Below are 102230 nucleotides of genomic sequence, written 5' to 3' on the forward strand. Positions count from 1 at the left end.
TGGCAGGGCCGGCCAGGCCTCCTGGACAATGTCACCCCGGCCCCGGCCCCCCGATCTGTTTACAGTGGAAATCGCCCAGAGCCAGGAAATTCACGGAGCGCGACTGGGAGCCCGAGGCCCCATTGAGGGATGCTAAGCCAGCCAGCTGGGGAGGACGTGGGGGGCTGGACAAGGTTGTGGGGCTAGGCAGGATGTCTCAGGAGAAAAAGACAGATCCAAGCCGAGCAAGCTGGACAGATGCCTCCTGGCTCTGGTGAGGGTGGAGCACAGGGGATCCCTTCGATCTAGAAAGGCAGGGGAGCCAATAGTCTACAGGCACGGGGTGAGCCAGTGAAAGAGCTGGGGAGAGAACCCAGGAGTCCTGGCACCCAGGTCCCCCTGCTCTAACCCACCAGCCCCCCCCCCGGCTGGGGATAGAACCCAGGAGATCTCGTTGCCAGGTCCCCCAGGTCTAACCCACCAGCCCCCCACAGCAGGGCATAGAACCCAAGAGTCCTGGCTCCCAGCTAGGGTGACCAGACTGCAAGTGTGAAAAATCGGGACGGGGGTGGGGGATAATAGCTTATATAAGAAAAAGACCCAAAATTCAGGACTGTCCCTATAAAATCAGGACATCTGATCACCCTACTCCCAGCCCCCCACTCTCACTCACCAGCTCCCACGGAGCTGAGGAGAACCCAGGAGTCCTGGCATCTAGCTCCCACTCCCCTCTCAGAGCCAGGGAGAGAACCCAGGAGTCCTGGCAACCAGCTCTCCTGCTCTAACCCACCAGCCCCCACTCCCCTCTCAGAGCCAGGGAGAGAACCCAGGAGTCCTGGCAACCAGCTCTCCTGCTCTAACCCACCAGCCCCCCACTCCCCTCTCAGAGCCAGGAACAGAACCCAGGAGTCTTGGCACCCACACATAAAGCTCACAGCTCTGAGACTATTTCCTTCCCGCTCCCCATTTTCCCATTGTGTTTCCCCACCTCTGCATGTCCAGGACTGACCCCACTGTCCCCTCCGGGCTCTAAGCAGCAGGTTACCCAGCTTGGGGGGGGCAGGGGGGGACTTCTCAGGGGTGCTGTGAAATGGATTCCGGGGGTAAAGAGGCTCAAAGAACTGGCCCAGCTCCAGACCGAAGGTCGCACTTTAATGGTAAGAAATACAAACATTTTTCTCTCCCTAGAAAGATTTGCTTTGGAGTGACCTCGACGCAGGGCTGGGGGAGGGGAATGGACATTTATACACGGGGGGGGGGCCAATATAGAGACATATAAAAAAATATAGGCAGAGATCCATCCCGCTGTTTAACATGGAGTGGGGGAACCCGGAGGGCTGGGGGCAGACGTTAAGGTCAGCATCCCAGGTATGGGGAGATACCAAAGGACTGGGGTGAGGAGACCCAGCGATTAGCATGAGGTCAGACAGAGCATAAGGGAGATCAGAACCTGGCCCTGGCCCCGTGGCAGCCTGGGGGTGGCTCCGGATTGAGCTCAGGTCAGCCTCCAGCCCCTCCCTTGCACTCAGTGGCTGGGAGGTGGGCTCATTCTTAGCACCCACAGAGCAGCTTTCATCAGAGAAACTCAGAGCCTCCCCCCCACCTCCTCCTTGGGGCACTATCATAAGCTCCACTTTAGAAGGGGAAACTGAGGCACAGACTGACATATGGATTTTCCTGGGGCTACACAGGGGACCAATGACAGAACCAGGGAAAGAACCCAGGAGTCCAGGCTCCCAGCCCTCAACGCCCTCACCTCTAGACCCCACGCACCTCCTCCAGAGCCAAGGAGAGAACCCGGGAGTCCTGGCTCCCAGTTCCCCCCCCCCGCTTTAACCACTAGACCCTGCTCCCCTCCCAGAGCCAGGGTGAACACCCAAGAGTCCTGGCTCCCAGTCCCCCCTCCCCCTGCTTTAACCACTAGACTCCGCTCCTGTCCCAGAGCCAGGGGGAGCACCCAGGAGTCCTATTTAACATTACTCCCAGCTTCCCTTCCCATCCTTTCACATTCACACACACTCTATTTTTTCCACCTCCATTTCTTCACCCACATCTTTCTTTCTTTCCTCTCACCTCCCTCAGCTGTCTCCTGCGTCCCATCCTTATTCCAGCCAATACAGGTCCCATTGAGCCATCTTTCCCTCTCCCTCAGGGGGTGTGGGCCAATCCCAAGCCCGGTCCCCCTCCCTGTGGGGACTCGAACCCACAACCGTAAGAGCAGGCCCCGTGCTACAGCATCAGTAGCCTTTCTACCCAATCAGTCCACTAGAGGGCGACAAAACCACACTGTGTTGGCTCCATTTGACCCTGTTGTTCATAGGCCCAGATTAGGGGACCCCTTATCAATCCACGACACTCACCACTAGGATCCCAGCTGCTGCCCCACTTAATAACATTCCTCCCCCTCTTCCCTCCCTCATCAAATCTGGAGCAGGGAAAATAATCTTAACACCCCTGCCCTCAAAGTGAAATGTTCCCCTCTGCGCCCCACCCTTTTCTGGGCTGGGATAAACTGCTCCTGGCTCCCAGCCCCCCCAACCTTGTTCTAATCCACCAGACCCCACTTCCGTCCCAGAGCCAGGGGTAGAACCCAGGAGTCCTGGCTCCCAGCCCCCCTGCTCTAAGCCACCAGCCCCCACTCTCCCCCCAGGGCCAGGGAGAGAACCCAGGAGTCCTGGCTCCCAGCCCCCCTGCTCTAAGCCACCAGACCCCACTTCCGTCCCAGAGCCAGGGATAGAACCCAGGGGTCCTGGCTCCCAGCCCCCCTGCTCTAAGCCACCAGCCCCCACTCCCCTCCCAGGGCCAGGGAGAGAACCCAGGAGTCCTGGCTCCCAGCCCCCCTGCTCTAAGCCATTAGACCCCACTTCGTCCCAGAGCTAGGGAGAGAACCCAGGAGTCCTGGCTCCCAGCCCCCCTGCTCTAAGCCATTAGACCCCAGCCCTTCCACGCCCGGTGAATATAATCCGTTAACGTCTCAAGTAACTCTCCTTCCATGTGGGGGGAGCCCCAAGCATGAAATAGGGGGTGGGGGAGGAGGGAACCCAGGTCATTTTCACAGCATTACCCAAATCACTTTTCTCAAGGCTGATCCGTGCCCCCCTAACCACCCCGGTACCACTGCTCTTGCCCGAGTCCATCTCTTGTGAGCCCAGAGTCCAGATGGGGTGTGAGACGGATACACACAAAACCAACATCAAACTGTCTCAGCTTTCAGTTCAGGAGTTCCTTCTCCCAGTGGGAGAGGGGAATGAGGGAGAGGAAGTGGGATGCTGACCGATTGGTGGGTTATTTGGTCAACTGCTGAGATGATCGGTCGATTGATTGATTAGTTGGTCAACTGGCTGGTTGGTTGAGTGGTCAATTGGTGGCTTGATTCTTGACTATTTCGTTGATGGCTTGGCTAGTTGATTGGTTGCTCGTTGACCATTCCACTGACCAACTGGTTGGTTGATTGTTGACTGTTTCACTGATTGGCTGACTGGTCGATTGGTGGGCTGATTCTTGCCTAGTCTGCTGATGGGTTGACTGGTTGGTTGGTTGATCGTTAACTGTTCCATCCGTCGATAACTTAGTTGGCAGGTCAATTGGTGGATTGATGGTTGATGGGTCCATCGGCCGAATGATGAGTGGGGGGGAGGAGAGGGCTGACTATTGATAGCTCATTTTGTCAGCCAATGGGCCGATCGTTTTTTGGTGGTAGATGGATTGTTGATCAATTGACAGGCTGATTGATAAACGGTTTGACTGGTTGATCAGTCGATCAATGTATTGATGGGTTGATTGGGCAATCCGTGGGTTGGTGGATTGATTGAGGGGCTCAGTAACAGACAGACATGTTGATGAGTTGACCAGTCAACGGGCGGGTGGGTGGATTAGAATTCCAGAAATCCATACAGACAAGGAAGTGAAAATTAGGATCAAACACATCGGGCTTTCCATTGCAGATAGCATCACCATCCTCACAGAACCGGTACTGCCATGGGGAGGGGGCTGGCTAAGGGGTAAGAATAAGTGAAAGAAAAAAAAAAGAATGAAAGGAAGAAACGGAGGAAGAGGGGAAGGGAAAGAGAGCAGGAGCAAAAGAAAGAGAAGGATAAGGAAGAATGAAAGAGGAAAAGAAAGAAAGAACACACACAAGGGAAGGGGGGGTGGCTGAAGCAGGAGAGGCGTGGATGAAGGGACAAGGTAGCAGACAGATGGAGGGGTGGAGGGAATAGGGGGGAATGGAGGGATGGGAGGGGAGCTGAACCCGCTCTCCTATAGCCCAATCTCATCATCCAGCTCATCGTCAAATGTGTATCCATGCCTGGTGCCTTCCTCCTCCTCCTCCTCTTCTTCCTCCTCTTCCTCCTCCCCTGCCTGGGGAGCCACCCCATGGCCCAGCCCCTGTCCCCCCACCGGCCTCTCCGGCCTGACGTCCTCGCTCTGGGGCTGCTCCCCACCCTTGTCCATGACCCCCAACACCTCATCCAGAATAGATGGCCCTAGATCCAACTCGAAGGAGAACAGGGACTCGGCCTGTTGCAGTTCCCCCTCCCAGGAAGTGGGGGGCAAATCCAGGATGCCCGGGACACCCCCCAAATCAGCCGGGCTGCCGGAGGACCCCGAGAGGCGGCTGGGGGACTGAGCCGGCGCCAGGGCCTCGGTGGCGGGGGGCAGCCCATTGGCCTTGGGGCCCCCGTGGTTGCTGAGAAAGGAGGTGTCCCCAAAGACGTCCCCGCCCCGGCCGACGTGCATGGTGTGCCGGAAATCTCCCAGCGGGGCGCTGATCATGTCCCGGCCGATGCGGGGCCTCTTCTTTGACTGGGAGATGGGGGACTGCTTCAGAATCGGCATCTGGGGGGCACAGAGAGAGAGACATGGGGGTCAGGGAGAAAGGGCCCCACTCCGATCCAGGACTGGCTGGCTCAGGGAGTGGGGAATGGGGCCTGTTCCCTCTAGGGGGCGCTGGTTCCCTTCCAGCTCCAGGGTGGAGACTGGCTATCTCAGAGGAGCAGGGAATGGGGGGGCCTGTCCCCTCTAGGGGGCGCTGCCTCCCACCCAGCCCGAGGGCAGGAACTGGCTGGGTCAGGGGGGCGGGGAATGGGGTACGGGGCCTGTCCCCTCTAGGGGGCGCCAGCTCTCATCCGACCCCAGGGCAGGGACTGGGTGGCTCAGGGGGGCAGGGAATGGGCCACAGGTAAAGGGTTTGTCTCCTACACCCCCATATCTTAGGATAAATAGGGGTCACCCACTGGAGTGTTGATCCCAGGCAAAATATCCCCCACCCTGTGACATGGGATTATTTCAGAGGGGGGGATGGGAGGCAGGACTCCTCTGTTCTTTCCCCAGCTCTGGGGGTGGGCTGGGAGCCAGGACTCCGGGGTTCTCTCCCGGGCTCTGGGAGGGGGTGGGGTCTAGTGGTTAGAAGAGGGGGGGAGGGTGACAGGGAGGACGTGGCCAGTGGGGATTGAGAGGGACGGGGATCTCCGCTGAAGAGGGAGGACTGGTCAGCTGGGATTCGGGGGGGGGGGGGAGGCAGCATTTCCTGTCCTGGGGAAGTGAAGTCAGTTTCCTCTGGCTGGTCTCCCCGCAGCCAGCTGGGACCTGAGGCTCTGTGCCAGATCAGACCTGGTGGGGGGAGCTCACATTGGGGGTGAGGAGAGCCTGGGCCGACCAGGCGATGGGAGGGCTCTGATGGAGGGGAGACAGCTGGGGGGGCAGGGGATCGAGGGGACTCAGTTGGGGAGGACAGCTGGACAGGATGGGGCTTGCTCTCCTGGAAGGGGTGGCAGGACAGGGCCAGGGATGAGGCAGTTCAGATGGGCAGAGGGGAGGGTGGCTGGACAAGGGGGGGTATAGGGTGGAACAGAGGGGGGCACTGGAGGGACCAGGCAGCCCCCCTCTATCAGAACAACAGCTGGAATCTGGAGCAGCTGGGCTGGGGTTCCACAGGGACTGGGGGGATGGGGGTATAATGGAGGGGCAGAAAAAGGGAGGAAGGAAAGACGGATGAGAGGAGAGAAGGAACGGGGGAAGGAGACAGTGACTAGGGAAGAAGGGGATTAGAAGGGCCCTTTCTGGGGGGGGGCCAAGGAGCAGGGAACACCCCCACCCCACCCCACCTGGTTCCCATGAGCCACCACCCCCCACCCCACTCCCAAGCCGCTCCCCTGGGGAAAGGAGTGGGGTGGGGAACCTGTCTGACCAGATTCCTGCTCCGCTCCACTGCCAGGGGACCCGGATCCAGGCTGAGCCTGGTGCCATAACTAACAAGGGAGCTGGGAGCCTGGACTCCTGGGTTCTCTCCCTGGCTCCTGGAGGGGGGTGGGGTCTAGTGGTTAGAGCAGGGGAGCTGGGAGCCCGGACTCCTGAGATCTCTCCCTGGCTCCTGGAGGGAGGTGGGGTCTAGTGATTAGAGCAGGGGGGCTGGGAGTCAGGACTCCTGGGTTCTCTCCCTGGCTGTGGGTGAGTCATACTGGTAGTGCTGGCAGTGGGATCCCAGCTGGCAGCGCTGGCAGCTGGGAGGGGACCTAATGGGTAGGGTTGAGTAAGGCTTCAGGGGAACAATGATTCTGCGGGCGGGGGCAGGGCAGGTTTGGGTCCAGTCCCAGCCACAACAAACGCGAACAAGAGGTACGGCCAGTCCCCGGGAGCGGAGTTAGCAGGGCTGGGAGCCACGGGACAGAACCCAGGAGTCCAGGCTCCCAGCCCCCCTGCTCTAACCACTAGACCCCTCTCCCCTTCCAGAGCCAGGGAGAGAACCCATTGTGCAAGGCGCTGGGTGTTGTTCATTAGGTGAATTATAGTCACACCTCAACCTTCCCTCCCCCCTTCCATGGACTCACAGTACCAGGCCCTGTACACTTTATTGCTATTAGCGGTATTATGGTAGCCCCAAAGCACTGCCCCTCTATCGCCCCTCCAGCCATGCCCAAGGCCCCCCAGGCACTGTAGATTTCATTGCTATTAGGTGTGTTACGGTAGCCCATGGGTGCCTCAGCCGTTCACCAGGCCCCCCTCAGCGCCACATGCTGTACATTTAACTGCTATTATATGTATTATGGTAGCTCCACGGGCACCAGGTGCTGTACATTTAACTGCTATTAGGTGTATTACGGTAGCCCCTGGGGTGCCGGGTGCTGCACAGACCGAGAACAAAGATCCCATCCCTGACCCAAGGAGCCAGCAAGAGCCAACGATGGATGGGCAGAAGGACAGGGGGGCACCTGCTCAGGGCGAGGCCCCATCAGATGGCGTGACGGGCAGGGCACTCAGCGCTGGGGCCCAGGAGGGACCTGACGGTGGTGGCTCTGGGGGTGTTTATGGGGAGTATCTCTCCTGGGTGTGGGATGGCCAAGGAGCTGGGATGGCCAAGGAGCTGGCCAAGGAGCTGGCTTGAGCCTTTCCCCAGCAGGCGATGGTGGCAGGGACCCCAGGCCCCTTGGAGAGGGATGGGGAGAGGATTAGGTGAGCAGACAAGGTGGAGAAGGGGGAGCCAGTGGTGGGACGCAGAGAGGGGGCGACAGGACCAAAGTGACAGGCTGGGGGACGCTGCTGGAAAGAGGCCCTGCTCTGGCCGGGGAGCAGGCTTGGGGACGCTCCTAGCGGCTCTGAGAAGCAGCGGCATGTCCCCCCCTCCGACTCCTACGCATAGGGGCAGCCAGGGGGTTCCACTCTGTCTGATGTCCCCACCCCAAGCGCTGCCCCTGCAGCTCCCATTGGCCGAGAACCATGGCCAATGGGAGCTGTAGGGGCGGTGCTTGCGGACAGGGCAGCGCGCAGCAGAGGCGCCTGGCCGTGCCTCTGCATAGAAACCAGGGGCGGGGAGGAGAGATGTGCTGGGAGCTGCTTTACGTAAGCACCGCCTGCAGCCTGCATCCCTGAGGCCCTCCCGCACCCCAGCCCCCTACCCCAGCCCTGATCCCCCTCCTGCCCGCCAAACCCCTTGGTCCCAGCCCAGAGCACCCTCCTGCACCCCAAACCCCTCATCCCCAGCACCACCCCAGAGCCTGCACCTCCAGCTGGAGACGACACCCCACCCCCACCCCTGCTGCCCCAACCCAGAGCCCCCTCCTGCACCCTGAATTCCTCATTTCTGGCCCCACCCTGGAGCCCTCCCCACAGCCAGAGCCCACCCGCCAACCCCAATTTTGTGAGCATTCATGGCCCACCATACAACTTCTATACCGAGATGTTACCCTCGGGCCAAAAAGTTTGCCCACCCCATGTCTAATGGTTAGAGCAGGGGGGCAGGGAGCCAGGACTCCTGGGTTCTATCCCTAGCTTCTGGGAGGGGAAGTGGGTCTAGTGGGTTAGAAGGGAAGGCTGGGAACCAGGACTCCTGGGTTCTCTCCCAGCTCAGGAAGAGGAGTGAGATCCAGTGGTTAGAGCAGGAAGGGCTGAGAACCAGGATTCCTGGGTTCTATTCCTGGCTGGGGCAGGGAGATCAGGGAGGCAGGATTCCTGGGTTCTCTCTGTGAGCATCTGCTCTGACCTCCTGCATCACACACAAAACGGCCCTGAGCTGAGGCCTGCTCGCTCTAGAGCCGAACTCTTGGGAAGTTTGCCCCAACGGGTCATTTTCCTCCCTCTTAAAAACTTGTCCCCTCATTTCCTGGTGGGAATTGTTGAGCTTCGACTCCCAGCCGTTGGTTCTGCTTAGCCACTAGGCGCCCGGGCCCGGGTCGGGACATGGGAAGAACGGCTCGGCGAGGTTTCGGCCTGAAGACTGAGGGGCCCGAGCAGAAGACGACACCCACGTTACCCATCAGGCCAGACGGTCGTGGTTGCAGCGACAGAGAGAAGGGAGGCTGGCGGACTTGGGGGGGGGGAAGATGAGGAACTGAGCAGGGGCTGACGGCTGGACATCCACGAGGAGACGAGGCGGGGACGGACAGAGACAGCTCTGCAATGACCGGACACCGGAGCGGCTAATGGGATCCTGGGCTGCGTCCCCAGGGGAACCTCGAGCGGGGGGATTTCACCTCTGGATCTGACCCTGGGGCGACGCTGTCGGGATCCCGCGTCCCGTTGCGGGGCCCCTAATTCAAGGAGGATGTTGATCAATTGGAGACGGGGCGGAGAAGAGTCAGGAAGACGACTGAAGGATTAGAAACCCTGCCTGGGTGTGAGAGACGCCAGGAGCTCCAGCTATTTAGCTGAGCAGAGAGAAGGTCTGGGGGGCACTCGATCCCGGGCTGTTGGTACCGAGGTGAGGGACGAATATTGACTAACGGGCTCCTCAATGGAGCAAAGAAAGGTCGGATGGGAGTTGACGGGAGACAAACCCAACCTGGGAACACGGCAGAAGTTCTTCCCTCAGGATAATTTACCAAGGGCTTGGCTACGCTTGCAAAGCCACTGGCCTCTCAAAGACCTGATCTGGATCAGCCAGGACTGAATTCGGGGCAGCGCCATGGGCTGGGTTATCCCAGTCACCCAGGCAGGCGTCTCACAACGGGCCCCATCTGGCCATGGGATCTAGGAGAGTGGAGAAAAGGCAGCAGGGCTGTGGACAAGCTGGCTCAGAGATGGGGGGCGACCGAGGACGGAGTCTGGGGGAACCCGCCCCAAAAAAGTAGAGGGGGCCAGTGGGAGGATCCTCCGAAGGAAACACTGAAGGAGCAATTAGAGAGGAAGGAAGAGAACCAGGAGAGGCCAACTAGAATAGAACCCAGGAGTCCTGGCTCCCACCCTGCCCCTGCCACTCTGACCACTAGACCCCACTTCCCTCCCACAGCCAGGGATGGAACCCAGGAGTCCTGGCTACCAGCCCCCACCCACTCTAACCATTAGACAAAACTCCCCTCCCAGAGCCAGGGATGGAACCCAGGAGTTCTAGCTCCCAGCCCCCATCCTCTGTTCCAACCACTAGACCCCATTCCCCTCCCACAACCAGGGATGGGCCCCAGGAGTTCTGAATCACCCACCATCTTCCCCCTTAGCAATGAGATTATAGCTTCTCCCATGGGATTTTCATGTTTCCACCAGAGAAAGTCTACAGGGTGGAGTGTGGTCTATTGACATGGAGGGAGGAGCTGGGAATCAGAACTCCTGGGTTCTATCCCAGTCTCCCAGTAACTGTCTGGGACCAAGAGGTGCTAAGGTCTCTCCCCCTTGTTTTGGACTGGTACCAGTGGCCTCTTCTCTCATCTGTCTAGGGCTGTTTGCTTAAAGCTCCCACTCCCATCCTGGCTCTAAGATCCGAACAATGATCAGGCCTCCTGGCCGCCTCTAATCTTATCCAACCCCCTGCGGATTGGAGGGAGAAGCCCTCCCTGGGGTTCTGCAAGACATAAAGGATTATAGCCCCTCCATTGGACCCCACTCCCCTCCCAGGGTGGGGGAGAGAACCCAGGTGTCCTGGCTCCCAGTCCCCCTGCTCCAATCCACTGGATCCCCTGTCCCCAAGCCAGAGATAGAACCCAGGTGTCCTGGCTCCCCGCCCCTCCTGCTCTAACCCACTAGACCCCACTCCGCTCCTAGAACCAGGAATAGAGCCCAGGAGTCCCAGCTCCCAGACCCCTGCTCCAATCCACTGGATCCCCTGTCCCCAAGCCAGAGATAGAACCCAGGTGTCCTGGCTCCCCGCCCCTCCTGCTCTAACCCACTAGACCCCCCTCCCCTCCCAGAACCAAGGATAGAACCCAGGAGTCCTGGCTCCCAGCCCCCCTGCTCTAACCACTAGACACCCCTCCCCTCCCCGAACCATAGAACCCAGGAGCCCTGGCTCCCTGCTCTATCCACTAGACCCCACTCCCCTCCCAGATCCAGGGAAAGAACCCAGGAGTCCTGGTTTCCTGTCTTCCCTCACGTGCTCCAACCAACCAGCTTCCCCTCCACTCCCTGAAACAGAACCCAGGAGTCCTGCCGCCCATTCGCCCCAACCCCACACGGCGGTTCTTCCGTCATCTCGACCCACCAGCTCGACGATCTCAACGATCTCAAAGCATCCGCTCTCCCCCCCACACCCGCCGTCATGAAGCCAGATCCCCTCTGAGGCCTTTACTCACCCTGTACGAATCCCAAGTCCGGAGATCAATGAGTCACGTACAGAGCCAGCCAGAGTCTCTGTCTTCCTGTTTTGTAATCCAGAAACGGAGCTCGCTTTCCCGAGGACAATCCACCGCCACCCAAGCTCGCGCGGGGCTGGGATTCGCTCTCTAGCCGGCCATTTCTCCGCGCCCCGATCCAAACGCGCCGAGAACCTCGGGGGTGGCCTTTGCTCCTCGGCGTCCTTCGCCCCTTTTCCTCCCCGCTCGCGCTTTCTCTCCTCCCTCTGGGGCGGAGTAGGCTGGATCTTTATTTACCTGGCTCCAAAACCGAAAAGCATAAATAAGCGGGAGGGAAACCTACCCACGCCACTCGTCCAAATGCGCCCATGCCGCCCGCCTTCGTGTCAGACCCCAGGCCGCACGAGCTTTGCCAGGAAAGTCGAGATCCAGAAGTCAAAGCAAATATTATCCCATGGGGCGGGCGGGGGGGGAACCTGCACGGGTCAACTTATAAAGTTCACTGCATTCCTGAACTTCCGGGAGGTGTGAGTCCCGATTGGCTCGGCCTGGGCTCTGTTTGCAAACAGGGCCGGGGAGCAGCTGGGGGCAGAACGACTTGACGTTGGGGTCTATTTAAAAATGAAGCTGCGCCGAGTGGGGGGCGGAGGGGAAAGCAAGCGGTGGGATCTATTTTATAATACAGGGATGGCAGAGGGAGCGGTTCGCAGCGGGGCAGGATGGATGGCTCAGGGAGGGAGCGGTGTGTAGGAGGATAGACAGCTACCCTGAGAGAAAAGGGGAGGGGGATAGGAATGGAAGGGGGGTTGGGTGAGGATGGAGGGAATAGATTTAGATAATTTAAAAGTAATTATTCCCTACTGAAGAGGACTTTAAGTTATGGGACTGATTTAAAAATAGATAGATAGATAGATAGATAGATAGATAGATAGATAGATAGATAGATAGATAGATAGATAGATAGATAGATAGATAGATAGATAGATAGATAGATGGGGTGCATGGGGATAGAGAGATAGATAATGTTTGACCGGCTCCGCATGGGCCAGGAAATGCGGACACTGACAGAAGTCCCCAGGAGGGGAAAAAGTAAGGCCCAGGACGGCCGGTGCAGGCCCCGATGGAGGGCTGGACAGAGCACAGTCAGGGCTTGTCTACATCAGAAAGTTGCAGCGCTGGTGAGGGAGTTACAGCGCTGCAACTTTGAAGGTGTACACATCTGCAGGGCACCACCAGCGCTGCAACTCCCTGTTTGCAGCGCTGGCCGTACTCCCGTTTTGTCTCGGGTGTAGAGGATCCAGCGCTGGTGATCCAATGTAGACACTTACCAGCACTTTTCTTGACCTCCGTGGAAGGAGGAAGCCTCTGGTAATCAAGCTGGTCTCCTTTCCCGGTTTGCTCTCTCGTTCCCGGAACCCCGAGCAAGCAGGTCTCCTTCCCTGCGGTTTGCAGGGTGGTTCGGGGAACGCGAGAGCAAACCGCGGCGAAGCTGGTCTCCTTTCCCGGTTTGCTCTCTCGTTCCCGGAACCCCGAGCAAGCAGGTCTCCTTCCCTGCGGTTTGCTGGGTGGCTCCGGGAACGCGAGAGCAAACCGCGGCGAAGCTGGTCTCCTCTCCCGGTTTGCTCTCTCGTTCCCGGAACCCCGAGCAAGCAGGTCTCCTTCCCTGCGGTTTGCAGGGTGGTTCGGGGAACGCGAGAGCAAACCGCGGCGAAGCTGGTCTCCTTTCCCGGTTTGCTCTCTCGTTCCCGGAACCCCCGAGCAAGCAGGTCTCCTTCCCTGCGGTTTGCAGGGTGGTTCGGGGAACGCGAGAGCAAACCGCGGCGAAGCTGGTCTCCTTTCCCGGTTTGCTCTCGCGTTCCCGGAACCCCGAGCAAGCAGGTCTCCTTCCCTGCGGTTTGCTGGGTGGCTCCGGGAACGCGAGAGCAAACCGCGGCGAAGCTGGTCTCCTTTCCCGGTTTGCTCTCGCGTTCCCGGAACCCCCCTTGAAGCCGCCCAACAGCGCTGCAGTGTGGCCACATCTAACACCACTTGCAGCGCTGGTTGCTGTAAGTGTGGCCACTCTGCAGCGCTGGCCCTATACAGCTGTACTAATACAGCTGTAACAACCAGCGCTGCAAAATTTTAGATGTAGACATGGCCTCAGTCGCAGGAGTGGCTCCAGGCCCCAGCACGCCAAGCACATGCCTGGGGCGGCAAGCCGTGCGGGGCGCTCTGCCGGTTGCTGCGAGGGTGGCAGGCAGGCTGCCTTCGGCGGCATGCCTGTGGAGGGTCTGCTAGTCCTGCGGCTTCGGCAGACCTCCTACAGGCAAGCCACCGAATCCGCGGGACCGGGGACCTCCCGCAGGCAAGCCACTGAATCTGCGGGACCGCGGACCTCCTGCAGGCAAGCCACCGAATCCGCGGGACCGGGGACCTCCCACAGGCAAGCCACTGAATCTGCAGGACCGGGAACCTCCCGCAGGCAAGCCACCAAATCCGCGGGACCGGGGACCTCCCGCAGGCAAGCCACTGAATCTGCGGGACCGGGAACCTCCCGCAGGCAAGCCACCAAATCCGCGGGACCGGGGACCTCCCGCAGGCAAGCCACCAAATCCGCGGGACCGTGGACCTCCCGCAGGCAAGCCACCGAATCCACGGAACCGGGGACCTCCCACAGGCAAGCCACCAAATCTGCGGGACCGCGGACCTCCCGCAGGCAAGCCACCGAATCCACGGGACCGGGGACCTCCCGCAGGCAAGCCACCGTAGGCAGCCTGCCTGCCATGCTTGGGGCGGCAAAATCCCTAGAGCCGCCCCTAGTCAGCCGCGGCGCTGGCGCGTGCAAAGTTCCTTGGGGGTTAACGCGGCAGGCGGATGGTGAAGAAACACCATCCCCAGCTGCCCGATCCGAAGGGTAACATCAAGGAGTCAGGATCAGCTGAACTCGGAGCCCCTGTTGCAGAGTCAATAACCAGCCAAGGGACAGAATTAAGGTTGCTCAGATAAAGCCAACCATGCTGCTGCCCAGCTCAAACTTAAGCACAAGCGGTATCCCCCACCCCCGCTCTAACCCACTAGACCCCACTATTCCCCTCTTAGTCAGGCTAGAACCCAGGAGTCCTGGCTCCCAGCCACCCCCCGCCCCCTTCTGTGGACAGGGCTTGAGACTATATTTAAACGCTTGGTGAATCTAACCCATAAGCACACGCAGACTTTTAATCCCACGGGCCGCGTGTTCGGCTGCAGAATCAGGGGTAAAAACTAAACCCAGTTTGGAAGAGGCGATCTTGGGGGAAGGGAGGCTGGCGTCTTTGTGATCACTGCTGGGGTCCGGGCAGCGCCTGGTAGGATGGACAGGGGGCCTGTGACGCACCCAGCGGGGTCTGGGCAGCGGCGCCTGGTGGGACAGGAGTCTCGGTTTGGGTCTCCAAGCGGTACCGGAACAGAAGGAACTACTAATAAATCATCCTAAAAAGAGTCCAGACCCAGCCAGAAAAAAAGCAACATCTCAAATCACTCAAACAGCCAAACGACAAACAAGTCCGAGGGCAGGAAAGTTACAGCAGCAACCTAGCAAAGAAGTCAGACGTTTTATGGCCACCACGTAAACAGGATATTAGCCAGCGAAGCCGTCGTTTAGCAAATAGATCATGGAACAAATAAATACTGCGCCCAGATGTGGTCCCCTCATCTCCAGAAAGATAGACGGGCACTAGAAAAAGTTCAGAGAAGGGCAACTAAAATGATTAGGGGGTTGGAACGGGTCCCATATGAGGAGAGATTAAAGAGGCTGGGACTTTTCAGCTTGGAAAAGAGGAGACTAAGGGGGGATATGACAGAAGTCTATAAAATCATGAGTGATGTGGAGAAAGTAAATAAGGAAAAGTTATTTACTTGTTCCCATAACACAAGAACTAGGGGTCACCAAATGAAATTAATGGGCAGCAGGTTTAAAACAAATAAAAGGAAGTTCTTCTTCATACAGCGCACAGTCAACCTGTGGAACTCCTTGCTGGAGGAGGCTGTTAGGTTGGGACTAAAACAGGGTTTAAAAGAGAACTGGATAAATGCATGGAGGTTAAGTCCATTAATGGCTATTAGCCAGGATGGGTAACGAATGGCATCCCTAGCCTCTGTCTGTCAGAGGATGGAGATAGATGGCAGGAGAGAGATCACTTGATCATTACCTGTTGGGTTCACTCCCTCTGGGGCACCTGGCATTGGCCACTGTCGGCTGACAGGACACTGGGCTGGATGGACCTTTGGTCTGACCCAGTCTGGCCGTTCTTATGTTCTTAATAACAAATAAGTTATACGGCAAAGCAGCAAACAAATGAATTAGTCGTTTGCTAGTTTGCTATAGAATTGATTTGTTATTTACTGCTCGTTGGCTGTATAACACGTTCATTATTTCCCAGCTTGCTATATAGTTGCTAAGTGGTGGTTTTGCTATAGAATTGACCAGCCAATTCGCAATGTATGGCCCGGCTCGCGGTCTGACGTACGGGCCGGCTCGGGGTCTGAGCTATTGGGTCTAAGACATGGCGGCTAGATTCCAGTATAGCAAATGTATTTCTACAGCAAGTTAGCAAATAAACTCTCCAGCAAAAGAGCAAGTGTCTTCTGCAGCACCTAAAGGCTACAGCAAATTAATGTCGAGATCAGGACTAAAATGACCCGGTGGAGGAGGAAGTCAAATGATCGTGCAGCCCATCGGACCACCAGGAATCCAGCAGCTAGTAAGAGCCTGATGAGGGCTAATGTCATCAAATCATAAAACAACTCCCGCCGGCACCTCTGTCATGACAGCGGGCGCCTGCCTGGCATCTGGTGGCGGGATGGGCAGGTTTCTAACCTGGGTAGAACATGCCCGGGACCGTGTGACCCAGGGCAGGCTTGGGACCCAACAGAGGCCCCACCTCGACCACGGCAGGGTCAGGGCGGCCGAGTCTGGGGTGGGGCCCAAGCACAGGGTCTTGCATCCAGCTTCAGCGAGATGCAGGAATATTCCCCCTTCCCCCTAGCTGCCCCCACCCCCCCGATCCCCCACTCCTGCCCCTCACCTAAGATGCCCCCAGCTGCCAATCCCCCCAGCTGCTCCCCCACTCCTGCCCCCACACTCAGATCCCTCTCCGCTGCCCCGCACTCACTACATCCGCCCCCAGCTGCCCCACCTACCTCCATCCTCCCCCAGTTGCCTCCCTCCTTCCCCTTAGCTCTCCCCACCCCAGATCCCCCACTCAGCCCCCCAGATCTCCCAACCCTCAGCCCCCCAGAATCCCCCCACCCCAGATCCCCCCACTCAGCCCCCCAGCTCTCCCCACCCTCAGCCCCCCAACCCAGATCTCCCACTCAGCCCCCTAATAGCCCCCCACCCCAGATCCCTCACTCTCAGCCCCCTCATCGCCCCCCAATCCTGACCCCACACCCCAGCTCCCCCACTTCAGCTGTCCCCCGGCAGCTCCCCCACCCAGCCGCCCCTTCAACCCCTAGCTCCCCACCTCTAGCAGGAACGTGCATCCTCAGTGGGGCACTGGCCCGGCAGGGCGACCCTCTCCGCTCCGCTCAGCTGGGGTCCCGCCGCGCAAGGGGCGAGAAAGTCAGCGCCTGGCTCAGAAAAAAAAACTCTGCCCGTGAAGGGTTAAAGGGGCGGGGCCTACCCCGGCCACGCCCCTTCCCCAACTCTCTCTTCTTAAAGAGACAGAGGCTCGAGGATTTTTTTTTGCAAGAGAGAAACTCGACGTGGGGGGGAGGGCGCGCGGCAAAATTACCCCCCCTCCCGTCCCCGGGGAAACGTTATGTGAAGGAGGGAAGGGGAAGGATGGGGAAGTGGGGGAGGGGGGAGGAAATGGTGGGAATCCCACACCAGGGGGGGCCCCGCCCCACGCTGGAATTTCCTGAAAGGGGGGCGGGCGTCCCAGCCAGTAACAACTTCCAGACCCGTTTGAGCCACGGGGGGGGGGGGGGGAGGGTGATGGGGATAGATAGATAGATAGATGGGGGGGTGGATGGGGATAGATAGATAGATAGATGGGGGGATGGATGGGGATAGATAGATAGAGGGGGTGGAGGGGATAGGTAGATAGATGGGGCAATGGGGATAGATAGATGTGGATAGAGAGATGGAGAACTAGATGGGGTGATGGGGATGATGGATAGATAGAAGGGGTGACGGGGATAGACAGAGATAGGTTGGTCTCTCTCTCTTTCTCTTCAGCTCTCTATCCCCACAGACCCTCTGTCCGTTCACCCACCACTCATTCCCCTACACTCCCCCGCCCCCCAGCCGATGACTGGATCTGGGCAGACCGAGGACAGTGCAGCCCAAGCTGTGGCTGGGGAGTGGTGTCTAGTGGTTAGAGCCGTGAGCCAGGACTCCTGGGTTCTCGCCTGGGCGGGGTCTAGTGGTTAGAGCGGGGGGGGGTGCTCATTTCTCTTTTTCCCATCGCCGCGGCTCTGGATCCTGCTGCAGGAAATGCAGGGGGGCCGGAGAGGGGGGATGCGCTGGGTCCGCCCGGCTCCCTGCCTCCAGCCTCCGACGGTAATTAACCCCTGAGAGCCAGGGCCGGCCGGGGGGTCTGGTGTCCTGCTCCGTATCGGGCACATGAACTCCCAGCCAAGCGCCCTGCTCTGGGACTGAGCCCCGCAGCGCAGATAACGGCCTTACTACTGCTGCCAGCGCAACCAGCCTGCGCTGCTGCTGCGGGGGGTTCTTCCTGGTGGGGGGTCGTGTCCTACTGAGTCCAGCTGGGGAAATCACCGAGATACACAGCAGCTCCCAGCTCTCCCCAACCCCAATGCTCAGGTGCCAGCCAGAATCGCTCCCCACCCCCCTCCCGACAGTCACACCTTGGGGGGGATGGTCCCAGACGAGGTTATTGTTTAGCTAATTAAGATAAAGTGAGTGAGATACACACACCCCTCCTCACTCCAGCAGGCTTCCATAGTTAGTGGTCAGGGTGGGGGCTGGGAGCCAGGACGCCTGGGTTCTCTCCCCGGCTCGGGGAGGGGAGGAGGGGGCGCTAGAAGCCAGGACGCCTGGGTTCTCTCCCCGGCTCGGGGAGGGGAGGAGGGGGCGCTAGGAGCCAGGACGCCTGGGTTCTCTCCCCGGCTCTGGGAGGGGAGGAGGGGGCGCTAGAATCCAGGACGCCTGGGTTCTCTCCCCGGCTCGGGGAGGGGAGGAGGGGGCGCTAGGAGGCAGGACGCCTGGGTTCTCTCCCCGGCTCTGAGAGGGGAGGAGGGGGCGCTAGGAGCCAGGACGCCTGGGTTTTCTCCCCGGCTCGGGGAGGGGAGCACTCTCCAGCAATACAGTGGACCCCCAGCTGGGGAGGGGGCCGGAGCCTGCGATCTGGCCACCTGGGGACTCGGCCGCATCCTGCCGATAAGCGAACAGCTGGAGTTCATTTCCGGCCCGAGCTGCCCCCCCTCTCCCTTCCCGCCCAGGGTACGTGGCCGTGGCGATGAATTGGGGCGGGGGGCAGCGTAGACCAGGTTGTGCAAGAGACGCCAGAGCACAGAAGCCTCCAGGCGCTGCCCAGGATCGGGCCCCGCCCCATTTCTGGGGCGGGGGATTGAGACGGGGAAGTGGGGGTGAGGGACGGCTGGAGGATTGACAGCCCCCCGTCTTCTGTTCCATGTGGACCCCGCCCCGGCCAGGGACGGGGGAAGCCAGCATTACCCATGAGTATGGGGTCCCCTATACCCAGCCCCTGTGCTTCACCCCAGGGCCAGTCCCTGTATACCCAGCCCCCGCTCCCCAGCCAAGTCCCCCACGCCCCACCCTAGAGCCAAGTGAGAGGGTCCCCATATAACTAGCTGTCCTGATGGGGGCAGAGCTGTCCTAGCCGGACGGGGCAGCAGCTCTTTTGCCTGGTTCTTTGGCAGCAGCCACAGGTATTTGTTTACCCGCCCCCAAAAAGAAACAGATTAGCCAGAGCCAGCGCCCCTCCCCCCGCTCTAACCACTGGACCCCACTCCCCTTCCCGGGCCGGGGAGAGAACCCAGGAGTCCTGGCTCCCAGCCCCTTCCCCACCCTCACACAGGCCACCAGCACCCCAAGTTGGCCCAATCGCCCAGGCCTCATGCCAGCTCAATGGGGCAGGCTGGAGATTGTACCAGACTCTGGGGATCAGCTCCAGGGGCCCAAGGCTCCAGTGTGGGTGGCAGGAGAAGGAGCCAGGAAGGCACCTCTGGGCCCTGGGATTTCCCCTGCCCAGCTCAGCCACCTTCTGCCTCTGAGTCATCCCTACAGGCCCAACCACAGCTGGAGAGATTCACTCCTGTATGTCAGCCCCCCTACCCCCAGCCTTGCTGGTGCCCCTCACTAACAACCCACAGCCCCTGCTCACCCAGTCCTGCCGGTGCCCCTCACTCCCGACCTGCAGCCCCTGCTAGCCCAGCCCTGGGCTCCCCACAGCCCTGCCAGTGCCCCTCACTCCCGACCCACAGCCCCTGCTAGCCCAGCCCTGGGCTCCCCACAGCCCTGCCAGTGCCCCTCACTCCCGACCCGCAGCCCCTGCTAGCCCAGCCCTGGGCTCCCCGCAGCCCTGCCAGTGCCCCTCACTCCCGACCTGCAGCCCCTGCTAGCCCAGCCCTACCGGTGCCCCTCACTCCCGACCTGCAGCCCTTGCTAGCCCAGCCCTGGGCTCCCCACAGCCCTACCGGTGCCCCTCACTCCTGACCCGCAGCCCCCTGCCAGCGCAGCCCTGGGCTCCCCCCAGCTCTGCCTGTGTGACAGTGGAGGGACGGGGGAGATTGAATGAGAGAAGGAGGAGAAGAAAGAAGAAATCTCAGGGATGAAGGAGATAAAAAAATTATGTCGGGAAAGAAGAAAAGAAAGAAACAGAGTGAGACTGATTTCCCAGAATGCCCTGCTGCTGCTCTGCGGTTCAACCCCCCTCCATCCCAGACCAGGGCAGCCCATCAGGAATGAGAGGAATCTGCTCTTTAAACATCCGGCCCAAGCAGCGTAGGGCTGGTCCCTGCTCTAACCACTAGACACTCCTCCCAGCCGAGCCAGGGTAGAACCCAGGAGTCCTGGCTCCCAGCCCCTCCCCCCCACTCTAACCACTAAACCCCCCTCCCGTCCCCAAGATGGGAGAGAACCCAGGAGTCCTACTGATGTGACCCTAACTGGGACAGAGAATCGGAAAACAGGAGTTGGCAACACCAGCTGTCCAGTTTGAGGAACTTTCGAAGATTGGCTGGGAGAGGCTGGGAATGGGTCATGGAGCCTTTCCCCTCTAGGGGGCGCCGGCTCCCTCCTGGCCCCAGGGCAGGGACTGGCTGGCTGAGGGGGCAGGGACTGGTTGGCTCAGGGGGGCATGGGGCTTCTCCCCTCTAGGGGGTGCCAGTTCCCATCCAGCCCCAGGGCAGGTACTGGCTGGCTCACGGGGGTGGGGAATGGGGCATGGGGCCTTTCCCCTCTAGGGGGCACCAGTTCCCATCTGGCCCCAGGGCAGGGACTGGCTGGCTCAGGGGGCAGGGAATGGGGCTGTTCCCCTCTGGGCACAGTGTTGGTCCCACTCTCAGGCTGAGGCGCCCCATAATTCAGACCACACGCGAGCCTCACATTTGTAGCATGTTTTATTCACGTGAGATAAATGCTACCCAGATTCGTCGCCCCGTATAAATACTGCACTTGTGAAAAGGCCCCGAAGGGTCAACGTTTCCCACTATTTATTGCTTTTCCCCCTCCTTTTTTGGGGGGGTAGGGAGAGTCGACCCCCGTCCAGCAAGGAGCCGAGCAGCCGCGAAGGGCACGTAGTGCGTGTACGTCTCCCCTCCAGCGGCCTTCCTCTCGAAAATGGCTGAATCGATTTGTCCCCGAATATCCTCCCCCCTTCCCCAATGCAGCCTGCTGCAGAGCTGGGAACTCTCTGCCCCAGCCGTTCTGCTTTGGCTGAGTTATAAGCAGCCCCCAAAATAGGGAGCTGGGAATGGAAACCGTTAAGCAACCTTAGGACTGGTGGCCTGACTAGCACAGAGCGTCCCCCTCTGGTGGCCACAGGGGGTACTACATGCAATGAGGTCCTCTGATTCCCTGCTGCGCCCCCTAGCCTCAGCTCTGCACCAATCAGAAGAGGAGGTGGGTGGGTTCGATCCATGGGGGGGGGGTTGAACAATGAGGAGGGGGTCATACCATTTCTGGGGGGAGGACATGGAGGGGGCACTGTGGAGACTGAGGTGATACCATTTAAGGGGCAATGGGGGGTTTCCAAGGCTGGGGAGTCATACTTGGAGAATAGGGTACACACCAATTGAGAAAACAGGGATGGTGGTGGTTGTACCATTTGGCAGGGAAATTGGGGGGAGAAAATGGGGGGGACATACCATTTGAGAGGAAAAGGCAGTGTTGGAGATTATACCCGGGGGGAGGGGCTGTGCAGACTGGGGGGCTGTACCACGTGAGTCGAAATGCAGGGAGATTGGAATACAGAAGTTGTACCTCTTGGGGGGAACAGAGGGGGGATTGTGGACAAGGGAGGTCATACCATTTGGAGGGGAAAGGGAGGGGGCTACATTTCAAAGTTTGCCCCCTTTCTTAAATAAATAGTGGAAGTAAAAAACAACAACACCACATATGTGCTGGGGGTGTTCCTTTAAGAGGCGTGGTAGCCTGAATGGAGCAGGTGGTAGCCAGATGCCCATGAAGAAATTTATACCCGTGCAGAGGTCCTTAGCGTGTCTAGTTTGGGGAGACGCCCTCACAGAGAGCTGGGGAGGGGGAAGTCTGTGAGCCAGGTGGGGGTCCGGTGGTCCAGCCCCCCAAGCAGCACCCTCGCCAGTAGGGGGAGCTCTGCCAGCTGGGTGGGGGCACCATGTTCTTGCCTTCTTCACGAGCGGGATGCTTCTGTCTTGCCCTCCAATTTCCTCTTCCGTTTCTCCATCACGGCTTCCAGTTCAGAGGTTTTCCTAAAGTCCTGGGAGGGCAAAGAGGGCATTAGTCACAGCCCTAGGTACCCGCAGCCGCTTCCCCGAGCCGGGAGAGAACCCAGGAGTCCTGGTGCCCAGCTCCCGCTCTAACCACTAGACCCCACTCCTCTCCCAGACCTGGGGAGAGAGCCCAGGAGTCCTGGGGGCAGATCGTGGTACCTCCAGCATGGCCTTGTGTACGGTGACCTGGCTGTAGACTCTGGCTCCTTCCTCGGGGCTCACGGCCTGGAACTCGGCTTTGGACAGCGAGAAGAGCTGGGACCCGTTCAGCACCCCCAGGGTGCTCACCGTCCTGGGAGGGGCAGGGGGGGCAGTCAGGCCAAGTGCCCCTCAGAGCCCCTCCCACTGATACCCCCTATCCTGGTACTGTGAGCTTTCCCCCAGCAGTGACCCTCCCAGTGCTGTGAGCTTCCCCCCAGCGGTGCCACCAGCCTGTGACCCTCCCAGTGCTGCGAGCTTCCCCCCAGCGGTTCCATCAGCCAGTGACCCTCCCAGTGCTGCGAGCTTCCCCCCCAGCAGTGCCCCCAGCCAGTGACCCTCCCAGTGCTGCAAGCTTCCCCCCAGCAGTGGCCCCAGCCATGACACTGGAGGACACTGAGGCAAGAGACTTTAAAGAGCACTGCACATCCGCCCCTCAGCTGCCATGTGATTGGTTAATGCCCCCCATCCTATTTTCTGATTGGTCCAATTAATTATTAGCATTCTTTTGCGCTTCCGCGGCTGTCCAATGAAATGCAATCATGAAGGATTCCATGGGAAGGCACCACCCAATCACAGCTCGCCTGGCATCCACCTGACCAATTGCAGGTGGTGAGCCACCACCAATCAGGGAGAAGTGGGCGCCTCCAGCAGGGAAGAGCCAGCCAATCAGAGCGGAGAGGAAAGTGATTCAAACAATCAGGGGGGAGGTTCTGAGTTCCACAAGCCAATCAGAAGTCATGAGGCTCCACATCAGCCAATCACAGCAGACAGAAAGGACATATCAGACAGCCACAATGTCACAGCCCTCCCCCTCAACCAATCAGAAGCCAGGTGCTGCAGAGCCAGCCAATCAGAGCAGAGCTGGGCTGGCAATCAGAGGATGGCGGGATGCCCCCGCCAGTCAGAAGCCAGGCGGTGCCAAGCCAGCCAATGGGAAAGCAGAGACGTATCAAGCTAGCCAATCAGAGCACGCCCATGTGCCTGCGCCCTGTCCCGGTGCCTGATGCCTACTCACAGGGGCTCGAAGCCCTTGGCCTCCAGCCAGGCCTGGACCTGGGCGGGGTCGGAGTCGTGGTCCAGCGGCACCGACGTGTCCGGCGCCCGGTGCACCCGGAAGGGCTTGGCGGGGGTGCCCCGGCCGGCTGCCAGGCGCTGCAGCAGCTCCTCATTCAGCCGCTCTGCCGGGCGGGAGAGCCGCCCGTTACCCAGCATGCACCGGGAGAGGGGCGGGGCCTGGGGACCCCTCTGGGATACAGACCCCCCCATCCTCCCCACATAGAGGGGGCGGGGCCTGGGGACCCCAATGGGATACAGACCCCCCCATCCTCCTCACACAGAGGGGGCGGGGCCTGGGGACCCCTCTGGGATACAGACCCCCCCATCCTCCCCACATAGAGGGGGCGGGGCCTGGGGACCCCAATGGGATACAGACCCCCCCATCCTCCCCACACAGAGGGGTCAGGGCCTGGGGACCCCGATGGGATACAGACCCCCCCATCCTCCTCACACAGAGGGGGCGGGGCCTGGGGACCCCTCTGGGATACAGACCCCCCCATCCTCCCCACATAGAGGGGGCGGGGCCTGGGGACCCCAATGGGATACAGACCCCCCCATCCTCCCCACATAGAGGGGTCAGGGCCTGGCATAGGGCACAGACCTCCTCCCCCCTCCTATAGAGGGCGGGGTCACCATGCGGAAGCTATAAGGGGTGGGGTGGGTGGTCTCTATGGGGATACTCTCCCCCCTACACACACACAATAGGCGAGGCCTGAGGTCTCCATGGGGTACTGCCCCTCTCCCCTCACATATAGGGGGCTCCTTACCTCTCTCATTGGGGTCTAGGCCAAGCCCCTCGGAGCCATTCCACTGGGTCCCATTCGGGGCTGGTACCTTTTTCTTCAGAGCCGCCAAGCCTGGGGCGCCCTAGTCAGGATCAGAGGCAGGGGGAAGAAATATTAGTCCCCCATAGCACCATGCCCCATTCCCCACCCCACTGAGCCAGCCAGACCCTGCCCTGGGGCCAGGTGGGAGCCAGCGCCCCCTAGAGGGCCAATTTTCTACTCCCATATTGCTGGGCTCACCGGGGCTCTGGTCTGGCGGGGGCTGCAGTCGGCGCTGCCGGTACCGTTGAGCGGGTCGCCCGGGCCGCGGTTCTGGGTGGCCGGGAGTGGGCTGAGGATGTTGAAGGGGACGTAGCCTTGCTGGCCAGAGCGGTTCTGAACCTTCCACCACTTCTTGGTGTTGTCCAGCACCTGGCGGGAGAGATGCTGAGCCACGGGCACTGTCCCAGCTGGGGCAGGGAGGTGTGTCCCGGCTCTGCGAGCTTCCCCGCAGGAGTGCCCCCAGCCGGGGATCCCTGATGCTGCAAACTTCCCCCCAACAGTGCCCCAGCGCTGTGAGCTTCCCTCCAGTAGTGCCCCCAGCCAGGGATCCCTGATGCTGCAAACTTCCCCTCACCAGTGCCCCAGCGCTGTGAGCTTCCCCCACCTGTGTCCCAGCACTGTGAGCTTCCCCCCAGCACTGCCCCCAGCCGGGGATCCCTGAAGCTGTGCACTTCCCGCCAGCAGTGCCCCAGTGCTGTGAGCTTCCCCCACCTGTGTCCCAGCACTGTGAGCTTCCCCCCAGCAGTGCCCCGGCGCTGTGAGCTTCCCCCCAGCAGTGCCCTCAGCCGGGGATCCCTGAAGCTGTGCACTTCCCCCCAGCAGTGCCCCAGTGCTGTGAGCTTCCCCGCAGTAGTGGCCCCAGCCAGGGAAACCCACAGACAGACTCACCTCCAGAACCTCCCCCTGCAGGACAGACAGCTCATTGCTGTTCCTGGCTACAAAGTCGTATGTGCAGCTCACAAGCCTGCTCTCTTCTGTCCGTCTGTGGCTGGGACGAGAGGGGAGGAAAACTGGGTCAGGGGGAGGGCGGTCTAGTGGTTAGAGCGGGGGGGAGGGCTGGGAGCCAGGACTCCTGGGTTCTCTCCTTGGCTCTGGGAGGAGAGCGGTGTCTAGTGGTTAGAGCGGGGGGGAGGGCTGGGAGCTAGGACACCTGGGTTCTCTCCTTGGCTCTGGGAGGAGAGCGCTGTCTAGTGGTTAGAGCGGGGGGGGGAGGGCTGGGAGCCAGGACGCCTGGGTTCTCTCCCTGGCTCTGGGAGGAGAGTGGGGGCTGGTGGTTAGAGCGGGGTGGGCTGGGAGCCAGGACTCCTGGGTTCTCCCTTATTCCCTTGTCCCCCCGTCTCAGGGCATAGACACACACACTCCCCGCCGTACACATGCTGCGAAGTCAAAGCGTCTGCACCGCGCTGGGGCCCGAGGGGTCACATCTCGCAATGCGGGGTGGGTGGGGGACGGGGCATCCCCAGCAGCCAAGCCCATGCAGGGGGAAGGAGGGAGAAAGGTCGATGCCCCCCCCAAGTCCTCCCCCCCACTCCCTACCTTGGCTGGGCTGCTGGGGGGACGGGCTGTCTCTCCTCCGATGTCTTCCTCTTTCGTTCCCTCCTTCCTCTCTATCCCCGTCAAGTGCCATCTGGGGCAGCTCCCCCCCCGGTGTGCCCCCTTCCCAGTCGCCAGTCCCTGAAACCTAGGGTCCTACGTGCCCCCTCACTGCCTCTGCCCCCCAATATCTAAACCCATCCTTGCCCCCCAACCAACCCCTACCCCCCACCTCTCTCACCCCCTCCACCGCCCCCTCCCCTCACCCCTTCCATCTAACCCCTCCAGCCTGAATCCCCTCCCTCCCCCAACAACCCTACACCCCCAAGCCAGCCCCCCAACCCCCTCTGCCCCCCAGCCTCCCTCCCACCCCCTAACTTGCCCCCGCCCCCCTCACCACCGAACCCACCTGCCCCCCCACCAAACAAAGAGAAACAAAGAGAGAAAACAAAGAAAAGGCCTTTTTAGGTTCCTCAGCTGAAATGCCCCCTCGACCCCCTCCCCAACCTCAGCTCCTTCCTCCCCTCATCCCCCTCCCACTCTGTGACCCCCCCAACCTCCCTGCACCGATTCCCTCCCCCCCCACAGGTCCACTCAGCCTCTCTGAGCCCCAGCACCCCCCTCCCACCTGCCTCCCATGCATGGGGGTAGGGACAGTTTGGTGGGGGGGGAGGGGAAGTGTGCATGGGGGGGACACAGGCAGGGGGGCTACATACCCATTGGCTTCAATTGGAGGAGCCGATTGCTGCAGAAAGAAGTGGGGGGAATGGAGTGAATGGCAGGTGAGTGATCTCCCTGCTGTGACCCCCCCCGCAACCTTCCCCCTACCCTACTGCATCCCCCCAGGCCTCTGCCCCCACCTCCCACCCTCTGATCTCTCTTATCCCCATTTTCTAGTCCCCCATCCCCCCACTGTGCCCCCCAATCCCCACCTTTCCCCCCACACCCCACGTTCCCGCTCCCATCCCCCATAACCACCCCCCCACACCTGCCTCCTCCCCACCCCACACTCCCCTCTGCCCTCATTGGATAAGGGGTCACCTCTTCCCCACACCAGTCACCTGTGCCCGGCGCAATTCATGCTGGTGCTGGGTCTCCACTGGATCCTCCCAGGGCTGCCCGTCGGGGCCCAGGCGGGGCGGTGCCCAGCCACTTTGGAAGCTCAGGGTATAAGGGGCGGCGTAGTCCCCGGGGAACTCCACCCTGTGGGGAGAGACAGAACCAGGGATGGCTGGAACCATGGCGAAATCCAGGAATCATGGGCAGAAATCAACGGACAGAAATTGGGGGTGAAATCACGGGTGAAAACCATGGAACTGTGGGCAACAATTATGGGTGAAAACCATGGGCAAAATGTGGAATCATGGATGAAAAAAATCAAGGAATCATGGGCAACAATCATGAGTGAAACTCACAGAATCACGGATGAAAATCAAGGAACCTTGGGCAACAATCATAAGCGAAAATCACAGAATTGTGGGTGAAAACCACAGAATCATGAGTGGAAAATCACAGAATCATGGGTGGAAATCATGGGTGAAAATCACGGGCAAACCAGTGGAATCATGAGTGAAAAAAAATCAAGGTACCCTCGGGCAAAATTCATGGGTGAAAAATCACAGAATTGTGGATGAAAATCATGGATAAAACATGGAATTGTGGGTGAAAAATCAAGAAATCACAGGCAATAATCATGTGTAAAAAAATTACTGAACCATGGGTGAAAATGAAGGAACCATGGACAATCATGGGTGAAAGTCACAGAATCATGAGTGAAAAAAATCACAGAATTATGAGTGGAAATCATGGGTGAAAATCACAGAATCATGAGTGAAAAAATCACAGAATTATGAGTGGAAATCATGGGCAAAACAGTGGAATCATGGGTTAAAAAAATCAAGGTACCCTGGGGCAAAAATCGTGGGTGAAAAATCACAGAATAACGGGTAAAAATCATGGATAAAACATGGAATCATGGGTGAAAAATCAAGGAATCACAGGCAACAATCATAGGTAAAAATCACAGAATCATGGGTGAGAATCACAGGCAAACCAGTGGAATCATGGGTGAAAAATCAAGGCACCCAGGGCAGATCCCAGGCCTGGCATGGCCAGGTACAATCAAGGGCAGACATCATGGAGAACCAAAAGCAGCTGCCTAGCTCTGCACCCACCCCACCCCAGCCCCAGGGCGAGCGGGATACCTGGGCCGGGTCCAGTCATTGCCCAGCGAGCCCCACAGCTCGGCCTCTTGAGCCCCCAGGCAGCCCCGCAGCAGAGTGACAGCCTCCAGGGTCAGCATTGGGGAGCGGATCTCGCTGGCGAACTCTGGGCCCCCCGACGACTCCACCACCTGGGGGGAGGGAACAGGGAGAGGTAAAAGCGACCCCCGGATCCCAGCCCACCCCTTTGACCAGGGTCAGCGAGAGACCGCCCCCCCACTGGGATGCACAGCCACAGATCTGCCCCTTCCAGTGTCCCGCTATCTCCCCTCCCATCCCCTGCAGCCCCCCAGAACCCCCCACACCCCAGCCCTTCCAAGAAAACACCAACTGCCCCCCCTCCAGCCACAACCCCCCTGAAGGCCCCCCATGATAGGATTCCTCTCTCCACCCCCTCCAACTCCCCCCATGCTGGGATCCCTCCCCTCAATCCCCCCACACCGAGATCCCCACAACTCCAGACCCTGCAGTGCCCTCCTCCCCTACCCCCCACAGCTCAGAGCCCCCAAATGCCCAGCCCCTGCCAGGAGCTGGGATCACATGTTCCCCCCAACCCCTCTAGTCCTGCCCCTTGCCACTTCAGCCCCCACCAAGCCAGGGTCTCCCCACAACCCCAGATCCCACAGGCCCCTCCCTTCCCTCCCCCAACCCCAGCACTGGCAATTCCGAGCCCAACAGCTGGGGCTATGGCAGCCCCCCACACACACTTCTGAACCCCAACCCCCCGCTCACCATTTTCAGGGGGCCAAAAAGGAAGTGAACCAGCTCCTCTGAAGTGGGATTCAAGATGTTTGACTGGAGTCTTGCCTGGGGGGAGGAGAAGGGAAGGGAGAGACACCCCCCACTCTGAGTCAGTAAACCCCACAAATTCCAGATAGGGAGGGGGAGGGAGAGTGACCGGACTCCTGGGTTCTTTCGCTAGGGAGGGGAGAGTGGGGTCCAGTGGTTAGAGCAAGGGGCTGGGAGCCAGGACTCCTGCGTTCTCTCCCTGGCTCTGGGAGGGGAGTGGGGTCCAGTGGTTAGAGAGGGAGCCAAGACTCCTGGGTTCTACGCCTGATTCTGGAAGGGGAGCGGGCACTAGTGGATTAGAACGGGGGGAAGGGATGCTGGGAGCCAGGACTCCTGGGTCCCATCCTGGGCTCTGAGGGGGCGAATGGAGGTCCCCATTGTGAGGTGAGATACAGGGCTGTGTCTCCCCTCCTGCCCCCCCAAACGGTCACTCACCAGGAGGCTGAAGGAATATTTCAACTTGGCCAGAGTGTCCTGGAACTCTTCCATGAGGGGTGGCCGGGCCCGCAGGGTCAGCAGCCCCTCTGCATGGGGAGGAAAGGATTAACCCCGTGTTGCGGGGGGAAGGGGTTTCCGAGGAGGGCTGCAGAGGGAGGGGGTAGCTCACCCTTAGCACCCGGTGGTGTCCCCAGGTAATTCCAAGTATGGGGTGTATTGGGGGGGGGCAGAGAGATGGGGAGATCTCATGTGGGGGGGCAGAGGGGTTTCTCTCACCCTCAGCACCCCTGGGCATTGACGGTTCCCAGTGTGGGGTGTATGGGGGGCAGGAGGGGGTGGGAGGAGACGGGGAGGTCTCAGGGGGCAGATGGGGGGGTCTTGGGGTCTCTCACTCCTGGCTGGCAGCGGCGCCCCCAGGCATGAGAGGTTCCCAGTGCGGGGTGTATGGAGGGAGGAGATGGGAGGGTCTCAGGGTGTCTCACCCCATGGCAGCGCCCCCAGGGCATGGGAAGTTCCCAATGGGGTCCATGGGGGGCAGGATGGGGTGGGGAGGAGATGGGAGGTCTCGGGGTCTCTCATCACCTGGCTGGCAGTGGCACCCCCAGGCATGAGCGGTTCCCAGTGTGGGGTGTATGGGGGGCAGGAGGGGGTGGGCGGAGACGGGAGGTCTTGGGGTGGGGGAGATGGGGGGTCTCAGGGGTCTCACCCCCTGGCAGTGCCCCCAGGCATGGGTGGTTTGCAGTGGGGCGTGTATGGGGGGCAGGACAGGGTGGGGAGGAGATGGGAAGTCTCGGGGGGCCAGACGGGGGGCTTCAGGGTCTCTCACCCCCCGGCTCCCGGCGGCGCCCCCGGTTCGGCCGTTTCAGCTGCTTCAGGACCCGAAAGGCCTCAGCCGATTTCTGCAGTTTGCCCACGAAAGCTTCAATGTCGTCGAAGATCCGGTTCAGCAGCTCCTGGGGGGGCGAGGTGGTAAGCGGAGGCCTGGGGGTGAGCAGGGGGGCCGGGCCCCTCTGTGCAGCCCCCAGAGCCCCAACCCCCAAATCCCTGCCAGCTCGGGGGGTGGGGGGGGACTGCAGCAGATCATCCCCCCCTCGCCACCAGGAGATAGGGTGAACATGCAACCCCAACCTCGCCTCATCCCTCACCCTCCTAATCTCCCCTCCCCTCACTGCCTCTCAGCCTCTGGCTCCCCCCCAACACCCCATCACTTGTACCCTAACCCCCAACACCCCCAAATCCCACCCCCCAACCTCACCTCATCCTTCACCCCCACCAAATCTCCCCTCCCGCCACTGCTGCCCAGCCTCTGTCTCCCCCCCAACACCCCATCCCTTGTACCCTAACACCCCCAAATCCCGCCCCCCAGCTCAACTCACCACATCACGCTCAGTTTGCAGCGCGCCTCGGTCCGAGGGGTCAGCTGGGGGCAGAAGGGACAGGGGTCAGGACTCCTGGGTTCTCTCCCAGCTCGGGGAGTGGGTCCTAGTGGTTAGAGCAGGGGGGCTGGAAGCCAGGACTCCTGGGTTCTCTCCCAGCTCAGGGAGGGAAGTGGGGGCTAGCGGTTAGAGCAGAGGGACCTGGGAGCCCGGACTCCTGGGTTCCCTCCCTGGCTCTGCCCCTCCCCCCGCCACACACACACCTGCGTCTCTCTGACTCTGCATCTTCATTTCATTCAGAGTGGCTGAGGGGGTGATCACCACCTTCCTGTGGGGGGGTGGGGGCCGGGAGCCTGTCCCCGCCGGGATCGGCGGTGCCCCATTCTGCATCTTCTCACTGTTTGCTCTGTGAACAATATGGGGTGGGGATTGAGGGAGGGATGGGAAACACCCAAAATTGTACCCAAGCCCCCACCCCTCAGAAAGACACTCCCTGGCTCCCCAGCCTGCTCCATCACCCCCAGCCTAGAGGGGGTCCCCCCAGCCCCTCAGTGTCTCCCTCTACACCCCTCTAGTCCCATCTCCCCTGGAGGCTGCCTCTGTCACCCCCATTTCTCTCTCCCCCCCAGCTTCCACCAGCCCATGTGGAGGTTCCCTTTTCACACCCTCTAGATCCCCCATCACCCCACTCTCATGCCTCTGTAAGGCCCCCCATAGCCTCACCCCCCCGGTCTGCCCCATGACCCCCACCCACTATGGCATCCCTCCTTTACTTCAGCCCCCCCCAAACTCCTCCAACGACCCCCCCCCCACATCAGGCTTCCGCTTCACCCCAAGGTCAAACCTGCATCCAGGCCAGAGCACTTGCACCCCACATCCCACCCCAGTATGGCCACCCCCACAATGCACCCGCCCAGCCAAAGTCCCCCGGACTCCGGAGTCCCGCCCCACCTGAGCGCTTCTTTCCTCTGAGCGTTGCTCCCCGATGTGAAGCCCAGCAGGGCACTGTTAATGTCCTCTCGGATCGGCTCCGCCTGCGGGGTGGCAGGAACAGCACAGGTCAGATACCGGGGTAGATGGGCCCATGAGTTTGTTCTGAGGTGGGTGGGATACCAGGGCAGATAGGCCTATGGGTCTGATCCAGGGGGCAGGGAGGGGGTGGGATACCAGGGCAGACAGGCCTATGGGTCTGATCCAGGGGGCAGGGAGGGGGTGGGATACCAGGGTAGATGGGCCCGTGGGTCTGATCCAGGGGGCAGGGAGGGGGTGGGATACCAGGGTAGATGGGCCTGTGGGTCTGATCCAGGGGGCAGGGAGGGGCCGGGATAGCAGGAACTCCCTTGCGTGGGTCCGTGCCAGCCAGATCAGAACACCCAGCTTTTGCCACCTGCTATCCAGCATGCCTCGGGGTGGCCAGCCCTCTTGGCATGGGGACTGGAGTAGACAACAGCATTTTCCCCATCTTCCCCCAGAGTCAGACCCCCCACTTCCCCACTAGAGGGAGGGGCCAACAGCTGTCAATCCTCCATGGGGAGGCGGGACTTCCTGGAATGCATCCAAGGCCCTTTGAAGCTGATTGGCTGATTCAGCAGAGAAATCCCTCCTGTTGGAAGACGGGACTTCCTGCATTGGACACTACAGTCCTGGGAAGCTGATTGGCTAATACCCATGGAAGTCCCCCCCCCCCAGAAGGCAGGACTCGCTGTGATGTCATGGCTCAAGAAGTTGATTGGCTGAGGCTCCTCACGCTGGCTGAAAGGCAGGACTTTTAGCAATGGAAATTGTGGCTCTGGAAGCTGATTGGCTCAAGCCGCATGGAAGTCCCTCTGATCAGAAGGTGGGACTTCCTGCCATGTGGGAGCCACATCTGATTGGCTTGTCCCTAGGGACAGTGGTGGAGCCCCGGGGCATGATGCAAAAAGGGGTGGAGCTATCGCTGCCCAAGGCTGTTAAAAGGCAATCCAGGAGTCCAGGTGAATGTCAGGGCAGCAAAAAAGGGGGTGGGGCTAGTGATGTCACCATATGGGCGGGGCCAGTGGATCCCAGTGCCATATAAAGGCAGCGGGTGCATGGTGTGGGCATCCCACCAGGAGAAACCAGGAGTCTGGGTTCAAAAGGGTGGGGCCAATGCCATCAAGTGAAAGGAGCGGGGCTAGTTATGTCAACCAAAGAGGGCGGAGCCAGTGGCATTTAAAAAGGCAGGAACCCCAGGGCAGAGTAGGAACCCAGGTGTCCGGGCGAGGCTGCCTCCTCCCCCCTGCCGTCCCCGAGGGCGGCTGCTCACCCCAATGTGGGTGCACTGGAAGAAGTGGGCATCAGGCTGGGTCTGTTGGGGCTCCTGGCACACGAGGAGCAGCAGGGAGTGGGCGCGGGCATTGGGCAGCACGGCCTCGCAGCGCAGCACCCCCGCCAGCCCGTAGCTTTCCAGCTCCTCCTGCGGGGGGCGACAGAGTCACGGCCGGCCTGACGCTCCCAGACCCTCCCTTGGACCCAGCCCCAGCCCCAGCCCTAGCGCCCACAGACCCTCCCCCAGACCCAGCACCTGCAGACCCTCCCCCAGACCCAGCACTCCCAGACCCAGCGCCCCCAGACCCTCCTTTGGACCCAGACCCAGCACCTTCAGACCCACCCCCCCCGACCCTCCCCCAGCCCCAGCGCTCACAGCCCCAGCACCTCCAGATCCAGCAACCCCAGACCCAGCGCCCCCGGACCCTCCTTTGGACCCAGACCCAGCACCTTCAGACCCAACCCCCCCCGACCCTCCCCCAGCCCCAGCACCTCCAGACCCAGCAACCCCAGACCCAGCGCCCTCAGACCCAGCACCCCCAGCGCCTCCCGCCCAGGCCCCCCCACACCTTGGAGTGGACGTCGAGCAGCCTGATGGCCGACCCAGTGACTTGCAGCAGCATCTCCTGGGCCCAGAGCTGGCCCTGGGCATCCATGGCGGCCACTTTGCGCACGGCGTCCTCCACCGAGTGCAGCTCAGCCGCCTCCCCCACCGGGAACGTCACCAGGTGCTGGGGGGGGACAGGGGGTGAGCCCAGAGCTGCCCCCACGCAGCCCCCAGGCCTAAGACCCCCTATGCAGCCCCCCAGCCCCCCACCAACCCCTATGCAGCCCCCAAAGGCTCTCAACACCCCCCCCCACAGCTCTCCCACGCCCCCCACAGCTCCCAACACCACTCCTCACAGCTCCCCCAAGCCCAAAACCCCATATGCAGACCACCAGACTCCACCACCTCCCCGGTCCTCCCAGGCTCCCAACACCCCTCCCCACAGCCCACAGCCCCCCCAGGCCCAATGCCCCCCTTGGCAGCCCCCCACAACCCCTACACAGCTGCCAGGCTCCCAACACACTCCCCTGCACCCCCAGCCGCACCCAGCCCCTCCCTCCAGCTCCCCACACCCAGCCCCCAAGCCCCTTTCCCCCAAACAAAGCGTAACACCTCCCCACCCAGCACTGCCCCCTGCGGCCCCAACAGCCCCCCTTGGGGCCCTGCCCCATTACCCCCCCCCAGACAGCCAATCCCTGCCCTGGGGCCAGATCGGGGCTTGGGGCCCCTAGTTACCCTCTCCCCAGTGGGGCCCATGTGACCCCTCCACCCCTTGCTCCCCCCAACTGCACCCCCAGAGCCCCAGGCTCACGTTGACGGTGTATTGGGAGACGTCGGCCATGATGAAGTTGGAATATTTCTTCCTCTGCTCTGTGTAAAGAGACGGGCAAATTATAAAGGGGGGATGGGGCAGGGGCCTGTCCCCTCTAGGGGGCACTGGCTCCCATCCAGCCCCAGGGTAGGGACTGGCTGGCTCCGGGGGCGGGGAATGGGGCCTGGGGCCTGTCCCCTCTGGGGGGCGCTGGCTCCCATCTGGCCCCAGGGCAGGGACTGGCTGGCTCAGGGGGGCTGGGAATGGGGCAGGGGCCTGTCCCCTCTAGGGGGCGCTGGCTCCCATCTGGCCCCAGGGCAGGGACTGGCTGGCTCAGGGGGGCAGAGACTGGGGCCCGGGACCTGTCCCCTCTAGGGGGCGCTGGCTCCCATCCGGCCCCAGGGCAGGGAGTGACTTTCCCAGTGTGGCCTGGGGAAACCAGTTCGGTGGCTGCGGCTGGAGATTAGCAGGGACTCCCGCCCCCAACTTCTTTGGCTCCAACCCGGGGCCTGATCTGTTTCTCTTTCGGTTTCCCTCTTTGGGTGGGGTGAGGGGGGCGGGTCTTGGTGATCAGACCAGAGTGAAGGGGAGGGGGAGATACACCCTGGGGTGGTGGGGGCAGTTTCTGCTGATCAGACCACAGGAGAAGTGGGGGAAGGGACATACACCCTAGGGAGGGAGGGGGACATACACCTGGGGGGGAGATACACCCTGGGGTGGGGGGGCAGTTTCTGCTGATCAGACCAGAGGAGAAGTGGGGGAAGGGACACACACCCTGGGGAGGGAGGGGGACATACACCTGGGGGGAGATACACCCTGGGGTGGGGGGGCAGTTTCTGCTGATCAGACCAGAGGAGAAGCGGGAGGGAGGGGAAGACACACCTTGGGGAGGGAGAGGGAGATACATCCTGGGGAGGGAGGGGGATATAACCTGGGCGGTAGATACACCCTGGGGCGGGGTGGGGAGGTTGTACTGATGACGCCAGAGGAGAAGTGGGGGGGGGGAGAGAGATACACCCTGGGGGGGAGATACACCCTGGGGTGGGGGGGCAGTTTCTGCTGATCAGACCACAGGAGAAGCGGGAGGGAGGGGAAGACACACCTTGGGGAGGGAGGGGGAGATACATCCTGGGGAGGGAGGGGGATATAACCTGGGCGGGAGATACACCCTGGGGCGGGGTGGGGAGGTTGTACTGATGACGCCAGAGGAGAAGTGTGGGGGGGAGAGAGATACACCCTGGGGGGGAAGGGTCAAGCACTTTGTTTCCTTTTGGGCTGTTGCCAGGTTGGCCTCTGGTCTGCGCCACCTGCACCGGAGGAAATGCAGCGACTGTAACCAGCACGGGGGGGTGCATGAGACCCTACAATAACACCACCCCATGGAGAAGCCCCCCCAGCAGAGACGCGACAATAACACCACAGCTCAGCAGAGACCCTACAATAACACCGGGGCTCAGCGGAGACCCGACAATAACACCGGGGCTCAGCAGAGACCCTACAATAACACCGGGGCTCAGCGGAGACCCTACAATAACACCAGGGCTCAGCGGAGACCCTACAATAACACCGGGGCTCAGCGGAGACCCTACAATAACACCAGGGCTCAGCGGAGACCCGACAATAACACCACAGCTCAGCAGAGACCCTACAATAACACCACAGCTCAGCGGAGACCCTACAATAACACCGGGGCTCAGCGGAGACCCTACAATAACACTGGGGCTCAGCGGAGACACTACAATAACACCACAGCTCAGCGGAGACCCTACAATAACACTGGGGCTCAGCAGAGACCCGACAATAACACTGGGGCTCAGCAGAGACCCTACAATAACACCGGGGCTCCGCAGAGACACTACAATAACACCACGTCTCAGCGGAGACCCGACAATAACACCGGGGCTCAGCGGAGACCCGACAATAACACCGGGGCTCCGCAGAGACACTACAATAACACCACAGCTCAGCAGAGACCCGACAATAACACCGGGGCTCAGAAGAGACCCTATAATAACACCGCGGCTCAGCGGAGACCCGACAGTAACACCGGGGCTCATCGGAGACCCGACAATAACAAATGAACGCACTTGACTCCTCTGTCCAGTAGAGAGACCCTACGACAACACAGCAGCTCACCAAAGACCTGTGAGAGACCCTACAATAATAACGCAGCCCAGCTGCTCTCCCCCCCCCCCGTCCCCAGTCCTCCCCTCGCCCCCATCAGAGACTCACCATAGATCTCCCTGGCGCTGGGCTTGGAGACCTCACTGCGGAGAGCGGGAAGGAGAACGAGAAAGTTAAACAACAGGAGAACAGAGCCAGGGCCTGGCAACAGGGAGACCAGATCAATGGGGTCCTGCTCCTGTCCCGGAGTCAGGGAGAGAACCCAAGAGTCCTGGCTCCCAGCCCCTAACCACTAGACCCCACGCCCCTCCCAGAGCCAGGGAGAGAACCCAGGTGTCCTGGCTCCCAGTTCCTGTCTCTAACCACTAGATCCTACTCCCCTCCCAGAGCTAGGGAGAGAACCCAGGAGTCCGAGCTCCCAGCCCCCCCCCGTTCTAACCACTAGCCCCCACTCCCCTCCCAGAGCCGGGGAGAGAACCCAGGAGTCCGGGCTTCCCACCGCATACTCACCTGCCTGAGGAACTCATGGTGTTGACAGAATCCACAATTCACACTTCACCTTGAGGGTTCAAAGATAGTGAGAGAATCATTGACAGAGTCTAGAGGTGGCACCATCCCTCCCTGCAAAGCCGGAGATAGAACCCAGGTGTCCTGGCTCCCAGCCCCTCCCTGCTCTAACCACTAGATCCCACTCCCCTTCCAGAGCTGGGGGGAGAACCCAGGAGTCCTGGCCACCAGCCCATCCCCGCTCTATCCACTAGACACCATTCCCCTCTCAGATTTGGGGAGAACCCAGGCGTCCTGGCTCCCGCTCTAACGACTAGATGCCACTCCCCTCCCAGAGCCGTGGGAGAACTCAGGAGTCCAGGCTCCCAGCCTCCGCCCGCTCTAACCACTAGACCCCACTCCCCTCCCAGAGCCGGGGGGAGAACCCAGGAGTCCAGGCTCCCAGCCTCCCCCTGCTCTAACCACTCACCTCCCCTCCCAGAGCTGGGAGAGAACCCAGGCATCCGGGACGGGCCTCTCCCTCGCCTCACGCCTCCCGTTTGCCCCACAAGCAACTGGTCTGTTTATCAAGGGTGTGGAAACAGATTATTTCCCGCCACCCGCCCCCACATCCATGGGGGGGATCCCCATTCCCCAAGGGGCTGCCCCCGCAACCTCCCATCCCAGCCGCCCCGACCCCACATCCCCTCCCCAGACCAAGGCCAACACAGGAGCCTGGCAATATTGACTCAGACCTGATAACCTGCAATTCCCTGGCATGGGGCCCCTCCAGTCTGTCCCCCCTGCACTTACCCGATCTCTCACCGGCTATTCAGACCTTGCCCCCCAAGGCTGGAAGAAAGAGGCATCTCAAGTGTGTGTGTGGGGAGATATTGAAAAGGGGGGGGTCCACCCCTGAGTCCCACCAGATCCAGCTCTTAGGTGTCCAGGGAACCGTCCTTTCCCCTCTGTCACCTGGGCACAGGTGTGTGGCGCGATCCCCAGCAGCCGCACCCACAGCATACCTGGGCAGGTAACCATGGGCCCGCCCCCCCCAGCCTTCCACCCGCACCCTCCCTGCACCAGCTGCTCAACCAGCTGTGAAGGTGCAAAATAACAACCCCTCAGCCCTAGTGATTAGAGTAGGTGGGGCTGGGAGCCAGGACTCGTGGGTTCTCTACCCGGCTCAGGGATGAGAGTGGGGTCTAGTGGTTAGAGCAGGGGGGGCTGGGAGCCAGGACTCTTGGGGTTCTCCCCCAGCTCTGAGAGGGGAGTGGGGTCTAGTGGTTAGAGCAGGGGGGGCTGGGAGCCAGGACTCCTGGGTTCTCTCCACAGCTCTGCGAGGGGAGTGGGGTCTGGTGGTTAGAGCGGGGGGGGTGGCTCAGGGACAGACTAAGCTGCACTGATGGGGCTAGAACAGGCTCTCGTGTGTCTCACTGGCAGAGCCAGAACCCAGCGCTGGGTGTGTCCCGTGCCGGGGCCAAGAGCGGGAAATACCGGCCCAGCGAGTCAGTCGCCACGGCCTGGGGTGCAGCCACCTCTGGGGTGGGGCAGAGGGGCTGTTTATACAGGGACCCCTCGCCTAGTACTGACTGCCAGGGGAGAGCACCCCCTGCTGACCCCCTCGCTTCGCTCCCGGCACTCCCTGCTGAGTCCCCTGCTCTGCTCTGCTCCCCACAGCCTGACCCCCTGCCCCTCTCCCTACAGCCTGGCACCCCCCAGCTGACCCCCTGCAGCCCAGCGACCCCAATCCCTGCAGCCTAGCACCCCCCGGCACCCCCTGCCCCTGTCCCTACAGCCCAGCACCTACTGCTGACCCCCTGCCCCGAATCCCTGCAGCCTAGCGCCGCCCGGCGCCCCCTGCTGACCCCCCCCGTCCCTACAGCCCAGCATCCACCGCTGACCCCCTGCCCTGATCCCTGCAGCCTAGCGCCCCCTGCAGCCCGGCACCTCCTGCTGACCCCCTGCCCTTGTCCCTACAGCCCAGCACCCACCGCTGACCCCCTGCCCCGAATCCCTGCAGCCCAGCGCCCCCCACTGACCCCTCACCCCATGCTATGCAGTCCAGTGCCCCCTGCTGACCTCCCCCCCGTCCCACTCCCTGCAGCTGGGGTCAGAGTGACCAGGCAGCTCCGGCTGGGACTGGTTGAACCAGGATCGAATTCCCACGGAGCCGGAGCCGGACCAGGGAGAACAATGGGGGGAAACGAGAGCACAGCCCAGGCTGGGGGGGAACCAACCTGGGCTAGCACGAACCACGGTTCTTTCCTGGCTCTGGGAGGGGAGTGGTGTCCAGTGGTTAGAGCGGGGGGGGGGGTTAGGAGCCAGGACTCCTGGGTTCTCTCCCTGGCTCTGGGAGGGGAGTGGGGTCTGGTGGTTAGAGCTGGGGGGCTGGGAGCCAGGACTCCTGGGTTCTCTCCCCAGCTCTGGGAGGGGAGTGGGGTCCAGTGGTTAGAGCGGGGGGGGGGTTAGGAGCCAGGACTCCTGCGTTCTCTCCCCGGCTCAGTGAGGGGAGTGGGGTCTAGTGGGTGAGAGCAGCGGGGGTTGGGAGTCAGGACGCCTGGGTTCTATGGTAGTGTCTTGCAGTGGGGCTGCTTCAGCTCCATCTGAGACATCTCAGAGCCGGGGGGCAGGAGGGAGCCAGAATGGGCTCGGTGGCAAAGGGCGGATCCGGCCGGCTTGGGAGTTTACATCCAGGCGCGGCAGGTTCAAGGCTAGGTCAGCTGGAGCTGACCTGGGTGAGGAGCCTGCGTGTGTTTGCTCTGGGGGCCTGGCCACCGCTTTGGCAACACCTTTGGGCAGGGAGCCTACTCACTGTGGGGGCTGGGAGCCAGGACTCCTGGGTTCTCCCCCGGCTCTGGGAGGGGAACAGGTGGGAGCCAGGGCTCCTGGGTGTGATGGTGGCTAACCAGGTGCCAGCTTTTCCCAAGGCTTAAGGCCTCAGTTGAGCACTGCCACATTCATTGCTCGAAACCCGGCTGTTTGGCCTGGGCGTTGGCCCAGTTAAGGTGGGTCCTGGACTTATCCCAGCGCATTTAGACCCCACAAAATGCTGCGTCGCTAGGGCCCATTGTGCCTGCTGGCCCAGGCTCCCTCCCTGGGAAAACCTGGGCTCTGAACCTGGCCCGCCAGGGAGCAAACGGCACCTGCCCCTCGGGTGAATTCGTACACCCGGCTGTGGGCCTACCGGCTGCGAACAGGGCCCCGTGCAGCCCCCAGCCCCGGTGGAAAGCCCCACCACGCCCAGGCCCAGGCTACGTGCAAGCAGGCTAGGCTCCCTAGGCTGCAATTCGGGAAGGCCATAAAAGCCCGAGAACGGCCGATCCTTCGCTCGCTGCTCTTTGGACTCTCGTGGGAACCAGATGCCGAGATCCCTGGGCCCCCCCGGCGGACGTTCAGCACTGCCCCCCCTGTGGCAAGACTTTCCCCTTTGGGAACCATGGACCGACCCAGTTGGGTGGACACGTCGCTGGCTTGAACCAGCCAATAACTCTTTGGTTTGTCCCCATTAAATCTGCGGGGAGTTTGCTGGCAGCCGGGCTGCCCACGCCAGTTTCGCGTTAAACCGCCCCAGGCTCAGGGCCTGATCTCTCGGGCCAGGGAGCGACCTGAACAGTTTGCCTGTGGATCACTTAGTCCAGATGGCCCTGATGGCCAGCCCGCCCGGAGCACTCTCAGGGACGGCCGGGAGTTCGCCCTTGGAGCTAGGCGGGGGGAATTTAAGCCTCAGCCACACCCCTGGCTTTGGGGGTCTCTGCCCCGCTTCTTGGCCGGCCCGAGCCTCTTGGTGCCCGGCCTCCCTCGCTTCAGCCTCAAGCCTAGAACTGCTTGACGTTCATTCCTTTCAGCGCCGGTTTCTCCGCACCCGGTGGGTCAAGGGGGAATATTCTCCACCTCCAAATCATGAGGGGTCTGGAACGGCCTCTGTATGAGGAGCGATTCATAAGACTGGGACTTTTCACCTTGGAAAAGAGACGACTAAGGGGCAATATGATGGAGGTCTATAAAATCATGACTAGTGCAGAGAAGTAAATCAGGCCATGTTATTTACTCCTTCTCATATCAAAAGAACTAGGGGTCAGCCGACGAAATGAACACGCAGCAGGTTTAAAACAAATAAAAGGACATTCTTCCTCACACAATGCACAGTCAACCTGTGGAACTTACTGCCACAGGATGCTGTGAAGGCCAAGAGTATAACAGGGCTCAAAAAGGAACTAGATAAGTTGGGAGGTCTCGGGGTCTCTCATCACCTGGCTGGCAGTGGCACCCCCAGGCATGAGCGGTTCCCAGTGTGGGGTGTATGGGGGGCAGGAGGGGGTGGGCGGAGACGGGAGGTCTTGGGGTGGGGGAGATGGGGGGGTCTCAGGGTGTCTCACCCCCTGGCAGTGCCCCCAGGCATGGGTGGTTTGCAGTGGGGCGTGTATGGGGGGCAGGACAGGGTGGGGAGGAGATGGGAGGTCTCGGGGGCCAGACGGGGGGCTTCAGGGTCTCTCACCCCCCGGCTCCCGGCGGCGCCCCCGGTTCGGCCGTTTCAGCTGCTTCAGGACCCGAAAGGCCTCAGCCGATTTCTGCAGTTTGCCCACGAAAGCTTCAATGTCGTCGAAGATCCGGTTCAGCAGCTCCTGGGGGGGCGAGGTGGTAAGCGGAGGCCTGGGGGTGAGCAGGGGGGCCGGGCCCCTCTGTGCAGCCCCCAGAGCCCCAACCCCCAAATCCCTGCCAGCTCGGGGGGGGGGACTGCAGCAGATCATCCCCCCCTCGCCACCAGGGGATAGGATGAACATGCAACCCCAACCTCGCCTCATCCCTCACCCTCCTAATCTCCCCTCCCCTCACTGCCTCTCAGCCCCCCGGCTCCCCCCCAACACCCCATCACTTGTACCCTAACCCCCAACACCCCCAAATCCCACCCCCCAACCTCACCTCATCCTTCACCCCCACCAAATCTCCCCTCCCGCCACTGCTGCCCAGCCTCCGTCTCCCCCCCAACACCCCATCCCTTGTACCCTAACACCCCCAAATCCCACCCCCCAGCTCAACTCACCACATCACGCTCAGTTTGCAGCGCGCCTCGGTCCGAGGGGTCAGCTGGGGGCAGAAGGGACAGGGGTCAGGACTCCTGGGTTCTCTCCCAGCTCGGGGAGTGGGTCCTAGTGGTTAGAGCAGGGGGGCTGGAAGCCAGGACTCCTGGGTTCTCTCCCAGCTCAGGGAGGGAAGTGGGGGCTAGCGGTTAGAGCAGAGGGACCTGGGAGCCCGGACTCCTGGGTTCCCTCCCTGGCTCTGCCCCTCCCCCCGCCACACACACACCTGCGTCTCTCTGACTCTGCATCTTCATTTCATTCAGAGTGGCTGAGGGGGTGATCACCACCTTCCTGTGGGGGGGTGGGGGCCGGGAGCCTGTCCCCGCCGGGATCGGCGGTGCCCCATTCTGCATCTTCTCACTGTTTGCTCTGTGAACAATATGGGGTGGGGATTGAGGGAGGGATGGGAAACACCCAAAATTGTACCCAAGCCCCCACCCCTCAGAAAGACACTCCCTGGCTCCCCAGCCTGCTCCATCACCCCCAGCCTAGAGGGGGTCCCCCCAGCCCCTCAGTGTCTCCCTCTACACCCCTCTAGTCCCATCTCCCCTGGAGGCTGCCTCTGTCACCCCCATTTCTCTCTCCCCCCCAGCTTCCACCAGCCCATGTGGAGGTTCCCTTTTCACACCCTCTAGATCCCCCATCACCCCACTCTCATGCCTCTGTAAGGCCCCCCATAGCCTCACCCCCCCGGTCTGCCCCATGACCCCCACCCACTATGGCATCCCTCCTTTACTTCAGCCCCCCCCAAACTCCTCCAACGACCCCCCCCCACATCAGGCTTCCGCTTCACCCCAAGGTCAAACCTGCATCCAGGCCAGAGCACTTGCACCCCACATCCCACCCCAGTATGGCCACCCCCACAATGCACCCGCCCAGCCAAAGTCCCCCGGACTCCGGAGTCCCGCCCCACCTGAGCGCTTCTTTCCTCTGAGTGTTGCTCCCCGATGTGAAGCCCAGCAGGGCACTGTTAATGTCCTCTCGGATCGGCTCCGCCTGCGGGGTGGCAGGAACAGCACAGGTCAGATACCGGGGTAGATGGGCCCATGAGTTTGTTCTGAGGTGGGTGGGATACCAGGGCAGACAGGCCTATGGGTCTGATCCAGGGGGCAGGGAGGGGGTGGGATACCAGGGTAGATGGGCCCGTGGGTCTGATCCAGGGGGCAGGGAGGGGGTGGGATACCAGGGTAGATGGGCCCGTGGGTCTGATCCAGGGGGCAGGGAGGGGGTGGGATACCAGGGTAGATGGGCCTGTGGGTCTGATCCAGGGGGCAGGGAGGGGCCGGGATAGCAGGAACTCCCTTGCGTGGGTCCGTGCCAGCCAGATCAGAACACCCAGCTTTTGCCACCTGCTATCCAGCATGCCTCGGGGTGGCCAGCCCTCTTGGCATGGGGACTGGAGGAGACAACAGCATTTTCCCCATCTTCCCCCAGAGTCAGACCCCCCACTTCCCTACTAGAGGGAGGGGCCAACAGCTGTCAATCCTCCATGGGGAGGCGGGACTTCCTGGAATGCATCCAAGGCCCTTTGAAGCTGATTGGCTGATTCAGCAGAGAAATCCCTCCTGTTGGAAGACGGGACTTCCTGCATTGGACACTATTCTGGGAAGCTGATTGGCTAATACCCATGGAAGTCCCACCCCCCCCCAGAAGGCAGGACTCGCTGTGATGTCATGGCTCAAGAAGTTGATTGGCTGAGGCTCCTCACGCTGGCTGAAAGGCAGGACTTTTAGCAATGGAAATTGTGGCTCTGGAAGCTGATTGGCTCAAGCCGCATGGAAGTCCCTCTGATCAGAAGGCGGGACTTCCTGCCATGTGGGAGCCACATCTGATTGGCCCATGAAGGCTTGTCCCTAGGGTCAGTGGTGGAGCCCCGGGGCAATATTAAAAAAAGGGGTGGAGCTATCGCTGCCCAAGGCTGTTAAAAGGCAATCCAGGAGTCCAGGTGAATGTCAGGGCAGCAAAAAAGGGGGTGGGGCTAGTGATGTCACCATATGGGCGGGGCCAGTGGATCCCAGTGCCATATAAAGGCAGCGGGTGCATGGTGTGGGCATCCCACCAGGAGAAACCAGGAGTCTGGGTTCAAAAGGGTGGGGCCAATGCCATCAAGTGAAAGGAGCGGGGCTAGTTATGTCAACCAAAGAGGGCGGAGCCAGTGGCATTTAAAAAGGCAGGAACCCCAGGGCAGAGTAGGAACCCAGGCGTCCGGGCGAGGCTGCCCCCTCCCCCCTGCCGTCCCCGAGGGCCGCTGCTCACCCCAATGTGGGTGCACTGGAAGAAGTGGGCATCAGGCTGGGTCTGTTGGGGCTCCTGGCACACGAGGAGCAGCAGGGAGTGGGCGCGGGCACTGGGCAGCACGGCCTCGCAGCGCAGCACCCCCGCCAGCCCGTAGCTTTCCAGCTCCTCCTGCGGGGGGCGACAGAGTCACGGCCGGCCTGACGCTCCCAGACCCTCCCTTGGACCCAGACCCACCCCCAGCCCCAGCGCCCACAGACCCTCCCCCAGGCCTAGCACCCCCAACCACTCCCCCAGCCCCAGCACTCCCAGACCCAGCGCCCCCAGACCCTCCTTTGGACCCAGACCCAGCACCTTCAGACCCAACCCCCCCGACCCTCCCCCAGCCCCAGCGCTCACAGCCCCAGCACCTCCAGATCCAGCAACCCCAGACCCAGCGCCCCCGGACCCTCCTTTGGACCCAGACCCAGCACCTTCAGACCCAACCCCCCCGACCCTCCCCCAGCCCCAGCACCTCCAGACCCAGCAACCCCAGACCCAGCGCCCTCAGACCCAGCACCCCCAGCGCCTCCCGCCCAGGCCCCCCCCACACCTTGGAGTGGACGTCGAGCAGCCTGATGGCCGACCCAGTGACTTGCAGCAGCATCTCCTGGGCCCAGAGCTGGCCCTGGGCATCCATGGCGGCCACTTTGCGCACGGCGTCCTCCACCGAGTGCAGCTCAGCCGCCTCCCCCACCGGGAACGTCACCAGGTGCTGGGGGGGGACAGGGGGTGAGCCCAGAGCTGCCCCCACGCAGCCCCCAGGCCTAAGACCCCCTATGCAGCCCCCCAGCCCCCCACCAACCCCTATGCAGCCCCCAAAGGCTCTGAACACCCCCCCCACAGCTCTCCCACGCCCCCCACAGCTCCCAACACCACTCCTCACAGCTCCCCCAAGCCCAAAACCCCATATGCAGACCACCAGACTCCACCACCTCCCCGGTCCTCCCAGGCTCCCAACACCCCTCCCCACAGCCCACAGCCCCCCCAGGCCCAATGCCCCCCTTGGCAGCCCCCCACAACCCCTACACAGCTGCCAGGCTCCCAACACACTCCCCTGCACCCCCAGCCGCACCCAGCCCCTCCCTCCAGCTCCCCACACCCAGCCCCCAAGCCCCTTTCCCCCAAACAAAGCGTAACACCTCCCCACCCAGCACTGCCCCCTGCGGCCCCAACAGCCCCCCTTGGGGCCCTGCCCCATTACCCCCCCCCCCAAACAGCCAATCCCTGCCCTGGGGCCAGATCGGGGCTTGGGGCCCCTAGTTACCCTCTCCCCAGTGGGGCCCATGTGACCCCTCCACCCCTTGCTCCCCCCAACTGCACCCCCAGAGCCCCAGGCTCACGTTGACGGTGTATTGGGAGACGTCGGCCATGATGAAGTTGGAATATTTCTTCCTCTGCTCTGTGTAAAGAGACGGGCAAATTATAAAGGGGGGATGGGGCAGGGGCCTGTCCCCTCTAGGGGGCACTGGCTCCCATCCAGCCCCAGGGTAGGGACTGGCTGGCTCCGGGGGCGGGGAATGGGGCCTGGGGCCTGTCCCCTCTGGGGGGCGCTGGCTCCCATCTGGCCCCAGGGCAGGGACTGGCTGGCTCAGGGGGGCTGGGAATGGGGCAGGGGCCTGTCCCCTCTAGGGGGCGCTGGCTCCCATCTGGCCCCAGGGCAGGGACTGGCTGGCTCAGGGGGGCAGAGACTGGGGCCCGGGACCTGTCCCCTCTAGGGGGCGCTGGCTCCCATCCGGCCCCAGGGCAGGGAGTGACTTTCCCAGTGTGGCCTGGGGAAACCAGTTCGGTGGCTGCGGCTGGAGATTAGCAGGGACTCCCGCCCCCAACTTCTTTGGCTCCAACCCGGGGCCTGATCTGTTTCTCTTTCGGTTTCCCTCTTTGGGTGGGGTGAGGGGGGCGGGTCTTGGTGATCAGACCAGAGTGAAGGGGAGGGGGAGATACACCCTGGGGTGGTGGGGGCAGTTTCTGCTGATCAGACCACAGGAGAAGTGGGGGAAGGGACATACACCCTAGGGAGGGAGGGGGACATACACCTGGGGGGGAGATACACCCTGGGGTGGGGGGGCAGTTTCTGCTGATCAGACCAGAGGAGAAGTGGGGGAAGGGACACACACCCTGGGGAGGGAGGGGGACATACACCTGGGGGGGAGATACACCCTGGGGTGGGGGGGCAGTTTCTGCTGATCAGACCAGAGGAGAAGCGGGAGGGAGGGGAAGACACACCTTGGGGAGGGAGAGGGAGATACATCCTGGGGAGGGAGGGGGATATAACCTGGGCGGTAGATACACCCTGGGGCGGGGTGGGGAGGTTGTACTGATGACGCCAGAGGAGAAGTGGGGGGGGGGGAGAGAGATACACCCTGGGGGGGAGATACACCCTGGGGTGGGGGGGCAGTTTCTGCTGATCAGACCACAGGAGAAGCGGGAGGGAGGGGAAGACACACCTTGGGGAGGGAGGGGGAGATACATCCTGGGGAGGGAGGGGGATATAACCTGGGCGGGAGATACACCCTGGGGCGGGGTGGGGAGGTTGTACTGATGACGCCAGAGGAGAAGTGGGGGGGGGGGAGAGATACACCCTGGGGGGGAAGGGTCAAGCACTTTGTTTCCTTTTGGGCTGTTGCCAGGTTGGCCTCTGGTCTGCGCCACCTGCACCGGAGGAAATGCAGCGACTGCAACCAGCGCGGGGGGGTGCATGAGACCCTACAATAACACCACCCCATGGAGAAGCCCCCCCAGCAGAGACCCGACAATAACACCACAGCTCAGCAGAGACCCTACAATAACACCGGGGCTCAGCGGAGACCCGACAATAACACCGGGGCTCAGCAGAGACCCTACAATAACACCGGGGCTCAGCGGAGACCCTACAATAACACCAGGGCTCAGCGGAGACCCTACAATAACACCGGGGCTCAGCGGAGACCCTACAATAACACCAGGGCTCAGCGGAGACCCGACAATAACACCACAGCTCAGCAGAGACCCTACAATAACACCACAGCTCAGCGGAGACCCTACAATAACACCGGGGCTCAGCGGAGACCCTACAATAACACTGGGGCTCAGCGGAGACACTACAATAACACCACAGCTCAGCGGAGACCCTACAATAACACTGGGGCTCAGCAGAGACCCGACAATAACACTGGGGCTCAGCAGAGACCCTACAATAACACCGGGGCTCCGCAGAGACACTACAATAACACCACGTCTCAGCGGAGACCCGACAATAACACCGGGGCTCAGCGGAGACCCGACAATAACACCGGGGCTCCGCAGAGACACTACAATAACACCACAGCTCAGCAGAGACCCGACAATAACACCGGGGCTCAGAAGAGACCCTATAATAACACCGCGGCTCAGCGGAGACCCGACAGTAACACCGGGGCTCATCGGAGACCCGACAATAACAAATGAACGCACTTGACTCCTCTGTCCAGTAGAGAGACCCTACGACAACACAGCAGCTCACCAAAGACCTGTGAGAGACCCTACAATAATAACGCAGCCCAGCTGCTCTCCCCCCCCCCCCGTCCCCAGTCCTCCCCTCGCCCCCATCAGAGACTCACCATAGATCTCCCTGGCGCTGGGCTTGGAGACCTCACTGCGGAGAGCGGGAAGGAGAACGAGAAAGTTAAACAACAGGAGAACAGAGCCAGGGCCTGGCAACAGGGAGACCAGATCAATGGGGTCCTGCTCCTGTCCCGGAGTCAGGGAGAGAACCCAAGAGTCCTGGCTCCCAGCCCCTAACCACTAGACCCCACGCCCCTCCCAGAGCCAGGGAGAGAACCCAGGTGTCCTGGCTCCCAGTTCCTGTCTCTAACCACTAGATCCTACTCCCCTCCCAGAGCTAGGGAGAGAACCCAGGAGTCCGAGCTCCCAGCCCCCCCCGTTCTAACCACTAGCCCCCACTCCCCTCCCAGAGCCGGGGAGAGAACCCAGGAGTCCGGGCTTCCCACCGCATACTCACCTGCCTGAGGAACTCATGGTGTTGACAGAATCCACAATTCACACTTCACCTTGAGGGTTCAAAGATAGTGAGAGAATCATTGACAGAGTCTAGAGGTGGCACCATCCCTCCCTGCAAAGCCGGAGATAGAACCCAGGTGTCCTGGCTCCCAGCCCCTCCCTGCTCTAACCACTAGATCCCACTCCCCTTCCAGAGCTGGGGGGAGAACCCAGGAGTCCTGGCCACCAGCCCATCCCCGCTCTATCCACTAGACACCATTCCCCTCTCAGATTTGGGGAGAACCCAGGCGTCCTGGCTCCCGCTCTAACGACTAGATGCCACTCCCCTCCCAGAGCCGTGGGAGAACTCAGGAGTCCAGGCTCCCAGCCTCCGCCCGCTCTAACCACTAGACCCCACTCCCCTCCCAGAGCCGGGGGGAGAACCCAGGAGTCCAGGCTCCCAGCCTCCCCCTGCTCTAACCACTCACCTCCCCTCCCAGAGCTGGGAGAGAACCCAGGCATCCGGGACGGGCCTCTCCCTCGCCTCACGCCTCCCGTTTGCCCCACAAGCAACTGGTCTGTTTATCAAGGGTGTGGAAACAGATTATTTCCCGCCACCCGCCCCCACATCCATGGGGGGGATCCCCATTCCCCAAGGGGCTGCCCCCGCAACCTCCCATCCCAGCCGCCCCGACCCCACATCCCCTCCCCAGACCAAGGCCAACACAGGAGCCTGGCAATATTGACTCAGACCTGATAACCTGCAATTCCCTGGCATGTGGCCCCTCCAGTCTGTCCCCCCTGCACTTACCCGATCTCTCACCGGCTATTCAGACCTTGCCCCCCAAGGCTGGAAGAAAGAGGCATCTCAAGTGTGTGTGGGGGGAGATATTGAAAAGGGGGGGGTCCACCCCTGAGTCCCACCAGATCCAGCTCTTAGGTGTCCAGGGAGCCGTCCTTTCCCCTCTGTCACCTGGGCACAGGTGTGTGGCGCGATCCCCAGCAGCCGCACCCACAGCATACCTGGGCAGGTAACCATGGGCCCGCCCCCCCAGCCTTCCACCCGCACCCTCCCTGCACCAGCTGCTCAACCAGCTGTGAAGGTGCAAAATAACAACCCCTCAGCCCTAGTGGTTAGAGTAGGTTGGGCTGGGAGCCAGGACTCCTGGGTTCTCTACCCGGCTCAGGGATGAGAGTGGGGTCTAGTGGTTAGAGCAGGGGGGGCTGGGAGCCCGGACTCTTGGGTTCTCCCCCAGCTCTGAGAGGGGAGTGGGGTCTAGTGGTTAGAGCAGGGGGGGCTGGGAGCCAGGACTCCTGGGTTCTCTCCACAGCTCTGCGAGGGGAGTGGGGTCTGGTGGTTAGAGCGGGGGGGGGGTGGCTCAGGGACAGACTAAGCTGCACTGACGGGGCTAGAACAGGCTCTCGTGTGTCTCACTGGCAGAGCCAGAACCCAGCGCTGGGTGTGTCCCGTGCCGGGGCCAAGAGCGGGAAATACCGGCCCAGCGAGTCAGTCGCCACGGCCTGGGGTGCAGCCACCTCTGGGGTGGGGCAGAGGGGCTGTTTATACAGGGACCCCTCGCCTAGTACTGACTGCCAGGGGAGAGCAACCCCTGCTGACCCCCTCGCTTCGCTCCCGGCAATCCCTGCTGAGCCCCCTGCTCTGCTCTGCTCCCCACAGCCTGACCCCCTGCCCCTCTCCCTACAGCCTGGCACCCCCCAGCTGACCCCCTCGCTCTGCCCACTGCTGACCCCCTGCAGCCCAGCGACCCCGATCCCTGCAGCCTAGCGGCCCCCGGTACCCCCTGCCGACCCCCTGCCCCTGTCCCTACAGCCCAGCACATACTGCTGACCCCCTGCCCCGAATCCCTGTAGCCTAGTGCCGCCCGGCGCCCCCTGCTGACCCCCTGCCCTTGTCCCTACAGCCCAGCACCCACCGCTGACCCCCTGCCCTGATCCCTGCAGCCTAGCGCCCCCTGCAGCCCGTCACCCCCTGCTGACCCCTTGCCCTTGTCCCTACAGCCCAGCACCCACCGCTGACCCCCTGCCCCGAATCCCTGCAGCCCAACGCCCCCCACTGACCCCACAGCCCAGTGACCCCTGCTGACCCCTCACCCCATGCTATGCAGTCCAGTGCCCCCTGCTGACCTCCCCCCGTCCCACTCCCTGCAGCTGGGGTCAGAGTGACCAGGCAGCTCCGGCTGGGACTGGTTGAACCAGGATCGAATTCCCACGGAGCCGGAGCCGGACCAGGGAGAACAATGGAGGGAAACGAGAGCACAGCCCAGGCTGGGGGGGAACCAACCTGGGTTAGCACGAACCACGGTTCTTTCCTGGCTCTGGGAGGGGAGTGGTGTCCAGTGGTTAGAGCGGGGGGGGCTGGGAGCCAGGACTCCTGGGTTCTCTCCCTGGCTCTGGGAGGGGAGTGGGGTCTGGTGGTTAGAGCTGGGGGGCTGGGAGCCAGGACTCCTGGGTTCTCTCCCCAGCTCTGGGAGGGGAGTGGGGTCCAGTGGTTAGAGCGGGGGGGGGTTAGGAGCCAGGACTCCTGCGTTCTCTCCCCGGCTCAGTGAGGGGAGTGGGGTCTAGTGGGTGAGAGCAGCGGGGGTTGGGAGTCAGGACGCCTGGGTTCTATGGTAGTGTCTTGCAGTGGGGCTGCTTCAGCTCCATCTGAGACATCTCAGAGCCGGGGGGCAGGAGGGAGCCAGAATGGGCTCGGTGGCAAAGGGCGGATCTGGCCGGCTTGGGAGTTTACATCCAGGCGCGGCAGGTTCAAGGCTAGGTCAGCTGGAGCTGACCTGGGTGAGGAGCCTGCGTGTGTTTGCTCTGGGGGCCTGGCCACCGCTTTGGCAACACCTTTGGGCAGGGAGCCTACTCACTGTGGGGGCTGGGAGCCAGGACTCCTGGGTTCTCCCCCGGCTCTGGGAGGGGAACAGGTGGGAGCCAGGGCTCCTGGGTGTGATGGTGGCTAACCAGGTGCCAGCTTTTCCCAAGGCTTAAGGCCTCAGTTGAGCACAGCCACATTCATTGCTCGAAACCCAGCTGTTTGGCCTGGGCGTTGGCCCAGTTAAGGTGGGTCCTGGACTTATCCCAGCGCATTTAGACCCCACAAAATGCTGCGTCGCTAGGGCCCATTGTGCCTGCTGGCCCAGGCTCCCTCCCTGGGAAAACCTGGGCTCTGAACCTGGCCCGCCAGGGAGCAAACGGCACCTGCCCCTCGGGTGAATTCGTACACCCGGCTGTGGGCCTACCGGCTGCGAACAGGGCCCCGTGCAGCCCCCAGCCCCGGTGGAAAGCCCCACCACGCCCAGGCCCAGGCTACGTGCAAGCAGGCTAGGCTCCCTAGGCTGCAATTCGGGAAGGCCATAAAAGCCCGAGAACGGCCGATCCTTCGCTCGCTGCTCTTTGGACTCTCGTGGGAACCAGATGCCGAGATCCCTGGGCCCCCCCGGCGGACGTTCAGCACTGCCCCCCCTGTGGCAAGACTTTCCCCTTTGGGAACCATGGACCGACCCAGTTGGGTGGACACGTCGCTGGCTTGAACCAGCCAATAACTCTTTGGTTTGTCCCCATTAAATCTGCGGGGAGTTTGCTGGCAGCCGGGCTGCCCACGCCAGTTTCGCGTTAAACCGCCCCAGGCTCAGGGCCTGATCTCTCGGGCCAGGGAGCGACCTGAACAGTTTGCCTGTGGATCACTTAGTCCAGATGGCCCTGATGGCCAGCCCGCCCGGAGCACTCTCAGGGACGGCCGGGAGTTCGCCCTTGGAGCTAGGCGGGGGGAATTTAAGCCTCAGCCACACCCCTGGCTTTGGGGGTCTCTGCCCCGCTTCTTGGCCGGCCCGAGCCTCTTGGTGCCCGGCCTCCCTCGCTTCAGCCTCAAGCCTAGAACTGCTTGATGTTCATTCCTTTCAGCGCCGGTTTCTCCGCACCCGGTGGGTCAAGGGGGAATATTCTCCACCTCCAAATCATGAGGGGTCTGGAACGGCCTCTGTATGAGGAGCGATTCATAAGACTGGGACTTTTCACCTTGGAAAAGAGACGACTAAGGGGCGATATGATGGAGGTCTATAAAATCATGACTAGTGCAGAGAAGTAAATCAGGCCGTGTTATTTACTCCTTCTCGTAACAAAAGAACTAGGGGTCAGCCGACGAAATGAACACGCAGCAGGTTTAAAACAAACAAAAGGACATTCTTCCTCACACAATGCACAGTCAACCTGTGGAACTTACTGCCACAGGATGCTGTGAAGGCCAAGAGTATAACAGGGCTCAAAAAGGAACTAGATAAGTTCTTGGAGGACAGGTCCATCAGTGGCTATTAGCCAGGATAGGCAGGGATGGTGTCCCTAGTAACTGTTTGCCAGAAGCTGGGAATAGGTGACAGGATAGATCACTGGATGATTCCTTGTTCTGTTCATTCCTTCTGGGGCACCTGGCATTGGCCACTGTCGGTAGACAGGAGACCAGGCTAGATGGACCTTTGGTCTGACCCAGTCTGGCCGCTCTGATGTGCATCTATGAAGTTCTGGATGCAGATCAAAGCCACAAAATTCCAGGGCTGCAGAGAGCGCCTGCAGGAGGGAACAGATTGAGTTGACTCGAGGCGATTTTATACCGTTCGTAAACACCTGCACAGGGAGAAAATACCCCGGGTCGAACAGCTGTTCCACCTCGCCATGAAAAGCAGGACCCGTCCCAACTCCAAATCAGGCACCGGTTTTGCATGGCGCCCGGCTGCCCTGGCGGTGGACTCAGAGCCAGACCAGCAGCCTGCCCCAGGAGATGTTTGTCAGAAGCACCGGCCACCACGGGAAGTTGCTGTGATGCGTTTATGAGCCTGCCTTGTGCCTCGCTTTCCCTCTCGGCTTTGGACAGCGGTTAATGCAGGAGCAGGAAGGGAGCCAGCCGGCACACAAGTGGGGCGCAGGATGTGGGCGTGATGCCTGGCCGGCTGGGAGCAACAAAGAACCAGGTTACACCTCCCCAACTTGACCAAGCAGAGCTGCTGGCAGGAGGTTCAGCCGCTGGGGAGCCATGACAAATTTCAGGGGCTCGTGTGGGGGTAGAAGTCCTAGAAACGTTGGGCCAGGAGGAAGCATGATGGGTGGATGCGCCAGGGCAGGGCCACGGAAACCCGTATCGTCCTGACAGGCGCATGTGCAACCTGGTCTTAAAACCCTCCAGTGCTGGGGACGCCAGGTAATTTGGGCCAGAGAGTTGGCCCGAATATCACCCTGGCGGCAAGATCCAGGTTCCTTCTTCTCCGGCCCCGGCCGGACACAGAACAATCGTCATTCTTCCAACCTCTGAGCTCCCCCCTCGCCGTTCTCACATCCGCCCCTCAGCCTCCTCCAGCTCCGGGCCTGAGTCTTGCAACCATCCCGCAGAGCGCGGCTCAGAAGGGGTGGGTTTTTCCGGAGAGACACCAGCAACCGGCACTTCCCATCAGCGAAAAAATAGTGCCAGCAGTCAGAGAAATTTCCCGAGAGGCAGAGCCGGAAAACAGCAGCTGGGGATGGTGGTGATGTGTTTGAATCGTTATAAAGCTTTTGGCCTCTCACCCTCCCCCTTTAATAATTATTGCAGCCCCTTCATTCTTCCCTCCAGACTCCTGGGTTCCCTCCCCAGACCTGGGTGGAGAGTGGGGTCTAGTGGTTAAAGCAGAGGGGCTGGGAGCCAGGACTCCTGGGTTCTCTCCCTGGCTCAGGGAAGTGGGGACTGGTAGGTTAAAATGGGCATGTGGATACGTCTTGGTTTCTTCCCCCAGAGGTGCCAGCCGCTCCAGGGCCCGCGGGCACTCCCCTGTGCCCCAGCCTACCAGTAAGGGTTATACACCTCGGTGGGCTTGTGGGGGAGCACGCGGAGCAGCCCCACGCCAATCCCCAGAGTCTCCCCCTCTTGGAAGTGGCAGGCGCTGCAGAATAGACTCATTTCAGAGACCCCAGCCCCCGACGCCCAAACTGGGGTAAAGCAGCACCCTGATGTGAGAGACTCCTTGGAGAAGAGTCCCGGTTGGCTTGTACCGGCCCCCACAGGGAAGCCCCCTGACTGGGCCCAGAGACCCTTTCAGGGTCTGTTTTCTCCAGCACACTTTCATCCTCAATAACCAGGCCTGGGCTGTGGGGAAGCCGGCTGGGCCCGGCTGCTGGAATCAGCTGACCCCAGCCGTCTTTAAAGGAAGCCACAGAGGGGCACAGCACCCCTGCAACACCCCGTTATCCACCCATCCCCTTGTGCCCGTCCCTCCAGCCCCCTCCCCGGCTCACCGAGCCCTTTAAAAACCACACCACCAGGGAGCGGGACGGGCTTTAAAAAATTTTTTTTCTGTTTTTTTTTTTGTTAAAGTTTTCATTTTTTGTAAGATTTTTGTTTTTCTAGCCCTGTGCTTTAAAGGTCTGCAGCCGAGCTGCTAAAATAAACAAATACAATATATAGAATTTCCTTTGCGGTATTGCACGTCGTATCTTTTGGGGAGGCGGGGAGCGCTGTATAGAAAATACTTTCCTTTATATACAGATATGTTCACAGGGGTGGCGTGGGGGTAGCGGCTGCATAAGAATTTGGGGGGGGAACTCCCTCTGCAAAGTTCATGGCAATTTTTATTTTGCTGAGGGACCGGGGGGCAGGGAAAGATGGTTGCATGACCTGGAAAAAAGTGGGATGCCCTCAATTTTGGGCAGTGTTTTTTGCTGAGGGGGCAAATCAGTTGCATGGCACAGAATTTTGGGGTCCCTTCTGAGTTTGGGGGGGATTTTGAAAGAAGGGGGAATCAGTTTCAGGCCCTGGATGAATTTGGGGGGCACTGAGGGAGAGAGATCAGTTGCATGGCACTGAATTTTGGGGTTCCCCCTAGGAATTTGGGGGGATTCCAAACTGAGGGTAAGGGCATGGAAAGTTGAGATTCCCCTACAAATTTCAGGGGGACATTTCAGCAGGAGGCGTGGCATTGCACAAATTTGGGGTCCCCTCTCAAATTGTGGGGGGATACTTTGCAGGAAGCCACATTCTTGGGCCAAACTGACAATTCAGTTTGCATGGCAGTTTTTAAAGAGAGCCTGAACCCCACTTTTTTTGTACTTGCATCTGTGCAAAGTGCCCCCCTCCCCCACCCCTTGAAGGGGTGGACAAGCAGTGCTTGGGGCCTATTAAGGAAGGGGGCAGAAAACTGGGATGTGAAGCCCCCCACACCCACAGCACGTTTTTTTGGGGGTGAAGCAGCGGCTTGGTTCTGAGATCCACACCTGCCCCCCACACATTGGGGGGCAGCAGGATCTGCAATGCCCTTTGTCTTACCTGAACCCCACAATCCTGGGAGCACCCCCCCAAGCTGGGGAGTTTGGCAAAGTTGGGAATCCCCATTCGGTCCATATGTGTTGGGGGGATATTGGGGAGATGGGGGCACCCCCCCACTTTGGTCATGTGGTTATTTGATGCCTGCTCCCCCAAAATCTAAAATGGAAGAAGCCCTTAAGAGGAAGAATTGGGAGGCACCACCCATTCCCCGCCATCCTCATGGTTTGGCCCAGATACTGCAAAGGGGGCGGGGAAGTGACTATAAAGTCCCGCCCCCTTTTAACACTAAGATTCCGAGGGGGTGGAGCCAAGGCAGGAATGTGGGGCAGAACAGCAGATGGGCCCTGCCCCCTTCGGACCCAAGCAGTGCACACTGGAGACACCTCAATGGGGCTGTGTATTCGGGGGTCCCCTCCCCCAAATCCCCCTACTGGGCCCCTCTGGGGGCTGACCCTAGAGTAGCCCTCCTTGGACCCCCACCCCGTTTCTCCCCAGGGGCCCCCACAATACTGGCATAACCCCCCTTCCTGCTGCCCCCCACCTCCCCTGTCTGCCATTCCCATACGCCCCTCCCCTAACAGCCCCCCTTTGGCTGGCGTTTTCCCTGTGGGGGGGGGGCATGGCATGGTGCTCCCATGGGGTGGGCAGGTGAGAGATCCTTGGCATCCACAGAGGGCGCTGTGGGGCAGAAACAGCTGCCAGGTGGGAAGGAAATTAATGTTCTGGGATTTGTTTACCTGGGGGAGGGGGCGCCTTGCAATATCCCCATCTTGGCTAACACCCCCATGATCAAACAGGGGCGGGGGGAGGGAGAGCATCATTTTGGCTTACAGGCCCCCCCACCCCGAGGCTGGGACTGAGGAAGGGGGGCAGGTGGGAATCTGCCCCCTCCCCAAGCTACTGGCAACAAGCATCACTTAACAAGTAGCAGGAATTGTCAAGAGTCACAAATAATAAATATTTGTCCCAGGGAGGGGGCTGGGTTTGGGGGAGCACGTTTGGTCTGATGATCAGGGGGGCTCAGATACCCCTCCCCCCAGAGGAAAGATTTGTGGGGGAGGTTTATCAGGCGATCCCTGGTTTGAGGGGGAGGCGTAAGGGGGTGTGGTCCTGCTGTGGGGAGGAGGAGCTTATTCTGGTCCATAGACTCCCCCCTCCCATGACATCTTGGCTGGGGGAGCTGGTCTGGAGTGTAGGGGGGCTCCCTGCCGGTTGGAAGGGGTTGGCCCGGGAATTGGGGTGACTCCCTGCCCTGGACGGGGGGCGTCACTTGGAGAGTTTGCTGATGACCCGGATCAAAGCCGCGTTCTCGTCTTTCAGGCGCTGGTTATCGGCCTTCAGGTCTGAGAGAGCCTGGGGCAGAGGAGGGGGTTAGTGTTTGCTCAGCCCCCCAGGCCCATCTGCCCCAGCGTCCCGCCTCCTCCCTTCCCCCGAGCCCATCTGCCCCAGCGTCCCGCCCGCGCCCTGCCCAAGGATCAGTTCCCCCCCCCCCCAGGCCCATCTGCCCCAGCGTCCCGCCTCCTCCCTTCTCCCGGTTCGCCCCCCCCGAGCCCATCTGCCCCAGCGTCCCGCCCGCGCCCTGCCCAAGGATCAGTCCCCCCCCCCCAGGCCCATCTGCCCCAGCATCCCGCCTGCTCCCTTCCCCCGGGCCCATCTGCCCCGGCGTCCCGCCCTCTCCCTTCTCCTGGATCAGCCCCCCTCCCCGGGCCCATCTGCCCCAGCATCCCGCCTCCTCCCTTCCCCCGGGCCCATCTGCCCCAGCGTCCCGCCCTCTCCCTTCCCCTGGGTCAGCCCCCCCCCCACCGGGCCCATCTGCCCCAGCGTCCCACCTCCTCCCTGCCTCCGGTTCGCCCCCCCCCACGCCCATCTGCCCCAGCATCCCGCCCACGCCCTGCCCAAGGATCAGTCCCCCGCCCCCCGGCCCATCTGCCCCAGCGTCCCACCCTCTCCCTTCCCCTGGGTCAGCATCCCCCCCGCCCCATCTACCTCAGCATCCCGCCTGCTCCCTGCCCCCGGATCAGCCCCCCGGGCCCATCTGCCCTGGCATCCTGCCCTCTCCCTTCCCCTGGATCAGCCCCCCTGCCCCCCCAGGCCCATCTGCCCCAGCATCCCACCCCCTCGCTGCCCACAGGGACCCATCCAGAACGGTGCTGATCCAATTACCTTCAGCTCCTCTTCCAGCTCTGCCGCCTTCCGCTCCAAGGCCCGGCGCTCCTGGGGGGCCAGAGAGAGGGGTTTTTGAGTGGAGGCCATACAGCCCCAGCTGGGAGTGGGACGGGGCAACTCACCCCGAGGGTGGACTCCTCAGGGGGGCAGAGTGAAGACCCCTTCAGCTGGGTTGGGGGTGGGGATGTGGGGCAGTGTCCTGGGGGCCCAGTGCCCCCACAGCAGGGCAGGTACTTACAAATCTCTCCAGCTCCAGCCGCGCTGGCCGCTCGGCAAAGCGCTCCTGCCTCTGCCAACGACACCAAGCACAGGGTGAGAGACGGCGCCTGCCTGACTCGACCCCCCACCCCAGCCAGTCCCCTGCCCCAGGGCCAGAAACAGGGCCCCGCTATACAGAGGATCCACCTTAAATTCCCGCTCTCCCCCCCGTCCCCCGACCCGGGGCAATATCTGGCCACTGGAGAGAACCGGCAGGTGACTCAGAGCAAAAGCAGCCGGCTGGAGAGGGACCAGCCCGGCCCAGCGCCCTGGGTCAATATTTACTGAGCATCTCTGGGCAGCGCGTGCAACTGCAGGGGGCTGCCAGCAGGGGGAGCTGTGTGGGGGCAGTGAGACATCAGACACGGACATCAAGCTTCCCACCCCATCTCCCCAAGGCAGCCCACTGCCCCCTAGTGCCACTCTGGGGCCACCCCTGCCTGCCCAGGGAGAGCGCCCCCTCGGGCCACCCCAGGGCCAGCCCTGCCTGCCCAGGGACAGCACCCCCTGTTGGACCCCCTGCAGCCCAGTGTCCCCTCGGGCCACCCCGGGGCCAGCCCTGCCTGCCCAGGGACAGCACCCCCTGTTGGACCCCCTGCAGCCCAGTGTCCCCTCGGGCCACCCCGGGGCCAGCCCTGCCTGCCCAGGGACAGCACCCCCTGTTGGACCCCCTGCAGCCCAGTGCCCCCTAGGGCCACCCCGGGGCCAGCCCTGCCTGCCCGCGGAGAGCGCCCCCTGCTGAGCTCACCAGGGTTTTCCGTCCAGGTCTCTCCTCCCAGCCCGGCTGTGGTGGGGTTCCACAGGGAACATGGCAGAGATGTGGGCAGTTGGTCTGGGCGGAAAGAGACACCCCCACACTGCCTGGAACTCCCTCGTCCCCCATAATGCCCTGGGGCACAACACTGCTGCTCTCCTGTCACCCTGGCTCGCTATCCCAGAATCCTTTGCAGTGGCGGCTGTGTGGTCTCCCCCTGCAGTGGGCCTCTCCCTCCCCAGCAGGCCGTGGGGCAGGGGGGCTGGGAGAAAGGAAGGGAGCCCCACCTCCCATCACCTGCCCCCAGTGCCACCCCAGCCCTGGCGCCCTGCCCCTCTCACCTGGGTCACCCGCTCTAGCTCCAGCTTGATCTGAGTCAGCTTCAGCTGCGTCTCCTGCAGCTGCTCCTTCAGCTTCTCATTCTCCACCTGGAGATCTTCATAGAGCTGGGAGGGAATGGGGGGCACAGAGCTGAGCACAGAACCCAGGAGTCCTGGCTCCTAGCCCTCCCCCTGCTCTAGCCACTAGACCTCTCCCGCCCCCCCGAGCTGGGGAGAGAACCCAGGAGTCCTGGCTCCCCTCCCCGCCCGAACCACTAGCCAGCCCAGTGCTTGGGTGAAGGGGAGGTTTGGAGGGCCAGATGCCCCAGCACTTGGGGGTGGGGTTCAGGGTGCTGGGGGGTTTGGTCCCTGTCCCACCTTTTTGTATTCATGCTCGTCCCCGGCACTGCTCACGCTGCTGAGCCTGGCGCAGCCGTAGGCATCCGTCCGGTGGGGCAGGAGGCTGTTCAAGTGGTCGGACGTGCTGCGAGACAGACAGACAGACACCCCCCCCCCCGTTATTGCAAGGGGCGGGCTCCCCCCCGGCCTCCCCCAGGTCCTTACCCGGCACCGAGATGCAGCCACCTCTGGGGTGAGCTGTTGGTGGTCTCTAGCTTGAAACACTGCTGTGCTATAGCACCCCCTACTGAGCTCTCTGTCCCCCTCCCTGCAGCTCAGTGCCCCGTAGGGCATTGGGGAGGCCCTGCCTGCAGGGGAGAGTGCCCCCTACTGAGCTCTCTGTCCCACTCCATGCAGACCAGCACCCCCTAGGGCATGGGGGAGAGGGGGTCCTGTCTGCCAGGGAAGAGTCCCCCCCGCAGCCATGTGTCCCCTTCTGCCACCCTGGGGCATTGGGGCCAGCCCTGCCTCCCATGGGGAGGGAGAGTGCCTCCCCCAGAGGTCTCCCTTCCGGGCCTGAACCCCCGTGCCCCCATTTAGCATCTCTCAGGACCCCGTGGCAATGCTGGGGCCGGCTGGTACCTGGATCCCGGGGCGTCGTCGTTCAGCTGCTCTGGCTCCTCGGTCTCGTCGCCCTAGAGAGAGCCCGAGGGGCAGGAATCCATGGGGCTGGGGGGTTAACAGATGCACCCCAAGAAGACGCACCCTCCCCTCCAGATCTTCCTGCTGACCCATGAGCCCTCCATAGCCACCCACATGCAATCCCAGGCCCCCTCAGCCCCCTACAATTCCCCCCGAGAGTGCCAGCCCCCAATCCTTCCCCTCACTCCGCTGTCCCCCATGTGGAATCCCAGTCCCGCTCCTTGCTCAGTTATTACTCCCTGGGGAGGCTGTGCCTGGCTCTCCCCCCCCTCACCTTCCCACCCCCCTGCCCTGCCTGCCGGTGCCTGGCCCCTTCTGCTCACCTCTGCGTTCTGCACCATGCCCGTGGAGCGTCGTTCCCGCCGGCCTTTCCGGCGGTCCCGCACGGCGAGTCGGTTCCGCAACTCAGCCTCCACTTCAGAGCCCATCCCCAGCCCCTCGGGCTCCAGCGCTACGGCAGAGATGGGGGGGGCTGGGTCGGGGCAGGGACTGGTGCACCCCTACCCCCAGCCTCTTTGCCAGTTTGTTAGTTTCACCCGGCAACAGGCGTCCCATGAATGGAACAAGCCACAAGGGGTTAATTCAGCTGCCGAACGAGATGGCTAGGCAGAGTCGGGGATAGAACCCAGGAGTCCTGCCCCCGCCATGCTCTAACCACTAGACCCCACTCTCCTCCCAGACCAGGGGGAGAACCCAGGAGTCCTGGCTCCCAGCCCCACCCTCGTTCTAACCACTAGATCCCACTGCCTGGCTGAGAGAGGGGAGAGAACCCAGGAGTCCTGGCTTCTGGCCCCCCCGCTCTAACCACTAGAGACCAGTCCCCTCGAACCCAGGAGTCCTGGCCCCAGCCCTCCTGCTCTAACCACTAGATCCTAATTTCACACCAGACAGCACAGGAGGTAGAACATGTTGCTGCGCTGCCCTCTGCTGGCCACCTCCTGGGACTGCAGGCAGGTGCTGGCTGGGGGATCTGGGGGGGGCAGTAGCATTCAACAACCCCCTCATTTCCCAGGGGCTGGGCTGGACCCAAGAGGACAGAACAGCCGCACCCCCCGCAGAGCAGGCTGCCTGGCTACTGAACCAGGATCCCAATGGGACGAGACGGGGTGGGGGCCCGGCAGGGGGTCAGCCTCACCTTTCTTTGCCTGAGAGTTCACCACGATGGGATTCACGGGATACACCGAGGAGCCCTCAGGATTGGCTGTGCGGCATCGCCTGGCCGAGTCCTGTGGGGGAGGGGGGGTAATGACCCATGGACATGGGGTGTCTGCTGGACAAGGCGAACCCCCTCTCTGAGCCTCAGAAAGCTGGGATCCCACCCCCAGATCAGACCCACAGGCCCATGTACCCCAGTGTCCCGCCTCCCCTGGATCAGACCTATTGGCCCATCTACCCTGGATTCCTGCCCCTTCCCTTCTCCCAGGATCAGATTCACGGGCCCATTTACCCCGGTATCCTGCCTCCCCTGGATCAGACCCATGGGCCCATCTATCCCAGTATCCCACACTCTCCCTGCCCCCGCCAGTGAGACCCCCGGCCCCCTGAACTCACTGAAGCCCTTCCACAAACCCAGCTCCGCTACCCGACTGCAGTGTCTGGAGGCAGGGAGTTCCGCAGGTTAACGACCCAGCTGCAGCTAGAGCCAGGGTTGATTGGTCCTGGCTCCACCCCTGCCCTCACCATGGTGTCCAGCAGCTGCTCCCCTTCTCGGCCCCGCTTCCCGTCCTCCCCGATTCGCTGCTCAGGGGCCCTGGCGTCCCCAGATCGGCCAATGGTCTTCTCGGCTTCCTTCAAGTCTGTGAGTGTGACGCCCTGGGAGGGGAGCACGTGGGTCAAGGAGGGGCGTGACCAGGGCTGGGACCCTGGTTTGGCGGGAGGGCTGACACCCCTGGAGGGAGCAGGGTCACTGGCCAGGGTGGCGGTCACTCCCGCAGGAAGGGAAATAGCACCCCCAGGAGGTGTGGTAGAGTCACTGCACCCCCAACATACAGAGGAAGGGACTGGTCCAAAGTCAGCGAGAGCTGGGAAAAGAACCCAGGAGTCCAGGCTCCCTGGCTCCCCACCCCATGCAGCTCCACACAACTAGGTCCCCCCTCCCCTCCCAGAACCGGGCAGAGAACCCAGGAGTCCTGGCTCCCAGCCCCACACTTGCTCTAACCACTAGACACCACTCCCCTCCCAGAGCAGGTGAGAGAACCCAGGAGTCCTGGCTCCCAGCCTCCGCGCAGCTTCACACAACTAGGTGCCCCTTCCCCTCCCAGAGCCAGGCAGAGAACCCAGGAGTCCTGGCTCCCAGCCCCACCCCCCACTCTAACCACTTGGTAGGAGTACCTGGGTGGATCGCCGGGACTGTCTCATGAGACGCGACCGGGCTTTGCGCTGGGATTCCGACTCCTCATCCCTCACGGGGGTCTGATACGATCTGGTCGGGGTGGGGGGGTGTTAGTGAGATCGGAAGGAACAGAGACCCCTTGCCCAGAACTGGGACACAGGCCACCTTTGGGGTGCGGGGCGGGAGCTGGGTATACAGGGACCCCTCGCCCAGTGCTGAGACGCGGCCCCTCTGGGGCGGGGTAGCAATTTCACAGCACACAGTAACACCGGTTATCGAGCCTGGTCTCTCCCAACCACTATCGCAGGCCCCCCCCCGCATAGCCGCACTCTGCATCCACAGCCAAGGCTGGGGGGCTGTAAGTGGGGTGCTACAGGAGAGATTTCCCCCTGAAGACACGGTGCTAGTACCCCCTGAAGGTGGAGCACCAGCACACCCACAGCCCTCTGGCCCCGGCCTGCCCGCACCTTCGACGGTCGCGGGGGTCTGTGCTGGAAGTGGGGAGCTGGTTGGGGGCAGGACCCACGTCGATTTTCATCTGCAGACCATCTTCCAAGCTCCTATAGCGCGGGTACAAGAACAGGGTGTGCTAAGCTACCGGACACAGTGCCACCTTGGTAAACCCCACTCCCCTCCCCAAGCTGGGACGGAACCCAGGCATCCTGGCTCCCAGGCCCCATCCTGCTCTAACCACTAGCCCCCACTCCCCTTCCCGAGCTGGGACAGCACCCAGGCGACTCACGCTCGGCTTGGCTCTGCGTCTGGCAGGGTGAAGATACGCCGGGTGGGTGTTGGCGGGACCCGGGCCAGGCGTGGTGGCTCCTTGCTCTGGCAGGGGAAGCAGAAAAAGGGCCTGTGAACGTCTCGGCTACAGCAGGGCACTCAGGGCTACCCCAGCCTCCAGCCAGATGGGGGCGCTGCCCAGAGTACTGCTCGATACCCTCCAGGTGCCAGGGTGTCAGTCCTGCTGCAGCTAATGGAGTGCAGGGGGAAGGGAAAGGAGTAGGGTCTAGTGGCGAGAGCAGGGCAGGCTGGGAGGCAGGACTCCTGGGTTCCATCCCAGTTGCGGGGGTCTAGCAGTTAGGGCACAAAATCATGAATCAGGAAAATTAAGGAGCAAGAAACAGACCTGGGTGGGGGGCAGAGTTAAGGGGAAAAGGCACAGCTGGAGAACAGACAGACATCGGGATTGAGGGATCCAGTGGGATCTTAAGTGATCCCTGCCCCCAAGACGCCCTATGGTGCCCCCCACCGTTGCCAGGGGAGAAGGGCAGCTCGAACTAAGCACCTAACAGCATAAGGCGTCCCAGAATGCACTAGGACACAGTTGACATGGGCGAATAAGCAGGTGGGCAGGAGGGGAATAAGGCCACTCCCTTATGGGCGGAGCCTCCTACCAGGTCACCTGATGAACTCCCTTCCTCCCGATTGGCTAGCTCTGAGGCTACGCTCTTATTGGCTAACCCCGGGCCAATCAGAGTCCTGTTCCACTTCTGTAGGATTTCCCAGATGTCCTGTGGCTGAGGGGGGAGGGAAAGCAGGAGATAGTTAGTGGAAGAGACAGACAGATAGACAGGTGCGAGAAGTCTCAAAGGCACGCTTTGCATTGTGGGAAAGAACGCCTGCCCTCCCAGAATCCTCTCTGCTGTGGCATTTACCGTGGTCAGAGAGGGAGGGGTCTGTGTTTCAGTGCCCCCTTGGCTAGAGTGTCGGAGTCGCGTGCCCCCCATGACTACAGGGTTCTCCCCCTACCTCCCTCACCTTCTCTTCTGTGTCCAGCCTGGGGCTGGATGCCGAGCGCTTGATTCTGCCCTCCTTGGGGGGCCCCTCGTCCAGCCGGGCGTCCTGCAGCACCCCAAAGCTGCCCGTCTTCCGCAGCCCTGCCCTCCAGGCGGGTGCCGACGAATCCTCCGACGCTGTGGGGCGGCCTCCGGAGAACTGCGTGGTGAGGGGGAGGGCCGAGAAAAACGGGGAGGGGAGTTGGGGGGGCGGAGAAGGGGATGGAATCAGGATGGGCGGAGGGAGCTGAACCTAGAGAGGGGGTCACGGAAGGGGATCGAAAGGCAGCGGACACGCTACCCCAGTGGGCCCAGTCTGCCCCATACCCCCCATCCCACATGACCCCCATGCACCCTGAATCCTCCCTACCCCCCATTCTGCCCCCACCCACTGATCCCATCTTGACCCCTGCTCACCCCCCCAAATCCCCATTGAAACCAACACGCACTGCCCTACACTCCCCTTCACATTCCCCAGCTCCATCCCATGAAGCTGAGGGACGTCATTAACCCCTCCCCCCAAAACGCACTGGCCTTCGATCGCCTTGTATGCTAGGCTACAGGTAAGAAGCAGGATGGGGGAGCTCGGGGGGGGGGAGGGGGCAGATTCCCTCCCCCTATGTGATGGGGGGACAGGAGGGGGAAAGGTGACAGGTGTCCTTCCCCAATCTGCCCCCAACTTCCCCAATTATATGGGGACAGGGCTTAGAAGAGGGATCGCTAGTCAATTTCAAGGGGAGGGGGAGGGGGGCAGGAGTCTAACTCCCGTGGATGGGAACACCTCCCCCACCCCACCATGCACAGCCGGGGGGGGGTGGAGATGCTACCCCCGCCACCTGCCCCATGGGCTCCCCCCCACCCTGTGCCCCATTCCCCACCCCCCCCCAAGCCAACCAGGCCTCTGGGCCCTGAGAACAGAAGGAAGTTGGCACCCCCTAGTGGGGAAAAATTGATCAGTTACCAGGTCTCCAGAGCTATTCGCTTCCCAGCCAAAGGGACATGCATCCTCTCAGCAAGTGCCCCCCCAGGAAGGGCCCCCGCCCACCTAGTGTATCTCAGCACCACTGCCCGGGTAAGGTGGGGTTCAAACGGCCGGCAGGACCACCGCTGTGAATCCTCCCTGTACGCAGGGCCACGGGAACAGGATCGGAGCCCAACTCGCTGCTGAGCTCCAGGAATCAGAAAAGCAAACTGAATATCCCCCTACGTGGTGGGAACCGGGACCGTCTGGATCCAATCGAGGGTCTCAAACAAGTGTTAAACCCAGAGGGAGGCTCCCACTGAAGGGGTGATGAGATCGCACCACTAGACCCCTTGCCTCTCCCACAGCAGGGGAGAGAACCCAAGAGTCCTGGCTCCCAGCCCCCCCCCATTCTAACCACTAGACCCCACTCCCCTTCTGGCTCCCAGCTCTCCTGCTCTAACCACTAGCCCCCTGTGACAAAGCGGGGATGTTCTTAATGTTTTCTCTGAATACTGTGTGTGCCTCAGTTTTCCCTATGCATTTCTTAAGTATCTAGGTGGTGGGATAAGGGGGTGTGATTGTTGCAGAGCCCTAGGCAGGTGTGATGGTGTCTGCACAGAGAATGGCCAACACTCTGTCTCCTGGTAACAGATGGCCTGGGCCCCTCCTCTGCAAAGGTGCCAACTGAAGGTGTTGGAGAACAAAGCGATCAGGTGGCCTCCTGGCCTGTGGGAGAGAGAGTCAGGCCAGAGGAGTTTCAGTTTGGAGCTGGCCGGGGAAATGGGGGCAGGGAGGACAGATGGGGCTCTGGCCTCCCTGCCCCAAGCTGGATCTGAATTGGGGTTTCTGTACCTATAAGCTCTGTTTCAGACTGTGTTCCTGTTGTCTAACAAACCTTCTGTGTTACTGGCTGGCTGCGAGTCAGGTCTGGCTGCGGAGCTGGGGCGCAGGGCCCACTGGCTCCCCCAGGAGTCCCGCCTGGGCAGATTCGCTGTGGGAAGCGCACGGGGGATGGGGATGCTGGATGCTCTGAGGTCAGACCCAGGAAGGTCGAAGCTGTGTAAGCTTCTTGCCCTGGGGACAGTCTGGTCAGAGAGAGGCGGCTCCCCCAGAGTCCTGACTGGCTTCACATGGAGTAGTTCCAGAGCATGATCTGGTGACTCCGTGACACCCCCACTCCCCCCAGCACCAGGCAGAGAACCCAGGAGTCCTGGTGCCCAACCCCCCCACTCTGACCCACTAGACCCCACTCCAACCAGTTAATCTCTGCTTCTCTAGACAACACCAGGGATGGAGGAGGTTGCTGGGAGATGTCTAGAACCAGAAACACCCGCCCTAAAAGCTCAGCAAGGCCCCTCAATCCCCACCCTCTGTCTCCCCCAGCCTGTGATCCTATGAACAGCAAGCAGAGTCAGCCAGCTGAGCCTGGCCAACTCGTGATACTGCTGGAGAGCCAGACCCTGGTCTCCAGAGGCGACTCGGCCTCCTCCGGGGGGAAGGGAGCAGAGGCTCTCGTGCTGGGGAGCGGGGGTGTCACTCACTGTGGCTTTTTCACCCCCCTGTGGGACCAGGATGATGCCCGTTTTGCGTAGGCTTTGGCGCCACAATGCCGGCCCAGAGGGGTCCAGGGCAGGCAGGGTGGGAGAGGAGCAGGCCAGCGGGGACTGATGGCATATTAAGGGGAAGACGGGGGGGGGGGGGCAGGATCCGAGCAGTAGAAAAACAAATACGGGGGGCAAGCAGGGGGGAGCAATATAGGGCAGAGATAGAAGAGAGTCTAGATGTGTCCAAATTGGAGGGGTTGGGCCAGAACAACAAGGGGGTGGGGCGCAGGCCCCTAGATCGTGCTGACTAGGGCCTGGAGGGAGAGATCCCAGCCCCATTCCTGGCTGCTGAGTTTCAGTGCCCCCCCGAATGGTAAGAGGGGAGGAAGGAGGGTGGATTGTAGGGTTTGGGCCCCGCCCCTCCAAGCAGCCCCGCCCCCTCAGGTGTAATTAGCGAATCGCAGAATGAGCCGGAGCCAGACAGGCGGAGAGAATCAGCATATGAGAAGCACAGGAGAACAACAGTGTCACAGGGGGGCATGCTGGGATCAAGACCCAGTTCACATGGGGCGGGGTCTAGTCACATGGGGGTGGCATTAGACCGGGGATAGAACCCAGGCGTCCTGGCTCCCAGCCCCCCTGCTCTAACCACTAGAGCCCACTCCCCTCCCAGAGCCGGGAGAGAACCCAGGCGTCCTGGCTCCCAGCCCCCCTGCTCTAACCACTAGAGCCCACTCCCCTCCCAGAGCCGGGAGAGAACCCAGGCGTCCTGGCTCCCAGCCCCCCTGCTCTAACCACTAGAGACCACTCCCCTCCCAGAGCCGGGAGAGGAACCCAAGCGTCCTGGCTCCCAGCCCCCCTGCTCTAACCACTAGAGACCACTCCCCTCCCAGAGCCGGGAGAGGAACCCAGGCGTCCTGGCTCCCAGCCCCCCTGCTCTAACCACTAGAGACCACTCCCCTCCCAGAGCCGGGAGAGGAACCCAGGCGTCCTGGCTCCCACACCTCCCGACTCAAAACCAACTAGACTGCAATATTACAGCCAAGTCTTCATCTCAGTAGTAATCCGGGGGAGGGGGGCGGACCTGTCCATGAAGCCACGCCCCCAAGGGCCCTCTAGCCACGCCTCCATGAGGCAAGTGAGCCACCAGAGGGAGTCAGCACCCATCAGGCCCCTCACAATCCAGCCCTGGGGCGGGGGGGGACAGGAATGGGGACCCCTTCGGGGGGTGCTGGAGGAGACTCACCTTGGGCCCCGTCGGTGCAGGGGAGACGGGGGGCAGGGCGATCCCATTCAAGCCGCTGCTCTCCTGAGTGAGGGGCTTCGTGGACTCTGGGGAGGACAGAGGAGCTGGGGTGACACGGGGGCCTGGCATAACCCCACCCCCCTTCAGCCCCTGCACATCTCCCCACCTGGATCAGCCCCAGGCCCCGCCCCAGGTCACAAGCCCCGCCTACCGATGGGTTTCTCCGGCTCCTCCCCCTCGGAGGCGGAGCTGTTCTCCTCATCCGGGACAATGGGGCCCAGGGTCTTGCGCTCCTTGGACTGGTCCTGCACCGAGATCTTCTCCCGGCTGCTCATGCGGCACACGGAGCTCCTGGGGGAGATGGGGGGACAACGGGGAGGGGGGGGGGGGTCAGCAGGGGCGGGGCCTGTTAGGCACCTTGGGGGCAAATGAGCAAGGGGCAAACCCCACCCATCCTACTGGGCACCAGCAGGGAGCTCGAAGTGAACCCCCAGAGTCTGCAGTGCTGGTGTCCCCACTCCCGACCCGCAGTCCCCCGATTCCAGCCCTGGGCTCTCCCCAGCCCTGTCGCTGCCCCTCACTCCTGACCTGCAGCCCCTGCCAGCCCAGCCCTGGGCCCCCCCTAGCCCTGCCGGTGCCCCTCACTCCCGACCTGCAGCATCCCGCACTCACCGCCTGTGCTTGGCGCTGTACACGGGCTGCTGCTCTGCGCTGGTATCGATCACCGCCTGCTTCAGGTGAGCTTCCTTCTTGCTGCGCAGCTGGGGAGGGAAGGGGGGGAGGGTCCGTTGCTGTCATGGGACCCCTGTGATCTCCTCCCCACCCCCACCAGGCAGGGAGGATGCTGGGAGATCCAGTGGGCTCAGGGCTGGGTGAGAGCAGCAGCAGGGTGGTGACAGCCCCCCATTATGGCTGCCCCCTTACCTGGCTGAGTGGGGGACTTGACCAACGCTCTGCTCCCTGGAGCAGTAGCCCCACCTGGGGTTAACCCTTTCCGGCCATGCTGCCGAATGGACAGGCAGGCCCAAGCAGTGCAGGTGCTGCCCCGATCTGGGGGGGAGGGGCACCGGGGGGGGGGAGAACAGGGCTGGGGGGCCCCCCTAACTCACGTCCTCCTGCTTCTTCTGCAGCTCCTCCAGCAGGCTGAGCGTGTCCTCGTCTGCCAGGTCGCACGGCCGCTGGCCCTGGTGGGGAGCAAGGGGTGGTCGAGAGCAGCCCCAGGCCTCCGTCTGCCCTCCCCCAATCCCAAACTTCCACTTCCAGGCCTCTTCCCCCAGTCCCTTCGCTGCCCTCCAACCTCCTACGGCGCCAGGGCTGCTGTGATCCAGTAGATCCTGCCCCCCCAATGCCACCCCCTCCCAGGATCCCGCCCCTCACCACGTTGTTGAGGGTGTCCATGTCACACAGATGCTCCACCAGCAGACGGCAGGCTTCCTCCACCCCCCAGTGGGACGCCGCGTGCAGGGGGGTCCAGCCATCCTTGTCCCGCACATTGGGGTCATAACCGGCCTGCAGGAGCAGCCTGTGCAGTGGGGGGAAGAGAAGTCAGGACGCCTGGGAAGGGAAGTGGGGACTAGTGGGTTGGGGAAGGCTGGGAGCCAGGACTCCTGGGTTCCATCCCCAGCTCTGGGAGAGGAGTGGGGTCTAATGGTTAGAGCGGGGGGGGGGGCTGGGAGCCAGGATTACTCCTTTCTAACCCCACTAATCTTGGGCAAGCCACTTCCCTTCCATGCCTCCGTTTCCCCAGCTGTAAACAGGGACCACACCTCTTTCGAAAGACCAGAGCAGGGGGCTGGGACATGAACAGCTGCTCCCAACCCACAGCTGCGACCCCAGGTGGGTTGGGCGGGTATTAACTGGCCCTGGGAGACAGGCAGGGGCGAGGGGGCGGGAATCCGAATGTGCTGACTCTGCTCCCCCAGCGGGACTGGGAGCCCCTCGGACCTGCCAAGCTGGTCAGACTGGGAGGGGCAGCACAAGCCCTCGGGGGCTGGGCGGGAGGGACTCAGCAACCAACGCAGTTCCCATGAGCTTCTAGGGGGGCAGGCAGCTCCCCCAGCCCGGCCCAGTGGGGGCGGGAGCTGGCAGGAACTGGGGGCCGGACTTGCCAGGAGAGCAGGGAGCACATCAGTGACGCCCATGGGCGAGAAGGAAACTTGCCACCGGGACCCACAGCACTGCCTGAAACGAACCAGAAGGGAAAGGCTGGGACACGGGGCCTCTCCCCTCTAGGGGGCGCCAGCTCCCACCTGGCCCCAGGGGGGCTGGGAATGGGGCCCGGGGCCTGTCCCCTCTAGGGGGCACTGGCTCCCATCCGGCCCCAGGGCAGGGACTGGCTGGCTCAGGGGGGCAAGGAATGGGGCACAGGGCCTGTCCTCTCTAGGGGGCGCTGGCTCCCATCCGGCCCCAGGGCAGGGACTGGCTGGCTCGGGGGGTGGGGAATGGGGCACGGGGCCTGTCCCCTCTAGGGGGCGCCAGCTCCCATCCGGCCCCACTCACCTCATGACCTCGATGTAGCCCTTCGCGGCGGCCACGTGCAGGGCGCTGGCTCCGGTCTTGGGGTGGCGCGTGTCGTCGATGTGCCCGGCGTTCAGCCACTGGCGCGTGTCCTGCAGCATCAGCTCCTCCTCCTCCCGCTTGGCAGCCGCCACGTCCACCCCTGCGGGGACAAGCCGGGCGTGAGAGCGGGGTCGGGTGCCTCGGGGCCCCGCCCCCCTCCCGGCGCGCCCGCCCCCTCCCGCGGCCCCGCCCCTCCTGCACCTCGCTTGGCGATCTCCTCCCGCAGCAGCGCCTCCATGCCGTCATCCTCGGCGATATCCAGAGGAATCTCCCCGTCACTGTTCACCGCCGCCACCTGAGCGCCGTGGGCCAGCAGGTACCTGGGGGCGGGCGAGAGTGTCAGACCCCAGGTCCCCTCCGGCCCGTGGAGCCCCCCCATGGCCACGAGGCAACCCCACCCACTCCTCCCCTAGCCCCATCCTTTTGCGGTAACAAGGCTGCGCTGAGCCCCTGGCTTGGGGGGGGGGGCTGCAAGACACCAGCTTCCCCTGGCTGGGGGGTGGGGGGGACTGCAGGACGCCAGCTTCTGCTGGAGAGCTTCCCTAGTTGGACGGGGGCCCACGAGAAGGCACCTGCCCCACTCGTGGGGAGGAGCAGGAAATTGATGTGGGGAGGCATGGGGCGAGCAGGGGGTGCTCACAGCTGTTGGGAGAGGTTCTTCAGGGCAGGGATCTGAGCTGGGGGGGAGATCAGAGCGGGGGGGGGGAGCCTGGAATGGTGGGGTGGGGGGGTTGGAGCAGGAGGGGGGAGTCCTGAACTGGTGGGTGGGAGTTTGGAGCAGGAGGGGGGAGCCTGGGTCTCTTCGGCCCATGGGGGGGATTATGCGGCACATGACCGGGAATTAGCGCCATGTGACGGGGATTAGGGATCAGTGTGTGGCTGGGATCCCAGTGACTGGCCTGTGAGACTAGCAGCGCGGGCAGGTGGGAGAGGAGAGACCCGGCTACCCACAGGGGGCGTCTGCTCCTTATGCCCAGAGTCCCCAGCCCCGCCACAGCCTGCCCCACCCCCTGCCGGAAGGACACCCACATGGGGCTCACCCTGCACTTGCCCAGACAGGGTCCCTCCTGCACCCATGGAGACAAATGCACCCACAGAGCCCGGTTCTCCTGCCGCCTGCACAGATCCGACTTCTGGGCATGTCCAGCCCAGTGTGAATTCAGGGGTTGTGATTGGCGGCTGTGGAACTCCAGGCTGGATGGGCCTGTGGGGTGGGGTGGGAAACCAGGGCAGATGGGCCCATGGCTCTGATCCAGGGGGCAGGGCGGAGGCGGGATACTGGGGTAGATGGGCCCATGGCTCTGATCCGGGAGGCAGGGAGGGGTTGGGATACCGGGATAGATGGTCCCATGGGCCTGACCAGCCCCCCACTCCCTGCCCCACTCACTGGGCGATCTCCTTGTAGCCGCAGGAGGCAGCAACATGCAGGGGCGTCCAGCCCTCATTGTCTGCCTGGTTCACGTCGGCTCCGTTCTCCACCAGGAACTGCACCACCTCCAGGTTCTCGTCAATGCAGGCCTGGGGGGTAGGGGTGGAGGGGGGGCAGAGACTGAGCAGATCCAGCCCCTCTGCTCTACCCACTAGGCATCACTCCCCTCCCCGAGCCGGGGACAGAACCCAGGAGTCCTGGCATCCAGCCCCTGCCAATAGACGCTCCCTCACGCATCCATCTGTCTGGCCCTGGGCCAGAGCAGCCCTGGGGCCGGGCTCAGGCAGGACAGGTTAACCAGCCCCTGCAGCCACTGGGACATGGGGGGGACGTGGGATCTGGCATCAGCACCGGCTCCCAAAGCGCAGCCAGAAATAGCCAGAGAGGGGCGGGTTCGCTGGGCAGAGGCACAGCTCTCACCAGCCCTGAGAGCCGGGCGCACGAACGAGGCTGCGGGTTGGGAGTGAGGGGCACCAGCAGTGCTGGGAGAAGTGGGGGGGCTCAGGTCCTGAACAGGAGGAGTGGGGCCCTTCCCCCTGGTGCCCCTCACTCCTGACCCGCAGCTCCCTGCTATCCAGCCCTGGGCTCCCTGCCCCACAGCCCCTCAATTCCAACCCATGGCCTCCTGCTGTCCCAGCCCTGGGTCCCCCCCCCCAGCTCAACTGGTGCCCCTCACTCCCAACCCGCAGCCCCCTGCTAGCCCAGCCCTGGGCTCCCCCCAGCTCTGCCAGTGCCCCTCACTCCCAACCCGCAGCCCCCTGCTAGCCCAGCCCTGCCCGTGCCCCCTACTCCCGACCCAGCGCAGTGAAGACAGAGAACTCCCAACCTCATCCCTGGTGGGCTCTGTACAGGGCCCGGGGACCACCCACCATCCTGGCACACAGCCATCCAAGGAGCGGGAGGATTCGGGGGGACACGGGAGAAGCCAGGGAGCAGGCCGGGTGGGAGGGGGAAGACACCTGGCACAGGGCCCGAGAATGGACACAAGCAGCAAGAACCCTCAGTTCTATAGGGCTGAAATCGCAGGGGGCGCTTTGGCCGGGCACCGGCAACTTTCACCTCCCAGTCGGGCTGGGGAAGGGGCTGAAACCCCCCAGCACAGGGGGACTCCCCCAAGCCCCCTCGCCGGGGAGCTGAACCTCAGGTGGAGCTGAGCAGCCTCCAGGGATCTGGAGCCGATTTCAATTCAACCGCGGCCATTCCATTGGGAAACCGAGTCCTGGAAGAAGTTGCCTCAATGGCAGATCGGGACTGGGGGAGATTGTGTGGACCCCTCAGCTCCATGGGCTCACCCAGAATGCCCTGGGGTGGAAGGATATGGGGCACCCCAGATTCTTGTCTGCAGGGGGTGGGCATCTCACTCCCATGGGAAGATGGTAACAGGCTGCTGGGGCACATGGACCTGACATTGCCCCAGGAACGGGCACTTGGGAGACCTCAAACTTCACTCGCATGTGGGCAGGCGCCCCAGAATTGATGCTTACTGGGGGGGCGTAACCTCATGGGGGGGAAGGCTGGGCAGTACCCCTGAATTCACACCTCTGCCTCTCTCACCCAATCAGCCCCCTCCTGTGCGCCCCCTTCCGCCTCCCCTGCAGCTCCAGCCCCCTGTCCCCGCTGCTCACCAACACGGCCCCCAGTTCTCCTCCCTGGCTACGCCCCACTGCGAAGTTTAAGGTGGGGACTGGGCAAAGCAGGGGGATCTGCAATGGGGGTTGAGCTGAGGGGGTTCCCCCTGAGGGGGGGCCAGGCCCCGCACCCCGAGGCAGAAGCTGTCGGCTGCCAGCCCTGCTGGGAGGAGCTGGGGGCGGAGGGAGGCCGGGGTCCAGGGAAGGAAGCCAAGGCCGTCAGGAGAATGAAGTCATGGAAAGTCGGGGCAGGGGGGACGGAGGGGGAGCTGGGAGCTTCCCTGATGAGAAACCCAGAAAAGGACTGGAACCGAGGGGAGCCTAAAATAACCTCCCAGACGGGCTCTGGCATGGGGCCGGGCTGGATCCTGGGGGGCAGAGCTAGGGCCCAGGTGAACGGAGACAGCCCCACCCCCTGAACAGTTCTACAGGCCCTGCCAATGGGTTGCTCCGCCACAGCCTCCCAGGATCACAGCTGTGTGGGGCAGCCAAGGGCTGGGCCAGCAGGGGGCTGCGGGTCGGGAGTGAGGGGGGGCACTGGGCTAGCAAGGGGCTGCAGGTTGGGATTGAGGAGCACTGGTGGGGGGCACTGGGCTAGCAGAAAGCTGCAGGTCAAGAGTGAGGGAAAGTGGGGGGGGGCGCTGGGCCAGCAGGGGGCTGCAAGTCAGAACTGAGGGGCACTGGGGGGGTCGCTGGGCTAGCAGGGGGCTGCAGGTCGGGAGTGAGGGGCACTGGGGGGGGTCGCTGGGCTAGCAGGGGGGCTGCAAGTCAGAACTGAGGGGCACTGGGGGGGTCGCTGGGCTAGCAGGGGGCTGCAGGTCGGGAGTGAGGGGCACTGGGGGGGTCGCTGGGCTAGCAGGGGGCTGCAAGTCAGAACTGAGGGGCACTGGGGGGGGTCGCTGGGCTAGCAGGGGGCTGTTCAGCTCATCGTGGCCGGCGGTGGCATGTGACACTCTGACAGGGCAGCCAGCAAACCCTGGAGCTGCTGGCCCGTACCAGGCTCTGCTACTCAGGGACAGGCTGTGGGCCACAACAGGGCACCAGGCTGAGGCCTCCCCCAACTCACTGCACAGCCGGGCACAAGCGAGATGGGGGCTCTGTCACTGCGCATCTCCCTGCAGGCCAGAATCGGGGCCTCCCGTTGGACTAGGCTCAGAACAGACCCCTCTCCCAGGAATCGGGGGGTCCCCACACGCTGGTCACCGCACAGACCCCACCGGGGCTGGGAATTCTGTCCGGCTGGCCACTGCCCCGAAAAGCCTGTGGCTTGTGATGGCGGGGGGGGAGCCCAGGGCTCCTCACTCCAGTCCACCGCTCCCCCAGGAACCCCCTAGAGGACGGCGGATTGGAGACTGGTGGGTCACCTGAACTGGGCCTTTCCCCTGCATTTAGCGCAAGGGGGCTGGGTGCCAGGACTCCTGGGTTCTCCCCCCGCTCTGGGAAGGCAGCCAAGTCTAATCCCAGAGTCCCCGCATCGCATCAGCCTGTCCCCACGGCTGCCAGCTCCCCATAGCCCTGCCGCTGCCCCCGGCCTCCCGCACAGCCCTCCTGCCCCCTCCCCTGCGGCTCCACCCCCGCACCTGCCCCTCCCCCAGCTCCCCTCGGCACTGACCCTGCCCCCCCCGCAGCTCCCCCCTCCTGGGCCCGTTCCATCCCGCCACGTCCCCTTCCCGCTGACCTGTTCCCCGCTCCCCCCCGAGTGACCGACCCCCCCACCCCACTGACCAGCCCCCGAGTGACCTGCCCCCCCGCCCCACTGACCAGCCCCCGCGCCCGAGTGACCGCCCCCCCCACCCCACTGACCTGCCCCCCCGCCGCGACTGACCGCCCCCCCACCCCACTGACCTGCCCCCGAGTGACCGACCCCCCCACCCCACTGACCTGCCCCCCCGCCGCGACTGACCGCCCCCCCGCCCCACTGACCTGCCCCAGAGTGACCGCCCCCCCGCCCCCACCTGGTGCAGCGCGCTGATCCCGTCCGCGTTGGTGCCGTTGACCAGGCCGGGCCCGGGCCGCTCCCCGCCGGGCCCCCCCCGCAGCATGGCCCGGGCCTCGCCCAGCTCCCCCCCCGCGCAGGCGGCCAGGAACTCGGCGGCGCGTTCGAAGCGCACGGCCCGGGCGCGCGGCGGCCGCGGGGGGCAGGGCGGGGCCGGCGCCGCCTCCCACTGCCGGAGCTGCTCGCGCCGCCGCTCGCGGGCCGCCGCCGCCGCGCCCGCGTCCGCCGCCATCTTCGCGGCGCGGCCCCGCCGGCTTCCGTCCCCCGCCCCCTCCCGCCGCCGGCTTCCGTCCGGCCCTGGCCCCGCCCCCTCGCCGGCTTCCGTCCCCCGCCCCCTCCCGCCGCCGGCTTCCGTCCGGCCCTGGCCCCGCCCCCTCGCCGGCTTCCGCCCGGCCCCGCCCCCTCGCCGGTTTCCGTAGGGGATCATGGGAAATTGAGTCTGTTCAGCCCGGGGCGGGGCCTGCCCAGGACACTCTTCCCCCCTCCCCCCCGCCGCCGGCATCGATTCCCTAGGGGGGCGGGCCCCGGGCGGGCCCCGCCCCCCTTTGGCCACACCCGAGTGGGCGGGACTCACAGCACGTGGGTTGCCGCGGGGGGCGGGTTATTCTCCAGCCCCCTTCGCCCCCCCCCCCAAAAAAAAACACACGGAGGCGGCGTTTGTGCGGGCGGGAGGCCGGTTTATTGCCTGGGGCGGCGGGAGGGGCTCCCCCCGCCCCGCTGATGGGCAGTGTGGGCCGGGGGGGTATCCGCGGGGGGGGGCCGAGGCTGCTCCGTCTCCGGGCTCACTTCCAGCGGCCGCCCAGGCGGCCCTTGGGGGCCCCCTTCTTGCTGCGGAGAGAAGAGGGGGGCGGGTGAGAAAAGGTGTCAGCAGCCCCCCAGATTCGCGCCCTCACCCCACAGTGTCCCCCCCCCCCGGGCCCAGCCGAGGCCTCACCCCACCAGGCCAGCTGGGCTCAGCATTCCTCCCGCCCCTCCCCCATGGCCCAGTGCTGCCCCCCCCGGGGGAGAAGGATTTGGGGGGGGTTGGTCTCTGGTCCAGGACCCCAACCCCCATCCCAAGCAGGGGAGATGGATACAGCGGAGGCTACTCACAATTTCTGGGCATGGCTGATGCTGTTGTAAAGGATGTTAATCTGCAAAGGGGTGGAAGAGCCAGTTACTACCCAGCTGAGTCAGCCCCAGTCCCGTCCCCCCCCCGCAGCCAGCCAATGCCCCACCCTGGGGTTGTATGGGAGCCGGCGCCCCCTAGAGGGGAAAGGCTCCCCTGCCCCCTTCTCTCACCTCGTATTTCTGGCGCTTGAGTTTCTCCATGAGGTCAAACTTCTCCGACTCCAGCTGGTGGATCCAGTCGTGCAGCTCCTTGGCCTTCGCCCTGTGGGGCCAGAAGGAGGTGCTGTCAGGATCGGAGGCTGCTATCCAGCCCCCCACCCAGCATGCCCACCCGGGGTGCTCACACCCAGAGCGCCCCGGGAAACGGGAGGCATGCGCCACACGAGGGAGCAGTGCTCGCTAGCCCCAGGGGCTCATGGGAACAAAGCGCAGAGCATCACGGGAAAGGAGGGCATAGACACCCAAGGTAGCAATGGTTGCTAACCCCAGGGGATCATGGGAAATGGGAACAAAGAGCAGAGCATCCAGGGAAATGGGCACAGATGACCACAGTAGTGGATCGGGTTGTTAAACTCAAGGGATTATGGGAAATGAGAACCAAGTGCAGAGCATCATGGAAAATGGGACCATAGATGGCCAAGGGGTAGCCATGGTTGCTAACCCCAAGTGATCATGGGAAATGGGAGCCAAGCACAGAGCATCATGGGAAATGAAGTCCCCCTGAGTGCCCCCCCCCCACCCTGTACCTCAGCTCATCCTCCCGCATGCTATCGATGTTTAGGGGCTTCCGCCGCTCGGCCAAGATCCGGTTCTTCATCTCCCGCCCCGTCTGCCGCTTGCCCCGCTTCTGCTCGGCCTGGCAAACAGGGCACGGGGGTCACGTCAACACAGGCTCCCTCCGGGGTGGGGCTCAGGGGGCTGGTTATAGCGGGACCCCTCGCCCGGCGCTGAGATGCGGCTGCCTCTGGGCAGGGCAGCTGGTGATTTTCAGACCACTTCCCGGACGGCAGCAAGGGGGCCAGCCCTGAGTCCACACCCCAATACCTGCAGCACAGCGCCTCCCCAGCCAGTGTCCCTGTCCAACCTCTCTCTCCCCCACCCCCTCCCTGCCTCCACCTCACCTTGACCAGATAGCCCCCGAAATGCGGCATGTTGGACAGAACCTTCTTCTTCTTGGCATCGTCTTCGGCCCGTTTCTTGGCCTCCTCCTCCTCCTTGCGCAGCTTCTCTTCCTGCATGTGCAGGGGGGAGCAGAGCTGTCAGCCATGCGGCTGGGCGGGTAGAGACTGGAGGGGATGACCCCCCCCCCAGCCCAGGGTGGGGGGACGTGGGGAAACTCACCGCTAGCTTGGCCTGGCGTTCACGCTCCTTCTCGGTCCGGACCCGCACCTGCTCGTTCCGTTCCGCTCGGCGGCGCTCCTGCCAGGGGCCCGGGGACAGGTCAGGGCACGGCTGGTCATCTGCAACCCTCCCGGCCGGCCCCACCTCTTCCCTGGAACCCACGATCTGTTCCCTGCCCCCCACACCCACAATCCACCTGGCACACCCCCTCCCCGGTACCTACAATTCCCTGCCCTGCCCCCCCATACCCATAATCTGCTAGCACACCCCCTCACCCCACCCACAATCCCCTGCCCTATGTACCCACAAATCCCCCCCCGTGCGCCCCAGGACCCACAATTCTCTCCATCAAGCCGACGAGCTCCTCCTCCTCCTTCTTCCTCTGCTCGAAGTGCACATCGATGAGCGTCTGCAGCTCCAGCAGGTCCTTCTCCATGCGCTTGCGGTGAATGTCCTGGGGGGCAGAGAAAGTGTGTGACCTGGGCGGCACCCCACGTGGGGGGAGCTACCCCTGCTGAGCGCCTGGTCCCTGCAACATAGCACCCCCTGCTGAGCGCCTGGTCCCTCACAGCCCAATGCCCCTTGCTGAGCCCCCACCCTGCTCCCCACAGCCCAGCGCCCCTTGCTGAGCCCCCACCCTGCTCCCCACAGCCCAGTGTCCTCTGCTGAGCCCCCCACCCTGCTCCCTGCAGCCCAGCACCCCCTGCTGAGCCCCGCACCCTGCTCCCTGCAGCCCAGCATCCCCTGCTGAGCCCCCACCCTGCTCCCCACAACATAGCGCCCTCTGCTGAGCCTCCCGCCCCGTCCCCTGCAGCCCAGCGCCCCCTGCTGAGCCCCCACCCTGCTCCCCACAGTCCAGCGCCCCCTGCTGAGCCCCCCACCCGCTGCAGCCCAGCAGGATCTTTCTTACGATACTCACATCAAAGTCCACTCTCTCCCCATCGGGGATCTTCGGGGGAGCCAGCTGGGGAACTAGCGGCCTGCTGCGGAGGGCGGGGAGGAGGGATAAGAAACACAACAAAGAGGAAAGGTATTTACGCTTGACTGTTACAAGTTCAGATCCTTCCCGGGGCTGGGACACGGCTCCTCTTGGATGGGGCACGGGGGCTGGGCACACGGGGACCCCTTGCCTGGTGCTGGGACATGGCCCCTCTGGGGTGGGGCACGGGGGCTGGGCACGCAGGGATCCCTCGCTCGATGCTGAGACGCGGCCCCTCTGGGGCGGGGCGGGGGGGCTGTGCACGCGGGGACCCCTCGCGCGGGGCTGGGACTCAGCCACTCTGGGGCAGGGCACGGGGGCTGGGCAAGCGGGGACCCCTCACCCAGGGCTGGGAGGCGGCCCCTCTGGGGCGGGGCAAGGGGGCTGGGCACACGGGGACCCCTCGCCCAGCGCTGGGACTCAGCCCCTCTGGGGCAGGACATGGGGACTGGGCACACGGGGACCCCTTGCCTGGTGCTTGGACACGGCCCCTCTGGGGCGGGGCACGGGGGCTGGGCACGCAGGGATCCCTCGCCCGGTGCTGGGATGCGGCCCCTCTGGGGTGGGGCACGGGGGCTGGGCGCGCGGGGACCCCTCGCCTGGGGCTGGGACGCAGCCCCTCTGGGGCGGGGCCTTCGCAAGCGGGGACCCCTCACCCAGGGCTGGGAGGCGGCCCCTCTGGGGTGGGGCACGGGGGCTGGGCGCACAGGGACCCCTCACCCAGGGCTGGGACGCGGCCCCTCTGGGGTGGGGCCCGGGGGCTGAGTTGCTCAGTGCATTGGGACAGCGCTACTGCCCAGGTTGTGGGGTTCCCTGCTCTGACTTGTGGGTGGAAGTGGGGGATCCCCCATCTTACCCCCCTTCTCATGGATACCGGAGTTACCTGGGTTTGGGACGTTCCTCTTCTGTGAAAAGAACAAGAGAAACATTGTTATTAGAAAGAGAGATCGGGAAACAGTTTATGTGGGGGGGGGGAACTGTGGGAATCGGGGGGGACAACACCCCAAAAACCTCTTAGCAAGAAAGCCCCTGATATGCTCCCCCTGTCTCCAGTTCAGATGTCAGGGTACCTTCATAAGGGGGAGGTGAGAATTGATGTGGGGGGATCCACGGACAGATGCCCGCCCCCCCCAACGAGGAGGAGAGAGTCCTGGCTGTTGAATAAAAAAAAAGGAGGGGAAAAAAAGGGAGGAAAAAAATGTATCCCTGAAGAAGAGAAGAAAATCCATGAGGAGTGGGGGGCTGCAAAGTGGGGTGCAGGGAGCGGCACCAGAGATCCAAGGGGAGTGTCATAACGTTAGCCGCGGAGAAGGGTTTGGGGGAGGATGATGCTGGAGGAAGCCAGGGGGACGAGCAAAAATGTCCTTCCAATGGACCAAGTAAAGGGTTAGAGAAGGGGGGTGAGGAGGATGGGGCCCCAGGAAGGAGCCAGCAGTGGGGGTGGTTCCCCCACCCCAGGAGACCAGACCGTGTCTCTTGTGAGTAGTTTTAGAGGCAAGCGAACTCAGCGGCTGCCGTGTCTCTCTACGGATAGAGGCTCATATACATTCAGCCCCCCACCCCAGCAGCTCCCCTTCCAGCCCCTTCCTCCCCAGTGCAGTCAGGGGTGTCTCTGGATGGACCTGGGGGGAGCTAAGATCAGAATCCAGCCCTGACCCCATTGTGAACAGGAGTGACTCTGGATTCTGGGGTGGGGGACAGGACTGAGATCCAAATCTAGTCCTGACCTCATTGGGAACAGGAGTGACCCCGGATTGACTCTGGGGAAGCTGGACTCAGATTCCAGCTCTGACCCCACTGCAAACAGGAGTGACTCTGGATTGACCCTGGGGAAGCTGAGCTCAGATTCTAGCTCTGACCCCATTGGGAACAGGAGTGACCCCGGATTGACCCTGGGGAAGCTGGGCTCAGATTCCAGTTTTGACTCCATTGGGAACTGGAGTGACTCCAGATTGACCCTCGGGAAGCTGAGCTCAGATTCCAGCTCTGACCCCATTGGGAACAGGAGTGACTCCAGATTGACGCTGGGGAAGCTGAGCTCAGATTCCAGCTCTGACCCTATTGGGAACAGGAGTGACCCCGGATTGACCCTGGGGAAGCTGAGCTCAGATTCCAGCTCTGATCCCACTGCAAACAGGAGTGACTCCGGATTGACCCTGGGGAAGCTGAGCTCAGATTCCAGCTCTGACCCCACTGCAAACAGGAGTGACTCCAGATTGACCCTGAGGAAGCTGAGCTCAGACCATCCCCCGTGACAACAGAGCCCCTTGAATGTATATTTGGGTCACGGCCATGCACCCGGGAACCGAACTGTATCCCATACAGCCGCTGGGTGTATAGATACGTTCTTCCCGCCCACCCCCAGGCTGCACCCTGGACTCAGCACGGATACATGGGGGGCACGTGCCCCACCGCCCATGTATCGGGACCCGCGCCGGCCAGCCACGCACCCTGGGTTTGCAGGAGCCCACGTCTATATCCCAGCCCAGCCCGGCCCAGGAGGGATTTACCACCCGCCCCAGTGCCCAGGCTGAGATATAGAGAGAAACATACAGGGGAGGGGTGCCCTGGGCAGAGCTGGGGGGGGGGGGCGTGCCAGGGACCCAGGGACCAGGCTAGAGTGGGAGGGTGGAAGTGTCAGTCACTGGGGTGCAGGGATCTCTGGCCTCTAGGTGGCGCCCTCCCCCATGCCAATAACCAGCAATTTCTATCCCCCCCATCCCAGCCACCCCATGCATCCACCCCCCCCTCTATCCACCCCCATCCCAGCCACCCCATCCATCCAACCCCCTCTATCCACACCAGGCCAGTACCCATCCAGCCATCCCCGTCTATCCACCTCCAGCCACCCCCATCCAGCTACCCCCTCGATCCACCCCAGACCAGTACCCATCTATTCACCCCCCTCTATCCACGCCCAGCTACACCCCATCCAGCCACCTCCCTCTATCCACCCCCACCCCAGTTACCCCCATCTATCCAACCCCCTCTATCCACACCAGGCCAGTACCCATCCATCCACCCCCCTCTATCCATGCCCAGCAACACCCCATCCAGCCACCTCCCTCTATCCACCCCCACCCCAGTCTCCCCCATCCACCCCCCCTCTATCCACCCCATCCATCCAACCCCCTCTATCCACACCAGGCCAGTACCCATCCAGCCACCCCCCTCTATCCACCTCCAGCCACCGCCATCCAGCTACCCCCTCTATCCACCCCAGGCCAGTACCCATCCATCCCCCCCACCCCTATCCACGCCCAACTACACCCCATCCATCCCCCTCTATCCACACCGGGCCAGTACCCATCTAGCCACCCCCCTCTATCTACCTCCAGCCACCGCCATCCAGCTACCTCCTCTATCCACCCCAGACCAGTACCCATCCATCCACCCCCTCTATCCATGCCCAGCTACACCCCATCCATCCCCCTCTATCCACACCGGGCCAGTACCCATCCAGCCACCCCCCTCTATCTACCTCCAGCCACCGTCATCCAGCTACCTCCTCTATCCACCCCAGACCAGTACCCATCCATCCACCCCCTCTATCCATGCCCAGCTACACCCCCTCCAGCCACCTCTCTCTATCCACCCCCACCCCATTCTCCCCCATCCACCCACCCCCTCTATCCACGCCCAGCTACACCCCATCCATCCACCCCCCCTCTATCCACCCCATCCATCCAACCCCTTCTATCCACCCCAGACCAGTACCCATCCATCCAACCCCCTCTATCCATCCCTAGCTACACCCCCATCCAGCCACCCCTGTGTCTGTCCAGCCACCCCCCATGTCAATCCATCTGTAAGTGCCCCTTCTGGGGACTGGACAGTGCAGACGGACAGATGGGGGGGAGGGCGCGATGCCTGAGAGGCCCAGGTCCTGGGGAGGTGAATTAACCTTGGGGAGGTCTGGGGGGCCCAGCCCAGCTCTGCCCATTCCCCACCCTCGGCGGGGTGGGGCAGGGTGGCGCCCCATGGGAGCCCCCACCTCAGGGGTATTTCTCCAAGAAGGAAGCGAAGCAGGAAAATACCTGGCTCTGCGGCCGGCTGGGGTTCCTCAGACACTGCACACAGCCATGGGGTGGGGGGTTAAGGACAGGTATGGGGGAGGGGAACGGGAGGGAAAATTGGGGGAGGGGAGAGGAGAGATTAGGGTGGGGGGAGTGAGCACAGGAGAGAAACGGAGAGGCAGTTAAACCAAGGGAGCTCAGGTGGGGGCCCGTTAAATCCGGTTACTCGTTAGTGGGGGGGAACTGCCCCCTCTGCCCCCCCTTCCAATGTCTCTGCCCATCTCCCTCTCTCACCCTGGTGAGATCACAATGTGCCCCCCCAACACGTGCGGAGGGGGCTGGGATATGAGAGGAGAGGGAAAATGGTGCAGTGGGGGGGTGCAGGGAGAAGGATCCTCCAGTGGGAGTCAGTGATGCAGTGAGGGGCTGTGGGGAAAGGGCCCTGTAGTGATGCAGTGAGGGGGGAGTGAAGGGCCCTGGAATGATGCAGTTAGGGGGGTGAGGGGAGAAGGACCCGGCAGTGATGCAGTGGGGAGGGCAGTGATGCAGTGGATGGATGTGGGGGAAGTGCCCTGCAGTGATGGGAGAAGGACCCTGCAGTGATGCGGGGGGGGGCAGTGATGCAGGGGGTGGAGACAGAGATGCAGTGGGTCACTGTGGGGGAAGGGCCCTGCAGTGATGCAGTGGGGGTGAGGGGAAAAGGACCCTGCAGTGATGCAGTGGGGGGTGAGTGGAGAAGGACCCTACAGTGATGCGGTCGGGGGCAGTGATGCAGTGGGGGGGAGTGATGCAGTAGGGGAAGGGCCCTGCAGTGACACAAGGGGTGTGACGGGAGAAAGACCCGACAGTGATGCAGTGGGGGCAGTGATGCAGTGGGGGGGACAGAGATGCAGTGGGTGGCTGGGGGGGGAAGGCTCTGCAGTGATGCAATGGGGGAGGGAATTGCAGTGATTCAGTAGGGGGTGCAGGGAGAAGGACCCTGCAGTGATGCAGTGGGGGCAGTGATGCAGTAGGGGGGGCTGTGGGGGAAGGGCCCTCCAGTGACAGAATGGTGGGGGATGAAGGGAGAAAGACCCTGCAGTGATGCAGTGGGGGGGGGACAGAGATGCAGTGGGTCGCTGTGGGTGAAGCGCCCTGAAGTGATGCAGTGGGGGAAGGGGGGAAGGGCAATGTGAGGGTGTCCTAGATCAGGTACATGCCTGAGTCTTACACAGGCATCCTCCGTGCTGCCCCGACCCTGGCTGATGTCCCCATGGCTGCCCCGCCCCCAGGTGAAGAAAAACCCTTCAGCTGACAAACCAGAAAGGAGGAAGCCTGTGAAGAGAAACCTAACATGGATGAGAGAACAAATGTTATGGGAACAGAACCCAGGAGTCCTGGCCCCTAGTCCCCCCTGCTCTACCCACTAGTTCCCATTTCCCTTCCAGAGCCAGGGAGAGAACCCAGGAGTCCTGGCTCCCAGCCGCCACCCCCGCCCCATTCTACCCCTAGCCCCCACTCCCATCAATTTGCTTCTTCCTGATTCCAGCCGGGCTGTGAGGTCTCTGCTCCTGGTGACCTAGAGGAAAGAGGGGGGTCCCCACAGCACAGGGAAGGGCAGCTGTGTGCAGCCGTCTCACCTTCCTCCTCCTCAGCCTGCTCAGCCTGTTCCTCTTCTTCAGAGAGAGAGAAAGAAAGAGAGTGAGGGGTTAGTGCTGGGCTCTGTGTTCCCAGGGTCCCATCTCAAGGGGCAGATTGCAGGAGTCGGGGGTGGGGGTGTCTGGGGGGAAGGTTGAGAGGGGCGTAACGCCAGGCAACAGAAGATTAAACAAATCATCAGGCTGGGTGACCTGAAAGCAACCCTTAAGGATGTTTCAAAAGGGCACAGCCACGGTGAACAAGGCCATTCCTGGTAGACAGGTATCAGAGCTGTGTTGAGGAGCCTCAAGCCTTTAACCCGTTTGCCAGCACTGTTAGAGACTCAAAGAGCAGCTGCAAAATGTGTCTCCATTTACCGCAAGCTACCGGTGGGATCGAATTAGCTGGTGGACGCTGCATCCATCCCATTCCTGACCCCTAATGCCCCGTTGCTGGCTTCCAGTGACTTGGAGAGCAAATCTTATCTGCCAGATGGGATATGTGATGTAATAACGCCCTGGTCCTCATCTGTCCTCGAAACCCGCAGTTCACCCTTTGGGAACCTTGTCTCTTATTTTTCCTGAGAAGTCTCAGATTTCGGGGTGGAGGACTGGCCCTGAGTGGGTGTTTGGGTGGCGGGAGGTGGGGGAAGATCTGAAATATTCATTGACCGGGGAGCCATTGTGTCTGATCCTTTGGGATTAGAAGGAACCTCACCCAGGGTGAAATGGGGTTTTGAATAACTTCTCACTGTATTCGACTGGGCTGACTGGATCAGCGTTCGGCTTCGGGGTAACCGGCCTCGTGCTGTAGAAGCTGGTCTGTTACTGGCTTGGTGAATCTGATTGTAAACCACTAGTTTGGATGGCGGGGGGGTCGGCTGCCCTGAGGGTCAACTTCTCAGTGCGGCCCATCCAGGCAGCCGGTCACAGGGGGAAGGGTTTTTTGGGGGAGGGGGGCAGTGGGGGGGCAGAACCAGGCCTTGCAGGGTCTCCCCGAGGCTGTGATAGCCCCGGCCAGGAAGCCTGTGGCTCCGTCCCTTCCCCTGCGGTCGCCTCCTCTTGGGGGGGGAAAAGACAGATGGTCAGAGACAGATGTGGGGGTGGGAAAGCTGGGACCCTCCACCCTTCCTCCCTCCCTCCCCCTTCCCCTTCATCCATCACCCCACCCCACCCCCTTCCCTCTCCCCCTCACACCGGGGCCAGACTCAGAGCATATTTGACTTTGGACACAAATGTGATGATTTAAAGGGGAACGGGGGCGGGGGCGTAAGCCCCCCCACCCCACCCCGATTCCATTCAGAAGAGCAGCTAAGTCTGTGAAAGAAGGAGGATTCCTGGCCAAGCAGACTTGCCCTTTAAGAAGGCCGGCCCTACAAATACTTGTCTGCAGACAGAAATTGAAACATTAAAGGGGAGTTGGGGGTGGGGCATAGGGAAGCCACTTTGCCATCCTGTTTTAGTGGCTGGTAAATCTGCAGAGTCCATGTCGGATGGTGACTTTCCCTTTAAGAGGGCGGGCCCTACCAATATTTGTCTGCAGACAGAAATTTAAAAATTAAAGGGGAGTTGGAGGGTGATTCTAATAATAATGCCCCTAAACCCAGCACTTCTCAAGATAGCAGTGAGACAGCCATAAGGTGTGGGTCAAATAAATGGCCAAAAAATAGAGCGATGATTAATAATGTCCCTACGAAATAGCCTTTAAGGGAAAGGATCAGGCTGAACAAAGCTGATATTTATTAATAATTTCTGATGGCTGATAATTATTAACCTTCAGTCGTTAAGCACTAAAGTCTGTATGTAGTACATTAGTAAGAGTTTATAATTGATTATTAAACACCCATCAGTAAACATTTCAATATCAAATATCTATATAAAGTAATCATTGGTATTGATTAGCCATCTGTTGTTAAATATTTGAATATCAACTACGCAAATCAGTGATTAGCCAATTATTAAGTATCATTATTAGCCACCAGTTACTGACATTTACATATTAAAATATGTATATAATAAATTGTCAACCATTTCTTATTGATAACTGTTAAGTATCTGCCATTAAATATTTGACTCTTAAAATCTGTGTAGAATCATTACCTTATCAACCATTTATCATCGATACTAATTACCTCTCCATCAATACATATTTGAATCGTACAATATTTAAATAATAGCTACATTAACGATTCTATATCATCATTAATCACCTGTCGTTAGCTAAGTAAACGTTAGATAGGTAACGATTAAATTACCTACCATCAGTGATAGTAATTATAACCTGCTATCATTCAATATTTGAATAATAAAATATTTACATCATGATTATACTTGGTGTTATTGTCCGTGAATATTAAAATCTAAACAGGCCAAGAAAACGATTGACCATTTAGCATTGGAAATAGTTCTGCGCCACCTCTCGTTGATTATTTGTCTGTTAACGCAGCTACACAAGGGTGAAGTTACTAACCCGCCTGGCTATTTCTGGGTTATTAGCTGCACTAGATTGCACCTATTGCCCTGTTAGGTAAGAAGAGGTTCCTATCGCGGGACGAATCCCTGTATGTCCATTGTAACATGACCCGATTATCCGTGTTGGCCTAAGAACAAATAGGGGTGAAGCGCCTGAGAAGGGCAATCCAGGGCCGCTCAGAGGATTCAGGGGGCCTGGGGTCTTCAGTGGTGGGTCCCGGGGGCGGAAGGACCCCCCCTCGCTGCCAAATTGCCACCAAAGACCCGGAGTGAAAGAAGCTCCGGGGACCTGGGCCCCGCGAGAGTTTTCCGGGGCCCCCAGAGCGAGTGAAGGACCCAGATCCAGGGGCCCCGAAAAACTCTCATGGGGGCCCCTGCAGGGCCTGGGGCAAATTGCCCCACCTGCCCCCGCCTCTGGGTGGCCCTGGGGAAACCCCTGACCTGACCCATCTGAGGGGGCCTGGGCTTCTTCCCTGGCCACCCATTCCCCCACTGGCTCAGATGACTCCTGCCCCAGACTGACCCACTGAGGTCTTCTCCTCTCTCACTGCCAGCGGAGGACCCCAGGCATTAATAGTGGCTAATTAACAGCGACCAGGGATTAACGGATTGTGGCGGCAGGATGGGGGAAGCGTCACGTACCTTCATGCTGCTCCCTGGGGAGAAGAGGAGAGAGAGAGACAGAGACAGACAGAGAGAGAAGCTTGTGGCACATTACTGTAGCCAGCACCTGACCTGGGTCCTGACCCATCCAGGGCTGCTGTGTGCTGGGGACCCCCCGGCCTTCCCAGGGGTAAGATCCATGGGGCAGCCCAACCTAATTCAGTTCCGGGGCAGGGACTGGCTGACTCAGGGGGGCAGGGAATGGGGCCCAGGGCTTTTCCCCTCTAGGGAGCACTGGATCCCACCTGCCCCAGGGCGGAGACTGGTTGGTTAGAGAGGATGGAGGGGTCATGGGGCCTTTCCCCTCTAGGGAGCGCCGGGTCTCATCCAGCCCCAGGGCAGGGACTGGCTGGCTTGGGGGGGCAGGGAATGGGGTGCGGGGCCTGTCCACTCTAAGGGGCGCTAGCTCTCATCCGGCCCCAGGACAGGGACTGGCTGGCTTGGGGGGGCAGGGAATGGGGTGCGGGGCCTGTCCACTCTAAGGGGCGCAAGCTCTCATCCAGCCCCAGGACAGGGACTGGCTGGCTCGGGGGGGGAGAGGGGGACATTCACTTACTCCTCATACTCCACCTCTTCTGCGTCAGACATGGTGCTGGCTGATGGGGTTCACCTGGGGGTGGAGAGAAATAGACACAGATCAGCACTTCAGTGGTGGGGGAATTTCGGTGGAGGAAGATTTGAGGGCTGGGCTAGCAGGGGGCTGCAGGTTGGGAGTGAGGGGCACTGGCAGGGCTGGGGGGAGCCCAGGGCTGGGCTGGCAGGGGCTGCGGGGGGGCCCAGAGCTGGGTTAGCAGGGGCTGCGGGTTGGGAGTGAGGGGCACTGGCAGCACCCTGGGATCAGGGTGGGGGGCTGGGCTGTCCTTGGAGCGGCCTCAGAGCTCGGGGTGCGCTGGGGGGGGAGCTGGCAGCTGCTGAAAGGTCACAGCTATTTCGGGATCTGGCTGCCATTGTCTCCTGCATTTGTCTCTCTGTGTCTCCAAATAACAATGCGAGTGGGCGGGAAGCCAGGTGCCGGGATCTGCCCTATGCCAGCCCCCCTTCCCTCCACTCTGCCCCTCCTGTCACTCCTGCGCCAAGCATCACGGGCTCAGCCGGGCGGAGAGATACAGCTGCTCCGCCCCCCGGGTCTCTGGGGGCACCGTCTGCTGGCTCCCTGCACCCCCTGCACCCTGTGGCTCACTGCCTGGTGGGTGTGAGTTGGGGGGCGGGTTCAGGGGTGAATTTGGGGGGCAGGCTTGGGGGGGTCAGGGAGGAGTTTGGGAGGATCAGGGATGACCGGCAAAGGGTTTGGGGGCCAGGAGCAGATTGGGGGGGAACAGTCAGGGGGAGTTTGGGGGGATGATTTGGGGGTGACTTTGGGAGGGAGGATTTGCGGGGTCCGGGGTGACTGGGGGAGGGTTTGGGGGGGTGGGGTGGCTTTGGGAGGGAGGATTTGGGGGGGCTGGGGTGATGGGAGGCTTTGGGAGGCCAGGTGGGAGTTCAGGGAGAAGGTTCCAGGGATCAGGGGTGAGTTTGGGGGGAAGGTTTGGAGGAGCTGCGGGGTGGGGTTGGGGGCAAGGTTTGGGGTGTCAGGGCATGACTTTGGGGGAAGGTTATGGGGTGCATTCAGGAGGAAGGACTGGAGGTCAGGGGTGAGTTGGGGGCAGGGTTGAGGGGGTCTATGGCAGTTCTGTATCCACCATCAGTCCCCCCCAGTGGGGGACCCCAGGCGTCCCCACCCTACAGCCCCCCAGCTCTCCAGCCCTGGTACCTGGGGATGATCAGTTCGTTCAAGCTTCCTCAGGCTCCACACAGTCGCTCTCTGTGCTGTGGGGGGGGGATTTATTAGGGGGAACTGGACACCAGGCCCCCCAGATCCCTCCCACATGATTGGCCGGAGGGGGTGTGACATGCCCGCGATGTCATCGGCAAATTCCTAGGGGAAAAATTTATATGAACAGGACCAGGGGGACATGACCAGACAGATGGATTCTTGAGGGGTGCTCTGAGCTTTCCACAGAAGTGCCCTCGCTGGGGACCCCGGCGCTGCGAGCTTCCCAACAGGAGTGCCCCAGCCGGGGACCCTGGGGCTGCCAGCATCCCCACAACAGTGCCCCAGCTGGGGACCCCGGTGCTGTGAGCTTCCCCACAGCAGTGCCCCAGGTGCTGCAAGCTTCCCGACAGCAGTGCCCCCAGCCAAGGAGGGCAGGAGGTTGGGGAGAGTGAAAGAATAGATACTGTTGGGTTCTGAGTCCATTGTTCCAGGGATGCCTGGGCTGAAATGTCAGGGTAACCTGAGCCTCTGCAGCTGTCAGAGGGGAGATAAACATAGCTGGGGGTGGGGGGTCAGGAGTGAGGGGCACCAGCAGGGCTGGGGAAAGCCCAGGGCTGGGCTAGCAGGGGCTGCAGGTTGGGAGTGAGGGGCACCGGCAGGGCTGGGGGGAGCTGCCCAGGGCTGGGCTGGCAGGGGGCTGCAGGTCGGGAGTGAGGGGCACCGGCAGAACTGGGGGGAGCCCAGGGCTGGGCTAGCACGTTGGGGAATTCTGTAGAAAGAATCCATGCCTCCCAGGCACAGTGGGGCGGGGGGGCGGGAGCCAGGACTCCTGGGTTCTCTCCCTGGCTCCAGGAGGGGAGTGGGGTCTAGTGGCTAGAGCAGGGGAGATGCTAGTAGCCAGGACTTCTGGGTTATCTCCCTGGCTCTGGAAGGGGAGTGGGGTCTAGTGGTTGGAGCTGGGAGCCAGGACTCCTGGGTTCTCTCCTGGCTCTGGGAGGGGAGTGGAAGCTGGTGGGTTAGAGTTTGGGGGGCTAGATGCCAGGACTCCTGGGTTCTCTCCCCAGGTACCTGATCTCACTCCCAGTCCCCGTGCACCTGTCACTGCGGTGGGAACATTTCTTTTTGTTCTATACCGGGAGTAGTGAGCTCATGGGACTGGCACCGCCTGGGCCATGGGGGCACGGCTGGAGGAGAAGGGAGTCTGTCAGGGGTGGAGAGGCATCTATCCATCCCACATCCCCCTGGCCAGCCAGCCCCTCCTCCAGCCACCGAGCTGTCCCTCCTAGCTGCCTGGGAACGGGCGGCCTACAAAATAAACCCACCGTCGCATCACTCCGCTTTGCCTTCCGCCCTCAGCCCTTGTCTCTGCTGTGGGAAGGGTGAAGCTGCCAGCGGGCAAAATGCCCCAAATCCCCCCTTTTGAGGCACACTGGGAAGGCAGAGAACTGGTCCTTCAGGCCCGTGCCGGGTACCGAGGAAACCGACCCATGTCCGGCAGCCCGGGGCTCGGAAACGGCCACTCGCCACCTTCGTGAATTGGAAGGAGACACTGACTGCATTTCCCCGGCTGGGGAGGTTTTACCGACGCCACCGGATTAGCCGGGGGATGCGCCACCTCCGTTCCCGGGGGCTGATGCAGAGATCGAAGGGGGACATTGGCGGTGAGAGGAACCAGGCGGGGGAAACAGCTCCGGTGTCTCTGGTTCGAGCTGGAGTTTGTGGTGAAGGGTCCAGTAACCTGTGAATGGTAAATGGCCTGATTCCAGTTCCCCAAACTTTTCATGTCACCCCCGGCTTTACCCCTGTCCATGAACCACCCCCCGCCCCGGCCCAGGAGCTGTGGTTGGGAGCCGGGACTGGGGCTGGAACTGCGGCCAAGCCAAGAGCCAGAGGCCGCAGCTAGGGGCAGGGCTGGAAGTTGGGCTGCAGGGGCACAGCTGGGGGCAGTGCTGGGAGCTGGGCGGGGGGGTGCAGCTGGTGCGGGGCTGGGAGTGGAGCCTGAGGTGGGGGACAGGGCTGGGAGTGGAGCTGGGGACAGGACTTGGGCTGGAGGGTGGAGCTGGAGCCAGGAGTGGGGCTGCGGTCAGGGCTGGGAGCAGAGCTGCTGCCGGGCCACAGTCAGGGCCAGCAGCTGGGGGCAGGGTCGGGAGATGAGACCAGGGTCACAGCTGGATGCAGTGTCGGGAGATGAGACCAGGGCCACAGCTGGGGGCAGGGTCGGGAGATGAGACCAGGGCCAGCAGCTGGGGGCAGTGTCGGGAGATGAGACCAGGGCCACAGCTGGGTGCAGGGTTGGGAGATGAGACCAGGGCCACAGCAGGGTGCAGTGTCAGGAGATGAGAGCAGGGCCACAGCTGGGTGCAGTGTCAGGAGATGAGACCAGGGCCAGCAGTGCAGATCTATTAATTGGTTCACCACTACATGAATGGAAAGTGGACATATACCAGTCTTTGCAAACCTGAGCAGATTTACCAAACACATCAGGCAAACTCACTGGTAATGATAAACAGTGAAATGAGTTTATTGACTGCAAAAGAGAGATTTTAAGTGATTATAAGTGATAGGCAAAAAGTCAGTTAGTTACCAACAGAAGATAAAATATAAGTACACAGTCTAAACTCTACTCCTGGGGGAATTCTGCGCTACTGCGCATGTGCATAATTAATGAGCCATGCATATTTTTAATTTTTTGCACAGAAAAAAGCTTCTGCCAATATGTTGCTGCAGTTCCACCTTTTACTCACCAGAGGGCGATGTGGCGCAAGAACAGCAGCAGCTCCCTGCAGAAAATAACTTCTGCAGTTCCACCTTTTGCCCACCAGAGGGCGCTGTGATGCTAGTACAAAGCAGCAGCTCCTGGCCAGCTAGGGAAGAGAAAGAGCCAGCCTTCTTTGCAATGCCTGTCAGGCCAGGTCAGGAGACGGGGGCTATGGGGAGACAGACTGCGTGGGCATCTGGGCGGTCAGAGACTGAATGAGAGTGGAAGAGCAGGGCTACAGGGGGAGGGAGGTGCAGGGACACATAGGGACAGGGAGAGGGGGTGCAGGGCCACATGGGGATGGGGGGGTGTCTGAGTGGAGGCGGAGGGACACATGTGGAGAGGAGATGCAAGGATATGGGGTGCTGGAACACATGGGGACAGGGACAGATGTGCCTGACTGAATGGGAGAGGTTAGGGGTCAGCCAGGGTCTGCATGGGGGAAGAAAACTGCCATACTTTTCCCACCCATACCCAACAAAGCTTCAGATTTACACCCAGGAGGCTTCCTAGCAATTTACTTCCCTCTCCCTCAGCTCCTCCGTTACCCCTAACTGCCCCCAGACTTTGCACTGCTTCTGTGGGGGGCAGGAAATATGGTTCTGAATTATTACTCAGAGTTTGGTATTAATATATTTAGTAAGGAATCTATTTGTCAAAAAAAATTTCCTGCATCCTTTTTTGTTATCTGTAGTGTTATAGATCTCCTTGCTGACAGCTATTTTCAAACAAATGACTGAAAAATAATTGAAAGTGGGGTGATTATCGTGTGTTATTTTGAAAAAGAAAATGTGCAAAATTTTGTAGAATTTTAAAATATTGTGCACAGAATTTTCAATTTTTTTGGTGCAAAATTCCCCCAGGAGTAAAACTCTCAGTGCTTTTAGACTGGGCAACATCTAGATCGGGGTCCCCAACGTGGTGCCCGTGGGCACCATGGCGCCTGTGGGGGCATCTAAATGCACCTGTGTCCTGGTCGGTGGTCAAGCACCTGCCAAAATGACGCTGTGTCTCCTGTGAGTGAGTGAGTCATCGAATTGTAACTCCCGGGAAGAACGAGGGCTGGTGACGTTGTCGTGGAGTCACCAGGTGATGCTCTGGAACTGCTCCCTATGAAGTCAGTTAGACGTGACTTTCAGCCGGCCAGTAAAACAGATGGTTTATTAGATGACAGGAACACAGTCCCAAACAAAGCTTGTAGGTACAGAGAACAGGACCCCTAAGTCAGGTCCAGCAGTCCAGAGCCCCGTCCAGCTCCCCCCCATCTCCCCAGCCAGCTCCAAACTGAAACTCTCCAGCCCCTCCTCTGGCCTTTGTCTCTTTCCCAGGCCAGGAGGCCACCTGATCTCTTTGTCTCCAACACCTTCAGTTGGCACCTTTGCAGGGGGGGGGGCAGGCCATTAGTTGCCAGGAGACAGGGTGTCGGCCATTCTGTGCAGACAGCATCACGCCTGCCTGCTAGGGCTCTGCAACAACCACACCCCCTTATCCCACCACCTAGATATGTAAGAACAGAGCCGGTGCAAGGATATTTTGTGCCCCAGGTGAAACTTCCACCTTGCAGCCCCCCCCCCTGCCATAACATCAGTTCATTGAGGGGCAAATCCCAACAAGCCTTTATAAACCCCAGAGGCCAGCCGTGCCTAGGGGCTGCTCCCCAGACCCCCCCCCGCCCCCTGAACTCCCCTGGAGGGTGCACAGTCCCTCCATGAGCCCTCCCCACGCCGGTGTCCCCCACCCTGAGTCCAGACTTGAGCTGCTGTAGCAGCTTGGCAGGGAGGATCTGCCTTCTGGAGGCTCCTGGGGGCTCTGCAGCAGATGCACGCGGGCAGAGGCCCCTGTGCACTCCCTGACTCCCCCCTCACCGTGCTCGGGCTCTGCAGCTCCCGGGAGTGTAAGCTGCTGCTGCCGCTGCCCCTCCTGGAGCAGGCTCAGGGCCCCATGCCCAGACAGAAGCTCACAGGCCCAGGAGCTGCAGAGCCTGAGCATGGCAAGGGGGCAGCTGGGGGGTGCATGGGGACTGGCACCCACATGCATCTGCTGCAGCCTGCAGGAGCCCCCGGCGAGGCGCCAGGGCACAGCCTGGGCAGGAGGGGCAGGGGAGGGCACGGCTGCTCGAAACGAGCACTGCTGCCACCTTTGTAGGGCTCCTGCCCCCCTGCGCCACGCCGGCTGCTCCATCGCTGAGGCTTGCCCCCCCACAAGCCGACGCCTTGCCCCTCCGTGCCTCTGGAAGGCGGCTCCTTCCTGCGGAGCCAGGGCACCGCTTTTTGACGCCCCCCAGGGCCGTTCTTAGGGTTTATGGGGCCCGACGCAGTATTATTAAACTGGTGCCTCTATGCCCCATGGCAGCCTGAGCTTGCAGCCTGGTGGGGGCCGGGGCGGAGGGACAGGGCAGAAAGAATAACAAGACGCCCGGCCCACCTCACAGTGGAGGAGAATCACATTTCCCCGCAGAGACCCCCGTACCCTCTCCCTCACGCAGAATGGACGTGCAGAAGGTACCTAATTAACAGCACAAAACGTGGGAATAAAAAATGTCAGTCGCAGGCTTTTGATATGCCCGGAAGTTTGTTAGACATTTATTTGTGAAAACTTTGTAGTAAGGATGAGTCAGCTGTCCTGCTGAATACAACATTCAACGTTACGGAATACATGAGGCACCTCTTCTCCGGTCTACATTTCCTTCATCAGTATTTCTGAGCTGATTTTATATTTTAGATCTTCTCGTAAATGTACTCATTCCAGATCACCACATATTTAACTCCCTGAACCAGACGTTATTTTAAATCAATCAGTCGCAGAGGTTTAGTGTGTTCGTAACAATGTTCATTGCTTTGAGAAAAAGGGAACACGAACTTACCGTGTGTGAACACCGTAACAATACACACGTTTAGGAAATTTCACCAACTTTAAAAAAAATAAGTTTCCAAAGATTTTAGGCGTAATCAGAGGATTTTAGATCTTACTAAGATACTGATTTTGCTGGCGGATTCTCTTAAAACTAGTTTATCAGAGAATCAGAAGTAAAGAAAGGGAACCTCGTTGGCCAGCTATCTAAAAGCAAAGGGCTGTTGCTTCCTTCAGTGGGGGAGGGAGGGGGTGAAGGGAGAAATGGATGGACAGGAAGACTTTGGAAGTAAGTTTTTTTTACTATAGTCATTAAAATGAGTATTTTAGCTGAGGGGGGGGGGGTCTTTTGAAGGATTTATTTAAAAAACTGTATGTCTGAAGATCCAAGCATTTAAGGCTAACGATGACTGTGCATCTAAAAATCTATGCAAGGATTTTTTAGAGATGTGATTTTATAATCTTCACCAACTCGCTAATGAAAGATTTTTAAAGCAAATTTTAAACGAAGGTCCTGTAGAGTAACGTTCTGAATGTGCTAATAGCTCTGGCAGGCTGGAGACTTTTTCTCTTTTAACTACTAGATCCCCTTCCCAGGAAGACTCAGAGCCTGCAGGAAGGGTCAGAACAGGGATAGGAAAACCAGATGGGTGGACACTAAGACCCGATGGTGCCCAAAATTTTCAGGTGCCCTATGCAGTTGCCTATGCCTAAGGACAGCCCTGGGCGCCCCCAACCACTTGCCGCCCTAGGCCACTGCCTAGTTCACCTAGTGGTTGCACCAGCCCTGCCTAAGAAATGCATAGGGGAAACTGAGGCACCCACACAGTGTTCAGAGAAAACATTATGAACATTCCCACTTTGTCACAGATGTCTCTTCAGCACCCACCCACGGGTTGGTTACCTCCCTTGTCAGTGTCTCTGGAGAGCCAGTATCTGGGCACCTCCCACATCCACAGCATATTTTAGTGACAACTTCTGACAAAGTGGGGGATTTTCTTGTGTTTTCCTTGGTTTTCCAATAGTTTGCATGCAGAGGGGTGGGACTCAGTGTCCCCGGGGGTTACTGGTTTAACGAGGGGAGGGGAGAGGGAGTTTGTGGTTACAGAGGACCGGAGAGGGAACTTGGGACCCTGGCCGGTCAACGGCCTGGAGGATGGAGACCCCAGTGACTGGTGACCTGGTGACCCGGAGACCCGGCTCAGGAGACAGAGCTGGTTCTGGCCAGTGGGAGGACAATGGGCTGCAGAGAGAGGACCCTGGTGACCTGACCAGCAGGTTCCAGCCAGATGGGCCAGAGGAGGGCTGAGAGGAGAGGAGACCCAGGTGACCCGGTTTACGGCCCTGTTTCCCTGGAGAGAAGACAATGGGCAGAGGTGGAACTTGGGGCCAGTGATCTCAAATGTCCAGCTGGGAAGCAGAGGGGGCTCAGGGCTGGATACGCAGAGCAGGCAGAGCCCACCTGGCTGCAGGGGAGACTGGGATGTGCTGTTATTGAGAAAGGCCAGGCCTGAGGCCCTGAGAGTTTCCTGTGCTGAGTTCAGACGCTCAATAACCCTCCTGTTTTACGCTGGCTGAGAGTCGCTCTGGGCTAGAGAACAGGGGGCATCAACCCCTTCGGGGGTGGAGGCCCCGGGGGTCCAGAGCGAGGGGACTCCCTTAGGGGACCCAGGGCAGAGACAGACTTGCTAAGGCTCAGAGAGGTGCAGCTGCAGGAGGTGGAGGGGCCTGACCCCAAGAGAGAGAAGACCCCCGAGAAGGGCTGTCACACTGAAAGGGGCACCCCCCGCATGGACCGCACGGGGCCAAGAGTGGGCACGGTCTGGGAGTCCATGACAAAAGTTGATGTTGGTGTCACTAAGCATAACCCTAGTTAACTCGGGTGGGTGGAAGACCACGAGTGTCGATGAAGCCCTCCTGCACTAGGCCTCAATGAACCAATGTTCCTCCATGTTGAACTTTAATCCACCTAAAATGCCAGCAGTTGCAAAACTGTGGTGTAAGCAGTAAGCTATCAGTGGCAGCACAGCCCAAACCAGTCTAAAGCAGCGGTGATAAGGCCTGTGCACCTTTAGCAGAAGGACACGATAACTTGCAGAAGGAAAACTTACTAACCAGCTGCCGCGGCCAAGATTACTTGATGCACCTGCACTGACATAACTGCTACAGGGGGAGGAAGGAGGAGAAGGAGGCAGGGGGGAAGAAAGAAGAAAGAGAAAAAAAACTTATAGAAAGGGAAAAGCTGCTTGTGTAGGGGTGCATGATTTGAGGCGTTCGTCTCCTTGCACCGCTTCGAGATCTCAAATAAACTTTGCTTGCTTCTCCACCCTGGTGTGTGTTCATGGGCGCTTCGCACTCTGGGCAACAAACCAACGTTGCTTGCCTCGGGAACCCTCTGTGTCGGCAACAGTGATTTGATTGTGTTACCTGCTGACAGTTTGCAAACTTGCAGCAAGAAGGAAAAAATTCCTGAACTTGTGTGTGGCAAAAGGAAGGAGAATGCATCCAACCTTTTAGCTAGTGAATCTGTGAGTTCACCTGAAAGGGGGTTGGGTAGGAACCCACCTGATGGGCCAGAGGTAATTCTGGCTGTAAGTGAAACTCAGAAATTGGTAGTGGCTGAGCAGAGCAGTGTGCAGGGTGGTCTGTGCCAGCAGTGTGCTGCAACTGAAGGGTGTGAAAGTGATTTAATTAAGAAAGCTTCAGTTCCTAACAGCCAGAAATGTGCTGGTGTGAAGGGATCCACTGACTTTCCTTTCGAAAGATCCACTGTGGATAGTTTGGAGGTCTCAGATGGAGTAAAAGCTGATCAGGGATTTAAACAGCCCTGTGACCACATGGCTGGGTTTGGTCAGCTTGTTCGGAAGACGAGGCTGTTGAGAGAGGAATGTCTCCAGGCTGATTCTGCGAGTGAACTGTCAGTGTCCCAGGTTCGGAGGGAAGCCAGGGTACCTGAGTCTGCAGAGCTGTGTAGTTAATCTCTTGGGAACCAGGTTTACCAGACGTCCGTATTTTCCCGGACATGTCCGGCTTTTCGGTTCTTAAATCGGCATCCGGGAGGAATTTTTAAATATCTAAAAAGTCTGGGAAAATACAGATGTATGGTAACCGTAATTCCCAGGGCTAGTGGCGCTTCCTGGGGCAGCTCCCGGCTCCGTCCGCCGGCTGGAGCCTGCAGTGTGGGCAGCCCCTAGGCACAGAGGCGGAGGGGGTCTCCGTGTGCTGCCCCGGATCCCTCCTGCCCAAATCAGAGCTGCGGGGGTGAAGTTTGCAGGCACCGGCCTCGGGCAGGGACACGTACATCCCCCAACCCGCCCTGCCCCTGGGAGGCAGAGGGACCTGCCGGATGCTTCCTGGGAGCCGCCCCAGGTAAGCAGCGCTGGGGCTCCCCGCAGGCGGGAGGGGGGGGCGAGGGAGCCAGCGGCAGGCGGGAGGGTGAGGAGGGGGGCGAGGGAGCCAGCGGCAGGTGGGAGGGTGAGGAGGGGGGGTGAGGGAGCCAGCAGCGGGCGGGACGGTGAGGAGGGGGGGCGAGGGAGCCAGCAGCAGGTGGGAGGGTGAGGAGGGGGGGCGAGGGAGCCAACAGCAGGTGGGAAGGTGAGGAGGGGGGCGAGGGAGCCAACAGCAGGTGGGAGGGTGAGGAGGGGGGGCGAGGGAGCCAGCAGCAGGTGGGAGGGTGAGGAGGGGGGCGAGGGAGCCAGCAGCAGGTGGGAGGGTGAGGAGGGGGGGTGAGGGAGCCAGCAGTGGGCAGGAGGGTGAGGAGGGGGGCGAGGGAGCCAGCAGCAGGCGGGAGGGTGGGGGGGATGAGGGAGCCAGCAGCAGGAGGGAGGGTGAGGAGGGGGGGCGAGGGAGCCAGCGGCAGGTGGGAGGGTGAGGAGGGGGGGCGAGGGAGCCAGCAGCAGGTGGGAGGGTGAGGAGGGGGGGCGAGGGAGCCAGCGGCAGGTGGGGGGGCGAGGGTGCCAGCGGCAGGTGGGCAGGAGGCCGGGGGTGAGGAGGGGTGCATGAAGCAGCGAGCCAGCGGCAGGTGGGGGTTCTCGGGGTGGGCACGGGGGGTTCTGGCAGCGGAGTGAGGCGAGTGGCAGGTGAGAGGAGGCGAGCGCTGGGTGGGGGACTGAGGAGGGACTCAGCAAGCCAGCGCAGGCCAGGGGGTGAGGAGGGGGTGTGGTGGTCGAGCCGAGCAGGAGGGGGTGGGACCTAGGGCAGAGTGGGGGTACAGCACAGGAGGAACAGGGGTAGACTGGGTGGGGCCAACCCCCCATGGAGTGTTCTCTTTTTTGCATGCTCAAAGCTGGTAACGCTGCGGGGAATGCAGGGCATGGCGGGTACTCTCCTCTCTAGGGTTTAACATCTGACTCCACGTGGCAGCAGAGGCTCGCAAGGGAAAGGCCGCAGAGCTTTGACCCTCGCCTGTTAGTGAAAACGGACGGCATCTCTTCGAGACACAGCCCAGCCTTGGAACTGGTAGCAGTTAAGGATCTGAAATCTGGTGAACTGGCTCCTGTTGGTGTAGATGCAAATTGCCTGACTGGCAGGGAGCAGCAAGACTGGCCAATAGCTGTTAGCCCACAGAGCCCAGCCCCATCAGCCACTGACTTCTCTTATGCAAGAGAAATCCGGGTTTGACCCTTGAGAAGAAGGAGGAAAGAGAGAACTTCCTTTTGCAAAGGGAAGCCGCAGGGTGACCCTAAAATGCCCAAACCACAGTGGTATTGGGCCAAAGCTGTGGCACGACAAACACAGTTGCAGATGGACACTTACAATGGATTTGTTGTTGTTGTTGCTAATGGTGGGTTTTGTAACTAATGTGTTGCTATTCCCCACAACTGTACAAATGTACAATGGGCTGAATCTTTTGGAAAATCCCTTAAACACTTTGAAAGTGGTACATAAAAACTTATTGTACGTTAAAAGGCCTTGTAATGTTAATGTTGCACTGTTAATGCCTGTAAACAGTCTTGGAACTTTTCACAGGGGAAAAGCCATTCCAGACCTGATGTGCTGTATGAACAGGGAAACTGAGGCACATTGCCACATTGCTTTCACGGCTAAATGCCAAGATTCCTCTACATTGACTTGATATTAAACATTTGCCAGAGCTTGTCTGGATCAAGCAGCTCTGTTCTTTAGCTCTTGGCAAGATCACGTGAGACATACCATTTCTGTTATATGCTGATTCGGCTGCTAACCCAGAACTAGCTGTAGTGAGACAGAATCGAGGACGGGAGCTCGTGGGATGCAGGCAGTGATGTTTGTATTCCCTTCCTGCATCAATTGTGCATTGGGGGAGTGATGTTATTGACATGAACTGGGACCGTACAGATCATTGTTGCAACCAAGGTCCTGTAGTGGCACTAAATTTTGTATAAAGGGGGTCAAATAAGGTGTCTAAGACAAGGTTGTGGTTTGCTAGTTATGATTATGCTGTCTGTGTGTATCGTTTTTGTAGCTGAAGTTATGAGTATTGGCTCTATACTGTCTGTATTTCAAACTTGTGCTGTGCTTCTGGGAGACACCCCAGACAAGTTGGTGTCAGCTCTGCCTAGCCTGTTTGATAGCCCATTAAAGATCATCAGCTACACAATCGACCCATTGAGAGAAGACAGATACACCTTGTGACTCAGCAAGGCGGGCAGCTTGTCTTTGGGACAAAGAAAGCAGAGACCCCATGGCAAGAGACTATAAAAAGCGGCTGCAGCTCCTCTATCTGGTCTTCAATCCTGCTTCCTACCTCTGGAGGGACTTTGCTACAAACTGAAGCTCTACACAAAGGACTGATGACCCATCCCATCGGGGGATGTTCTCCAGAGACTTGATTTGAACCTGCAGTTTCTTCCATCACTGCTACAAGCCTGAACCAAGAACTGTGCCATTACTGGATGGAATTGATTCCATTCAACCAATTCCAACTCTCATCTCTATCTTTTTCCTTTTATGAATAAACTGTTAGATTCTAAAGGATTGGCAACAGCGTGATTTGTGGGTAAGATCTGACTTGTACCTGGGTCTGGGGCTTGGTCCTTTGGGATCGGGAGAAACTTTTACGGGAGTATTGCTTTACATGACTATTTGTCCCCATAATGAGAGGCAGTGGTGGTGATATTGGGGAACTGGAGTGTCTGAGGGCTTGGCTACATTTACGAGTTAGAATGCATTAAAGCAGCCCTGGGTGCATTAGCTCTCTCCCCCGTCCACACTAGCAAGGCACGTAGAGCGCTCTGACTCCACAGCGAGAGCACTCCTGGTACTCCGCCTCAGCGTTTGATGCGTCCCCGCTGGAGCGCCGCGGGGCCAGTGTGAACGAGGTGTTGCCTTACTGCGCTCTGATCAGCCTCCGGAATCGTCCCATAATCCCCTGAAGTCAAGTGGCCACTCTTGTCATTGTTTTGGAATCACTGCGGGAACGTGGCTATGCCCTTTGCAAGCTCCGTTTCTGACAGCCGGCTGCTTATCTGCTCCGAGACAAAGCAACCGTTACTGTGGAATGCTGCGTGTGAGAGACGGGCGGGAGGCAGGCGGTGTCTGCTGCTGTCTGAACTTACGCTGACATGCTCTCAGCCCCCCCAAAACCCACTCTCTCCCCCCCTACATACACACAACACACTCCCCATCACACTCCACCCCACCCCCATTTGAAAAGCACATTGCAGCCACTTGCATGCTGGGTTAGCTACCACAATGCACTGCGCTCTGTGGCCATTGCAAGAGCTGCTAATGTGGTCGTGCTGGCAGCTGGCAGTGTGGACAGATTGCAGCGCTGGCAGCGCTTTCCCTGGTGTGCTCTCGAAAGGTGGGTTTAATTCACTGCAGTCCACAGCTGCACGTGTGGCCATGCCCTGAGGGAACTGCTTGTGTGACTTGTGGTTAGCCGGTGGGGTGAGACTGAAGTCCTCTCTGGCTGGCTGGTTTGCTTTGCCGTGGTGTGTGAAGAAACCCCAGCCTTGGGCGGTGACTGCCCTGCTTTCAGCAATTTGTCCTGAACTGGCGCTCTCAGTCGGGTCCGCCAGAACCAGCATCGTTACAAGCAGTCAGTAGGTTTCCAGTCTAGGGTGGTGTCTGTGTGACCATCACTTATTTGCACTGTCGTGTCCAGGAAGTGGATCTCTTGGCCCAGGTGGAGGTTGATGGTGGGGTGGAAATTGTCTTCCTGACCGTGTGGTGGCAAATCGACCACACACTTGATTTTGATCTGACAGCCTGAGGCTCCTGTATTGATTCATCGAACATGCATCCATGGAGGGAGTCAACCAAGGCAGCCGAACCCCCTCGATGGGTAAAATACAAGAACTTATCTAGGACAAAACCACAACATTACATATACATCCTTAAAATTGTACATCCCTGTAAGGGATGGAGCAAAGCAAGCATTCTCCTGTTTTCTTAGCTGTGCCTTTGCCGTTTGCTTTGCCACCTGGCAGCGATTAATCACAGATTGTTACAAATGCTTAGTTCTGTTTCAGTAGTTTCTGGCTACTGTGAC

General features: G+C 61.2%; 5 protein-coding genes across 11 annotated transcripts; all 5 read right to left on the reverse strand.

Moving 5' to 3' along the window:
- Positions 1 to 4050: 4050 nt before the first annotated feature.
- CDC42EP5 (CDC42 effector protein 5) lies at positions 4051 to 16552 on the reverse strand. The gene is made up of 3 exons (XM_030544979.1): positions 16454 to 16552; positions 10974 to 11270; positions 4051 to 4815 (listed from the first exon to the last, which is right to left on the reverse strand). Exon 3 carries the CDS (start codon positions 4813 to 4815, stop codon positions 4237 to 4239), a length of 579 nt encoding a protein of 192 aa, XP_030400839.1. The 5' UTR covers positions 10974 to 11270; positions 16454 to 16552; the 3' UTR covers positions 4051 to 4236.
- A 3973-nt stretch (positions 16553 to 20525) lies between these two features.
- EPS8L1 (EPS8 like 1) lies at positions 20526 to 37577 on the reverse strand. Of its 2 annotated transcripts, none has more exons than XM_030544806.1 (21): positions 37397 to 37577; positions 36608 to 36656; positions 36206 to 36240; positions 33974 to 34032; positions 33185 to 33346; positions 32614 to 32763; positions 31281 to 31363; positions 30593 to 30735; positions 30330 to 30373; positions 29780 to 29906; positions 28951 to 29039; positions 28459 to 28533; positions 27709 to 27857; positions 26566 to 26707; positions 26221 to 26249; positions 24860 to 24959; positions 24170 to 24340; positions 23912 to 24011; positions 23104 to 23266; positions 22047 to 22179; positions 20526 to 21874 (listed from the first exon to the last, which is right to left on the reverse strand). In XM_030544806.1, exons 2-21 carry the CDS (start codon positions 36622 to 36624, stop codon positions 21788 to 21790), a joined length of 2058 nt encoding a protein of 685 aa, XP_030400666.1. In that variant the 5' UTR covers positions 36625 to 36656; positions 37397 to 37577; the 3' UTR covers positions 20526 to 21787. The 2 variants fall into 2 exon arrangements, with proteins under 2 accessions (XP_030400666.1, XP_030400667.1); XM_030544807.1 differs by lacking the exon at positions 37397 to 37577 and adding an exon at positions 37074 to 37114.
- A 3454-nt stretch (positions 37578 to 41031) lies between these two features.
- Positions 41032 to 48430, reverse strand: LOC115641684 (epidermal growth factor receptor kinase substrate 8-like protein 1). Its single transcript, XM_030545014.1, has 10 exons — positions 48384 to 48430; positions 47918 to 47966; positions 47517 to 47551; positions 45282 to 45340; positions 44492 to 44653; positions 43921 to 44070; positions 42578 to 42660; positions 41891 to 42033; positions 41628 to 41671; positions 41032 to 41208 (listed from the first exon to the last, which is right to left on the reverse strand). Exons 2-10 carry the CDS (start codon positions 47932 to 47934, stop codon positions 41068 to 41070), a joined length of 834 nt encoding a protein of 277 aa, XP_030400874.1. The 5' UTR covers positions 47935 to 47966; positions 48384 to 48430; the 3' UTR covers positions 41032 to 41067.
- A 7574-nt stretch (positions 48431 to 56004) lies between these two features.
- On the reverse strand, positions 56005 to 75430 carry PPP1R12C (protein phosphatase 1 regulatory subunit 12C). Of its 3 annotated transcripts, XM_030544788.1 has the most exons (23): positions 75158 to 75430; positions 71533 to 71663; positions 70347 to 70465; positions 70086 to 70245; positions 68964 to 69108; positions 68696 to 68770; positions 68259 to 68347; positions 67798 to 67937; positions 67587 to 67672; positions 63816 to 63992; positions 63452 to 63574; positions 62797 to 62882; positions 62522 to 62614; positions 62054 to 62144; positions 61403 to 61534; positions 60858 to 60948; positions 60046 to 60173; positions 59663 to 59715; positions 59060 to 59165; positions 58703 to 58807; positions 57588 to 57638; positions 57347 to 57397; positions 56005 to 56536 (listed from the first exon to the last, which is right to left on the reverse strand). In XM_030544788.1, the coding sequence occupies exons 1-23, from the start codon at positions 75428 to 75430 to the stop codon at positions 56450 to 56452; spliced, it is 2592 nt and encodes an 863-aa protein (XP_030400648.1). In that variant the 3' UTR covers positions 56005 to 56449. The 3 variants fall into 3 exon arrangements, with proteins under 3 accessions (XP_030400648.1, XP_030400649.1, XP_030400650.1); XM_030544789.1 differs by lacking the exon at positions 63452 to 63574; XM_030544790.1 differs by lacking the exons at positions 63452 to 63574; positions 63816 to 63992.
- A 426-nt stretch (positions 75431 to 75856) lies between these two features.
- Positions 75857 to 89202, reverse strand: TNNT1 (troponin T1, slow skeletal type). 4 transcript variants are annotated; one of them, XM_030544946.1, is made up of 14 exons: positions 89146 to 89202; positions 87952 to 88005; positions 87375 to 87388; positions 84264 to 84299; positions 82666 to 82698; positions 79512 to 79533; positions 78569 to 78629; positions 77987 to 78103; positions 77650 to 77727; positions 77430 to 77540; positions 77055 to 77164; positions 76480 to 76570; positions 76291 to 76331; positions 75857 to 76026 (listed from the first exon to the last, which is right to left on the reverse strand). In XM_030544946.1, the coding sequence occupies exons 2-14, from the start codon at positions 87981 to 87983 to the stop codon at positions 75981 to 75983; spliced, it is 792 nt and encodes a 263-aa protein (XP_030400806.1). In that variant the 5' UTR covers positions 87984 to 88005; positions 89146 to 89202; the 3' UTR covers positions 75857 to 75980. The 4 variants fall into 4 exon arrangements, with proteins under 4 accessions (XP_030400806.1, XP_030400805.1, XP_030400808.1 ...); XM_030544945.1 differs by having other exon boundaries at positions 78569 to 78632; XM_030544948.1 differs by lacking the exon at positions 82666 to 82698.
- Between the last annotated feature and the right edge of the window lie 13028 nt (positions 89203 to 102230).

This window comes from Gopherus evgoodei, unplaced genomic scaffold (assembly GCF_007399415.2).
Source record: "Gopherus evgoodei ecotype Sinaloan lineage unplaced genomic scaffold, rGopEvg1_v1.p scaffold_35_arrow_ctg1, whole genome shotgun sequence".
NCBI classification, from domain to species: Eukaryota; Metazoa; Chordata; order Testudines; family Testudinidae; genus Gopherus; species Gopherus evgoodei.

Excerpts from the sequence above, each read along its gene's own strand:
- CDC42EP5 (XM_030544979.1), bottom strand. The coding sequence starts at position 4,815 with ATGCCGATTCTGAAGCAGTCCCCCATCTCCCAGTCAAAGAAGAGGCCC.
- EPS8L1 (XM_030544806.1), bottom strand. Across the intron at positions 33,347-33,973 it reads TCTCCCAATACACCGTCAAC|CACCTGGTGACGTTCCCGGT; the intron begins GTGAGCCTGGGG and ends GTCCCCCCCCAG. Across the intron at positions 30,374-30,592 it reads GCAGAGTCAGAGAGACGCAG|CTGACCCCTCGGACCGAGGC; the intron begins GTGTGTGTGTGG and ends TTCTGCCCCCAG.
- LOC115641684 (XM_030545014.1), bottom strand. Across the intron at positions 42,034-42,577 it reads CAGAGGAAAGAAGCGCTCAG|AGCAAACAGTGAGAAGATGC; the intron begins GTGGGGCGGGAC and ends TATTGTTCACAG. Across the intron at positions 41,672-41,890 it reads GCAGAGTCAGAGAGACGCAG|CTGACCCCTCGGACCGAGGC; the intron begins GTGTGTGTGTGG and ends TTCTGCCCCCAG.
- PPP1R12C (XM_030544788.1), bottom strand. The coding sequence starts at position 75,430 with ATGGCGGCGGACGCGGGCGCGGCGGCGGCGGCCCGCGAGCGGCGGCGC. Across the intron at positions 70,466-71,532 it reads GGCTACAAGGAGATCGCCCA|GTACCTGCTGGCCCACGGCG; the intron begins GTGAGTGGGGCA and ends GCCCGCCCCCAG. Across the intron at positions 68,771-68,963 it reads TGGACACCCTCAACAACGTG|GGCCAGCGGCCGTGCGACCT; the intron begins GTGAGGGGCGGG and ends GCTCCCCACCAG.
- TNNT1 (XM_030544945.1), bottom strand. The coding sequence starts at position 87,983 with ATGTCTGACGCAGAAGAGGTGGAGTATGAGGA. Across the intron at positions 78,104-78,568 it reads GGGAGAGAGTGGACTTTGAT|GACATTCACCGCAAGCGCAT; the intron begins GTGAGTATCGTA and ends TCTGCCCCCCAG. Across the intron at positions 76,571-77,054 it reads ATGCGGGAGGATGAGCTGAG|GGCGAAGGCCAAGGAGCTGC; the intron begins GTACAGGGTGGG and ends CTGGCCCCACAG.